This window comes from Gigantopelta aegis, chromosome 10 (assembly GCF_016097555.1).
Source record: "Gigantopelta aegis isolate Gae_Host chromosome 10, Gae_host_genome, whole genome shotgun sequence".
Classification (NCBI taxonomy): domain Eukaryota; kingdom Metazoa; phylum Mollusca; class Gastropoda; order Neomphalida; family Peltospiridae; genus Gigantopelta; species Gigantopelta aegis.
Window position 1 is genome coordinate 51,885,039 of NC_054708.1, and position 144,179 is coordinate 52,029,217.

General features: G+C 37.1%; 5 protein-coding genes across 8 annotated transcripts in view; 2 read left to right on the forward strand and 3 right to left on the reverse strand.

Moving 5' to 3' along the window:
* The window catches only part of LOC121384322 (keratinocyte proline-rich protein-like), an 8,323-nt gene extending 5,769 nt beyond the window's left edge, over positions 1 to 2,554 (forward strand). The window contains exon 5 of the mRNA XM_041514661.1: positions 603 to 2,554. Within this exon, the coding sequence (XP_041370595.1) occupies positions 603 to 811 (209 nt within the window). The 3' untranslated portion in view covers positions 812 to 2,554. The remainder of the gene's footprint in view (positions 1 to 602) is intronic.
* Positions 2,555 to 7,384: 4,830 nt separating this feature from the next.
* LOC121383207 (phosphatidylinositol 4-kinase type 2-beta-like) lies at positions 7,385 to 62,238 on the reverse strand. 3 transcript variants are annotated; one of them, XM_041513086.1, is made up of 10 exons: positions 62,041 to 62,238; positions 55,445 to 55,563; positions 28,835 to 29,035; positions 23,486 to 23,617; positions 21,517 to 21,670; positions 16,572 to 16,636; positions 15,742 to 15,841; positions 13,539 to 13,672; positions 12,522 to 12,581; positions 7,385 to 10,474 (listed from the first exon to the last, which is right to left on the reverse strand). In XM_041513086.1, the coding sequence occupies exons 1-10, from the start codon at positions 62,126 to 62,128 to the stop codon at positions 10,304 to 10,306; spliced, it is 1,224 nt and encodes a 407-aa protein (XP_041369020.1). In that variant the 5' UTR covers positions 62,129 to 62,238; the 3' UTR covers positions 7,385 to 10,303. The 3 variants fall into 3 exon arrangements, with proteins under 3 accessions (XP_041369020.1, XP_041369018.1, XP_041369019.1); XM_041513084.1 differs by lacking the exon at positions 62,041 to 62,238 and having other exon boundaries at positions 55,445 to 56,002; XM_041513085.1 differs by lacking the exons at positions 55,445 to 55,563; positions 62,041 to 62,238 and adding an exon at positions 44,892 to 45,878.
* Positions 62,239 to 73,262: 11,024 nt separating this feature from the next.
* Positions 73,263 to 91,732, reverse strand: LOC121384233 (zinc phosphodiesterase ELAC protein 1-like). The gene is given in 10 exon segments (XM_041514520.1): positions 73,263 to 75,283; positions 76,852 to 76,946; positions 79,243 to 79,423; positions 80,281 to 80,380; positions 81,859 to 81,961; positions 82,671 to 82,729; positions 85,616 to 85,827; positions 89,163 to 89,278; positions 90,272 to 90,420; positions 91,597 to 91,732. Coding segments are annotated over 9 exon segments (1,062 nt in total). The 5' UTR covers positions 90,351 to 90,420; positions 91,597 to 91,732; the 3' UTR covers positions 73,263 to 75,166.
* Positions 91,733 to 92,088: 356 nt separating this feature from the next.
* LOC121383279 (39S ribosomal protein L19, mitochondrial-like) lies at positions 92,089 to 93,246 on the forward strand. Its single transcript, XM_041513197.1, has one exon. The coding sequence runs from the start codon at positions 92,097 to 92,099 to the stop codon at positions 93,012 to 93,014; it is 918 nt and encodes a 305-aa protein (XP_041369131.1). The 5' UTR covers positions 92,089 to 92,096; the 3' UTR covers positions 93,015 to 93,246.
* Positions 93,247 to 96,946: 3,700 nt separating this feature from the next.
* LOC121384370 (protein FRA10AC1-like) lies at positions 96,947 to 115,529 on the reverse strand. 2 transcript variants are annotated; one of them, XM_041514737.1, is made up of 14 exons: positions 115,488 to 115,529; positions 113,861 to 113,925; positions 112,402 to 112,463; positions 110,830 to 110,916; positions 109,512 to 109,557; positions 108,983 to 109,059; positions 108,056 to 108,139; positions 107,455 to 107,539; positions 106,361 to 106,406; positions 105,801 to 105,914; positions 104,748 to 104,790; positions 102,623 to 102,720; positions 100,325 to 100,442; positions 96,947 to 98,468 (listed from the first exon to the last, which is right to left on the reverse strand). In XM_041514737.1, exons 2-14 carry the CDS (start codon positions 113,891 to 113,893, stop codon positions 98,426 to 98,428), a joined length of 936 nt encoding a protein of 311 aa, XP_041370671.1. In that variant the 5' UTR covers positions 113,894 to 113,925; positions 115,488 to 115,529; the 3' UTR covers positions 96,947 to 98,425. The 2 variants fall into 2 exon arrangements, with proteins under 2 accessions (XP_041370671.1, XP_041370672.1); XM_041514738.1 differs by having other exon boundaries at positions 115,463 to 115,499.
* Positions 115,530 to 144,179: the final 28,650 nt, after the last annotated feature.

Sequence of the window (144,179 nt, forward strand, 5' to 3'; positions counted from 1 at the left end):
GAAAAGTATTGTGTAATTTAGCCATTAAAAAAAGAGTATTAGCCGAATCCATTATACACAATGCATTGTAATAACTGGGGTCAGTGTTTTAATAAGTTATATGGCTTTAAAAATTGCTGTTACGTATTTTCAGGCTTATCTTCAAGAGTATGAAAAACCCCACTACATAATTATAAGAATAATTATGTAGTATATAAAGTGTGTAAAAAGAAATAGTACTTTAAAGAGTCTGGTTCGACTGTTGCTACCATTGTAACGTTTCTGACTAAGGGGCCGTCATTAATTTTCAACATTTTCACGAGCGTACAAACCGTACACTTTTGACCACCCCCTCCCCCCCCCCTAAAAGTGTACATCTCCAAATGGAAAATGTTGATCGACATTTTTTTTTTTTTTAAAGCGTATGTCTCCCCCCCCCCCCCCCGCGCGCATACGGTATGTAAGCTCGTAAAAAATTATGGACGGCCCCTAACATAACTATACTGGTCGTCTTGTTATTTTAGTAGAGTAGATCTAGCCAAACTAGACCTTTCTTTCGAATTTTGTACATATGAAACAGAATAGAGATTGTAATCTTTGTTGTCTTGCTTTTCCCCCCACAGAACTGTCTGCAATACCAACAAAGCCAATCCGCCCCACAGGGGCAATGAAGGATTTGAATATGTGTTATCCTGACGTGTACACCACTTCCTACATGCAAGCCTTTGGTAAAGTTCACAATCCGGTTCCATTGAAGTTTCCGACAGAACAGAAAAAGTTCATACAACTGCCTGGACGTCCCAAACGTTCCTGCTCGGAATATTTGAAATGATGTATTTGTACGTGTTTCAAAGACTAAGTCTTATTATTTCATGAATGAATATTTCAACATGATTTGAATGTGGTTGGGTATGAATTAACGCGAACTGTACACCACTACGTGATTGAACATGACAAGGTGAATAAGCTGGTTCCAGTGAAGCTCTATTTAGAAAACAAAACCCACACACAAAAACACAAAACATTGGTTGATACTTTCACGGATAGGATTGCATAGAGGTCCAAAATATTCCGGCATCAGACTTTCTTCACAACACATGAGATGAATTGTATTATTAAATCATAAAGAAGTCATCCTTATTCTCATATTGTGAAGAAAGTAGTCTTTATTAGCCACTGGTATTTTTATTGTTATATTTAGAAAACATTACATGGGTGACCGTTACATACCACACATCCTACAACGAATTGTTTCAGAACTTATCTAAAGAGCGAAAGCGAGCTGAATACGTTGTAAACGAGTTTTAAGATAAGTGGTATATAACAGACACGAATGTTGTACATTATAATGTATTCTATATCTTACAAATTCTTAAAACAACAACATAAAAAACAGGTTTAAAATAAATTTAAATGTCTTTTCCAAGTAAAACTTAATTACGGTCCTTGTGCTTGCAGTTGACATAATTATGCGTCATGGGGAAATCAGGTTCAACCTCACTTATATGTCACAGAGCAATCAATTGTCATCGTGCTTTTGTAATTGGATGATATGGCTGTGGTGACCGGGACATCACTTAGGATCAGCCAATCGGATGTCTCTAAATAGATATCACACGTGTTTGATTAGAAATAACGAATGGTGTGTTATAACAATAGTGTTAATGTTTTACTGAATCAATGTTTATTATATTTATTACATATTATTATGAAAAAAACAAGATTAATATCATTGTGAGGCCCCGTCTGTAGGTTTACTAGTTGTTGTGTGAAAGGATTTTGTAACTTATTAACTATAATTGTGAAAATCTGTGGAATTTTAGCTACCAATTATTGTGTTTATTTTGCACGAAAAATGTATTTAAAAAAAATTGAATAAGTTTTCATATTTCCTTACCACTCTGATAAAATACACGTACAAGCCTTAATCACAATGAGCACACACCTAATTTTAAGCATACACACAAAAAACGTCATCGGAATAAAATCACTGATCATTTTAATGAAGCAATAAGTAAAGTATTACTACGACAGATTTCTGAAATGCAAATGTAATTTAGTTAAAACCTGCATATCATGAATGTATTTAATATTTACTTTTAAAAAACCTTTATTTTTATTTATTTTTTATTTTTTATATTATTATTATTATTTGTTGTTGAGTAATATGTAATATATTAAATCATGAACAGTAAGTACAATGTCACATTGCTAATAAGACAAATTAAGGTGTGCATTTGTTTATTTTATAAGTTATAAATCGTACACTATGTGCCTTTTCAAAAATCTTACTTTCTAGGGTTTTTTTTTGCGATTTGATCATGTGTATAGTAAAGATCCTTGTCTAGCAAAAGATAGATATTGTGTCTGCATTAAAGATTGTTTTAAGCGGTTTAAAAAAAAAAAAAAAAAAACATTTCAAGAGAATGTGTTATTTTTATTAGGCTGCAATAATGTACATTTAGCATTAGCAATTTTCCTTTTGCTCAGTGTGTGCTTTTATTTATAACAATGTTTTCGGTTATGGGACATATCTGTTTTAAGAATGTGTAACAATTAAAACGTGTTCAACTTGTTTTTGTGGTTCGTGGTTTGTTTCTTGGGTGGGTGGGGTTTTTTTTTTTTGGTGGGGTTTTTTCGGGGGGGGGGGGGGGGATACGAGCGGCAAACACTACCCATCATGTCACTTATAGTCCGTCACATCCTCCGAAATGTTTGGTTTTTTAAAAATAATTTCAGTTTTGTTTGACGTAAAAAGAAAAGTAAAAGTGTTTTGGAAATAACAAAATAATACAATTTTTTTGATCAATTTAGAAAACAATCGGCTCAACAATAAATAACTTGTAGTAAATTTCAAGAATGAAAAAAGGCGTTCCCTGTGGGAAGGATATACATGACCTCATCCTCTCCACCACCCCCACCCCCACACATATTCTATATCATTTGAAATCTTAAAGCCCCGTCAACTTTAAGGATGTGGTGTTGACAAGTGGTGCAGTTACTAGAAATTGGATGGCGGTGTAGAGGTCAAACGGAAAGTGTAAAATTAATTTGGCAGAGATTGGGTTTCTAGGAAGACTCCCGACGTATTTGTAAAAGTGGTTATGTCAGGTCCCACACTTCGCACGTTCAATACACTGGTCAAAGTCATAATTTTTTTAAACGGTAAACAAAATATTGCCAGAATTCTCATGTATACTTGGATACAAAGGAAATGTCACAATGTATCCATTGGAGAAATCCCATTGTTACTATAGCAGCTAGTCCGGAGGGACGTTGAAAGTGTGGTTAAGAAAAGTATTGACTTAATTTGTCCCGTGCACTACATAGCAGCAAGGCCACTGGGCGATACATCACTTAAGATATACCCCCTCCCCAACCACAATAACCTCACCAATTCTATAAAATTGCTGTTTTTCCTCCAAATAATTTTTTCCCCAAGAGAATTACAGACACGATCAGACAAATATCAAATAACAAACTCATTTAGAGGAAGACATTTTATTTCTTGTGTTGAATAAAATATTTATTTTTCACAATTATTGTAGATATTTTTTCCTGTAATATAAAATAACAAATTACAATACTGTTCAGCTTAATTAATATCCGTAACAGTTGTGCAAATGTTTATTTTTCAGTAAATATAATGTTTATGGAATATTTCATTGATTAGCATCATCAGATACTGAATATAATAAAAGGAATAAAGTATGAACCTTACATTAAATCCTGGGCATGTACAAAGATTAATTAGTTTTAGGATCGAAATAAAAGCCAATCACAAACTTTTATGTAAATGTAATTTTTTTTTTAAATTTTAAAGAAAGAAAAAAGTACCACTACCAATGAAAACAAAATTAATGTCAAAAGGTCTGATCATATAACCTTAATTACCTTTAAAACATTGTAAGTAAAGATTATCATATCTATTTTATTGCCGATATTGAGCTAAATTAGAGCTTTATTTTGTTAAATTCACAACTGCCTGGCATAACAGGCTGAAATAAACGAAATCTACATTTACATAACAATACATGAAACAGTTTGCCAAAGGAATCTTTATAGCTATGTCTTAACCTGATGACATCCTTTTTTTTGGAATCAAGGAAATGTTTTATTTAACGACGCACTCAACACATTTTATTTATATATATGGCGTAGTTTCCTGGAATCATGTCATCGTATTACAATGTCTTCCAAAACACTGATCCATCCAACAAACTTAACAGTAAATGTAGTGAGTGAACAAATTCAATGTACTAGTAAATACATTTGTATTACAATCACAACAAATGTGGCAACTACACGTACAACAAGACAGGAATATATACTCTTCAAAAAACAAAAGTAGGGGAACCTGAAATATTAATGTTTAATATCAACTATTAGACCGAACATACGTTTTGACCACTAACATCCTAGTAAAGAATGTTCAGGTCTGTTTATCAGCACACCGAAACACATTCCATAGTTTGCATGTGCATCACGCAGTTGCCCCGTACACGTGCGTGGGGTGTCATTCTCGATTTTGACAATTTCCAGGAAGGTCGATTAATCACTGTGGAACATTATTTCTGTCAATCTTTTTCATTCTGTTGATCATACAGTTGTTACGGTTTTGTTTTTAGTCATTTTTATTTTTGAATTATTTGCGATTTACTGATTAAAAACCGTCAACTTTCAAATTTCGCTGCTGACCCCAATCGTCCTTCAAGATCTTTGGTGGTCATAAAACCTACTTTAATACTGAACTACCGATTGTAATGTTTGCCCAATTAATTCACTATTATCATATAACCATTCCCCACAGCTAATATATCTTACAATTTTGGCAATTGTAAATTCTTATTAGAGTTCCCCATCTTTTTTTGAAGAGTACCTGTATATATCACAAAGACGTGAAGAACCAGTTGAGTAGTGACACAAGGTCTTCATAAAAAGTTAAACATGTCCTGCTCAGCCTGCATACCATACATTTTTTGTTCACTAATTACATCCATTAATTCGAGTCCTGAAACAAACATATTTGTATCCCATAAATTATATTCTTAGTTTATAATGTCTAACACAAGAGGTGAATGTCTTATCTCACATGACCACATATACATGTACTATGTCATAGAAATCGGTGTCATATGACATCAGTAGTCTAACACGCAAAGCATATAGACAAATATTGAAGATCGAGTTCTCATAATTTGTCAAACAGCTGGGGAATTCCGTATTACATTAAAAAAAACTACTACTGAACAAATACAGGTATATTTTGAATATCTCACTAAAGTTTACATATTTTCAACAGGTTCAAGTGGGATCTAGCTGAGTCAGTAGTGCTCGCCCGAGGTGCTTGGGTCGAATCCCCTCTGTGGACCCATTCACTCATCATGCACCTCCCAACCCATCTCAATCTGTCACCCAATGACTAGTAGTACATGTGTAGCAAAAGCTGTGCTATGTGCTGTCCTGTCAATGGGCACATTCATATAAATGGGGAAAATGTAGTTTTCCTTAGACTGTCAAGAGTTAGCAAATGTTTGACATCCAATGTGATTAATCAATTAATTTGTTAATCAATATACAGTGAAACCCCTCTAAACTGGACACCCTCGTGACCAAGTAAAATGTCCGCTTTTAAGAGGTATCCGGTTTAGTGAGGTTAAGTTCTTCACTAATTTAACAAAAAGGACCATGAAAAATGTTCGGTTTTGAGGGAATTCCGGTTTACAGAGGGTCCGGTTTTGAGAGCTTTCACTGTATCATATTTTGGACCTTGTTTCCAATTGCCATATGACACTACATGCATATCCCCGTACTGTTACACCTCTAACGTCCATGTTGGTCATCACTGGTTGGTCCAGCCGTTCCAACTAGCAGTGTTATTGTCAAACCATCACTACTAACAATGTCAGCAAAATGAATGTAATGAATTTCACACTGTTTACAGAAATGACATGTTATGCCCACCACTCGTACAATGTCTGAATTTATTCCACAGTTGGTGAAAATACAATAAATTACACTCAATAAACAATGTATTACACTGTATACCAATTCACAATCTGTACTCAATGTATGCAAGTTACTAAGTAGATGATTCATAATATACATATAATGTTGTTTGTATTCAATGGATCTGAAAGACATCTCGGTATTCAAAAAATCATAAACGTTGGCATTCAACTCTACAGTTATAGTATTTGTTATAAAACTAGGGCCTTTACTAATGCAGAGCACTCTCCTCCCCCAGGAAAAACATACATAAAGGTGATCTGTTTCACTTATGGTAAAAGAGCTTTTTGTCTAGCTGGAGACACCCTATATTACTGAGTCTCAATTCTCTATTACTGCTCCACTCTCTAGTAGTTAATATAGCCGTTAATATATCTTGTTCTAGACAGTGCACAATGACTTGTATATCAAAGACTGTGGTATGTGTTATCCCGTCTTGTTGGATGGTGGATATAAAAGATCCCTTGCTACTAATGAAAAATTGTAGTGGGTTTCCTCTCTAAGACTATATGTCAGAATTACCAAATGTTCTACATTCTAATAGGCGATAAGTAATAAAACAATGTGCTCTAGTGGTGTCGTTAAACAAAACAAACTTTATACTTTTTAATGTAAGCTACGTACGACCCTGTGAGCTCAACAAGACAATAAACACTGCCAACAAAATCAACAACAGACAAGTTGTTCAAACACTAGTTTGATCGGTGGTTGAGAGAACACTAAAATGACAATATTCAGTTTGATAAAAAATACAGAACCTGTTTTTTCGTCACTGCATTGTTATAATAATTTCAAGTTTATCAATCAGAAATATACTCATAAAAATTATATTAAAAATAAGCAACTACTGAGACAGATGAATTAAACTGTTCTACTGCAACACAATATTACATGCTACAAATGACCAAATGTGTCATCTTGAATGTATTATTATTATCCACGTGGTTCGACATAATCGAGTTAATAATAATCATACCAAGCACACGAGTAATAACAAGTGTAATGATGTAATTTTGGGAAGCGACGTCATAACATGACGTTGCTTCTCCAGTCCTAGATCAGACTGGGCAGTTGAAATATGACATCATTTCGTCGTCTCCTAGTTGTGGCTGGAACATTTTGAGTTGGGTCTTGTTATAGATCAAGAAAACAACAATAATAATATGGATAATGAAGAAATTATTACACTCGCGTGCGAGTTGTACTCAGGCAATACAAAAATCCTGACACTCATTTGGTAAAATCAGTATGACACACAAGTTCATATAATAATCTCTATTTATTATCCAAGAAAACAAAAACAAAAAACTTTAGTGTCGTGTCACTATATGCATAAATTTCTATTCATGTGCCACCTGTTTTACTGCAGGTTTTTTGGTGAAGACAAACAATTACAGTACATAAATTAGTTTTATTCATTATCCAGGCATCTTAGAATGGAAAACTGGCACAAACTATTTAAGGTGTAAACCATTTATGGATTATGTCAAAATAACCAATTTCATTCTTGCATAACATATCATGACCACATAAATAAATTCCTAAATTTAATGGACAAATGAAACTTGGGTTAAGCAAAAACCAGGTTTGTGCAAGTGACATGCTAATTAAAATTAATTATCAGTCTCGCAATTTTTAAAGACCTGATTATCCCACTTTAATTAAGTATTGTTCTCTTATCTGCATATAATATGATACACACACACACACACGAAGCTGGATTGATTCACAACTAACATTGTAATTAACTATACAAAATTTAAGACTACTGATTATGGCATAATTTAGAAAAAGAAAAAAAAGAAAAAAGAAGAAAATAAAAGTTAAGAGAAGAACCAGCATTTTTTTAGGGCAGGTTTTCCTCTGATACCGGTATAAACTCAAATTATTTACAACGATGAAGAAATAAAGATGGAATGTAATAAATTAAAAATCAGAATTCAATCATTAAAGCAATGTTTCTCAACCTGTGTGTCATGGTGCTAGGCTTTCTGCCAGAAAATTATTTTGAGGGTTTGTAATAACAATAGAATAGATCATAAGTGCCCCATCCAGGTAGTCATGTACGGTACTTTGATATGTCATTATGTAGAAAACAAAGGTTGAGAAACGCATTAGAAGTCAATACATAATAATTTACATGCAAGACATTCATACACTCTCATTCAACCCTCTTTTTTTTTTTTTTCTTGTCCCCAGACAATAATTTAAACACGAAAGCCTCCAAGACCTCGCCTTTGAGACCAGAAATCTGGTTTCATTATGATTAATATCTACTGTGGAATCCTTTATTAGATATTATAGTGAGGGTTTTATTTTTTACAGGATCATAAATCTGAAATTACTCAAGATATGTATTTCCAGAGAGATAAAACGATAAAATTTATTTCTGGATTTGTTTAATAGAATTTTCTCCCCAAAGTAAAAATCAATCATAAAAAATATCATCTTTATTACAATCCTTTTTCTTTGTCTGATAATAAATATTAGTTTCTGAGGCATATAGCTTTTAAAACAGGAAAGCTCTATTAATTAAACAGCAAATACATCTATTACAGCAAGGTTTAATAATTTCTAAATGATTCCAGATACAGTGAAACCCCTCTGAACTGGACACCCATTGGATCAAGTAAACGTCAGGTTTAAAGGGTATCCGGTTTACGGAGGTTCAGTTCTGTACTGATATTTAAAAAAAAAAAAAAAATCGTAAACATTTCTAGTTTTGAGAGAATTGCGGTTTATTGAGTCTGGTTTAGAGGGGTTTTACTGTATATATCTGCACAGTGGAGTGTGTGTGGAGACAAAAAAACAACAAAACTTTCTGTCTTAAATCCATAAAAAACAAATTTTGCAACAGATTTCAGGATTTCTTCAAAGGAATTGCTCCTCATCAGCTGAATATATATATTTTTTAATGTTCTTTCCACAGAAAAATCACAGAGGATCACTTTTAAAGGCATACTTTTAAAATTCAGTCAACTTACAGCCAGCAGGAACAAGTCTTAGAACACTGTTCACAGTGAGAACACAAGTTTTGGAATACTGTTCACAGTGAGAACACAAGTTTTGGAACACTGTTCACAGTGTGAACACAAGTCTCGTAACCATGTTCACAGTGGAACAAATCAAGTGTTGGCACTTGGTCCTCTTTAAGAAAAAAAACCCATGTATTTCTGGTTAAAACTGGTAAGTTTCCAGGGGCTGTTCTAGGAAATATTAAGCTGGGGGGGGTGGGGGGGGGGGTGTCCTAACAACAAAAGGACACATGCACCTACTTATCAAAAGGGTATCACAATAAGAAGAAAAAAAATTGAAAGAAGAAAAACAAATTGGCACTTGAATATGTTTAGCTCTCACCCGACCCCAGATCCACCTCTGGTTTCTTGCATGAAATGATAATTTCTTCACATCTAGTTAGGTAAAATTTATTTCGGAGGGTATAATTCATCTTGTACTCCTCAACCCAAAACTCCAAACATTTATATGGAGACAAGTAAATGTTTACGTTCATTATCAGTTAAATATTATGAATTGAAAAACATCCTTACAATTCCAAAGCATGCATTTTTTAAAAGATATTTATAAGAGCATTGTATTGTCAAAACTGTGGCATTCGCCAACTTATATCATTGTCCTGGTTTGAGTTTCTATGGACATAAGGACATAAATAATTGAATGTTTGAATCAAGTAACTGTAAGCAACGACCAGAAATACAATCAATATTTTCTTGAGGACCAAGACACTTAACATTGTGTTCACACTGGAACAAGACAAGTGTTGTAACACTATCTTCACACTGGAACAAGACAAGTGTGGTAACACTATGTCCACACTGGAACAAAGACAACTGTTATAACACTATGTCCACACTGGAACAAGACAAGTGTTGTAACACTATGTCCACACTGGAACAAAGACAACTGTTATAACACTATGTCCACACTGGAACAAGACAACTGTTGTAACACTATGTCCACATTGGAACAAGACAACTGTTCTAACCCTTATGTTCACACTGGAACAAGACAAGTGTTGTAACACTATGTCCACACTGGAACAAGACAACTGTTGTAACACTTATGTTCACACTGGAACAAGACAACTGTTGTAACACTGTTCACACTGGAACAAGACAACTGCTGTAACACTGTTCACACTGGAACAAAACAAGTGTTGTAACACTATGTCCACACTGGAACAAGACAAGTGTTGTAAACTGTTCACACTGGAACAAGACAAGTGTTGTAACATTGTGTTCAAACCGGAACATGACAAATGCTGCAACACCTTGTTCACTTCAACACCTTGTTCACTTCAACACCATGAGAAGAACGGTGCTCTGTGTGCAAATGTCTGTGTAAATGTATCACTGTCTGTTCGTATCCGACCTTGACCTGCTTTGTTGCGTTCCACCGTCACCACTGGCATTTGAACTAGCTGCACGGGTGATTTGTCGTCCTTCAAAGCTTGTGTCAAATTCAGAATCTGAAACGTTGAAAAATATAATTAAAGGGACTGTCCTTAGTTTGCAGCTTTTGTAAAATATTTCCAAATAATAAGAGGGTTTTTTTAATGATTAAAATTACATATTAAATACATTTTCTTATTTAGAACACCAGTGTCTGTACGTCTGTATATCCAATGTTTCCGGCTGTGTGCTAATGTCTGATGTCCGCAATAGTCATTTTTCATTTTACTTCATAAAATATATATACAGTCAACTCCACTTATTTGCACATCGGTTTATAGCATAATTCGGTTAATCGACTATTTTCACCCAACACGGAACCATTTGCCCTTATAACACTACAAAACATCCGGTTAATTGCACAGACTACAGGCTATATATCGGTTATTTGCACATATAAATAACGATTTTTTTTGTTTTTTTTGGTGCTAAATTAATGTCACAAATGACTGAGAATGTCTATCAAACTTTGGCAAAAAAACTCAAATAAATCACCGATTAATCTGTTTTGTTTGAGCTCACTGTGTGGTAAGCCGACTGTAAGTGTAATCGCTGTTTACAGAGTCGACGTGTGACATGCAAATGAGATGGTGTGCACGTTACTACTGGCGAATCACAATACCCGACTACAAGATTTAAGAATGACATAATTAAGTTGAATAAACCTAAGACCTAATGTTTTGTTTGCAATATATTGCTGTTAATCAGAGGCCATCTCAATAACAAGTAACTCTCCGACTATTATTTTTAGAAGTACCGCCTGTGCGCTTGTACGCATGCGCACTCAACTATTGAGGCCCTATTCGATTGACGTGTTCAGGGCAATCATTGTTCTGTATCAATTATTACGTTATGTTGAGAAGCCTTGTTAATAATTAAAAGATTACAGATCAATCGTCCTAGGCGGTTATGTTTTTAATAAATGTGACCGAGAAAGGGTTGTTGTTCACTTATTCATTAGATGCAGTGTACGCTATATCTGTTAAACGCAAAAGAAACGATTTATCACTTGCTTCCCGGAAAATGTAGCGGAAAAAAAAAAAGACTGGTGGGGGAGGTCGTCAAAAAAACAAACATAACAAAGACCGTTATTTATGGATCGTCCCTAAGTTTCTGCTATATTGTTAGACACCAATCAGTCGGACCTCACCATGAAGGTCAGTCAATTGTGTTAGACCGGTCATGCATGCAATGCAGACTGCTGGAACTGATAACGACTCACTAGCCGAGCTTAACTTTAATTGCTTAACTATAGCAAAGTCATTATTTGGGGATCACAAATAATACCAAAGCTTGCCGTATCTTTTGGGATGGAAAGAACACCATACCAGCAAATGCATACAAGTTCATGTAATTCTATTCGGTCAATCAACAGCCCGGTAATTCCGGAAACTGACGTCATTTTGTAAACACGTGCACCGATGAAACGTGAACTTTTTGATGGTTCTGTTGTTTCAAGTTTATCTCATTAACTACATGGCTAATACACTTTGTTTACACTAGTGGATGGTCAGTGGGGTTTTTTTTAATGCACAAAGTTTGTGTTTTTAGAAAACGACGCCAGTTTGTGTTTTTAGAAAACGACGCCCAGTGACGGTCGTTGTTGGTTTTTTAGAAAATGATTTCTGGTCTGGCAGATTAAAACAAAAACGCCATGCTAATTATATATATCGATAGATATATTTTTTTACATTTATATATATCTAACTGCATGTGACATGTGTTAACTGTAATAGTTCCGGTATGAAGTACCGCATTATGCTAGACTGTCTCCCATGCCACTTTGTAGTTGGATGGCTGTTACAAAGTGAAAGTCGGTACTCTATCGGTTAATCGACTAACCCGGTTAATTGCACAAAATCGAGCAGCACCGAGGGTATGCAAATAAGCGGGTTTGACTGTATATATATATATATATATATATATGTTACATCTTTTAACTGCTAATCACATGAAATATTTTTATTTCATATTATGCACCCAAAATATTCCTAATGCAACAGACGTCTAGAAAACAAAGTAAAATCATCTGCACATTGTACAACTACAAAGAAAATAACTGACCTGACCCCTCACTACTGCCATTTGCTTATCAAAAGTGTGTCGATCAAAACCTTTATCAGTCTGAAAATGAAAGGGAAACTATTTACATAAAGTATTTAGGACGCACTGTTATTCATACCATTTAAAAGTGTGTCGATCAAAACCTTTATCAGTCTGAAAATGAAAGGGAAACTATTTACATAAAGTATTTAGGACGCACTGTTATTCATACCATTTAAAAGTTTGCTTATTTAATGATACCACAAGAGCACATTGATTTACTGGATGTCAAACATTTGGCAATTTTGACATATATAGTCGTACAAGAAAACCAGCTACATTCTTCCATTAGCAGTAAGAGCTATTTGAAAAGCACTTCACCACAGCACATACCATGGCCTTTAATAGACCAGTCCTGGGGGACTGGTTGGAATGGGAAAGAAGCCCAATCAGAGAATGGATCCACTGAGGTGGTTTGATCCTACGATACAACCACCTCAGGCGAGCACTCAACCAAATGAGTTAAATCACGCCCATGTTAACATTTCAACAATAGCAGTGGTACAATGCACTAATAATCATACAACATATTAAAAGAAATATGACAGGGGTGTAATAATTGTTACCTATGTGGTACAATACACTGATCATGACCATAGGACAACAATCTCCTCTTTATAACTATCATGGTCCAAAAAAATGTTATCTTGATGTCAAGAGACTAACCCAAGACACTCAAACATATTGGTCGTTCAAAATAATACATTATAGTGCAGGGTTTATGATAATTTGTAAATCATGCACATTGATGCATTTTTCATTACCTGTGACTCACAATTTTGAGCGTTACAAGTCAGGTTAGGGATTTCCAAAGCTATTTTAGTGCTACAAAATTATAAAACCATTGAAGGCTATGATATCAGTACAGCACATGAAATAGTGACGTCATAGCTTATGATGGTTTTAGTATTTCTTAATGCTAAGATAGCTTCCATAATATGGGCCCTAGCCTATATAAATGTTTCTGTATATAATTACCTTAAACAGTTCGTAAAGGTCATCACAAAGATCCTGGACAAAGTTCATATCGGACAGCTGTGGCAGGACCAAATCCTTAATCTCGGCGGAAAACGGCACTTTAGCTTGGGGCAGCCACGCCCAATGGTATGGATCTGGAGGGCAGAGACAAGGAATATTCAATTAATATCTCGGCAGATTTTAAAAATACATGTAGTCATGTGGTATCTAAAATATTGTTCAGAAATGTGCTGTGAAAACAACTGAAGGGAGGCTGTGATTAATTTCTCCCCTAATTTAGATTATGGGGAGTCGTTTACGATGTTACCATAGTGAGCATGCTAAGTGGAGCAGGCATTGAAATAAACACAGTGCATGGTAACTCATGTATAGGTTACCAAAACATTACGGGTCTGGTATCTTTAGGTTATGACACTTTTATGAAGTTTACAATCCCCATTATGATTCCTTCACAAACACGTTGATACTTTGTAATTAATTCTGATTAGTATCAATTTTCTTTAAACTTGGGCCTCACATTTGGCAAATTAGAGGAAGAGCCATTTGACCATGTCTTTGAATAATGGAGGGTTTTTTTATATGGGTTTTTTTATGTGGGTTTTTAGGAAGCTTAGGGTGGGGGTGGGGTCATTACAGCCAGAAAGTAAGGCCACACGGCAAACTTCAACAACTGTCTTACTATAATACAGCAGCATCCATCCAAAATAAACAAGTGTGAACAGATTCATGTTTTTGTAATAAAACAACTTTCAGGAGTCAGTATTCAAGCATACTGACCAATTACTAACATGCAAAAGGTGGCACGAGACTTGAATTTTTAGATCATTGGGAAACATGACTAGCAGTTAACTTTGTGCCCTGTGTACTGATAATTGTGTGTTAATTTATATTTAAACTGCACACAAGTTATCAAAATATAGGTGGTGTTTGTTAAAATAATTTAGAGAACAAATATAGTTCTAGACACGTGATAACCTACTGGAAGGAAGGAAATGTTTTATTTAACGACACACTCAACACATTTTATTTACGGTTATATGGCATTGGACATATGGTGAACAACCACACAGATATTGAGGGAGGAAACCCGCTGTCGCCACTTCATGGGCTACTCTTTCGATTAGCAGCAAGGGATCTTTTATATGCACCATCCCATAAACAGGATAACACATACAACAGCCTTTGATATCCCAGTCGTGGTGCACTGGCTGGAATGAGAAATAGCTCAATGGGCCCACTGACGGGAATCGATCCCAAACCGACCGCACATCAAGCAAGCGCTTTACCACTGGGCTACGTCTCGCCCCTAACCTACTGGAATCCTGAACACCTTTCTCAACTTATTTCGATCCTTGGGGATCACTCATTTTCCTCTAGTCTTGGAGGAGTGATGGCAAGTCAGAGAGAACGAGACACAGCTTCTCTTAAACAGTGAGATCTGATGGTTACTTTGACACTTAAATTGGTTAATAGAGATAGGAAATCTACTGCTTCCACACAGACTACTTCTAGTGAAAAGTTACTTTGTTTTCATTTATTTTTCACAGACTACTGAATGTCAAACATTTGGTAATTCTAACATATAGTCTTAGAGAGTAAACCCGCTACATTTTTCCTATTAGTAGCAAGTGATCTTTTATATGCACCATCCAACAGACAGGATAGCACATACCATAGCTTTTGATATACCAGTCGTGGTGCACTGGCTAGAACGAAAAATAGCCCTATGGGCCAACTAACGGGGATCAATCCTAGACGAAAAGCACTTTACCACTGGGCTACATTCCGTTCCTTCTAGTAAAAAGAACCAAGGGACAAACTGATACTTTTATATGAACTTTCCCACTAATAATCATCTGTAAAAAGGATTACATGTAAAACTTGTGTTACACGGCTGAATACTTGTGTCTAAAATTGTCATCATGGAATTGCTGTCTTTTGTAGCAAAATGCATAACTATGAACAAAATCAAATTATGAAAAGAAACTCTTCACTGCAATATAAGAGTAATGTCTGTTGTTTCACCAACCCACCCATAAAACAACTTTCATTTACAGTTTATTTAGCAGATGACAGCAAGGTTTGTTTTACTGTGGGTAAGGTGTTTTTTGTCGGAGTTTTTAAAGTGAATTTTAACTAAAAACAGTAAAGTTTTAGTTGTAGACAAAAACTAGTTCTGTGGAGGTTGGGACAGTATACTTACAGGCTCTCCACTCATCTGGGTGTTTGCACGGAAATGCTAAACCATTATCTATTGCTGCAACGGATATTTCAGGATTTTCGACTAGACTCCACTCAGCTTCCTGAAATATAAAACAAAGACATGTTGACATTTCTGGTTGCTTTCCATGTGTGTAGTTTTTAGTGCTCATGAAGCGGGTGCTCGCTGAAAGCAGAAATGGACAAATAAATTGAACTCATATGAAATAACTGCTACTAATAACAACAGAAATTATTTTTCAGTACATCCATTTTCCATGTTCCCCACACACATTGAGTCAAAAAACCCAACATTTTTATTCATTTATACTTATTTTTGTGCTTAAATCCAATTTAAGTTCAAGCATGATGTCTTGGGCACACACCTCAGCTATATGGGATGTCTGTCCAGGACAGTGGCTTAGTAAGAGAGAAGTCAGTGTAGTGGCCTTACACCTACTCACAGAATCGTTAATTCTCTCTCTCTGGGTGGGAGCCAGTACAAGGATGCAAAACCAGTACCTACCAGTCTTATGTCCTATGGCTTATTCGCTACACCACCGTGGCCAGTAAATAGAAGGAAAAAAATACACCCACCTCTTAAATAGAGGTCAACAGACACTCAGTCTTATTAGTATATTTGTACTTTTAATGTAAAATTTTACTGCATGGTGAATGTATTTGTAATTGCATGTAGGTAAAATGATGACACTTGAATTTTTGCTTTCAATGAAATTCAGAATTATTTATTTATATGTACATGAGTTTTCATGTGCAATTTGACAAACATGTCACTTTACTGTTCTTTAACTGAAGGCCTAAAAGAAGAGTTACCTCCCCAGAATGGGTACGAGTACTGGCTTGTTCGTATTTGATCAGCCAATTATCATTTCCTCGATCTGAAAATAAAAGTAAACACAGTTACGTCATTTTACATTATCACATCCCATGGTTTATATTGAATAGTTAAAAGAAAAACACATCTATCATGAATGTGCAAACATTGAATATGTACATTGAATATTGTGTTTCAAGAAAACTATATCTTGGTGTGAGGGGTGGGTACATAATTCATTACCTGATCACATTCTTTGTATTAATAATAAGGGACTGAATTTAAGAAACCTGGTGTTCTTAACTCTTTCCCTCCCATTCTCGATTGCAGTCAAGACGTGCAAAACTGACATAAAAACCCATTCTAGACGCAACCAGTCTTCGTATACACAGCTGTCAACTTTCACAGGAGTTATCTATCTTGATTCTGTGAACACTAAAACATAGTAGAATGACAATCGAGTGTATTTTGTTGACTGGTACTTGTATTTAAGTTGTTATCGCAATATCGAAAAGAAAAAAAAAGACGGTCTAAATTTGTGTAAACTTTATTGATGACATAACACACACATGGGTTCAATTTCTCGCTATTTGTATAATTATTTCTTTTAAAACATGTTGGACATTATTATTTAATGAAAAATGAAAATTTGTAAAGGATGTAATGTATTTGCCGAAAACAACTGATAATAGACTTCGAAGTAGATGATGGATGGATTACTCATCGTCGATTAAAAATGAAAATAAGCTGTCAAAAACAATGACGTCATGGATCGTGAAAATAAACTGTCATAAACAATGACGTCATGGATCGTGAAAATAAAATGTCATAAACAATGACGTCATGGATCGTGAAAATAAACTGTCAAAAACAATGATGTCATGGATCGTGAAAATAAACTGTCAGAAACAATTACGTCATGGATTGTGAAAATAAACTGTCATAAACAATGATGTCATGCATCGTGATCGTAGGGTTTTAAAAAAATATGTTTTAAAAATATTAATAAGTTCTGTAAATTTTACTTTGGTAATTAGACTCACTAGTATTTCCTCTAAATTATGACACACATCAAAATAGTGTTACATTAGGTGTTTTTTTTACAATTTGAGGTTGAAAAATGTAGGTTCAAAATTACATATTTCACATTGGAAACTTGGGTCAGTGATGAAGTTTTCTGGTTCTAAAGATGGGTGGATAAGAGTTAAATGCAGGTATCTAAGAACTGTAAATATATGCAGTTACACGCCTGTAAGACAAAAACAGGCTTTACAAGTTTTTGTCCTCCATGTCATTTACTACATATCAATATTGTATGGTAAAAGAATATTTGGGCAAGTCCATGTTTAGTAATTTATGAAATTGTTTAATTAACAAAGCTCCATCCAATTTTACAAGCAGAAACTGTCATCACTAACCCAAGTTTCCAGTGTGAAATATGTAATTTTTAACCTACATAAAGAAAGAAATGTTTTATTTAACGACGCACTCAACACATTTTATTTACGGTTATATGGCGTCAGACATATGGTTAAGGACCACACAGATTTTGAGAGGAAACCCGCTGTCGCCACTACATGGGCTACTCTTCCGATTAGCAGCAAGGGATCTTTTATTTGCACTTCCCACAGGCAGGATAGCACAAACCATGGCCTTTGTTGAACCAGTTATGGATCACTGGTCGGTGCAAGTGGTTTACAACTACCCATTGAGCCTTGCGGAGCACTCACTCAGGGTTTGGAGTCGGTATCTGGATTAAAAATCCCATGCCTCGACTGGGATCCGAACCCAGTACCTACCAGCCTGTAGACCGATGGCCTACCACGATGCCACCGAGGCCGGTTTTTAACCTACATATTCCAACCTCAAATTGTAAGAAAACAACTAATGTAACACTCTCTTGATGTATGTAATATTTAAGGGGACATCTTAATGAGTCTAATTAACTGAATAAAATTTACAGAAGAACTTAATTACTATTTTTAAAACCCTACGATCATGATCCTTGACGTTATTGTTTATGACACTTTCAAAATGTTTATTTTCACTTTCCATCGACAATGAATAATCCCATCCGTCATCTACTTTAAAGTTTGTATCATCAGTTATTTTCGACGAATATATCCTTTACAAATCTTCATCTTTGAATAAATAATAATGTCCAAGTACATGTTTTAAAAAAAGTATTTTACAAACAGCAACAAAATCAAGCCCATGTGTGTGTTACATCATCAATAACGTTTACACAAATTTAGACTGGGTTTGTTCGTTTTCTTTTTGATCCTGCGATAACAACTTAAATAGGAATACCAGTCAACAAAATACACTGGACATGTTAGATTGTTATTCTATGTTCTAGCATTGACAGAATCAAGATAGATAACTCCTGTAAATTTTGACGGCTGTGTTTAGGAAGACCTGTCACGTCTCGACTGCAGTTGAGAATGGGTGTTTATGTTAGCTTTGTACATCTAGACTACAGTTGAGAATGGGTGTTTATGTTAGCTTTGTACATCTAGACTACAGTTGAGAATGGGTGTTTATGTTAGCTTTGTACATCTAGACTACAGTTGAGAATGGGTGTTTATGTTAGCTTTGTACATCTAGACTACAGTTGAGAATGGGTGTTTATGTTAGCTTTGTACATCCTAGATTACAGTTGAGAATGGGTGTTTATGTTAGCTTTGTACATCTAGACTGCAGTTGAGAATGGGTGTTTATGTTAGCTTTGTACATCTAGACTACAGTTGAGAATGGGTGTTTATGTTAGCTTTGTACATCCTAGATTACAGTTGAGAATGGGTGTTTATGTTAGCTTTGTACATCCTAGATTACAGTTGAGAATGGGTGTTTATGTTAGCTTTGTACATCTAGACTGCAGTTGAGAATGGGTGTTTATGTTAGCTTTGTACATCTAGACTGCAGTTGAGAATGGGTGTTTATGTTAGCTTTGTACATCCTAGATTACAGTTGAGAATGGGTGTTTATGTTAGCTTTGTACATCTAGACTACAGTTGAGAATGGGTGTTTATGTTAGCTTTGTACATCTAGACTACAGTTGAGAATGGGTGTTTATGTTAGCTTTGTACATCTAGACTACAGTTGAGAATGGGTGTTTATGTTAGCTTTGTACATCCTAGATTACAGTTGAGAATGGGTGTTTATGTTAGCTTTGTACATCTAGACTACAGTTGAGAATGGGTGTTTATGTTAGCTTTGTACATCTAGACTACAGTTGAGAATGGGTGTTTATGTTAGCTTTGTACATCTAGACTACAGTTGAGAATGGGTGTTTATGTTAGCTTTGTACATCTAGACTACAGTTGAGAATGGGTGTTTATGTTAGCTTTGTACATCTAGACTACAGTTGAGAATGGGTGTTTATGTTAGCTTTGTACATCCTCGACTACAGTTGAGAATGGGTGTTTATGTTAGCTTTGTACATCTAGACTGCAGTTGAGAATGGGTGTTTATGTTAGCTTTGTACATCTAGACTGCAGTTGAGAATGGGTGTTTATGTTAGCTTTGTACATCTAGACTGCAGTTGAGAATGGGTGTTTATGTTAGCTTTGTACATCTAGACTGCAGTTGAGAATGGGTGTTTATGTTAGCTTTGTACATCTAGACTGCAGTTGAGAATGGGTGTTTATGTTAGCTTTGTACATCTAGACTGCAGTTGAGAATGGGTGTTTATGTTAGCTTTGTACATCTAGACTGCAGTTGAGAATGGGTGTTTATGTTAGCTTTGTACATCTAGACTACAGTTGAGAATGGGTGTTTATGTTAGCTTTGTACATCTAGACTACAGTTGAGAATGGGAAGGAAAGAGTTAATAAATCTCATATATAAAACCAGACTGGAATTAGAATGACCACAATTATCCCATGTTCACTTTGTCATTCCATCACATTTTTGGTTTTACTGAATTTGTTGCTCGTTATGTCTCTATTGCAAATTTCAGAATGATAATGCTGCCTAATGACTCCATTAATATACTTTGATGTTCCCTTATTTGTTTTTATCCTGCAACCACTGTTTTTATTGGCCAATTATGATGACTGATTTTAGCAAAGTCATAAACGTATACTAGCAGATTATGACTTTACGTCACATTTACATGCATTACAACAATAGGTCATTGGACCTCTGTAGCTGAAATAACATGAATAATAGCTTTTCACCTTAATTTTTATGATCTGCAGTTTAAAAATAATAACCAGTTAATGACGTAGAATATCAGCTTTAATCCCGTTCAGAATTTTTTTTCATTCTTTTTTTCTTTTTTTTAAAATCCCACTGCCCCCTTTCCTTTCTCTCCTTTGAATTCCATCTCATTTCTTCCCGATCTGGCAACTCCTATCTTTCAACTTCTTTTGCTGTCCACCTCCACATCCCAGTCCTTAGTCTCTCCAAGTGCGATACATGTAGGTGCTTGTCTCTTGTGGCCACCTGTGCCACACACCTGCCATTCCCCATCAGCTTTCAGCTATGGGCTTAGTCTGGCCACTTCGGGCATTGTTAATAGGCACTTGTATCCACCTACTACATGTATACACAACTACTACAGCTCAGAAGACAGAGTCAGAGGAAACTGACAGAAAGGGTCGAAACAGATTGAAATCGTGGGAGAAATTGGAATTTTTTGTTTTATATTAAGATAATGAGAATGACTGGCAAAGAGTGATAGATGAGAAAGATGAATGAATGTGTAAGCCAGCTTTGACAGGATTTGAACCACTGTCATCAGCTTGATGGTCCAGCAGCTTATCCACTAGACCATGGAGCTCACTAATTTCCCATTCTTACCTTCACAGGATAAAGCCGATATCCCACATCATTAACTAGTTATTCTCTATCTGTATATAAAATTAGAAATGATTAAATGGCTAGGCTAAACAGCTGCATTTTTGCAACACATATTTTAAAGAATAATATAATACAAACCTGTATTTCTGATAATATAATCTAAAACAACAAGTTTTTCAAATAAATGTTGAAATGTCTGTGCAGTGGATTGGGGTAAAGACTCGTTGTCAAATCTCCGAAGCCAAAAGTCTGCATCCTTGTACCCTGTCACAAACAACTGGAATGATCCAACCTGAAATGCAAGTCAAAAGTTATGCTATTTTAACTCTTGTTTTCAAGACTGTCCAGAGTCTTCTGCCGTTGTTAAAATGTTGCAAATTGAGCATTTTTAATAGTTATAATTGTATGTTAAATATATTTTCCTGCACAAAATATCACTGTCTTTATATTAAAATTTAAATGTGCTTCTGATCAACCTAGTGTTAGTACTAGTTCAAACTGCATTTTATAACTTAATATATATTGTTTCGTAGGTACAAAAGTGTTGAAAGACCAAATTCAGTTTGGGCTACTTACAAACATTAGAAAGGAAGGAAATGTTTTGCTTAATGACACACTCAACACATTTTATTTATGGTTATATGGCATCAGACGTATTGTTAAGAACCACATAGATATTGACAGAGGAACCCCGCTGTCGCCACTTCATGGGCTACTCTTTTTGATTAGCAGCAATGGATCTTTTATATGCACCATCCCACAGATGGAATAGTACATACCACGGCCTTTGTTACATCAGCTGTGGAGCATTGGCTGGAACGAGAAATAGCCCAATGGGTCCACCGACAGGAGATCGATCCCAGACTGACCATGCATCAAGCAAATGCTTTACCACTGGGCTACGTCCCGTCCCTTACTAACATTAGGACGATAAGAAACACATTGAATATACAGACACTGATATTCTAAATAGAAATCAGTATTTAGTACATGTACATGTATTAACTTTAGTTGTCACAAAATAATATTACTTCTTACAATGGCAGCAAACTTGAGTCTCTTTAAAAATAACATAAAGCTACATGTATGCTTTAAAACCAATATTTCAATGCTACATACATGTATGTGTATTTGACATGCAGCCCTTTGAGAAGTAGACTGATAGTTAGGCATTTTATTTCTTTAAACATTTTTACATTCCTTTTATTATTCTCTAGCTTACATGAACACTAATTAAGTGTTTATTAACACGACATCAATATTAGTATAGGTATTAATGCTAATACATGCAAATGGGAGTTTCTTGACATAATAACCTTGCAAAGAAATTAAATTAAATAAATTCCAAATAGTCCCACAGACCTTGCTGTAAAAAATTCTGGGGATTGATAACTGGATTTTATTATATAACATCTAGTGAAATATCTTGAAATATCAGTGAAATAAAAGTATTATCAGTCACTCAGTGACGATAACACATTTTAGAGTGAAAATTTCATTATTTCACTCTAATATGTGTTATCATCACTGTAGACAGTGTTAACTTCACTGTAAGATAGATGACACTATTTTGCTGCTGGTATTTTAAAAATAAAGGTAAATTGCCAAAAGTTATATACAGTACATGTAATAAATAGAAAATTTCATGTTTTTTGTCAAAAATGATTTATATCTCATCTTGTGAAGTTTGCAATCATATCACACTCGTCACACAAGTGTAACTCGTGAGATATGATTGCAAACTTCACAAGATGAGATATAAATCATATTTGACAAAAAACATGCAATATCCTCTATATCATTACAATTTAAATTCACATACTAAGGGGAGCTAAAGATTACTCTCCATGAACTAGTCTCAGGGGAGTAATGGGGAGCAAGTGTTATATATAGCTCCCCTTAAATACTGAGATCTGGTCGAATGATATGCACTTTAAAAAAAAATAAAAAAATAAAGATAATATTTAACTATTATTTATATCAAATATAATGAACGAGGTTTAATGGACATTTTATCTCACTATAACTCATTCTGATGTGGAAATATTTTCTTATAGAACTCAAAAAAATAATGCATTCTTTTGTGTTTGTACGTGTCTCGTGTTACCTTTGGAGGCAAGCCTATTCTGTGAAATCGCTTCCCAACAGCAGGAACTTTCTGTAGTAAATTTTTCTTTGTCATGGCCTTGGCCCGATCTATTGCATTATAGTTGAACGTCTCACTAGCCAACTTGACTATCTGGAACATAAAATATACATATACATGTACATGTAGTTCAAATCAATTGTCAGTCCAAATATCAGAATAACTATAGTATCATAGTCCAAATCTCATAATCACTTACGTTTTCAAAATCAGAATTGCTATTATAGTCTAAATATTAGAATCACTATCAGTCCACATCTCAGAATCGCTAGTCCACATTTCTAAGTCACTATCAGAAGTCCAAATCTCATAATCACTATTAGTCTAAATCTCAAAATCACTATCAGTCCAAATCTTTGATAAAACATTTAGTCTCAATACTAGAATCACTATCAGTCCAAATTTCATATTTAGTCCCACAGAATCTTCAGTCAGAAGTGAAATCAACGTTTGCTTAATGACACATGTATACCTAACACATTTTTAATTAATTATCATTAGGTGGCTAATGTATTTGTCTTGTGGATTTTGGTTTGCAAACTGAGAGAGAAAAAAACCTGCTGCTAGTATTACCATATAGTATATTGCATGCCCCCCCCCCCCCCCCCCCGAGAAAAAGATAACTCTAATGAATATGGAATTGGCTAAAAAGTACATGTATGCACACTGTAATTTTAGTATTTCACACTTTCATACTTGATATTTTCCACATTCAGTGAAAATTGTAGGCCCATACATGTAGGTCAAATATTGTTAAAATGGCAACAGATTTGAAATTGTAATTTTCAAAAAAAATGCAATGCCAAAACCCAAGTGAAATTCTATCTACTTATTAATTAAACTCCTATTTTCCAGACAATTCCATATTCAGAAGGATTATCGTTTAGGTGGAGGCCACTTAGCTATCAGCATCACATTTTTTGGCTTACAATTTTGAATATTTTGCCATTTTAACAACATACATGTACATGTATATGACCTACATGTACATGTCTGGGTATACAATTTTTAAGGAAGGTGGCCCATATCCAAATAGTAATGGGTCCATAAAACCCAATATACTTTACAAATGATCATGTTTGAAATGGGAAATAAAAGTTTGTTTTGTTTAATGACACCACTAGAGCACATTGATTTATTAATCATCAGCTATTAATTGGATGTCAAACATATGGTAATTTTAACAAAGTCTTAGAAAGGAAACCCACTACATTTTTTTTCTATTAGTAGCAAGGGATCTTTTATATGCACCATCACACAGACATGATAGCACATACCACGGCCTTTGATATACCAGTCATGGTGTACTAGCTGGCTGAAACAAGAAACAGGAAATAATTCACTTCCACTGTGTATAATAATACGGATCAATCCATAATACTGCTGACAAGGTTTTCCTTCAGTTATCTACATCATCACTTAATTAACCTTCAATAGCTAAATGGTGATTTCTTACAGTAACTGTTTCAGACTGAAACAAATGTAGCAGAAAGTATAAATATAGTGAAGGTTTAGGTCTCTCGTGGGAAATAGCTGGTTAATAATAGCTGGAGCTCATCCAAACAGAAGGAGAAATAACAACGTGTAGCATATAATATAAATACTCAACGAGATCATTGTGATCTGTGCTCTGTGTAGGAGAACAGTAATCAAATTGTCTTGTGTAAACCAAGGACACAATGCAGGCTTTGTTTACAATGACTACAGGTATTCTACCAAACAATAATGGAATGTTATGTGAAAAAGAAAATAATTTTTGTTTTATGATGCATTTCCTACCTATAGTACAGCTAGCTGCTATATGTTTACATGTATGTACGGTTAAGTTTGTTTTGTTTAATGACACCACTTGAGCACATTGATTTATTAATCATTGGCTATTGGATGTCAAACATTTGGTCATTTTGACATATAGTCTAAGAAAGGAAACCCGCTACATTTTTTTCCACTAATAGCAAGGGATCTTTTAATTGCACTATTCTACACACAGGATAGCACATACCACAGCCTTTGATATACCAGTCATGGTGCACTGGCTGAAGCGAGAAATAGCCCAATGGGCCCACCGATGGAGATCAATCCTGGACCGACTGCGCATCAAGCGAGTGCGTTACCACTGGGCTACATCCTGCCCCTGAAGGTACGGTAACTTTGAGATGTGGTTTAAGAGATAGAAAGAATAAACCCGACGGTACACTGGCTGTCCTTTCAGATTATCAGCATGGTATCTTTTACATGCACAGTATAAAGTAAAACACAGCATTTAATATGACTTGATCAGCCCATGCTTACAAACCCTTTAGAGTTTAGGTTCAAATCTTTAATGACATCACTTGCATGCAATTTGTTTGGTGTTGCCATGACATTAAGTATCAGACTCTAACAATTAGAGTATCGAGTCTAAAGACTGAACATTTTATAAGCACCTAGGTATGGATTTTCAAAGCTATCTTAGCATTACGCAATGGTAAAACCATCGTAGGCTATGGGGTCACTACAACACATGCCATATATGTAGTAATATCATAGCCTATGATGGTTTTATGATATCGTAACACATTTTAATGAAAATATTTAATTGTTTGCTTAAATTTTACTACCATAGTATTTTGATAATGAAATATTACAATTCGAACTGAGTCTCTAATTCAGAGCCTTTCCGAATGAACGCAGAACATGACAGAACATTACAAAATGCACTGATTTATGTTCACTTTGCTCATTTTTATCACACTTCTGGGTCATTCCGTGTCAAATCACCCCCCAAAAAAGGAAATTTAAACCCTACCCTCCCCAATTTCAATTGGTATATAGAGTTATTGTGGCCAAAAAACCTGAAATTCCAAGTTTCAGCTCAATCGGACCAACGGTTTCCGAGTTATGGACTTTACTTTTTTTTTAATTTTGTCAAAAAAGGGTGTAGCTGCCCTTTTTTAAATTGCCATAACTCAGCAACCAATTTTGACAAATAAGGTATCATTGGAAAGGGGGAATTACAAGGAATCCAAATCTGGCATTATTCCTGATATTTGGGTTACTTTTGGGATGATGACCATTTGACCTACATTTTGACCTTGAAATTGACCTTGTGGGACACGTGACCTTGAGATGACCTTTGATTAAAATTATAGCCCAACATGTTATCTACAACATATAAAAAAATTGGAGGTGGAAAATGTTTCATTAGTCAGCAATTTCAAATTGAAATATGTTTACCTGCTGCTGTTCTATGCTCTGTGTATAGACTGCACATGTATTTAAGCACTATTAAATGTACATGCATCAACACTGTAAATGTCATGAATGTTCTAACAATATAGTCCAGCATCCAACAGATTTAAGATAAATTTTTTGAAATATTGCCTAATTATCAAAAACATCTTGTGCCAACAACTCGTATTGTTTAGAACAGGCTAAACTATATTACCATGGGGACTACATTGAAAGGAAGTTATGGCCCCTTGAATGGACTTTGGACCCCATGTGGAGGAAACTGCAGCCCCCCAACCCCAATTCAGAGCATGCTGCATGAGTATCTAAAATCGAAGAAATTTATGTTTATCCATTAGATCTCGGATTTCCCTCCATTTCCAAGATCTATTAAGATGTAAGTATCAGAAAATCTCCAGTAGGTAACTGACAAACAAAAGAACTAATTGATCCTTATTACTTATATATGTAATTAGTATTGATAATTATTTTTAAGATTAATTACTATCTATGGTCTGTAGGCCTACTGGCACACTTGTGTGTGTACATTTACATCCTTATTGATGAAGTGAAGAATGTTTATACTTTAAAATTTTGAGTCTACATCATGTCATTGAGCAAGTCATTATGGTAAGATTGCTAAATAATAATTTATTTATTCACAATTTGACACTTTGTTTTCTAAGGTTTCAAGCATAGGCCTGTACCTTAAGCAGCAGAGAATCCAACTGAAAAAAGTTACTTATAGCACTTAGTGATAGGCCTACAATTTAGTACATGTATAAATAATGAAGGGTAAAACAATTTTTTTTTAATGGATAAAGAATATAAAAAAATAGAATTGTCACAATTCAGCAATAAATGGCAGAAAAATAGTCATATATATGGAACTTTTTTAAAATGCCAAACAAATGGTATTTCATTGTACATAGTTAAATAGAGGGCAGGGGCGGTATGTAGCCTGTGGTAAAGCACTCGCTTGGTGTGCTGACAAGTCTGGGAATGAGCCCTGTCAATGGGCTATTTTTTGCTCCAACCATTGCACTACAACTAGTATATCAAAGGCCATGGTATGTGCTATCCTGTCTCTGGGATGGTGCATATAAAAGATCAATTGCTACTAATTGAAAAACGTAACGGGTTTCCTCTCTAAGACTATATGTCAAAAGTAAAAAATGTTTGACGTCCAATAGCCAATGATTAATAAATCAATGAGCACTAGTGGTGTCGTTAAACAAAACCCTGCAGTACCATCGTTTTGTCCCATTATCAGTCTACAATGCAGGTTTTCAAACTGAGTTTACAATCCAATCCACCCGAATTGGTACAAATTCAAGATACTAGCAATTTCGATGATAGTAATGACAATTCACAAATTGCACTAGAAAGAAAGGCGCAGAACTTTGTCTGCAGCCTCTATGATGGTCTTCCTTGGATTGGTTTGGCTATTGGATGTCAAACATATGGTCATTTTTGACAGAGTCAGAGAGGAAACCCGCTACATTTTCCCATTAGTAGCAAGGGATCTTTTATATGCACCATCCCACAGACAGGATAGCACATACCATGGCCTTTGATATACCAGTTGTGGTGCACTGGCTTTCTGGGAAAAAAGAAATCATTTCGAGACTCAATTCTTGATTAGTGTCTTATTTTGGGGGTTTTTTTATTTTTTATTTAATGACACACTCAACACATTTTATTTACGGTTATATGGCATCGGACATATGGTTAAGGACTACACAGACCTTGAGGGAGGAAACCCGCTGTCACCACTTCATGGGCTACTATTTTCTATTAGCAGCAAGGGATTTTTTATATGCACCATCCCATAGACAGGATAGCACATACCACGGCCTTTTATGTACCAATCGTGGTGTACTGGCTGGAGCGAGAAATAGCCCAATAGGTCCACTGATGGGGATCGACCCCAGACCGGCTGCGCATTGAGCGAGCACTTTACCACTGGGCTACATCCCACCCCTGATTAGGGGGGCCCACTGATGGGGATCGATCCCAAACCGACCACGCATCGAGCAAGCGCTTTACCACTGGGCTACATCCCTCCCCTGATTATTGTCTGAAACACGTAAGTACTACCTTTGTTTTGGGGACTATGTTGAGCAGCAGCTTCTGGTCAACAACACTGGCTCCAGCCTCCGAGAGGTAGCCCTGATTAGGAACAAGACAACTGCGGCCAAAGCAACACGGACAACACAACTTGTGCATCCACTTGGTCCATTTTGGATTCAACTGTCCATACGGCTCTTCATCTTTTGGTTTAAATACTCCTATAGTTTTCTGAAAACAAAAATGGAAAAAAAAGAAGTTATAAGGATGTAATAAGAAAATATCAATGTGCATGTGAAGCTTCAGTAAACCAAACCAAAATCCACAAACGTTTAACCTGACCATACAAGAACACACAACAAAACCCTTCATCTTACTTAACCCAAACCACACTTTTTAACTTTCCATTGTGTAAATACATGTACATGTACACTCTGGATTTATCACAAATATATAAAAAAAAAAAAAAAAAAAAATAATAATAATAATTTAAAGTACATACATGTACATCAACCATGAAAGCAATGCAACATTTGGCAAGTCAGTAAATATTTTGTTCAGTATCGTGTCGTGATTCTCTACTCAAGGTTGAGAGATCCAGGGCTTCTAGATTATGGTAGCCCCACTCCCATGGCTAGTGATATTCAATATTGGGCTAGTAAATAACTACTATTGCCATGCCCGATGGCTAGTAAAATTTTTGGGTCAAATGTTGCAGTTAAGTCTATTTTGAAAATATGAATATCCTGCACCCCCCCCCCCCCCCCCCCCCCCCCCCCCAATGTTAGTGTTTTTAAGCTATATATCTCTCTCTTTAAGTGCATGACATATTGACGATTTTTACTATTATTAGTAAAATTGTATTAACTAAAAGTAAAGTAGGGCTAGTGAATTTTTAATGGTGGCTAGTAAATGTTTTAAATCACTGATCCCATGGCTAGTGGATTTTATAAAAATTCTAGAAGCCCTGAGAGATCGCTATGCAATATTAAAACATTAAACAGTAGTTGCTAATCAATTTTCAATTAAACAGAAGTATCGCTAATTAACATTTTGAAAACGATATATTTCATGCAAGTTGAAAGTATATGAAGGTAAACCAAAATTAATGTTTTATATAAATAAAATGGTTTCCAAATCAGGTGACAGATTAATATGTGAGACATGAAGAAATCAAATTGTGAAATAGATGTGATTCAATCCATCAAGACCCAGTTTCACTAAGCAATCTTAACACTAAGATTGCCGTAAGTGTATAAGGTAGCTATGCACTTAAGGTAATCTTAGTGCTAAGATCACTTCGTAAAACGGGGCCCAGATTGTAGAAAATTATCAAATCTACCATGGACAGGTTCAAAAGTGTAGAAAACCTGACTGTGAGATCGACATAATTATTTTCTCTGTATGCAGTCTCCTCACACTAACATATTAGAAACCTAATGCTTCACTTAGATAGTTACTCTAGCTGAAGATCCGATATCACTGTATCCGTCAGATTTCATCAACGACTAAACTCATCAAATCATGAACTCTGTTCTTGCAGAATATTTTACTCTGTTTGAGTTATAAGAAAATGATACTTAATACAGTAAAACCCCTCAAAAACGGACCCACAGTAAACTGGAATTCCCTCAAAATGGGATGTTTTTCAATCACTTTTTTAAATATCAGGACACAACATAAAGCCTAGCTTTAAACCAGATTAACCATTAAAACCAGATTTTTTCACTTAGTCACTTTGGTGTCTGGTTTTAAAGGATTATAATTTCACTGTAATTCATACCTATCACTAACGGATATATACTCTATAAAAGTAGCATGTAAAATTCTTCTATTCCATTTATACATGTATATACGTACACACATTAGGTTTTGCAAGGTGTAAATCATGGAAAATATATGACACATATGTCTTGTTAACCGTGACTCATATGTGCCATATGCAGTATATCAACAATTATAAGATTATACAAACTAGGGTATCAGCAACATGCAGATAACCAAAACTGTGAGTCATCCATTTCCAATTATTAAAGGGACACACCCTAGTTACGTTTATTTGTTAACCATTACGGTGTTGTTTTTCGCTATTAAACCCCATTTTTCACAAATAAAATTGCACTTTACTTACATTTTATTATTTAGAATACACATTTCCATTCACCTGAAGTGCTTTTTGGTAATCCTGATGTTTGTAAAACCACGAAATGCATTTTTTGCATTTTTTCACAAAACGTGTTGTCGAGAAAAAACAGTTAAGCAAGCGAGGTCCAATCTATTTTTAATGTCACAGATGTTGGTATATCACGTGACCGTTATCATTTTGGTTCGGTTTGTTTTCTCGTGCACGGTTCGCGCAATCAACATCCGATTTGATGTTGTTCATTTGTGAGATTTACGATATCTGGAGAGGGGATACAACCAGGACAGAACAGTTGGAACATGTCCAGGAGAGGTGAAACGAACGCACCCCAAGTCTGTGAAATTTGTCGTGACGTAGGCATTGTTGTGCTTCTACCGGTGACATCAGAATACTAACTTTCAAAATTATTTCAAGCAATTGGGACATGGGGATTCCCATGGTATTTATCAATATAAAACCTGCTTTTTCACTCCATTTGATAAAAACGTGATCTAAGTGTATAATTTATTTTCGCTGGATGGAACTAGGGTGTGCGGCTTTAAGCTGTCAGTAAGGCATATCTGCCGTTAATGTGAATAAACTATGAATTTGGTTTCAATGTGTACTCTGCGCAACAAAAGAAATGTGAAAATTTTAATGTATATAATTACACATAAATATAATATGGGGGTATTGATGACATCTCTTGGGACTGGTTGGCAATTTTATTTGACCCAATCTCTGATATATATGATTTCATATACAGTGAAACCTCTCAAGGCCGGACCCTCTGTAAACCGGAATTCCCTCAAGACCAGATGCTTTAATTACAGAGTTCCTTTTTAAAAACCAGTACAGAACTTAACCTTTCTAAACAGGATCCCTCTTTATACCAGACATTTTTACTGGTCCCAAGGATGTCCGGATTAGAGGGGTTTCATTGTATATTAATGATCAAATTAACTTGGTAAATACTGTCACAATTAATGGGTCTATACACTGTTCACAATTAAGACACTGACAATTTTAATAGAAAAAAACTACAGTATACTGGCCGGATTTGAACTAAATAATTTTAAATAAATTACAGCAAATTAAATTAACATCTGCATTTCTTTTGTTGTTCAGTGTATAGTTGACCAACACAATGGTAATCCAAACCACATTACATGTATATACACACATAACAGGTGTCCGTCAGTTTCTGATCAGCAAGACACCTCAAACAAGGGCAGTAATTGGTTTTGTTGAGGAAGTGTCAACCTGTGTTATCTCGACTACATATGCTGCTGTCATATACTTCATCATAACAACCCCACAGCAGGTAACCCAGACAACCAGACTTGCAACAGTGTAAAGGATGAATCGGTCTTTGATGACAGTTAATAAATAATCCAGATTAAAGAAGAACCCTGCTGGGTTGTGTCCCTTGAACAGCTTGTGTAATTAATGCTATTCCGCTTCTTGTTTACATGATGACATACTAGTATGCACAGGCAATAAGCCAATACTGATCAAGGAGTTCAAATATTAAATTCACAAAATATCAACATTTACTTATCAAAATTCAAACATAACAATACAAGACAGAAAGGTTGAAATAGCAATTACTAGATACTGCACACACATGTATAGAAATTGTTCAATGATTACTGGTGGAAATTAAATATTAATTAGCGAATATTTTATTTGAATAAAAAACATAATATATTTTTTTTTAAAGTAGGGGAACCTGAAATATTAATGTTAATATCAACTATTAGACCGAACATACGTCTTGACCACATACATCCTAGTAAAGAACATTTAGGTCTGTTTATCAACACACCGATACACATTCCATAGTTTGCACATGCATCAGGCAGTTGCCCTGTACACATGTGTGGGGTATCGCGTATATCATTCTCGATTTTGACAATTTCCAAGAAGGTCAATTAATCACTGTGGAACATCATTTCTGTCAATCTTTTTCATTCTGTTGATCATACAGTTGTTATTGTTTTGTTTTTTGTCATTTTTATTGTTTGAATTTGCAATTTACTGATAAAAAAATGTCAAATTTCACTTTTGACCCCAATCATCCTTCAAGATCTTTGGTGGTCATAGAACCTACTGTAATACTGAACTACCGGTTATAATGTTTGCCCAATTAATTCACTATTATTATATAACCATTCCCCACAGCTAATATATCTTACAATTTTGCCAATTGTAAATTCTTATTAGAGTTCCCCTACTTTTTTTTAAAGAGTATACATGTAGTATGCATAGGCAATAAGCCGATTGAGAAGTTCAAATACTAAATTCACAAAATATCAACATTTAAAAAAAGAAAGGCTGAAATAGCAATTCCAAGATACTGCACACACATGTATAGAAATTTTCCAATGATTACTGGTGGAAATTAAATATTCATTAGTGAATTTTTTTTGTTTTAATAAAAAACATACGGTAATATAAAAAAGAAGTATGGAATTTATAACTATGATTATTGTATTAATTACTATTTTTAGATGAGATTATGCAAAACTTTAAAAAGATGTGCTAGCACCTTTGCATTTCATATTTGCAGTAATGTCACCAGTGCTAAAAATAAGTTAAAATAGGGCCTGCTGTTGATTTTAAAATATGAGGTCAAAAGAAGTATATTGTCCTGCTAAAACAAAAAGTATGGCCTGCTGGAAGTAAGACAACATGGGGTGAAGGAAGAGATCAGGAGAGACGTGTCTGAACCTTATTTGGATATAGGCACCTTAATATGTTTTATCTTGCAACCACTGTTTCTATTGACAGATTATGATGATCAATTAAAGCAAAGTCATAAACGTATACTAGCACATTATGACTTTTGACGTCACTCCTATGACTTCACAGCATAGCTACATTACAAAATTGTTCATTTGACCTCTAGGTCATATCGTACAATGTGGCAGAAATAACAGAAATAATAGCTTTTCCCCTTAATTTTATGGTCTGCAGAGCCTCATGGAATTTCCCATTTCCCATTTCCCATAAAGCAGATATTCAACATCATAAACTGGTTATTGTCTACAGATATATCCTATCCTATGCACAAACTATGTAAAAATACAATCATTCAATCACGAGGTCCATGTATTTATTATTTGTTTTATTCTATATACATGTACCTGGCAAACATTTACTATAGTAGCCACTTGTATATCCCTGATTTGGTCAGATTTACTATTTGTCACTGAGCCATATATTAAGGGCTCCATTTTTTAAAGTGATCTTAGAGCTAAGATCAACTTAAGTGCATATGGTTGCAATGCACTACCAGCCTCAGTGGTGTCATGGTTAAGCCATCTGATATAAGGCTGGAAGGTACAGGGTTCGTAGCCCAGTACTGGCTCCAACCCAGAGCGAGTTTTAACGACTCGATGGGTAGGCATAAGACCACTACATCCTCTTTTCTCTCACTAACCACTAACAACTAATCCACTGTCCTGGACAGATAGCTGAGGTGTGTGCCCAGGACAGAGTGCTTGAACCGTAATTGGATATAAGCACAAACATAAGTTCAAATGAAATGCAATGCACTTAAGGTGATCTTAACACTAAGATTAATTAGTAAAACGGGGCCCAGATGTATTTGACAATGTTCAGTACGTAGTACATATTTATAACAACCACAATTAAATAATACGAACTAAACACTTTAATAAGGACATGGTATGTCTTTAATCAACCCACGGCAAGCACAATTATTAGCTTGGTTTTATTTTAGTTCAACTTCAGTTATTTTCACATCACTGTATCCTGTCTCTTCTGTGCTTCAGTCCTTTTATACTGTCAGCTGGATTTTATTACTTTTACAGCAATTACATATTATACAGCCCATTTACCCCGCTACATACATTGTATATACTGCCATCCATTATTGTGACACCATGCAATTAACGGTCTGGTTGAACCACATGTGGTGCACATATATATATTTTGTTTGCCTACATGTACATGTACATGTATGTACAGTGATTATTTTTCGCAATTTTCCGTTTCCTAGATTGATCTGACAAGATGATCCGTCTCCAGGGCCTCACACAGAGGTGATTATCTGTTGCTAACAAACTCTAGTTACCCAGCCTCATCATTTAATTTTTTTTTATTATTGTGTTTATTAATTAATTAATTATCAGCTTGATTTATTCAGACTGCATGTTACATAGTAGCTTCAGATTTCATACAGACAATAATATGGCTACATTTTTAAGGTCTGTACTTTATATAGGCTCTATACCATGATGGGAATTAATAATACACATTTATAGCTACACAACATACTCTAGACATTGTACCATTGTGTAGACTGCCTTTACTTTTATAGACCTAGTATCTGCATACAATGTATGTAGTTCATTTATTTTTTTATTTGTCATAGGGTTTTATTTCTCAAATTTGACTTCACACAAATGGCTTAATTTGACTTTGGGAATTGTAGCGTACAATAATTAAATTTCTGTTACGTTCATTACAACGTAACATCATCTGATTGGTCCAGACGTAGCAACAGAAGTTTGTTCATTTTTCGATGAACGTAAAAATTAAGTCGTCAGGGAATGTCTTATGTGATGACGTCATTTTATATGGGCAAGTTGTCTTAATGAGCGTTATTGTTTATGGATAAAAAATAATTCAAAATAAATTATGTTTTAGTGTTATTATTAGCATGTATCATTCAAATTTAATTATAAGTATTGTCTGTTATTTCTTTTACGTTCATCTGGGTATGACCAAAAAAAAATCATCTGCAAACTAATGTGAGAACGGCTTCGCCGATTCACACAGTTTGCAGATGATTTTTTTTTTTTTATCATACCCCGATGAACGTAAAAGAAACAACAGACAATCCTTAATTGTTTTACAAAAAACTGGAAATATTCAGTGTCATTTCAAAAACATCTCATGAAGGTAAGTTAGAATTTAAAAGAATAATACTATATACAGAATGTACTTGTATTCAAATTAATGTCTATTTTGCATTAATAAACAGAAAAAAATTGGAAATAAAAAATTACATGTAAATTAGTAACTACATCTAAAGGATGTCAAAAACAAATTGTGTGTTACTGTACCAAAAACAATTATGTTCATAATAATTAAAAATTATATTAAAAATTTCAGGGGGCGGGATGCGCAGTCAGTTGGTGGGCTCATTAGGCTATTTCTTGTTCCAGCCAGTGCATGCACTACAACTCAAATATATCAACGGCCATGGTATATCCTGTTGGTAGGATAGTGCATTTAAACGATCTCTTGCTACTAATGGAAAAATGTAGCTTGGGTTTCCTCTATAAATGTCAACTTTAATTAAAATTGCAGCTTGAATCTTTTTTTTTTTTTTTTTTTACAATATAACAAAACATCAAACAAGAAGAATTCATTATACACTGCAAACATAACAATTTTGTTTTCATCAAATGAATTATTGATCATTCAATTTGATTACAGATTTTCTAGTGTGACGTTTGTTATTTCCATCATTATTAAACACCTGTAAAACTACACGCTGAAAGAAGTAATTGGTTTTGTCAGCAGTATGTGCCATGTGTCAGATCTGACAATACAAGTTTATTAACAGTGACTAAGCAGCACACACTATATTGTACAGGCATGTATAAACGTTTCGCTCCATGAATCCAGTGCACCACAACTGGTATATCAAAGGCTGTGGTATGTGCTATCATGTCTGTGGGATGGTGCATATAAAAGATCCCTTGCTACTAATGGAAAAATGTAGTGGCTTTCCTCTCTGAGACTATATGTCAAAATTACAAAACATTTGACATCCAACGATTAATAAATCAGTGTGTTTTAGTAGTGTCGTTAAACAAACAAAAAAAGAAAGAAAAGTATAAAAAAAAATCCCTGGTATTCATTCCTACCAAAATATTGTTACTTAAAGCGCTATTTCTGTAACAAAACTGTAAACTTGCAGTGCAAATCATGGAGAGTTTATATATATATATATATATTACTATATCATACAAGTTTTATCTTTTTAAAATCTTTATGTTATTTGTTTAGTACATGTACATTAAAACATTTTGATCAAGTTAGCTTTGAACATTAACTTGGGATCACTGGGGAAACTACTATAAAGTTCCCCTGATACTAAACACTGTACGGCCAAACAAAATAAATTTCTGGTCTCTGGTCAGCACACAGGTCGATTTTGACCCTCTCGCATCAACTGTTTTTCTTTCTCTTTTTTTAAATTTCCTGCGGTATAACATAAAAACAGCATTTGGAGCCAAAATGCTACCACACATTAACTAGGACGTGCATTTTGATTTAAATATGCCCCTTATTTCGGTATCAAATATACCCACCTTTTCTGTGCAATCCATGCTTTAAAAAAAAAAAAAAAGCCTCATCGCTGCATCAATTCTGGAACTTTGGTCTGACCAGGGACCTTCTTTTTTTTTTTTGCCTAATCAACATTGTTTTATCAGTAGCTACATGTATATCAAACGTCAAATAATGTTTTAATGGAAGGAAATATTTTATTTATCGACACACTCAACACATTTTATTTACGGTTATATGGCGTCAGAATGTTTCAATGGTGACATTTTGTCTCGAGTAGCACTGAAAAAACCTGCAACCTTTATGGATAAAATATCCGACCATTACCCTACTATCGTTAGGGTTAGTTTTGGGGTTAGGGTGAGCTTCCCTCTTTATACATGTATCAATATAACAGGGGGTGGGGGGTGTAACGGGTGGAAATATTTCCCCTTTATAGACTAATACTTCCAGTTAGCAGCAGTATGCAGTGAGAGAGGAAAATATCTGTAGATATGTACATCATATGTACCTAAAACAATTCCTATGGTTTCTTCATCAAAGATCAACAACCGGCCCATCAAATCCTCTGTAATTGTCAACAGGTGTGATGTACACAACACAATACATGTATTTAATGCGTATCATATTCAGTTTTGACTGGCCTTGTGGTATATGCATGTAGTGATTAAATTATCAGACTTATGGCTGGTAGGTACTGGGTTCATATCCTAGTACTAGTTGGCTCCCACCTTAAGTCAGTTTGAATTAACAACTCAATGGGTATATATATATATACTCTATCAATATATATATAAACTGCTATTTAAAAACACATTGTCGTGCAAATTTGGAGAATTGATTTAATTATTGAATGGTAACTATCCGGTAATTACCAATGTTGCAGAATTTTTTCACAATTCACTTTAGTTTCTTGTGAGTAAGTGATACACACACCACCAAGGTCAAGGTCATCTGGAGTCATATACCGGACGATGGCCTCCGCTGCATTCAACTGAGTGGCACCGAGAACCATAGAGATAATCAAAAAAGAGTACGGATTTGCAGAATATGGCAAACCATAAACTCGGATCACCATAGCTCGCTGCCAGCAACAAAAATCTGGGGCTGTGGTTACTTCGGAGGCGTCGGTCCAGACTCGTGAAAAGAGCTCAGTCAATTGGGTTCAAATCCGGTGATATCGATGGCCAAGGAAGAGCATTAACCCTTGTTGTATCATCCGCTGTACCAAAAACAATGTGAAACGGCTTTGTGATATATCTCGAATGCGTTGCATGTTTGAACTGCGTTGGCGTTGGCCATAACTGGAACGATGTGTCAAGAGCGGATAGGAACTATAACCTCAAATGTAGCCCCAACATTCAGAAAACAACAGCACGCAGAAACAGGTCCGCAATAGCCAGTGTTTGAGATGGCTGCCCACACCATATAGCTCCCCCGCCGAATCTGTCCACTTAGGTCACGCAGTTTGCCGCAGAACGTTCACGATGAGTGCTTTACACCGAAAAGCTTCCCTCATGACGTCGGAGCAGAAATCGAAACTCGTCACTGAAAATTACCTGTCTCCATGCCGCATGTTTGAGGCCATTTCGATGAATAACAAAACCACTACTTCGGAGTCGACGGTGTTGTGGTGTTAAGACGCAGTTCGAACTGGACATCTGGCACGAATTGTACCTCACGTAGGCTGAATGTACGGTCTGAGGGGATATCCTGTGCAGAAAGGAGTAATATATCAAGCTACCGTTAATACACTCGATAACAACAAGCGAAGAAACATACGTTGGTTTGACCGAGAACACATTTAAGACTGAGATATACTGCGCACTAGGGAGTCACGTGTTTCAAAACGCAACACAGTAACGAACGCAACAGCGCTAAGTCAGTACATTTGGACACAAGGATAGATTCACCCCATACGGCCATTAAGTGGAAAATTTTATCCAAAGCTGATGGCATACTCTCCAGCGAGCAAAAGATGTGGCCTCTGCCTGAAGGAAAAACTGTTCGGCCATAATGTAGAAACCTGAAACCAGCACACTAAACTCCAATAATGAAACTCGTTCATGTTGCATGTGCAGACAACGCACCTTCTGTGCGACATGGTTTGCACGTGGCTGTGTTTTTGCGAATATTCACGTAACCTCGACGTCACAGAGCTCCGTTACGTCATCAGCTTTCCGTGGGACGTGTTTTGGACATTAAATCTACCTTATGATCACAAAGAGAGCGGTAATTCAATAAAAATCGGAGAAACAAGCCTGTCATGTAGAGAAAAACATACACTTTTTAACGATATTTTTGAAATATATATATATATATATATAGGAAGTATACCATGTCAAGCTTCTGATACTAAATCATTAGCTGTCAATTACTTGACCGGTCTGTCACGTAAAACTGTCAATTATCGATACTGCTGTCAAGATGTAAATTTATAATGATTGAAGCCCCTCCCACACACACAGACACAAGATGGCAACCAGTTTTACACTATATTATCACAAGGGCATAAAATTTGGCACAAACGATTCTGTCATTCGCCTGTCGGTTATGCAAAACCAATATCAACATAAACGACGGATCGTGCAAAAGCTGTAATCGCTCATCAGAAAAAAAACCAAAAAACGTGTGTTAGCTAGTATCATCTATGTTTTGGAAAACTGCGTGCACTAAAAAATCCCTGACCACCTAGTTGTACGTCATACCAGTATGTGCTTGATGGTATTGTTCTAACCAGCTTTCCCTCCGTCGTTCAACGTGTCCAGCTATTTTCTTCATGACTACCGTCACTTTAGTTATAAAATGCTGCTTACGTTGGCACTCCACCGGCATATTTACAATTTATAGACATTTGCATGCGTTATGATATTCGGTGTTTGAAGCACATCACAGAACTTTCATGAGTAGTTTCTTAGAATATTATATTATATACCGATGCAATTTAATGACATTGATGAAACAAAAAAACGTTTTAAAAATAGACGTGTATCATCATAAGCGTATGAGGGGCGGGACGTAGCCCAGTGGTAAAGCGCTCGCTTGATGTGCGGTCAGTTTGGGATCGATCTCCGTCGGTGGGTCCATTGGGCTATTTCTCGCTCCAGCCAGTGCACCACAACTGGTACATCAAAGGCTGTGGTATGTGCTATCCTGTCTATGGGATGGTGCATATAAAAGATCCCTTGCTGTTAATAGAAAAGAGTAGCCCATGAAGTGGCGACAGCAGGTTTCCTGCCTCGATATCTGTGTGGTCTTTAACCATATGTCTGATGCCATATAACCATAAATAAAATGTGTTGAGTGCGTCGTTAAATAAAACATTTCCTTCCTTCATAATCGTACGAAATGGGAGCAAAACTGCAAATTTGGGCAAAAATAGTAGAGATATTCGGGCAAAATGTGCTAACCTGATACCTTTTTACCATATATTTCCATCATTCTACCATCATAGTGATTCGTTTGCAACCCTATACAGCAGTTTGTTAGTAATACTAATATGAATAAATTATGTTATCCAGATTCGGGCATTTTCGTTTCATTCGGGCAAAAACCAGCCTGTCCCCTACACAAAAGGGAGCCCGTATGGCTATGGGTGTCATGAAAATCTCTCTCACCTCTACTCCAAGCCAGTTGGAATAAGTCGGCTGATTACGGAGTTCAACACTTGTAGCTTCTTTTAGGCTGATTCGAGTCTATTAATAACAAACGCGATGACATTCTAGCAACTGTACCTAGTGTCGAACAAAATGCAGCTACCGTTAGACTGATTAGTTTAAAATCCATTTTGCCTGTCACAAGAGCATGTAGTATTATTGACACGCACCGCGGTGCGTGAGATCTCGCGACAATCGTGTTCTCGTTACTATAAATAGCAGTTTACAAAATTCCTAATTTCCTACGAATCGAAACTAGCTTAGTTTTTATTTTCGCCTGGCAGCTTTCAAGTTAGTCCTAGCACACAAAAAGTATATTTTCGTATTTATGATAGGATGGTTTAATAGAGAAAAAAGCTACAAAACTCACTCATCTTAGATTCTCGTTTGATTATCGTTGCCTATTAACCGTTTCATTTTTATCTAACTATTGAAGAAAATTGTTCGTGTAATCACTAAAACCACACGAATGACATATTGGTTGTCTGAAAAATGCAAAATTTATGCCCTGTTATATGAGACAATTTTAAATATTTGTTTCTAAACGTTTATCACACCTATCAGTATCAGTACATGTATACATGTATATATAGATATATATACAAACATTTTCATGAAAATGTAGTATAATATGAATATGTTAGGCAATAAATCGGCTAATGTGGATGTTGTAACTGCTATAATGTAATCACCACACAGGTGAACAGATGTGATGGTGTAACAGCCTGTAAATGTATATGTCATGCTGACAGAATACCAGAATTTATATTTAATTCATATAATATATTGAATAACACTCATGACTACTAGGTCACAGTAGGTGTGTAAGGATTTCTGCCAGAAAATAATTTGAGAGTAAATAAATAAGAACAAAACAGATCATAAGTGCCATTAACTATTTGGTTATAATTATATAAAGGATTCATCACAAGACATGGTTAAGGACCACACAGATATTGAGAGAGGAAACCCGCTGTCGCCACTTCATGGGATACTCTTTTCGATTAGCAGCAAGGGATCTTTTATATGCAACATCTCACAGACAGGACCTGTACATACCACAGCCTTTGCTACACCAGTTGTGGAGCACTAGCTGGAACGAGAAATAGCCCAATGGGTCCACCGACGGGGATCAATCCTAAACTGACCACGCATCAAGCGAACGCTTTACCACTGGGCTACGTCCCACCCCTGGAGGAAGTTACAGTTAATGTTTTCCCGCACAATCAATTATGGATTTTTATAATCGATCATCACATCATAAGAGCTAATCAGATCAATTTTCGATTATAATTGATCACTGGAACATTACTAATGTGTACATGCATAGTCCTTGTAATTCAAATCCTCCTGTTCATATAATGCTAACAGATTGTAAAATGAAAAGTTGCCCTCCCACTTGAGAAAGAGTGGTCCAATATAAGTGCATGGTTATTTGTACACTCTCAATGTTTTGGTTGACAGATGATTATAGTCCTGAGTATGACAACATGTGGGCCTATATATATCTGCTGTCAATCAAATCATCGAATATGCAAATGTGCAAATATAATCATGCATGCCTCAAGTAAGTTTATGTGGTAACTGACTTGTACCATGCCCCAAAGTAATGTTGCATGATGCAATAAGAAAGTTTGGCTCAGTAAGTGATGGGATTTAAAAAGTGTGCGATATACGGATTTATTGCAGACTTTTGTAAATGAGAAAACAACCTTAAGCATGATACAAAACCATTTTACCATGATGCAGAATAAAGAAGCAAAATGCACTCCCACACATTACAATACTGTAACACAATAAAGGCTTAACAACCAGACAGGGGCTTAAATCGCCATATCCCCCATTGGCTGGGACCTTCCAGCACTATCAGAAAATTTAGGCCAACCTTTTAAACAAATATAATTGTATGCTAAACTTGGTCAACAAAAGAAATTCGCATTACGGCAATTCATACATTTTTCCAGCGATATTTCTTCCATTTTCAAAACTTTCTTTTAAAGTCACAGACACTAGCTAGTTTGAACCCATGAAAATAGATCTACACTAAGTTTGGTTTATCAACAAACCTGTAATACATCTCCAGGGTAACCTTACAATAGAGAGAAAGAAGAGTCTCTGATGCTAAAACTGGGAATTATACCCTCTAAAAATAGACTGAAGCTCATCTCCATAACAGATATTTCTCAAAAGTATGCATGTTTTTTTTTAAGAATTATGAAAAATGCATTTCAGGGTATATTGCAAATACCTACACTGGCCTCGGTGGTGTCATGGTTAGACCATCGGTCTACAGGCTGGTACTGGGTTCGAATCCCAGTCAAGACATGGGATTTTTAATTTAGATACCGACTCCAAACCCTGAGTGAGTGCTCCACAAGGCTCAATGGGTAGGTGTAAACCACTTGTACCGACCAGTGATCCATAACTGGTTCAACAAAGGCCATGGTTTGTACTATCCTGCCTGTGGGAAGCGCAAATAAAAGATCCCTTGCTGCCTGTCATAAAAGAGTAGCCTATGTGGTGACAGCGGGTTTCCTCTAAAAAACAGTGTCAGAATGACTATATGTTTATGTCCAATAGCCAATGATAAGATAAAAAAATCAATGTGCTCTAGTGGTGTTGTTAAATAAAACAAACTTTACTTTACTTTACTTTATTGCAAATACCAGGATGACCATAGACACTTCAGATGTATGGAAATGAATATTTTAAACAATAAAACATAAGTAATATATGATTTTAAATTGTCAAAATTAGGCAAAAATAGTGAAAATAGTAGTGTTTGTACATCATTTCCTTTGCAAAAGGACCATCTCCAAACTAAGGTATAATATCCACCCGGTCTCCCCCACCCCCACCCCCTCCATATTATTTTTAGTTAGGGGAGGGGGGACCGGGCAAATATTTTTCTGTTTTACCCGTACAGAAATAACTTTACAAAATTATAAGTGTAGTATATACTTGACTTATTAGGGTATAATATCCGCCCGGTCCCCTCAATTATTATTTTTAGTTAGGGTTGAGGGTTGAGGGTTGAGGGTTGAGGGTTAGGGTTAGGGTTAGGGTTAGGGTTAGGGTTAGGGTTGGGGTTGGGGTTAGGGCTGGGGTTGGAGCTAGGGTTGGAGTTAAGGTTAGGGTTAGGGTTAGGGGAAGGGGGGACCGGGTGGATATTTTTCCTTAAAAACTCCACTGCAATGCTGATTGCAATGGACAATTGCAGGGGTTGAACCATAAACTAGTTTTATGACACACTGGCCAGAAGTCTGGCTTACCATTCACCTGTACCAATGAGTGCAACATACATTAGATAACATCATGCAATCTTTGCCACATATATCACCACGAAGATGGAATTCCAAACTTTGTAGGTCATGGTATATGGTGTGCAGTATTTTATTGGGCTTACATGTAGTTTAATTGCACACTAAGACATGAGAACAAAACAATTAATTTTACGACTACAGACTTGGTGACAATAATGAAAGTATACTATCACAGTTTGAATATTTAATTGTTTATGTGACCATTTTTAAGAGGCAACTATATAATGACCTGCTTTCTACCAGAAATAATTATGGGTTATGGATTTGAAATGTTTTGACTCTTTTATTTCACACACCTCGACTTATTTTGAACATCAGTTCTCGGACTAAATTATCTATCTAAAAATTTAAAAATATATATCCATTCCTTTTTGGTAAAATATCCGACTGTTATTTACTATTAGAGTTAGGTTTAGGTTTAGCGTTAGATTTAGGATTATAGGGTTAATTTTAGGATTGGTCTTTGGATTAGTTTGTGGGTTAGGTTTGAGGTTCCCAATTGCATGCAACGTTCCCATCCCCAAACCCATTCCCTTTAAATACATGTAAAATATAATGGGGGGGGTACAAGACAGAAATGTTTCCCAACTCCATCCCCAACACCATTACCTGTCACAATAACTTAATTAATTATCAACAAACAAGTACATGTGTACCTTCTCCCTGTTCTGAACAAAGTAGCATCCGCTCGTTCCTTTCGAGCTAAGTGTTGGCAGTATCCCATCTTCTATGGCGATCTCAGCCTCGCGGACAATATGCCCGTACTCTGGGTCGTTGGCAAAGAGTTCTACATAGCCGTCGTTCTGTGTATGTACAGACACCCCATCAATGGGCTCGTAGTCCGAGGATACCTGCCGAGGAATCCCGTTTGACCTGGAGGTCATCTCCTCCCCGGGGACGACGCCCACCGGGTCAACAATATGCTGTTTGTCTGAGCCATCCTTGCTCATGTTATCTTCCACTCGCAGAAAAAACACACACACACACACACACAAATGTCAGTTCCCACTTGGCAAGCACTTGTCAGTCAAACCAACACTATCATTGTGATTATTCAAAAAATTATACAACAGCTGGGTGCATACACAATGATAGTACCGGGAGGGAAAACTGGCGATGAATGGTTGACGGTTCAGTTTAAAAAAAACAAAAAACAAAACAATAACAAGACACTGAAGTACACTGTTTAGATATTTGTGTTCTCCATTACCGGTAAAGTTTTCAGAACTTCACACAACAAACCAAGCAGTTTCAAGTTTTGTTTCTTTCACATAAAATGTTCCATATACAGCTGCTTCATTTGCTTGTTAAAAACTGTGAGAAATCCCCTGCCACAAGACAGAAAGAAGACTGGAAAGAAGCACAGCCGGAACACACACACACTTGACAAGTGTCCAGTTTGCAGCACACCAAGTAAAACAGATGTTCCCCTTGAGCATGTGGAGTAAGCCCACTTGACACAGCCAGTTCCAGTGGGCTAGCTGTGATCTCACTTCCTGTGTGATGCATTCACCTGTGGCTGCTTCATAGCATATCCCAAATGACCTGTATTGACAGACTGGCAACTCACTCTGTACTGGGCTTTAAAAATAGAACCAAGTAACTCACAGGCTAGGAGAAGAAAAATTATCAATAAATTGCCTGCACTCTCTCCAGTGTCAGTGTCTTAATGGCTTGCCAGACAGGAGATGTCATAGAAAAAATGTCATCCAATTTTATTTATTTATTTTATGAAGTTTTCACACAAAGTGACTAATTCTGAAATTGATGTTAACATATTGTAGTAGTAAAACAATTATATATTTTTTAATAATTGTTTTTTTGTGAATGATTTTTTAAAAAGTTAGGGGTTTTTTTTCCTTCAGGTTTCATGTTTGTTTTCGTTTTAAAGATTGACATTAAGAGAATATAATTGGATTCGCATGATTATCATTATCAGGAATATCACAGGAATCTTGACACATGGATTACCATATAAAACTAGCTGTCATGTACTTTCCTGTTCTCTATTTACACCCATATCACCATAAATCTTTATCTATTATAGAATTATATATTTTTAATAGATGTTGCCTCATGCCTGCTTCTTGTTGTTTCCTGGTTCTTTGGTTGTTTTTCTTCTTCTTTTTGGGGGGGGGGGGGGGGGGGGGGGGGGGGGGGCTCGAACGTAAGAATTTGTCTCCCTCTACAATGTTTAAAAGAATTGCAATGGGTGAAACAGTCCTCCTCCGACAATTTTGAGCCTGCCTATGGCAATTGTTTTAAAAGTGACATTTGCAGCAAATAAACCTGACTGAAAGGCTATCTAGTTATATGTAGACATCTTTTAAATGCACAAATGTTAAATATTGACAGATAATGTACACCAGGTGTATACATTTCGCCATTGTTGAGGAGCTTTACCAACGGCACAAAAGTGCCATCAGTGATGCTCTCTACCTATGGCAATTTATATCTCAACGATGGCAATTGCTGTTGGTGCCGCTGTTAGGTTCGAGCCCGGGGGGGGGGGGGGGGGGGGGGATTAAATAACAGTATTTATTTATTTTAGGTTTTGTTTGTTTGATTTGTTTTAAAAATTGACAGTTAGGGAATATAAATGGATTTGTATCATTTACAGGAATATCACAGGAATCCGACAATCGGATTACCATAGAAAAATTGACTCTGTTTATTCATGTACATGCTTTTCTGCTCTTTATTTATTCCCACATATCATCATAAATCTTTATTTAATAATAACAGAGAACATTTTGTTCAGTATCGCGTAATAATTTGCTATGCAAGTTCAGAAATTGCTACACAATTCTTTAGTATTAAATACTAGTTGCTAATCAATTTTCAAACTGATAGCAAATGTTAGTAATAAACATTTTAAAATCAAAATGTTGCAGAGCCCACAGAGTATATTGAAAAGTCGGGGTGCCACTGTGACTGTCAGTTTGATGGTCTGAGAATATAGGGTTGCGGGATGGGATGGGGGGTCGGACATGCTCCCTTAATATAAAGAACCTTCTCCATCGTGGGATTTAGTTTAGTTGGTAGAGCACTCACCTGAGGTATTTACACTGTATGATTAAATCATCTCAGTGGACCATTTTTCTGAGTTTTTTCCCATCCCAACCAGTGCACCACAACTCATATATCAAAGGACATGGCATGTGCTGTCCTGTCTATGGGAAAGTACATATAAAAGATCCCTTGCTGCCAATGGAAAAATGTAGCTGGTTTTCTCTAAGACTATATATGTAACATGTCAAAAAGTACCAAACATGTTTGACATCCAATAGCCAATGATTAATAAATCAATTTGCTCTAGTAGTGTCATTAAATAAAAGTGCATCATTTACATGCATGTCAGACTATTCTGCAAATCCCAGATTTTAGGATGGAAACATAAAATTATGAGACAGCAGAATCCTCAAAAAAGATTATAATAATAAAAATAAGCATTCTGAGAGTACTGCTAAAGCATTTGCATGTCCCCTATCAAACCCAACCATTTTTCTTATCTCTTAAATTCAAGGGGGCCATACTTTTATGAAAACTGCATGACAGTTATACTCGATATTTGATCTTCAGGCATTGCAAAATAAAGTCCGGAAATCAAATGTTCATATCTCTTAAGTTTAAGGGCCATAACTCTGACACAAATGGATAAATTGCCATGAAAGTCAAACCTGAGCTGTAACAGTACACAATAAAGCTATACACACAATTTCAGGTCAATATCTCAAGGTATTCTGAAAAAATTCCGGAAAACAAATTTCCACATAGATCTCCTAAGATCAAGGGCCATAACTCAGTCAAAAATGGGTAAATAGCCATGAAAGTCAAACCTGATCTGTAACAGTACATGATAAAGCTATACACAAAATTTCAGTATCTCAAGGCATTCTAAAATACACATCCAGAAAACTATACGTGGGACACACAGAGATGAAACCTATAGTCCCCTCCGGTTGGACCGGTAGGACACTACTACTAATAATAATTCAATTACTAAATACTAAATCCATTATTAATAATACCACACATGTATCATGTATGTGTACCAGGTCTGGTGCGCATGTTCAGTAAATCAAAATGTCAAAACATGTATTATAGAAGTTGGTCACTTAGCATGTCATGTATGTCCCCTGGTGTGTGTACTAAATTAAAATGTCAGTGGACTGTACATCAATACATAGATGTATTTAGACTGTATTTCATTTGTTGCAAAAGATACTGTTTTAAAATTGCTGTGAGCATTTTGCATTCGGCAAACACATTTTAAAATTGCCATGGATTCTTAAGTTTCAGCCCTGTTTATAATAATTAAAAACTAGTAAATCATGGATTTTGGAACACATGTATGGTTACTTTGGGTACATATCTTCAAAAGACTGAGTCACTGTAGACTGCTAGTATAAAAACTATGGGCCAAATTTACCAAGCCAGTTTTTCTATTTAAAACATAGATGTTTAAGCATTGTAAATACACGCATGTATTTACACACATGTAAGTCAAAGACAAGGCTTTGTAAATTCAACCCTACATGTAAAATGCTGCTGTATTGACAAATTAATATGTGTTGTAGCAGTAACACATTAATTAAGTATACATGTAACTATTATTTTACGGGGGGTAACATTTTAACTGAATTGAAAGGAAATGTTTTATTTAACGACGCACTCAACACATTTTATTTATGGTTATATGGTGTCAGACATATGGTTACGGACCACACAGATATTGAGAGAGGAAACCTGCTGTCACCACTTCATGGACTACTCTTTTCGATTAGCAGCAAGGGATCTTTTATATGCACCATCCCACAGAAAGGGTAGTACATACCACGGCCTTTGATATACCAGTCGTGGCACTGGCTGGAACAAGAAATATCCCAAAGGGCCCACCGACTGGGATCGATCCCACACCAACCGTGCATCAAGCGAGCGCTGTACCACTGGGCTATGTCTCGCCTCTTTAACTGAATTAGTCACTCTATTACAGCTATCAAGCAAGAAGGCCTTTGTTCCATAATTACCTGTCATTTGCTCAATTACATCTGCCTGTCAGGTTAGTTAGAGCTGTCAGTTTAATGCAGCTACAAAAAAAACTTGTTAAACATGGTGAACTTGTATCTAGGGTATTTCTGTTTCCTCTGATATAGCAAAATGTTTACAGCTGTCAAAACAAATTAATTATTAACACAAAAACATGTATGTCCTTGTATTTCTGTGATCAGGATTAAATCTATTCTATTCCATAATGCTCTCAAATACATCTCTAAGGTTCTCATTTTTAACACACTATCCCAAATTATCCTGTTAACTAATGCTGCTCTATTTCCAGCAGGGAATATTTTTTTGTTAGCATGACTTTTTTTCTTCTTTTTTTACCTAGCTGCTACTTTAAAAAATAACAACAGGCCATATATGTATTTTACTTTCTATTTTCAATTTTGACTCCTGCAGAGAGTTGCATGCATGTGCACTCTGGGCTAAAACCTTGCTGTACTGGAATACTAGCCCAATATCAACATTTCACTGTCCATCTTTGATTTCTATGATATATCACAATGATTTTTAAGCAAGTGAGACAGCAGCAGGTTTAATTCCTTTCTCATATATCTTAAACAAGGTGTTGAAATAAATGTTTATTAGACACCAAATGGACATAGTCTGAGGAGTCATTAAACAAAAATTCATTTTCTTTGTCTGACCGGTACATGTAATAATGTCATTATAATGTATACACACCGGTACATGTATCCACATGTACATGTAATAACATTGCCCCATAACATATTAATCACTGCAAATCAGCTGTTCTGTTTAAGACCTAATTACTGATTATGTAACAAGCTGGAGGCAGTGGTTCATGCTGACTAACTACCGTAGTGTAAATCAGTGATAAAGAAACTGTTACCAGTAGTGACAATAACAGAGTGACTGATCTAGAATTATGTGTATATACAGATTTTGTTTACACTGGAAAGTTAAAGTTTATTTTGTTTACAGAGATGTGAGAGGGGTTAGAACAAAAAAGCTTACTGCGGCCAGGGTCCAGGGGCGGTCAAGGGCCCCTGAAGGAAAATTGGTGTTTGCAACCCCTGGAAATGCCAAAAATTGCATTAAATGCTAACAAATCTAAACTGGTTACCGTATATCTTATAATATAAGCCATACATCATAAACTTGAAACCGTAAATAATGCAAATGAACCTTGAATCATGTTTTTGTAGACGAAATGGAAAAGCACATTTATGCGTTTCCATGTAGCTCTCACCTCCCTGTGTTTAATGACACCACTAGAGCACACTGATTTACTAACCATCGGCTATTGGATGTCAAACATTTGGTAATTTTTACACAGTCTTAGAAAGGAAACCCGCTACATTTTTCCATTAGTAGCAAGGGATTTTTTATATACACCATCCCGCAGACAGGATAGCATATAACACAGCCTTTGATATACCAGCTGTGATGCACTGGCTGGAACAAGAAGTATTCCAATGGGCCCACCGACAGGGATCGATCCCGCACCGACCGTGCAACAGATGGATGCTTTACCACTGGGCTACATCCCACCCTATACACTGTAAAGGTGTATTTAATGGATGAACAAAAAACAGCAGAATGTTCACATGTTACACTCATACTTGCAGTCGACAGTTGTCAATGACGTGACATTTAAAAAGTTAAAAGTTCAAAGTCATAACAATATGCAGTCAATATCTTGCGTGCCCACCATGCATAGGAGTCCAGAACTTCCTGCCATCTTCTTCCCATGGAAGCAATAAGATTACGAATGACACCTTGTGGAATGGTGGCCCACTCTGCCTGTAGTGTCGGTGCCAACTGTAGAAGATTATGTGGCTGTGGATGATGCTGTCTCAGTCATCTATATCCAACTCATCCTATAAATGTTCTATGGGATTCAAATCCGAAGATCTACAAGGCCAGAACAGGACCTGAAAGTTATTGTTGTGTAAGTACGCTATTGTTAGTCTAGCTGTATGTGGTCAGATTACATTGTCATGCTGGAATAAAATGTTGGCATTATTCATAATTGGAACGACATGTGGCTGCAAAATTCCCTCGCCATGTCTCTGTGCCGTTTAAGTTGCCTAGGATGTGAACCAGGTTAGTGTATGACATTGCTGCCTACATCATCACACTGCCACCACTGAATCTATCCACTTCCTATATGCAGTTTGTTGCATAACGATCACGACGTCTGTACACTCAACATCTTCAATCAGCAAGAAAAAGCAAAAAAACTAGACCATCACTAAACTATAGACTTCTCCATCGCAGTTGATGCCACACACTGTGGACCTGACACCACTGACGTCATAGTCAAAATGACAGTTCTTACAGGCAGTCTGGCTCGAATACCTGCATCACGTAGTCGATTCTGCACCGTTTGAGCCGATATCCTACACAAACCTGGTATTGTCATCTGATAAGAACGGTCTTTTGTGTCCACTAACTCGTCTGATATTTTTTCCTTGATTGCAGATTTAATTAAGATTTTTTCCATGATGTTATTCAAAATGTTTATTCTGCAATTCCTAATGAAATATCACTTTAAGTGATGATATCCCTAACAAAATTAAAAGTATACCTATATTCTACCTACCCCCCCCCCCCAAATTTTCTCAACGAACTTACACGTTTCACAGGATCGACCCTGGGGGTCCAAAATCCATGGAAAATTCTCATCCCTGCACTTATAAAACAATTGAAGTTGTGATGTTCATCTTTACAATGATTTATCTTAGGTTCTAAATAATATTTACATCGCCCCTATACAAATAAAACTACATTTAAATCAATTAGTGATATCAATGTGATTGATTTATTTGAAGAAGATAAAAATAAAAGAACCACACAACAATGTTATATCCCACATTAGACGATAACTCTAAAAAAAAATTAAAAAATTCAGGGATCTTAAAATCTTTACTAAAATATAATATCTGTACTTTGATGGGATCAACAAAACGAAAGCCTGTGAACGACAGATACATTATTTTAAATTCTCAATAGTCCGGTTCAACTTGAAAAAATGAGTAAGCTAGCTTATAAATACAGGCCTCTGAGAATTGAAAATTTGCGTAAACCATTTATATAGTTGACCTTTTGACAAAATTAATTACTTTTACCATTACTACAGGTATGATTATAATGATAATAATGTGTCAATTCAATGGAGAAAACCCCACAGCCTAACAGTAATGGTATATATTTTATTGAGAACATTTCAGTCTATTTATAATCAATAATACTCACACTATTTTCCCTGAATATTTTCATCATATGTGGAAGAATGTTATTTTTTATATCAAATCGAGTATGCACAAACAACAGCAATGGGGACCAAGGAATTTGTATCACAGATGGCTGGAAAATGAGTCTGATGGATCCTAAATTACATTTTCTCTCTGGAGGAGGCACCCCAGATCTCCTGTCTAAAACTTCAATTCCGTAGTGCTATACGGTACCCAAAAATGTCTTTCTGCCAAATATATATATATATATATATATATTATACCGTCCCGTCTTGCCATTTCGTGATACTCACCAATTCGGGGTATTTCCCAAAAACGTCATATCTCGTGACAGTTCATGTGTACTGCGCCACCTAGCGAACGTTTCTGAAGAGAAAGCGTCCCTGGATACCGGAGAACAAAATGTTCAAGATTGCATCAATTAATGTAAGTATTATTAAACTACATTGTTAAACAAGTAAAATACATTGTTCTTACCAAAATGCATTTATACCATTGAGCAAAATAAAGTACCGAAGTTAGTACAAGACCTGTAACATGAAAATGTATGCATCGTCTGCTCTACCTTGTTATTGTAAATTATAATCACGTGACATATGTGACGTGGCTTTCGCCAATTTTTGAAATTATGGAATCGCATAAGGGCTATCTCTTATATCTGATTCCTTGTGGTTTTTTAGGATTTCACGTCACGTCATAAAAAGCGCTATCGATCATATAGCCCTACTCAACTTAAAAATGCATATGCAGATGTCCCTGAAAAGGCTGCCAGGCTGTATTCCGTTCCTGAACAAACACTCAGAGACAGAATATGCGGGATTATTTCCCCAGACACGACAAGGTCCGGACCTGGTCCAATGTTTTCCTTGGAAGAAGAAAACAAACTGGCAGAACATTTGAAGTTGATGGCGTCTGTTGGCTATGGCTACACAAGAGCGCAGGTTTAAATCTTGGAACCGACTATGCCACCCACTTAAACAAACGGCCACACGATTGCAACTCTCTTTCTCTACAGTGGTTTTATGGGTTCATGGGAAGATGGCCAGAATTAAAGTTGAGACGACCCAAATCCTTGTCAGAGCTTCGAGTCTACGCTACTTCAGAGGAAAGCATAACGAAATACTTTGATGAACTGGAGACAATTCTTGAAAAGTATGACCTCAAATCATCTCCTGAAAACATATATAACGTGGATGAGAAGGGAATTAGTATGACTCACGCACCTCCGTATGTTGTAGGATCCACAGACGAGGTTCCAATTGAAATATCGCCAGAAAGATCATCCACAGTCACTATGATAGGGTGTGGCAATGCACTGGGTCAACAAATCCCACCATATTTCATTTTTCCTGGGGCTCGAATGCGCCAAGAACTATTAGAAGGAGCCACCATTGGTACGAATGGCACTGTTAGTAAGTCAGGATGGTCCAATTCAGACATATTTCAAACATGGCTTGTAGATCATTTTGCGAAGTACGCAAAAGTTGGTGGAGATAAGAAGACATTATTGTTATATGATGGTCACAGATCCCATATTTCACCTTATTTGGTTGACTTTGCAGTGCGGAATGGAATCATCCTGTTTGTTCTACCACCTCATACAAGCCATATCCTTCAGCCGATGGATGTGGGTTGTTTTGGACCGTTTTCTAAAGTTTTCAGTGATGAATCTCGAAAATGGCAACGTTCTCATTCTGGAACTCTCACCCGCTACAATGTCTGCTCTATTGCATGTCGAGCTTACGACATATCGCTGACTCCCAGGAATCTTCAGAGTGCTTTCAGGAAGAGTGGGATTTATCCATTTAACCCAACAGCAATTGATTCATCTCTGTTGAAACCTGCCCAGTATGCCAAAAAGAGAAGAGCTGAACAATCTACAGAAACTGCGAGTAACAATGCCGATATTTCTCAACCACAAGACAGAAACACTGTTAACAATTTCTTTTCAAGTCACCTGCCAGTTGTACACCACGATAAACCCAATCAGTCTAAACCCAGGCGTTCAGTTCACAAGGTTGTTGGTGGAAAACAATTACAGAGCCAGATGTATCATCCCAACTGTATGAATATGTCTCTTCCTCTAAAAAAACCCAAAGTTGTTTCTTCAAGAAAAACAAAAGCTGTAGTACCAATCAAAAAATCAAATTCACCGCAGCCAGGGCCCTCAGGAGTTGATAACGGGCTGATATCAAGTGACAACTTCTCGGAATCGGAAACTGAAGATGACGAAAAGTGTTGTGTTTGTGGGCTTTTTCAACCAGTTGAATTAAAAAGATGCACTTCACTGGTATTTACTCTGTGGGGGACAGTGCATGTTCCAAAACTGTAATCACTGGGTTCATTTAAAGTACTGCTGTGATGTACGATGTCTACGACGACATGACGTGTTTTTCTGCCCGTGTCATGGCTTGCCATGCAAGCAGGAAGAATAAACATACATGTATCTTCGAGAGCTGTGAAGAAACCAGACCTGTAAATATGTTACATTTACGTTGGACGTTTGTGTGTTTGGATACATGTTAAATATAAGTTATATTATAACAATGACTAACATATTTTGTGCTTCGATTCTTTACGGAAATTCCCACTTTACGTTCGCGACAACAGAAACTGGTTGCCATCACTGGCCTGCCATAGATTGACTGAATGACGTATACCCCGAATTGATAGGTACGTCATTATGCAGACGGGTTTTCCAGAGGCCTCGACGGTGATCATGTGTCGGCAATTTCCATCGGGGATGAATTGATTTTATGTAGCAAAGCATAGTAGGGTAAGTGAATTTTAACTTAGTGAAAAAATATTAGCTGTATGTTTCCTTTGTTTATAATAGTAACCAATTCTTCGCTAATGCCACGAAAACTCGGTACGCGTGGGTATATACTCTCTTATAAAGGAAGTAATCATAATATAGGCCTACTTACTCCATCAATACTCTTCACAAAATAGCTTCCACTGGATCCTTGATATATTCTCTGTGGATATATGCATTGTTCGATGGCAACTTCGGCTTTTTTCACCACTTCCTGGAACTCGGGATCGTCTGTAAAATTGTTCAAGAAACTAGTGTCATATTCATACTTCTGACCCAACAATGGCGAACTTTCTTTCGTACCCGTACCCTGTCTCGTCGGAGACCTGGGCGTGTATAAGTCGTGATACGGCGGGTTTCCTTCTGGTGCTCTTGGATTAGGAGCAAAGAAGATTTCCGGAGCGTTCGAGCTCGAGTTGATACTGTGATTGTCACTAGTACTAGTTGTAGTAGTAGGCACAGTTTCTGTTGTCAAGTCTGGTTCGGTTTCGTCTTCAGACACGTCTATCAGTTTAGCGGTATTCATCGTCTGAGCGGAGCTGGCTACACAAACAAGCTAGCCAATCAGTTACAGTACTATATAATAAACCATCAATATGTTGCCATATTCAGGTTGTGGACATTTCACGTTATTTTTCAGGAAACAATTCATAAAATCGGGTATTACGGATGTCACGAGTAATCGACTAATACTACCTCAGTGTCTCTAAAAATACATTTGCTGCGCACCAAGATACGGATCTTAGTCGCACTGGAAATAGTCTCGGTCGTCAACATTCTATTCATAGGCGTCTGGGCGTGACTGAAACTACATTAAGCTTTGCCATGCACATCAGGGGCAAGTTCAGTCAACCGCTTGTCGCTAACGTCCGGTAGATTGGTTTATGCGCCAAATGGCCACGTTGGAAACCAATCAGAAAGTTCGCGAACGTTAACGAAACGTTTTCTGGCTGAACTTGCTCATGTTAATGGTTTTGTTTAACTAGACCACATTGGTGTATTAATCATCGGCTATTGGATGTCCCAACAATTTTGTAATTCTGACAGTCTTTAGAGAGGAAACCCGCTACACTGTTTCCATTAGTAGCAAAGTATCTCAATTTATATGCACCACCCCTAGCACATGCCACGGGCTTTGGTATACCAGTTGTGGTGGACAATGAAGACTTAAAATCTATACATGAGTGGTCAACTAGCTGGGGAGTTGAATTTAGTATAACTAAAACCAAATCAATGTTATTCACAAGAAAATTACATATTGATATTCCTAAGCTATATCTTAGTGGAATTCCTCTTGATAATGTAACCTCCCACAAACATCTAGGGCTTACTTTAAACTTCAATGGTAGATGGACAGATCATATTAATGACATGCATACTAAAGCTTGTAAACGACTTAAAATTCTACGTATGTTAAAATCTAAATTAAATAGAAATTCCCTAACTAAATTGTATGTTGCATTTATAAGACCAATCTTAGAATATGGTAATATAATTTGGGATAATTGTACAGCTGAAGAATCCAATATAATTGAGTCAGTGCAACTTGAAGCTGCCCATATCATTACAAAACCTCAATATCTAATGGATGAAATCTTGCCACGTGTTAATCCCACTAATCGTTTTACACTCAGAAATCAACGTCCATTCACTCCACCAACATGCCATACTAATTCATATAAAAACAGCTTTATTCCTAATACTTTGGAGTTATGGAATGATCTTGACAGTTTAACTCAAAATGAACCATGTCTGCGTACCTATAAAAAAATAAAATAATAAAGTGAAATCCCAATCCTTCATCTACTCTCTATCTTTACGGAAATCGTAAATGTAACATTATTCATTGTCAGCTTCGTAACTATGCTAGCAACTTATACTATCGTTTATTTTTAAGCCATCTTTCTGATAGCCCCAGCTGTGCATGTGGAGATAACTGTGAAGATAATTTTCATTATTTTTATGTCTGCCCTCTGTTCATCAGACAAAGATATGATTTATTTGCATCGTTACGGAATTACCTTGATATCTTAGACATTGATCTACTACTATCCGGGTCAATAAACCTACCAATCGAAGAAAACAATTTAATTTTTAAAGCAGTACATAAATATATAGCTGAAAGTAAGAGCTTCGAGATGAACTAAATTATTATTCTGATTTTACTGCCCCATATAAAGGTTAGCTCCAACAATAGGATCTTTACTATTATATTTGTTCTCGACTATCTCAGTTCTATTCTATCTACTCTCTACCTTTTATTACTATATATTAAAAAATATTAATTATGTTAAATATTTTATGCCATTGGACATTGTTATTATGTTTTATATATGTGATTATGAATATTGTCTGATGTCCATCTTGTTTAGGAGAGCACTTATATAGGCTCTGCCTGTTGTGCAATCCTTTTGATTCTTTTTTGATCAATAAAATATCTCAAAACAAATGGCCACGTCGGGAACCAATCAGAAAGTTTGCGAACGTTAGCGAAACGTTTGCTGGCTGAACTTGCCCATGTTAATGGTTTTGTTTAATACCACTAGACCACATTGATGTATTAATCATCGGCTATTGGATGTCCCAACAATTTTGTAATTCTGACATAGTCTTAGAGAGGAAACCCGCTACACTGTTTCCATTAGAAGCAAAGTATCTTAATTTATATGCACCACCCCTAGCACATACCACGGGCTTTGGTATACCAGTTGTGGTGCACTGGATGGGTCCAGAAACAGTTCATTGGTGGGGATCGATCCTACACAACAGAGGCATAATTATGTTCAGAAGGCCGAGCGATCGCGGTCGTTCGCTAGACTGTTTTTTTTTTTAGCCTAACGTTAGATCAGTTTGAAACGAAAGAAGACTATATGGTACCAGTGGAATTGTTCGTGAGCTCCCGTTCCACCTTAATACGCCACAGGGTTTGAGGAACGTGCGTTGGGTTGGAGTGGGGTGACGGGAGCCTTCGTATAAGTATATGAAGGCCCTCGTGAACCCCACTCACCCCCGTGGCGTATTCAGGAGACTGAAAATATATGACACAGAGACAGACACGGAGGAGGGGGGGGGGGGGGGGGTAACCTCATACCCACCTGCCACGATGTAGGTTATTGTAGCAAATCTTCTGTTTTTATCTACTTTAAATTAACATAGCTGAATTCTTTAAAATAATACGTACCGTACATGCTTAAATTCCTGAAACAGTATTGGATACACTTTGTGAAATAAACCCCCTAGAGAGTATACAGCCTCCACGAGTCCAAACTATATTGGACTCGAGTACTCGAGGGTCAAACTGAACCCAGACCCGAGTACCCGACACTTACTAGATGATAATGAGACTATATAAGGACTAAAGTAAAAGAACATTATCCATCTAATTCTAACGCTGAACATAGATGCCAAATCATGCCATTGTATTGCATTCCGCACATTCGACTTTTGTTTTCTCTCCATGTCTCATAGTCCTATAATGTAACCGGAGGCAAATACGAGTATATGGCAAAATGACGTTAATTTGTTTATATATAATAAAATGAGAGTACTCTTCCTTAAACGAGGACTCGAGTCCTGTGAACGGACTAGTCCCCCCCCCCTCCCCCCACACACACACTTTTTGGCACATTCCTCAGGCCCGTAGCCAGCATTACGTGTGTGTGTGTGGGGGGGGGGGGGGGGGGGTCGACTAGGTATTTGCTGGGGCCTTTTGGATATGAAGTTGCTTGAAATTTTGAAATCTCTGAAAGCCTAAAACGTGTATTCCTGGCATCTGTAACTTAAAAATTTATATTTTAAAACCATGATTTTCGAATATTTTGTAGATTGTATTTTTTTTTTTTTTTTTCTGGATTGCAACGTTTATTACTGCGAAATAACAATATAATGTTGCAAACGAATCGCCGTGCATTTTTACATGGCTACAACTAATATTTTGGGTAGAATAATGAAAACAGATCTGGATAATGAAAAATGTTCAAGCCAGCTCATTTTGCCGTAATCGCTCTATTGTTTTTATTCGTACGCTTATGGACCAGGGCACTGTTCCACGAAGTGATCTTAGCACTAAGATAGCATAAGGTAGATATACACTTAAGGATATCTTAGTGCTAAGATCACTTCGTGGAACGGGGCCCAGGGGCCTAATTCACAAAGCTCTCTTAGGCTCTGCTAGACAACAAAGCATCCTCTTTGTAAGTCTTTTAGTATTGCACTACCGAGATCGCAGTTGCGAGACTTGAGTGAATTAGGCCCCTGTGGTATGTGTTAAATATGTCTGGCAATTGTTATTATAACCTTAGTAACAGAAAAGGTACGTGCACATCAGAACTATAATCGGTTCCTTTGATAATGAACATAGCCTACTTATGAAAAACGAAACAATTACTTTGTCAAAAATTGTATCATCACGAATCAACGTCAAAACATGCAGCCCCTGTTACGAGTACATGTGTAGTCCTCAAACGTTTTCAGCATTTTTGTCACTGATGCGTCATATCATTAATATGGCATCTACATATTGGCCGTAAAACGTTTTGAAATACTTGGAAATAACCGGCATGATAAAGCAACTTCTATGCCAAATTGACAGAAGAACACTGCTTGACATATAGGCCTAATTTTGGAAGCCAGTAGGCCTATCGATATATAAAAATCAAAGCATGAACAGGATTGCTTTCTGTTGTTGTATAAACGACAGGTTAACTGCAGTCATTGTCATGTAATTATCGAATGCTACGAGGTCATCAATATAGCAAAAAGTACAACAAAAATGTTTTGCTACATGTAGGTTCCTTTGTTTTGATTTTGCCAGATTAGTTAGACATTCTAAATCATATATACTGCAACTTTGGTTAGATTAGTGTTAAAGTTACATTCTCTGATTACCATATTATAACACCATGTACAAATGTGAAATACAAGCTCAAATGCACTTTTAAAAAAGTCGTGTGTGTTCGTTATGAACGGATATCGTCAAACGTATACGCTTGATTCGTCGCCTGTGCCGCCATAGCTCCGCAAAGCACAAACGACAGCCTGTTGTCAGTTTCAGTTAACACGTACGTTTGCCGGTTTCAAATTGGTCTCAAAAAAATAAAAGAGAACGTTCGGTTGAGGATACGGTACTAGTCTTTAGTTAAAACAGGTTTGATCTTGACAACGTATTATCGACAGTCGTACCTTCCTATTTCAGAAATGATATTTTATAAAGTGTTAGTAGAACTTTCAAAGTTTAGTTTGTATACTAGTAACACATTAATCATGTATATATTTTAAAAATAAAATATATTAAAGTAGACAATGAACGTTTTCACTTCTTAATTTTACGTGTTAAAATCGACAAATTCAAATAAATATTATTTCGTTTGGGAAGGGTAAAGTTGTGTGTGTGTGTGTGTGTGTGTGTGTGTGTGTGTGTGTGTGTTTAACAACATCAAAGATAAAGGATATCGATTTAATAATCATCCGAACCCATACAACCGTAAATAAAATGTGATGAGTGCGTCGTTAAATAAAACATATCCTATCCTTCCTTCCATCTGCATATATGCACCAAACGTAATTGGATTTTCTGTTATATGCTTAAATAATAAAAAATATTCCAGGGAATGTAGTTTTAAACGACGAAGACAAGCAAATATTGTTTTATTGGAGAGTTGCAATAGTTACAATCTGGTATTTGTGCAATATTAAAGAAAAAAAAATGGACCACAGCTTTTGCGGGAGGGTTCGGACGAACCCCCCGAACCCCCTTAAAAAACGGGACTGTTTCTACGCCCGTGCGACTGGAGAGCACAATCGGGAATTTCACGAAACATTGTATAGTTGTTAGCTACTCACCTTTCGTAACAGTAAACTTGGTTAAGACGCATGGAAGGCTACTTTTTGTCTTTTTCTTCTATTTAATTTTTTTTAATTATAATTTTTTTATTATTATTATTTTATAAGTTTTTTGGCGTGTGTGTATAAATATAATCCTGCCTTCACTATGCTCGTTTTAATTGTATTGTGAGATTGTACTCTTTTGTAGACCATAAATACATTAGGGTCTTGTCCTTCTTGCATGTTTATGTACACCTGTTAAAAGAAGTACATGTAATAATTTAAAAGAGCACTTGGCACGGGTGAGAGGTCACAGGACCCAGTGTTCAGGTCACTGTATGCGCCAATGAAAATGACGTCATTTTGATGCCTTATAATAAAAATAAACTTGTTATGAATCTAAAACGCGTAAGATTTTCAATATAAAATTGCTATTACATATAGTTGAATAGTTATTAAAATAATTGTACCATTTAGTGAATCTGAAGTGATGTTTACAAGATATCCTAGTCCGAAAGGACGTAGAAAGTGTGGTATTGTGCGCCCTGCACTAAAGATATCCGACATTAATGCTCAAAGCCAAAACGATGTCGCGACGCCGACGAAGTTCCGTCATGAACAATTCTTCCATTTACGAGCAAAATATTATGTTTTCACACATTTTTCATAATTCAAGACGTAGAAATTATTTTATTAATTCTTTTATCACTTGTATTATGTTCATCCAGTTCATCTTGTTCACGGTAAATAGTGATGGCCAACTTTTCATCTTTATGATGCATTGATAATAGGGCAAATGACGCTATGATTTAGTCGTCATCGCAAAAACATTACTACGGTGGCTATTAGATCGTGCACAACAATTTACACCTGAAACAACGATACCTGACAGGTCCATCTGTATATATAAATCAGAATCTTTATCGGTCTCAAATCCAGCATTCATATGATGAGTGTTGTCAGGACGATTCATTTTCAGACTACAGTTGAGATACTGTCGGCCATTTATTGTAGTAGGTTTCAAAACCAAATCAATTCACATTATAAACCTTAAATGAATTCATTAAATACCAGTAATACTAATTATTAATATGTTAGAGCTTGAGGTTAGATCAAGGCCAGACTGTTTATTAGTACTTAATTACATAAAATTTGTTACCGCATAGCGGCCCTCAACGTTGCTGTTTACGTTATACCGAACATGCGCAATGTAGCGGATACGTCGAGTGCCAATGTCGGTGATTTCCCTTTGAATATTAAACACCGTGAACACAGGATATTGCGAGCTCCGAGGCAAGATATTTGCCGTTTACTTTGATCTGGTGCAGATTTATATACACAGTATTATGCGGTTGCTTGCTAGATAATTTGCCAATATAATTATTTCGTCGGAAAGCCACATGAAATGATAGATCTTCAAATAAAAAAAAATCTATCACGTTTATTTGTCGTCATTTTCACAATACCTGATCAAAATGTTCATTTACTAAAGAATTATTTTGACATGGATGTTAAATATTGCATGTAAATGACTGTTAAATTATATTAAATATATCGTGTAAATTATACTATGCAACATTTTGAAGTTTTATAAATATTTGTCTAAAACCCCAAACAACGGTATACCGCATATTGCAATTATATTATCTAAAGTCCGAACCAAAATGTTAACAACTACCAAAAATTACTCTCCTACCTTTATTTTTCGTTAGATTTTACTCACATTTTGTCCAGACAGAAATCTAGGAAAAACCAATTCAATGACACAGATTCCACATACTAGATGATAACCATGTCACCAATATCGACTTCGCCGAGATCGCATAGGGCAAAAAGCATGTAATTTTGTGCGGGCTGCCATTTTGACTTTTTATGGAATATTCTCCAAGAGGGGTGAAAGAATATGACTTAATCTAGCAACGTCATAACATGTTACGATAATAAAAGCAAACGTGATGACATCATATTAATTTTTAAAACTATTTTTTTGTTGTTTAAATATACCACTAAAGATCATTGATTTTATATTAATTATGTCACGTACTTTGGAGGCTTTCACCTCTCTTGAAAAATATTCCATAAAAAAGCAAAATGGCAGACGGCTGAAAACTGCATGTATTTTGCCCTATGCTATCTCAGCAAAGTCGATACTGGCGACATCGTTATCAGGCGCGGATTTTAAATGGGGGGGGGGGGGGGGGCTCCGAGGGCGCGAAGCGCCCAACATTCCTAGGGGGGTCCGGGGGCATGCTCCCCCGCGAAATTTTGAAATTTAAGTGACCTGAAACGTGATTTCCTCGCATCTCAGTAAAAAAATAGCTATATTAACGTATGTTTTTGGTATTGTCATACTGTTTTTGTTATCTTCAAAATTTCATAAATTCTGGTCTGTTCTTTTTTTTAAAGTTAAAGTGGTCATCTCTCCTTCCCATATTAGGCTGGTTTTCCGTTGACTGCGGCTGCCGGTAAATGGGAAGAAATATCGAAACAGTTGTTTCAGTAATATATTAAAGCAGTCAGAAATATGTTTAATATACAGTCAGTAAATTTTATGCAGAAACATATATTACAATCATTAAAAAGTCTCTGTTGGTCGATACCATCTTAAAAATTGCAGCAAACTCAGGAATGTCCCTTTAAGACGATTTTTATGAACAAAATATAATTTAAAGACTTGGGAAATAAGTGCATTTTTGTGTAATTCCACTCTTGTGTATGCTATAGTTAAAAAAATTTAATAACTTGACCCCAAAAATAGGGGGGGGGGGGGCCTGGCCCCTTGGGCCCCCCACTAAATCCGCGCCTGGTTATAGTCTCATATGTGGAAGCTGTGTCACTGTAATGGTTTTTTCACAACTTGTGTGTGGAAAAAATTTTGGGGAAATGTAACGGTAATTAAAGGTAGGAGAGTAATTTTTTGTAGTTGTTAACAATTTGGTTCGGACAATAGTAGTGTACTGTTAATTGAAACGAGTGTGTACTGTTTCTTGCTTTTCAAAAACTAGGTAGTTTTGGCTTTTTAAAATATAAATCTCACGAATAACCCTTTATATATGCATGGTGAAGTGTATATTCGTTTGTTATATGAACTGCATTATATTATAGTTTCAACCAATGCGATATAAAAAGAAGTGTTTTATTTAACGATGCACTCAACACATTTATGTATTTATGGTTATATGGCGTCAGACATATGGTTAAGGACCACAGATATTGAGAGAGGAAACCCGCTGTCGCCACTTCGTGGGCTACTTTTTCGATTAGCAGCGAGGGATCTTTTATATGCACCATCCCACAGACAGGATAGTACATACCACGTCCTTTGTTACACCAGTTGTGGAGCACTGGCTGGAACGAGAAATAGCCCAATGGGTCTACCGCTTTACCACTGGGCTAGGTCCCGCCCCTATCAATGCGATATGTGCCAACTGACACGTACAATTTTGTCATGTTGATAAACTTAACAGCCTCATCATTTTATATTTTCAGAATTTCTGAAGTGGTACAAACAACGGACGTTACAAATAACAAGGGTTCCTACAACAGATCTAGGGATAGAGTGAGAAAGCATCCTAAATTCAGCTACTTGCGTGGCAAAGACGTTAAAATCAAAGTTTGGACTCAGTTGTAAAGGACATACACGGGACTCAGCTTATTTTAATTGTCAAGGACATACACACGTGTAATCAGCATGTGAAGTGTTGGTTGTACTGCAGAGGCTACATGTTAAGATGCCGTTAGATGTATTTTTACGAAATCGAAATTACAGCACTCAGACTGTGATCAGTATAGAAACATACAACAGCATGTGAACAAAGATGTGTATGCTGATAATTAATGATAATTACTACACAAGAAAACGTATGCTATTTCAATGTACATTTTATTATATTGTACACATTATTCGTTTCCTTTATAACACATTTATAAGAAAATGTATGATTTATAGAAAATACGATTATTTCAGGGCAAATGTAATTCTTTTGATTTTCAATATAAAATTAGTTCCAACTGTATTCAATAAAACATTATTCTTTACGTTTATAAAATTTGGTCTTTTATCCACGTCATGCAGGTCTGTTCTTCTCTTTTCTTTTATAGCAAAGTTCTGTTTATTTTTCATCTCATTATTCATGTCAGATCGGTACCATATCCACGGCTGCACCCTCTTCAAAAAATCCTTGGCTTTGGCTCTCTTTTTTTTATCACGTTTCCTGCAATGACACATTTATTGTTTTTAAATCATAAGCTAATCATTTTAGCAATTCAGTGCAATGTGCGTGTGTGTGTGCGCACGCGTGTGTGCGTGCATGCGTGTATACGAAAGAGAGACGGCTATAGAGAGCGAGAGAGAGAGATGGATCGATGTATTTTCCACACTATATATTTATGTGTATATGTATGTTTGTATGTATTTATATATTATAAGTTGTAGAAGCATCACGAGGGGTATATGGCTTTTTATGTACCCTCTGTGTGTTCTTTTACCCCGAGCCGAAGGCGAGGGTGTAAAAGAGCACACAGAGGGTACATAAAAAGCCATATACCCCGAGAGTTGCTTCTACAACGAATTTATCTTGCCGACATGTTAAACCATATAGCCAAATAATCAAAATAACGCCAGAAAATAATTGTTAACAATTTATTAACGGAGCCGTACCACGCGGACGCGAACGAAACCACTTGCCAGTGACGAAAAATAGTTCCGTCGATAAACGAGTTTTTAACTTCAAATGTTTGTAATACGAAATTGTCTGAAACAGATATTAATAAAAAAATAAAAAACACTTTTTTTTAATTAGAAATGTATGTAGTAAAAAAATAAAAATATTAAAAAAAAAAAAACAAAAAACAACAACAACTGTTGCTAATCGCGCAATAACACCACGACGTAATTAGGTGGCCGAGTTCAACATTAAAGTACAATAAAATAAAATAAGCTAACAACAATGTCAGAATGTGCGTGTGTGTGGCATGCGTGTATGCGAAAGAGAGACGGCTATAGAGAGCGAGAGAGAGAGATGGATCGATGTATTTTCCACACTATATATATACTACTCAAAAGAATTTAAGGGTCAGACGATATTTTCGACATTATTTTCTGAATGTCAATTATATTAGCTAGACCATAATGTCACGCATGATATTGTTCCATTTTGACGAAAGTGGGTCTAAGCAACCCATAAATGAATTAAAATCCACTGTCATTGACACTGTCGACTAGTTCTAATGGCGAAAACATGCTTACATTTGCACGTAAATTAGGGCGAAAGCGAAAGGTCTGCTAAGTGCCCATAACTTGCTTTTTCACAAAGCGCTTCAACGTGTATTCCATGTTCCCAATGCTGAATTTCCGAATAATGGAGCTTGCGTTCGTGTACGGTGCACACTCCAAATTCGACAATGGTACGACTTCAACTGACTATCGAAGATCGAGGAAGGGCTATTGCTTGGCTTCAGGATGGCAATACGCAAAGAAATGTTGCTCTGAGACTTGGTGTCAGTCAGAGTGTCGTTGGCCGACTGTGGCAACGGTACCAAGCAACGAATTCTGTTCGAAATCGTCCACGTTCGGGAAGACCCCGAAGCACTACAAATAGAGAGGACCGCTACATCACCAATATGGCTCTACGTCAACGCACAACCACTGCACGCCGATTACGTGACAATCTGCGGACTGCGACTGGAACTCGAGTGTCTGATCAAACCATACGCAATCGTCTGAGAGCCAATAATCTACGCTGCCGTCGCCAGGCTGTTCGACCACCACTCCTACCACGTCACAGAACGGCCAGACGTCACTGGTGCACGCTTCATCTGCGGTGGCAACCTGTTCAGTGGGGTCGAGTGATGTTCACTGATGAGTCCAGGTTTAGTCTCCAGTTCAACGACGGTCGGGCTCGTGTCTACAGACGTCCTGGGGAGCGCTTCGCTGACGTCAACGTTAGACAACGTCACCGGTTCGGTGGTGGCAGCGTCATGGTGTGGGGCGGCATCTCTATCCACCACAGGACCCCCCTCTATGTGGTGGATGGCAATCTGAATGGAATTCGCTATCTGAATGAGATTATCCGGCCGTTGGTTCTCCCAGGCCTTCAGCAGATTGGCGGCGGGGCAGTTCTGCAGGATGACAATGCCAGACCCCACCGCGCCAGGGTGGTAACGGACTTTCTCAGACAACAAGGTATCGCCAGGATGGATTGGCCAGCATATTCGCCTGACTTGGCCCCAATAGAGCACGCCTGGGACGAATTAGGCAGGAGAGTTCGGGATAACCATGCCCCTCCGGCCAACCTTCATGATCTGGGTCAACTTCTTATGGCAGAGTGGCAGGCCATTCCCCAAGAGTTCTTCAGACGTCTGATCAACAGCATGAGGCAACGATGTGTCGAGTGTATTCGCGCCAGGGGTGGATTTACACACTATTAAACGAATGTTCTAATGTGTAAAATTTATGTTTGACAACCTTCAACTTTGACAGCATGTCATGTGACTTTCTTGTATACAGTGACGTTTATTTGTGTTTTTTTGTAAATATGGAACAATAAATAAAAATTTTGGTGTAGTTTACATCATCAATCTAATACACTCTGAAACTTATTTGGTTATAAATTTTTGACCCTTAAATTCTTTTAAGTAGTATATTTATGTGTGTATGTATGTTTGTATGTATTTATATATGATAATATTAGACATTTTAAAAACATTTTCTTCTACTTTGATGACCGGCCTCGGTGGCGTCGTGGCAGGCCATCGGTCTACAGGCTGGTAGGTACTGGGTTCGGATCCCAGTCGAGGCATGGGATTTTTAATCGAGATACCGACTCCAAATCCTGAGTGAGTGCTCCGCAAGGCTCAATGGGTAGGTGTAAACAACTTGCACCGACCAGTGATCCATAACTGGTTCAACAAAGGCCATGGTTTGTGCTATCCTGCCTGTGGGAAGCGCAAATAAAAGATCCCTTGCTGCCTGTCGTAAAAAGAGTAGCCTATGTGGCGACAGCGGGTTTCCTCTAAAAACAGTGTCAGAATGACCATATGTTTGACATCCAATAGCCGATGATAAGATAAAAAATCAATGTGCTCTAGCGGCGTCGTTAAATAAAACAAACTTTACTTTTTTTTCTACTTTGATGCCTTAAATATCTGGAAAATATGCTAGCTATGAATGAAGATTATTTCAGGAAACGTTTAATAATGTACTTCACAGTATATGCCACCTATACATCTTTGCACCTTTTCATACAGTCATACGTGGAATTAACATGTTTTGTAACTATTAATATATATGCCTTTAATCTCAATTACCACTGTTTAGTATGCATAGTCTTTGAATATCGATTAGATACATTTTCATACTATTTTCATTTTCAAATGAATCAATGTGCAGAACAATGAATATTTGCTAAATTGCAACATGCAGTACAATCTCAATTCGCAGTACACCGCAATGTTTGGCTTTTAAGAAATACAACGAAAAAAACTTAATTTTCAGTTGCACAACTTACAGAATGTGTTTGATATAGTCAAAGGATCATTAATATGCAACTTTTTGGATCAAATGTCACTACGATAATTTAGTAAACTGACCTTTTTTGTCGGGGTATCGTGAAGGTTATGGCCCGGGAAGTATAAATGGTCCTAAAATGAATTCTACGTCGCGGGACTTGTTGATGTGCACCAATTAGGATCTATCTACGTCCCGGAACTCCTTAATTGCCCTTTTACCTGGTTGACGGTGTGTGCAGTCAAAAGGTAACAACGAACTATTCTGGACCACAGTGCAGTTATTAGCACTAAGAATTCATGTCGCTGGTTATGGAAGGAAATGTTTTATTTAGCGACGCACTCAGCACATTTTATTTACGGTTATATGGCGTCAGACATATGGTTAAGGACCATACATATAGAGAGAAGAAACCCGCTGTCGCCACTTCATAAGAAGCAAGGGATCTTTTATATGCACCCTCCCACAGACAGGATAGTACATACCACGACCTTTGTTACACCAGTTGTGGAGCACTGGCTGGAACGAGAAATAGCCCAATAGGGCCACCGACGGGGATCGGTCCTAAACCGACCGCGCATAAAGTGAGCGCTTTAGTCACTGGTTATGTTCAATCTGATTAAAATTAGCTCTACTGGTCTACCAGTAGATCTAACAGCATTGCGTGGACTACCATGTCCAGGTGACATTTCATCTATAAATAACAATTTAAATATCGATCCATTACATTTCGCCTTTTATAGCGTTATTTGGGAGCATACAAATTCTAAAAATATCGGGCGAGATTATTTATGCAATAGGCGAACTTGTTGGTCTATTTCAACATTGAAAGAACAGGGGGAAAGTGCAGTAATAAACTTTGGATTGTATACTAGTATAAATAGATTTTATGGCTATACCATCATAGTTTTTGGGGGTTTTTTCGTCTTGAAACGAATTTTATATAAACTTTTATATTGAAATTAGTTTCTGGCATACCTCGTAATAATTCAACCGAATCATTTCGTATACCCTCGGCATAACCCCGAATGTTTTCAAATTGTTTTCAAATCACTGGCATGATTTTGCAAGTAAGGTTTTGATTGGTCGAATGAAAGGTCAACTGGACATGAGTTCCAACGGGCTGCTGTTAGATCTACGTGTAATAGTGGAGCTAATTTAATTAGATTGTGGTTATGTTGTTGGTATTACCAATAAATAAAATTAAAAAAGTACATATAAAAATATATGTTTCCACTGAAACCACCTTAAAATTTTAAATTACATAAAAATATTTAAAATATTCGACGTTTCGTTAGTGTAAAAACCAACTTCCTCAGGAGAATAAACAAACAAAGTGCTTGGCATATAACCAGTAAGGTATAAAATAGAGAATGTCAGCTTGGAAGTTAAAAACACAAAGCTAGGTAACAAGGCAGGAGCTGACCAATAGCATAACAATAAGATAAATAAAATACATTTTAAAATGATATACAATAATATCGGCTCCCAACCTAAGTTTTAACGGCTCTGGTGTAAATTTGTCTGTCCGTCCGTAGTCAGTCTGTGTGTCTGTCTCTCTGTATCTATGTCTGTCTGTTTGTTAATTTTTATATGTTAATACAACAAACTATCCAATTTATTCAAACTTCAGTAACACATTAATTGTTTCCATAATTCAGTTCCACGATTCATTTTTAACGCAAAACATTTTCCGTAGTTGTGAGCAGATATACAATACTACCCAGGACAGTAATCCTTTAAAACTGTAGAGACCAATAGAAGCAAAATAAAACAAAACTGAGGAGAAAAAGAAGAAATAACAATAAAGGAAAAGAAAACACACACAAGCGCCTGCTCAATTGCTACCTCGAACAGTAATGCTAGAATATAAACGCTTCTCATTTCGTTGGTAAAGAAAACACGGCTCACACTTAGTTCATAAAAATAAACTCGAATGTAAATGCACATTACTGACGTGCATTTACATTCGAGTTTATTTTTATGAACTAGGCTCACACTGCAATGCAGAACATGTAAACCAATTAGTTCCTTCTACTTTCCGGGACATTCATAATTCGGCAAACCGGTACTACACAAAATAGGATTTTCTACGTCCCGAGCCGACACCATCGTGAAAGTGAAGATGAGCAAACGTTATAATTTGTGTATTATTTATGATTTACCATTTCAAATGGCCTTCTGACGAATGGATTTTATTAGCAAATTACCTAGCTAGTAATAGCATAACATAAATCTGCACCAGAGAAAACGAAAAATAGCTTACCTCGATGCGTTGGTATTTTGCCTTTCTCTCGCTTCGGTGTTAAAGGCCTTACATCACGGGCCATTCAAATATTACGTAACGCTCGTTTTGTGGGTGGGTTTATGTCCAAACGTTATGTAACGTTACAGGGGGATTGAAATAATAATAATAATAATAATAAAACACTTTTTTAATACTTTTGTTTCTTCATAAATGCTCTGTCACAGCGACAAAGGTTGTGTTGTTTAACGACACCAAAGCACATTGATTAATTAATCATCGGCTATTGGATGTCAAACATTTGATAATTCTGACACGTCGGCATCAGAGGAAACCCGCTACATTTTTCTAATGCAGCAAGGGATCTTTTATGTGCACTTTGCCATAGACAGGAAAACACATACGACGGCCTTTGACCAGCTGTGGTGCACTGGTTGGAACGAGAAAAACCCAATCAGTTGACTGTCAAAATTACCAAATGTTTGACATCCAATAGCCGATGATTAATAAATCAATGTGCTCTAGTGATGTCGTTAAACAAAACAAACTTTTAACTATTCAACTTTCTACATTCCCAGTCTGGAGCTCGACGCGGTAGGCCGTGTTTGTTTCGCTGGTGCATACTGCACGTACTTTCATGTGCTTGACTTGGGAATCCTCCTTTTTTTCCTTCTTTTTTTGTCAGCGAAATGGAGTTTTCTACTGGGATGTATACGGCCATTGGAACTGATTGAACGTTTCTCGTTTTGATAGCCTGCACCACTAGGATGGATTCTTTTTTAACGAGATTCCTCGCCTCCACGTCATTTCTCCTGCTGACTATGTAGACCTGTTTTTCCGTGACTCGTATGATGGACATTCTGCAGAACACCACGGTTGTTCGCGTTTAGTCTCTACATGTCCGAGCCTGTACTAGCAGCACTGGAAGATTGACCGCCCCACTCTAAGAAGAAATAGGAAGCGGGGTCGGCCCCTACAACTCTTGACTAGACTTTACTTTGTTTTATATTGATACCATCTCGTATCCTCCGGAGTCGGGCCCGTCCGCACCACTATACCAACCTATGAAGACTGGACTATACCCTAATCTGATACTCTCTCTCGTTCAGACGGATCCGACCTCTCAAGATCTGTATTTCAGCACAGCACTACACCTTCAATGTCTAATGACTGTCAATCTAGGGGTTTTCTTGACGGGATGCAACCCATCTCGTCCCTATAAGCTGTGCACCCTAACGACCTTAGCGAGGTCACTCACGTGGACATATAGATCGGACTTAGACCGTCGTTAAAAATTTTATGTCGAAATTACTTTCTTTTTTCTTTAATATTATTAAATAGTCTGATCCCCTTCTTTCTCTTATTTTTGAACTGTCCTTCTAAAATGCTCTAAATTATATAAATATTCGGCTGAGCAGTCAATTCTTTTTATTTTTGGCTTGTAACTTTTTTTTCATTTTTTTTTAAATTTTAATTCTATTAACTTTTTACTAATTGCTATTTTAAAAATTCTGCCCATTTCAACCCTAGTGGTATATGAGCACGTTAAACTAGTTATCTATCTATCAACTTTCTACAGGAGACGGGTCTCCCTGTGACCACTAGTGTAGCCTGTCACACGACATTGCCCGACTGTAACGACTAGTTCCAGATGACCATTCCACCACCAGTCCAGTAACTTTCCAGTGGTCGAACAGCCCCCATTTTGGATTAGAAAGAAACAAAATTTGACCAGTACCAAAAAAAAAGCAAAAAAAAGACAATCTTTGCAGGTGCGATTCCAGAATGGGGGGGGGGGGGGGGGGGGTCAAAAGCGTCTGGGACCTAACCCCTTCCTCCCGTTCACGACGAAAGAAAAGTTTTTCCCACTTATTTTAACGTGCATTCATCGCCAATATAAAACATCCATTTAAGTAGTTGCGTATAGACCCCACCCTTGCAAATATTAATGGATACGCGCCTACTTTGACGAATAAATAAACACGATCAACTTTTATGGACTTTAACAGGCCCGTATGCAATATTTTTAATGGAGGAGAGGGTGCAAATTCCTCATGATGGGACAAACAATGGCTAAAAAAACCCACCCAAAATAAACAAACAAAATCAAAACGGTTACGTAACGTTATTTGTATTTGATTAAAAAAAATGTGGACCTTTGGCAACATGCGTGTGCAGGTTTGAAAATATTCTCAAGGGTTTTCATGAGAATGGCGAATACAGCACATATTCAACATCTCTAGACAATAATGAACAAGAAATCTGCATCTCCTTGTAATACAAGAATTAAACCACTGACAATGCATCAACTAATCCTCCTATACTATTAAAATGGTGAATCTTCAAGATCAAACAGATTTTAAAATAATTTATTTAAAATAAACCTGTGCTGTAAACATATTTCAACATCAGTATAAAGAAATATATATATATTAATAAAATCTTCATCATAACACACAATACCAATCATGATGCCTTTAAGATTTGAGAATTAATATGCATGGGTTTTCGCCTCTTTTTTTTTGTCTATAATAAAGATAAAAATCTGGCTTGTATTTTTCCACTTCCTCACCCATTCCAGTTATGGTTCCTACTGGCCTCAATATTTTACACAAACCAGAGGTGGATCGGGGGGGGGGGGGGGGCAGCCTCCCCTAAATTTTGCGACAGTTATTTTTTTATATATTAATTTTCATTCCCCCTCCAAACCTCCCCCAATGTTCCCTTGGCATTCCACCTCATGTCACTGCCCTCCCCACCCCAAATGGATATTTTGGATCCGCCACTGCAAACTATGTGCAATATTATAACGATACTTACAACATGATGAATTAAAGTTACATTTTATAAATATGTGGAATCTCAAAAGATCAGGTCAGATCAGGATGCATATGGGTTAAAAAATCAACTTGTGATCTATTGAAACTGAAAATCTCAGTGTATCAAACTTACAAACTGTCCAAGCGTTCACACACAATGGAGTAGAGAAAAGCGACCACTTAAGACAGGTGGCCTCTGATTACAGTTTGCCACATACATACATACATACATACACACAGTCTTTATAAGATATGTTGTTGTTTCTTTCTTTTACCATCTGTACTCCTAATTAATGAATGTGTGGTCCATAGATTACTATAAATCACTATGTTATCACATTCAGAAATAAGGTGTTGCTGGAATGTATTAATAAAAAAATTCTGAACAGGTTTGTTTTCTTTTTCTTTAAATATTTAATTACTACTTCATGTGGTGTATTGTCATAGCAAGTGAATCTACACACATCAAGCTTAGCCTACCAAGAGGCAATTAGATGTGTTCCAGGGTCAAACTTTTTTAAATGATACACATTAGAGATGTTGGGACTGAATGGGTACTAGTACTCTTGAAGGTGTGAAGATCCATTATTTGCTGCACCTTGTCACTATTGTTAAAATATCCTTTTTATACAATAGTAAACATCTACTGTGGCTGCTTAATACAGGTATTGTAGTGATTTGGGATCCGATTTATATGGCCGCTGGCTGCGTTAGACAGGTGACAGCTTATTATGAGTGCATTTACATTAAAAATAGTTTAGGAGGGAAAAAAAGTGGCCAATTACGGCAGGTGACCACCGATTACAGGTGGCCGCTAGGACAGGTTTCACTGTACTTTGATTTTTACTGCACATCCACATGCTGATAAATAATAACTTGTGTGCTTAAAGAAATGTTCCAACTTGTTTGTGACAATCATACAACGAAATCCTACCATTTTTCTTCATGTAACTACATTGTGCTACTTATAGGTTAACTTTGTAATAAAATTGTTAATTATGAGCTTTTCAGTTTCAATTTATTTTGATGCATATGTTTTATTCCTTATAAGTCAGAAGTAATATTCCTACATTTTTGTTTGTGTAAGTACCACAGAGCATCTTACAAAAAATATATGCTAAATGTTTAAAACTTAAAAAAACAAAAAAAATGTAATAATTTTCAGTGTGTCACCCACATGGCTGCAGTTTAATGTAGAATTTTTAAATTTGTTTTATAAAATTGAAATAGCATTTATTGGAAACAAAAACATGTGTAACATATTTAATTACAACTTGGCAAAACATTTTTTTATTTTATGTTACTTTGTTACTTCATTATAAAGTTACCCTCTATATATCTTTGTACTTGGTGACCTGAGATGACCCATCTTTGATAAATAGTTTAAGAAATATCTTTATTGTTTCATAATAAGTGTATAACTAAACTGCACAATAAAAATCAAGAACTCTTCATTGGAACTGTATATGTTGTAAAGTCCTCGGCACAGATCACAGAATTCTTTCCTAAAATATCTTCAGCTTCATCCAACAAAACACGAACTGAATCCTCCCCTTTCTGAAAATTATCAAAAGGAAAATTATTTGATATGAATACATACACTGGGTTTGAAAAAAAAAAAAAAAAAAAAAAAATATTTAAAGTTTAGCTAAATAAAAGTGAAGAGAACTTAAACACTGATTTTGTTTATTTTAGATGCCTTTTCAAAACTGAAAATATTTAGAATTCAGAGAGGCATAAATTAGGCTTCTTATAAAAATGATAAACAAAATTGAAGTGAAAAAACCCCTTGAAAATGGGCATATTCATATGTTCAAGATATTTCTTGAGGGGGAAAAACCCCATGTATACTTGATTTTAACATCTTAGTTTGTAAGTGATTAGCCAGTAATGGACGAATGTAAATAACAGGCATGCTATTTTTCTGTTAACAACAAGGAATGAGCTTTTATAAAGGTACACACTATCCTACGAGAACAGTGGACTTATTGTATTGTACATCATGGAAGGAAGGAAGGAAATGTTTTATTTAACAACACACTCAACACATTTTATTTACGGTTATATTGCGTCACACATAGGTTAAGTACCACACAGATACTGAGAGAGGAAACCCACTGTCGTCACTTCATGGGCTACTCTTTTCGATTAGCAGCAAGGGATCTTTTACATGCACCATCCCACAGACAGGATGGTACATACCACGGCCTTTGTAACACCAGTTGTGAAGCACTGGCTGGAATGAGAAATAGCCCAATGGGCCCACTGAAGGGAATCGATCCTAGATCGATCGCGCATAAGGTGAACGCTGTACATCAAGAATCAAATATTGTTACATGATTACAGGCACAGGGGTAGGTTTCAGGGGTTGAGCTCCAATTCATTCATTTCAACTTATTTTCATGCTTATATCCAATTAAGGTTCAAGCACACTGTGCTGGGCACACACCTCAGCTATCTGGGCTGTCTGTCCAGAATAGTGGGTTAGTTGTTAGTGGTTAGTGTGAGAGAAGAAGGTGTAGTGGTCTTACACCTACCCCCACGGAGTCATTAAAACGTGCTCTGCGTGAGAGCCAGTACCGGGCTGCAAACACTGTACCTACCAGCCTTACGTCCGATACCTTAACCACAACACCACCGAGGCAGGTGATTTCCCAACCACCCCACCGCTCAAGTGAACTTACTTTTTTAAAATATATTTTCCAGACAAGCATGTCTCGACCCCTTAGAAACTTCTTTCACCACAGTCTAAACCTCCCTGTATAAATTCCTGCATACATTCCTGAATTGAAAATAATCCCTCAATAAATGGTCTTCCAACTGGCCACCATAGTGTACTGTTAAGCCATCAGTCCGTAAGGCAGATAGGTACTGAGTTCGTATCCTGGTACTGGCTTCTACACAAAGTTGGTTTCAACTGCACAATAGGAAGGTGTAAGACCACACCACTAGCTTCTCTCTCACTAGCAACTAATCAATAACCCACTGTCCTGACAGCCACGGTATGTGCCCAGGACAGTGTGCTTGAAATGTAATTGGATAAAAGCATCGAAATCAAGACTGAAATTGAACATGAACAAGTCTTCCAGGTCTTTATTATTACCTTAACCTTAGGCTATTATTACCTTAACTTCGGCTGACAGTGGCTTATATCGCTGACTGAAGTGTGTTAAAATCAACTGCTTCGCTCCAATATCTCGGCAAACTGTTGCTGCCATTGCTGAAATAATAATAAAAAAATAAAAATAAAAAAATTTAACGACACACTCAACACATTTTATTTACAGTTATATGGCATCAGACATGGTTATGGACCACACAGATTTTGAGAGGAAACCCGCTTTCGCCACTACATGGGCTACTCTTTCCAATTAGCAGCAAGGGATCTTTTATTTGCGCTTCCCACAGGCAGGACAGCACAAACCATGGCCTTTGTTGAACCAGTTATGGATCACTGATCAGTGTAAGTGGTTTACACCTACCCATTGAGCCTTGCGGAGCACTCTCGGAGTTTGGAGTCGGTATCTGGATTAAAAATCCTATGTCTCGACTGGGATCCGAACCCAGTACCTACCAGCCTGTAGACTGATGGCCTAACCACGACGCCACCTAGGCCGGGTTGCATGTTGTTCACAACAGATATTAATAGTAGTTTTAAAGCCGCACACCCTAGTTCCATCCAGCGAAAATAAATTATAATTTGGTTAATCTACAAACCTGTAACACACTTAGATGACGTTTTTATCAAAAATAGTGAAAAAGCAGGTTTTATATCGATAAATACCATGGGAATCCCCATGTCCCAATTGCTTGAAATAATTTTGAAAGTTAGTATTCTGATGTCACCGGTAGATGTCGCTTGAAGCACAACAATGCCTACGTCACGACAAATTTCACAGAGTGCGCACAGACTTGGGGTGCGTTCTTTTCACCTCTCCTGGACATGTTCCAACTGTTCTGTCCTGGTTGTATCCCCTCTCCAGATATCGTAAGACTTAGCAAAATTATTGGCTTTAAGGGTTTGTAACGTTTTGTATTGAGACACTTACTTGTCTGAATTTTATTGTTACTGAAAATGTTCATGAACTGTGAAGAAAAATCTCACAAATGAACAACAACAAATCGGATGTTGATTGCGCGAACCGTGCACGAGAAAACAAACCGAACCAAAATGATAACGGTCACGTGGTATACCAACGTCTGTGACATTAAAATGGAAATATCCGTCTAAAAATAGATTAGACCTTGTCTGCTCAACATTTTTTTCTCAAACGTGCGTCCGTTTTTAAGAAATACGAAAAATGCATTTTGTGGTATTACAAAAACCAGGATTACCAAAAAACACTTCAGGTGAATGAAAATGTATATTCTAAATAATAAATGGTAAGTAAAGTGCAATTTTATTTGTGAAAAAATGGGTTTAATAGCGAAAAACAACGCCGTAATGGTTAACAACTAGCCGTAACTAGGGTGTGTCCCTTTAAAAGAAATAGTTATACGGTGCCAGTTTATTAGAGATATATGACAACTGACATTAAAGTAAATGGGCTTTGGGTGTAGTAACGTCCAGCAGTTGTAATCTTGTAAGAAACTTCAGTAGTCATGTGATCCCATTCAAAATGGATCACTCAGATATTATTCATAAATAAGAGTCATACAATCAGTCCACAAAAAATATCTATCTAAAATAACTAATCTGTCAGTGTTTGTTTTGTTCAATGACACCACTAGAGCACATTGATTTATTAATCATTGGCTATTGGATGTCAAACATTTGGTAATTGTGACAAATAGTCTTAGAGAGGAAACCCGCTACATTTTTCCATTAGCAAGGGATCTTTTATATGCACCATCCCACAGACAGGATAACACATACCACAGCCTTTGATATACCAGTTGTGGTGCACTGGCTGGAACGAGAAATAGCCCAATGGGCCTACCAATCTGTCAGTGAGTCAAATACAAGGAGAAATAGAGAATTTGTCAAAATACGAGCTACATTTAGTAAATCACAATTCTGAAGTTGCCTTCATCGTAAATATGTCATCATGAATAGCACAAATATAGTTTGACATCCTGCAATGTAACTTAATTTTATCAAACCAATGGCATTGCACTCTGATGTATAGGTCTTGCCAGCTTGTAAATAATTATGACCTTTTTGTCAGCAATATGTATATTAAATAGGATAATACACCAAAACATAAAATGGGATTATAACATGGATATTATGGGTAACTTGTAGAATAAATGTTTTGAAAATACTAACAAGAAAATGAGGGAAACTTTTGAGTGTTTCTTCTCTTTTCAGAATACTTAACTTGACATTTTACCTGTGTAAATACCCCCACCTAATGGACTGTTCCAAACAGTCAATCAAATGACTATATTCTTGCACTGTATCCCAGGTACCCACATTTGATCATGTGACTTACTTTTCTTTTGCTCTAGCAGTCAGCTTAGTAAATGACAAGACTTTATTGTATTAACCATGGTATATATATGCAGATATTAACCTGGTGTGGAATGTCCATTCTCCCGAGCTTTTCCTTCCATGGAACCTTCGACAGTGGCTTCGTGTATCAATACATCCGCTCCCTGGCCCACACTGAGGAGCTGTGATGAGTCACTCGTGTCTCCGAGAATGACGACCTTACGACCAGGGCGAGGGGGTCCAAGAACATCTTCAGATTTTACCTGTAATCATGAAACTCAAATATACAGGTAATATTTTTTCGATCTCTGCAGACTGTTTCTACAGCCACTGATTGGCTGGCTTAAAAATCACGATGTTTGGTTGGTTGCTTGCCATGGCCGGAACTTCACTTTCATTCATATAATGTTTCCATTCATGAGTCAGATTACACATACGTTATATGATCTACAAAGATTTACAGATAAAAATTGACTCGTTTGTTTTGTAAACATGAAATATTATATTTTCATAAGCAGCGGCTTCAGTAATATATGAAAATAATTATTATTTTGTACTGTAAACATTTGATGGTAAAAAAACACACCATTATGCTATGACGTCACTTACATTACGTCATGTAATGCGCATAAGATTATATGACGTAATGGCTGATGGTTTTGTTGTAGACTGCAGAGAAATGTTTACATCAATAATCAGTTATAATGACAATGAGTAATAAAGAGAATAACTAACTCGCTACGAGGAGTTACGAATTATCTGTTCCTCATGAATGAATGTTGTAAAACCCTTGCCAAAGGCTCGGGTTTACAACATTCATTCACTCGAGACAGATATTTATTGTTATTTATTCTCTAAATACAATTTTATACAATTACTACAGAGTTAATGTTAGTGCATGAGCAAATTAGACTGTTAACATTATGCCGTCGAATTCATTGAACTTTTGTCACTGGGACCATTATTGGCCAAACATAATTATACCAAATGCAACAAATCATATTACCTGATGTATAAAGTCTCCTTTAATTTAGTTTTTTTTCTGTTAACACTAATCTCCACATTTGATCATTTCTAAGACTTAAAAGATAAATAAAATTAACACTATGAAATCTGTCACCTCAGTTCCATTTTCAAGTTTAACAGTTTCTCCAGATTTGAGTTTGCCAAAGAGTTTTCCTGGTGGTACACCTTTATCTTTAGCAGCTTGAACATCCAGTCTGAAATACACCAGAGTTACTGTTTAAATAAAAAAACATTCACTATACACCAACACCTTTATCTTTAGCAGCTTGAACATCCAGTCTGAAAAACACTAGAGTTACTGTTTAAATAAAAAAATATTCACTATACACCAACAAACTTTATCTTTAGCAGCTTGAACATCCAGTCTGAAAAACACCAGGGTTACTGTTTAAATGAAATCATTCATTACACGTCAACACCTTTATCTTTATCAGCTTGAACATCCAGTCTGAAAAACAATATGACATGTGCCCAACAATCACCAAAAAAGGTTTGTTTTCTTTAACGACACCACTAGCGCACATTGATTTATTAATCATCGGCTACTGGATGTCAAACATTTGGTAATTTGACATGAGAGTTTCAGAGAGGAAACCCGCTACATTTTTTCATTAGTAGCAAGGGATCTTTTATATGTACCATCCCACAGACAGAATAGCACATACCATGGCCTTTGATATACCAATCGTGGTACACAGGCTGGAATGAGAAATACTGGCTGGAACTGACGGGAGTCAATCCTAGACCTACCGCGCATCAAGCGAGCACTTGACCAGTTACTATTTAAATGAAAAACATTTATTATACATCAACAACAGGTTTCCCTGGTGGTACACTTTTATGTTAAGAATTACTATTTAAATAATTGATAAAATGTTAACAAACTAAACAAACAGAGATGATTTGCTAGTCTGACCATCTGTTAATTAGTCCCACTCTATATGAAATCCTAATAAATGAGTATGCCTGACTGTGTATGTTTGTATTTAGGTCGCACAGATCTAATGAGTGTAACATATTACATACATGTACATGTACGTCAGGTTCATCTTGAGCCAAAATTTGAAATCAATCATAACTTTAAATTTATGTCAGCAGAGCAGGTATACATTTACAAGTTTTTGGTATCTATTTTACGCAGAAAATTAAATAGTTATAGTACTGATGAATCCACTTAATTGCATACCATTTTATAGAATAAATCGTTATTTGCAAATTAATGTGTTGCACAGAATCATTTAGCATTAAACCAATACAAATTATATCGCATAATTGAATGGCTTTATAAACATATATTATATTAATATATATGGATCAAGGTAAAGGTATATACAAATATTTATGCACATTTTAAACACCCAGTAATTATATGAATTGTTTTTCAACCGTGGATTTTGTAATTTTGCACATAATGCAAACATAAATGGTTTTATTTACAAATTTTACAAATGATAGTTTGAAAAATATATATAAAGAAATCACTTTTTTTGGTCCTTACTATGACCCACTTTCTAAACAAACTTTTTTTTTTTAAATAGAAAACAAATACGGTAAATGTAGTTAACAATGATTTGTGAATATGGTTCCTAACCCGTATGCAAATTTTCATCACTACATAAAGAGATGTATAGATTTTGCATACTATTGTTACTAACAAGTAATATTCACTCACTTTCCTGGATGAGGTTTTTCTTCTATCACAAATCCAAACGATGGTATCCGATGTTTGAGCCAGATGCCAATAACCGTCACCTTATTGTCTTCAAACCTGTGAAGTCGACATGACGTGACCATGACAGTACAATCTCAACCAAATGGAAATCTCTTTACATTTTGAAATTAACATATAGGTGGTTATTTAACAGCAGATACATGTATAGAGGATTCGACACGAGTATTTTTGTAATATGGAAAATATCAACAGTCTATTTTAATCGGTATTTGTCGAGGCTCTGCTGAGACAAATACCAATTAACTAGACGAGGTTGATAATTTACATATTAAAGAACATGAGTAGCGAATTCTGTTTATAACATTTCTAAAATAACATTTTAATTTGATTTTGAGTAAATCACAGTACTGAAGTCGCCTCAATCAACAAAGTCGATGTTAATCGGTATTTGTTGAGGCTCTGCCTAGACAAATACCAGTTAAGTAGACAAGGTTTATATTTTACATATTAAAAAACATGAGTAGCGAATTCTGTTTATACTATAACATTTCTAAAATAACAATTAAATTATATTTTTAGTAAATCACAGTACTGAAGTCACCTCCATCGGCAATATGACGTCACCACGATTAGCACAAATTAAGTTTGATGTCACACATTTTAACTAAATGTTATGAAAACATTACGCTTAGGTATGCAGGTCTTGTTGGCTTGTAAACAAATGACCCATTCACAGCAACACATTATTACATAGAGACCTTGCAAATTTGCATATACCTTTAAATTTGCATACCATTATTGACCGGGTTAATACACTAAATTATCACATGGCTTTATACATAGATATCATGGGTCAGCTATTGGATAAAAGCTGTTATTGTGCTGAAGTTAACAGTCTTCATTATAAAAGGTGACTGATCACTCCCATTACCCTCTACACTCATATGGATAGTTTCAGGTGAGATTCAAATTGATCGCCTTGCAATAAAATGTTTAATCAATTTCATTTAAAACTTCATGTGATTGCTCACCTGATATCAGATCCCTTTGTCAATAACATTAACAAGTACCCTTTGTCAATAACATTAACAAGTACCCTGTGTCAATAACATTAACAAGTACCCTGTGTCAATAACATTAACAAGTACCCTGTGTCAATACCATTAACAAGTACCCTGTGTCAATACCATTAACAAGTACCCTGTGTCAATACCATTAACAAGTACCCTGTGTCAATACCATTAACAAGTACCCTTTGTCAATACCATTAACAAGTACCCTTTGTCAATAACATTAACAAGTACCCTGTGTCAATACCATTAACAAGTACCCTGTGTCAATACCATTAACAAGTACCCTGTGTCAATACCATTAACAAGTACCCTGTGTCAATACCATTGTCAATACCATTAACAAGTACCCTGTGTCAATACCATTAACAAGTACCCTGTGTCAATAACATTAACAAGTACCCTGTGTCAATACCCTGTGTCATTAACAAGTACCCTGTGTCAATAACATTAACAAGTACCCTGTGTCAATAACATTAACAAGTACCCTGTGTCAATACCATTAACAAGTACCCTGTGTCAATACCATTAACAAGTACCCTGTGTCAATACCATTAACAAGTACCCTGTGTCAATACCATTAACAAGTACCCTGTGTCAATACCATTAACAAGTACCCTGTGTCAATACCATTAACAAGTACCCTGTGTCAATACCATTAACAAGTACCCTGTGTCAATAACATTAACAAGTACCTGTGTCAATGTCAAGTACCCTGTGTCAATAACATTAACAAGTACCCTGTGTCAATAACATTACCCTGTGTCAATACCATTAACAAGTACCCTGTTCAATACAAGTACCCTGTGTCAATAACATTAACAAGTACCCTGTGTCAATACCATTAACAAGTACCCTGTGTCAATACCATTAACAAGTACCCTGTGTCAATAACATTAACAAGTACCCTGTGTCAATAACATTAACAAGTACCCTGTGTAACAAGTACCCTGTGTCAATACCATTAACAAGTACCCTGTGTCAATACCATTAACAAGTACCCTGTGTCAATACCATTAACAAGTGTGTCAATACCATTAACAAACCCTGTGTCAATACATTAACAAGTACCCTGTGTCAATACCATTAACAAGTACCCTGTGTCAATAACATTAACAAGTACCCTGTGTCAATAACATTACCCTGTGTCAAACAAGTACCCTGTGTCAATAACATTAACAAGTACCCTGTGTCAATAACATTAACAAGTACCCTGTGTCAATACCATTAACAAGTACCCTGTGTCAATACCATTAACAAGTACCCTGTGTCAATAACATTAACAAGTACCCTGTGTCAATAACATTAACAAGTACCCTGTGTCAATACCATTAACAAGTACCCTGTGTCAATACCATTCATTAACAAGTACCCTGTGTCAATACCATTAACAAGTACCCTGTGTCAATACCATTCATTAACAAGTACCCTGTGTCAATAACATTAACAAGTACCCTGTGTCAATAACATTAACAAGTACCCTGTGTCAATACCATTAACAAGTACCTGTGTCAATCATTAACAAGTAGTACCCTGTGTCAATACCATTCATTAACAAGTACCCTGTGTCAATACCATTAACAAGTACCCTGTGTCAATACCATTCATTAACAAGTACCCTGTGTCAATAACATTAACAAGTACCCTGTGTCAATAACATTAACAAGTACCCTGTGTCAATAACATTAACAAGTACCCTGTGTCAATAACATTAACAAGTACCCTGTGTCAATAACATTAACAAGTACCCTGTGTCAATACCATTAACAAGTACCCTGTGTCAATACCATTAACAAGTACCCTGTGTCAATAACATTAACAAGTACCCTGTGTCCATTAACAAGTACCCTGTGTCAATACATTAACAAGTACATTAACAAGTACCCTTTGTCAATAACATTAACAAGTACCCTGTGTCAATAACATTAACAAGTACTGAAATAACAAGTACCCTGTGTCAATAACATTAACAAGTACCCTGTGTCAATAACATTAACAAGTACTGTGTCAATAACATTAACAAGTACCCTGTGTCAATAACATTAACAAGTACCCTGTGTCAATAACATTAACAAGTACCCTGTGTCAATAACATTAACAAGTACCCTGTGTCAATAACATTAACAAGTACCCTGTGTCAATAACATTAACAAGTACCCTGTGTCAATAACATTAACAAGTACCCTGTGTCAATAACATTAACAAGTACCCTGTGTCAATAACATTAACAAGTACCCTGTGTCAATAACATTAACAAGTACCCTGTGTCAATAACATTAACAAGTACCCTGTGTCAGTATGTCATTAACAAGTACCCTGTGTCAATAACATTAACAAGTACCCTGTGTCAATAACATTAACAAGTACCCTGAGGAAATCTGAAAGGAAATCTATTTACACAATAAAGAAAATGTACTTTGTTGTTAAAAAAATGGCTTGTGTACCACCTACTAGAGATTGCCCCCCCCCCCTTTCCTCCACCCCAACCCACCCCCTCAACACACAGTTATTGATCTGAAGGTCCTGACACTATGAATCAGAGACCAGTCTCAAAATACACTTAGTGTTACTCCAGGCTCAGGAGGGTGTGTGTGAAGCAGAGGTAATTCTTAAAAAAAAAAAAATTACTGGAAAAATAATTCTGAATTAAAATGTACCAGGACAAAACTCTCAATGTAAACAACTACAATAATTCTGTCATCACCTTCCAACCTTCGGGTAGCTGCTGATCAACTGTCTGCATCTCATGGACAATGTAGTCGAAGCCCAACTCTGATCGGGAGAGTTCAAGGGACACTCTGAGAAATTTCCTCAAACCCACCGGTCCATACAACTCCACTGGCTCAATGCGAGCGTTGTTCTGACTGATGGTACACATCAAACCAGGCAAGCCAAAAACCTGCAAATGAGATTAAACATTTTGTACAAAATATAGACAGGTTTCATTTTCGCTGACTTAGAAGCATAGAGATACATACATGTATACTGGCAGAAAAAATTTCCGACCTGTGCACCAAATGAATGTATACAGAACTGCTTTTACTACAATCTGGTCATGAAAATTTCTGAAAATTATTGGGTAACCATTCCCTTCGCTATTCCATAGGTGTTCTGTCAATTGCACATGCTATTCACGCTTTATCACGCTTTATGCGCACAACTTGCCTTTTGTGCATTTCGGGTCACATAATCCTGTTTGATGTCATTTTTATTATTATTGGACTGCAAACTAATTGTATATCTTATTATCACTCAGAAAGAACACTTTTGTTGGTATCAAATTGACATCAACATAATGTCACACCTCTCAGAAAATGGACAAAGAAAGTTTGTTTTGTGACCTTGTCGCTAGACTTAGATCACATGATCATTATCTCTGGCTTGAAGCTCCGCACATTTTATTGTCGGTAGGACCCACCACAAGCGCAGGTTTAACAACACCAATGGAGCACATCGATTAATTAATCATCGGCTTTTTTAATACTTTTTTTTCTTCATAAGTACTCTGTCACGGTGACAAAGGTTGTGCTGTTTAACGACACCAAAGTACATTGATTAATTAATCATCGGCTATTGGATGTCAAACATTTGGTAATTCTGACTCGTAGTCATCAGACGAAACCTGCTAAATTTTTTCTAATGCAGCAAGGGATCTTTTATATGCACTTTCCCCACATACAGGAAAGCACACACCACAGCCTTTGTCCAGTTGTGGTCCACTGGTTGGAACGAGAAAAAGATCAATCACATGAATGGATCCACCGAGGTGGTTCGATCCTGCAATGCAATGGAAATCTTCAAGCGATTGGTATGCTTGAAGTTGGAATGACAAAGACATAGTTGCCAGACTTTGTGGTGTTCATTAGTGCTTATCAGAACACCATACAGTATCTACAGAGATGTTATCAACAATTAGAGTACTAGAGATCTTCAGTATAATGGGAGCCTATGTGTGAAGTCACGTTTGCAAAATGTCTATACCATGCTAGTATTCCTACGGAATCATTTGGAAACAACAAGTCTGAAACATCCCTGAATTAAGTTTGTTTTGTTTAATGACACCATTAGAGCACATTGATTTATTCATCATTGGCTATTGGATGTCAAACATTTAGTAATGTTGGCATATACATGTAGTCTTAGAAAGGAAACCCGCTATATTTTTTCATTAGTAGCAAGGGATCTTTTATATGCACCATCCCAAAGACAGGATAGCACATACCACAGCCTTTGTGCACTGGCTAGAACAAGAACTAGCGCAATGGGCCCACTGATGGTATCTCTGAATTAAGGTCAATTAATGGTTTGATTACAAAAAACATGACCACGACAGTTCAATAATATATTGTCATGTTATGTCATCAATGATACACCAAGCATGGTGTAGACTACACTTTAGGTTCAGAAGTCAAGACAAGTCCACTGTACTTTTAAGAGATAAATAATACATGTATGGCAAACAAAATGTTTTGATAGTTTTTTTTAAAATAAATATTACTGAGATTTTAATGATGCACAGAAACTTTTTTCCGCTAATATATATTATATTTTATTTATATATATATTGAACAAAATAAGAAACTTCCGCTAACTTTGCTTGAACATAACTTGATGAAAACAAACCGGGGGAATAATTGTTATATATGTGTTTAAAAGAGTGTTCCATGATGCATCCTTTGGTGAAAAAATCATGGCCATAGGTTAACAGAAACTGGGAGAAATTTTGACCAAGTGTGGTAGGGGCTAAAAATAAAAACACCCACTTAATAACAGGTATGACCACCTCTTGAATTGACCACTGCAGTGCATCACAGGCACACAGAATTGACTAAAGTGTTGATTTCTGCCTGTGGAATATTGTTCCATTCCTGAATGAGCGCTTGACGAAGTTTGTTGACGTTAGCGGGTGTGTTTGGACGACGCCTCAATCGTCTGTCCAGACTATCCCAGACATGCTCGATGGGGTTGAGATCAGGACTTTTAGTGGGCCAGTCATCAATGAAATCAATGTTATTTGTCCTAATAAAATTTACAGTGTCTCTAGCTGTATGAAAGGTGGCATTATCATGCTGAAAAATCGAGATGTTGGCGTTGTTATGGAACAGAGTAATGACGTGATGAGCGAGAATGTCATCGCGGTAACGTTGAGCATTTAAATTGCCATCAATGACGACTAGTGGTGAACGATAACCATGAGCAATGGCTGCCCAGACCATGACAGAACCCCCCACCCCAAACCGATCTCGTTCAAGAACACAACAGTCAGCATAGCGTTCATTTCTCCTAAGGTAGACGCGCACCCTGCCATCACCACGTTGTAAAGAAAATCTGGATTCATCCGAAAAAAGAACGATATTCCAGCGTTGCCGTATCCAACGAGTGTGTACACGTGCCCAATTAAGACGATTTAGATGATGACGTTGCGTTAAAACGCATCCGACGTAAGGACGTCGTGCATGTAAACCGTTCTCCCGCAGACGATTACGAACAGTTTGCCCACTGATTCGGTTATTATGAAGCCCAGGTGTGATAGCAGCAGTAGCAGTGGCAGTTTGGAATCGATTGCGCAAATGCGTGTTCATGATATAGCGGTCTTGACCACACGCTGTAACACGCGGACGTACATGAAGTGGCAAGTCGTTGGTGCTTTCTGTCGTTGCGAAGATTTCGTATCGCTCGACTAGAACTCCCAACATGCCTTGCAATGTCTTCTGTTGACATGCCAGCACCAAGCATGCCAATCACCCGTTCGCGTAAATTATTGGGTATTCTTGGCATACTAAAAATGCTACAATGTAAAAAAACTTGTTTTTTTTTTGGTTTTTTACAAATTTTGAAGCGTTTTCGTCCACTTGACAACAATGTCAGTAAGACAAGTAAAACAAATTGACCGAATACTACACGGGACATGTCGAACCATGCATGCACGTGCAAACTGAATTTCATGTTGTCGACGATTAACAGTGCAAACATAATCGATAAAATTCATGAATCCTGATAATACAGCTCAAGGCTAATACTACCTATATAATTTCATTACACAATGAATTCTTTAACACAACAAATACAATATGTACAAATCGGAAGTTTCTTTTTTTGTTCAGTATATATATATATAATACTTTTTTATTCAAGTGAATTCTTTTTTATTTCTTTCTTCCTGTTTTTTGGTTAGCCATTAAGTCATGGGATAGGCATTACACATGTAATTTCACAGCATGGTTTTAAACATACATGGTCACCATGGAGATGTGAAATGAATATTTTGCCAATTTTCCCAGGTTTCAGTGGGCTCTTCATCAACTGTATCTGTGATCCTTCTCCACAGTCAAATAGCCAACACCAGTCATCTGAAACAAAGCAAAATAATAGGATCTCAAAACACAAAACAAATTTTTTTAGTTACTTATTGTCTTCACATACAAACATTAAGGGCGGGACTTAACCCAGTGGTAAAGCTCTCGCATGATGTGCTGTCGGTCTAGAATCGATCCCCATTGGTGGGCCCCATTAGGCTATTTCTCGCTCTAACCAATGCACCACAACTGGTATATCAAAGGCTGTGGTATGTGTTATCCTGTCTGTAGGATGGTACATATAAAAGATCCATTGCTACTAATGAAAAAATGTAGCAGGTTTCCACTCTAAAACTATGTTAACATTATCAAATGCTTGACATCCAATAGCTGATGATAATGATTAATAAATCAATTGATGTGCTCTAGTGGGATTGTTAAACAAAATAAACTTTAACTTTAACAATACAAACATTAATTTTTAAATATTAATTTCAAAGTTCAAATAATTTTATTTAATCATTTGAGCATTTACTGTTTTACAATAATAACATACTTCACATTTTCTTGGAATTTATACATATACAGTATAACATACTGAATTTACAAATGTTTATATATATATACAAGATTCTACCTCTTTTTAATGGAGGTTTGGACCTCTGACGCCCTAGTTTCCACATGTACTGGTTTAGACTATGGCGTAAAAACAACTAAGGGTAGTAATTAATTATTCTCCTAACTTAGGGCCTTCAGATGAACCCCTGAAGGAGAAACTCTTTGGCCCCATGGAGAACCTACGGAATACAGCAGCTTTTGTTCGAGCCACTGGGGTCCCTGTCTGAGTGTAAGGTGAAGAAGAAGATTATAAAGAGCCATTCAAAATAATATTTATTATCACACTGACACCATATACCGTAAATTCATATGCCAAGGGGAGTTAAATATTATTATCTTTGAACTAGTTTAAGATGAGTGATGGGGAGCTTGAGTGATAGCTTTCCTTAAAGTTAAAATGGTGAGGTCTTGGGTACCATAACTTCCTACCATTCCTCAGTGCGATGCACGAGACCCCTCTAGAAGGAGTTGGATAAGCAGATGCTGTTCCAAGAAACGTGATCTCCATCACGGATGATCTCCTCTAATGTTGGCAGAGGCTGGATCAGTCAAACCACCAATGAGCAGATCTACACTTTCTAGAAAGGAAAATAGTAGAACAAATTTAACTGCTGCACATACTACAGATATTACCAGGGTTCAACATTTTGTTTTGATTCTAAAGCCATCAAATGAAAATTTTAGTCATTAAAACATCTATTAGTGACTCAGCTCAAGACACAACTCAAGTCACCTCTAGCCCTCCCTTTTGATTATTTCTTGTAGGGTAGAGCTAGAGGGGACTCTATGTAACAGATGCGCGAAATACAACAACCTAATAGTCGCCTGCTACTGTATCAAAAATACAAATATTTTCCTAAACCTAATGCCACAGACCTTTAGTTTGATTATTCTGTAACATTAAACTTACATGTTAACCAGTACCAACACTACACAAAGATACCTGACAACCCTATGCGAAAGGAACCCGTGTGGTCACACAGCAAACTCAACAGCTTGTTTAATATCATGACTGGACTCGGAAATTGCAGCTTAAATTAGTTTTCAATTATCAGTTGCATGCACAGGAAGGTGGCAAAAGGGGGGGGTGGCGGCACACACAGTATAATATTCACTTGGTCCCCCCCCCCTTATAATTTTTAGTTAGGGTTAGGGCGAGGGATTATTGTTTGGGGGGGGGGGACCGGGAGGATATTTTTCCAAAACCATCCATCATTCCATGTTGCTACTGGGTCGAGGAACGTGGGGACACATGCCTGTTTGCCCTCCACCCCCATCATGGCCCATGGCTCTTACGCCAGTTATTATCTTTGCTTTATCCAGGCCCGTACGTGGGGGGGGGGGGGGGGGGTGCATACGCACCTCCACCCCCCCCCCCCCCATAGTCTGCCGAGGTCCGTCCGTGGATGTGTAAACAAAATTAAAATAGTCCGATGATGTGAATTGAGGCAAAGAAACATTTTAAATTTACTTCCCAGAATGCAAGAAAATGCATCTCCTGCATTCTAGATTTAAAAACATTTCGGGGGGGGGGGGGGGGGGGCATGCCTCCGGACCCCTTAGCAACTCCGGGCCTTTGGGCCGTCGATTACGCACCCCCACCCCACACACACCCCCCCACCCCACATAAATTTCTGCGTACGGGCCTGTTATCAATGCCCTTTTTGACAATAAACGATTTTAACACACTATATAATGGTGTACTTTATTAAATCGTACTTTGTATTATCTGACAATTTCAATGAACACCTTACCTTTCTGGGAATATCTGACGAATTATGGCATTTCTCAACATTTTGACATCAAACAAGACACATGTATCTCCTCGTCTCTGTGAAGAGCACCGTCCTATTTATCTTGGTCGTGGAACGGACCCCTCTGTGTAAAGTTAGGTTCTTTTTCTATTCCATGACTTATACTAGTATATGAAAAATCATGGTAAGTGATATCCTGTCTTTTAGTAAATGTCAAGCAGCTTAAATAATAGACCGAATATTTCTGTCTCTGTAAAGCTTTATTTCATGTTTTGGGGGGGTTTAAAAAAAAAATTGATTTGTCTATTTTATAGTTATATCTTATGTTAAATGGTTCTGTAAAAATCATTGAACATGAGATATGAATATAAAATAGACAAATCATTAAATATATAAATATAAAACATGAAATAATGCTTTACAGAGACAGAAATATTCGGTCTAATTAACAAATAGTGCGCTCAATTAGTTGGAGGAAATTCATATAGGATATCATCAAAATGGCCTCCATCGTACGAAAGGTTTTGAACTTGAAGCTATCAAGAATATATGCAGCAGTTCCGAAACGACACCGATCAGGAAGAAATTACATTCAGCGTGTAAACTACCTCGAGAATGATGTGGTGGAAGATCACCGCCAATCACCTCTTTCAAAGCAACAGGAAGTACAGCAACAGCAGTGGGATCGCGAAGCATTGAACGTGCCTAGGGATTTCAGATACGTTTACCCAGACTTTCTGCCAAATCCAGAGCCGAAGCATAGAGACAGAATATGTGAGTTATTGGAGAGAGAAGATATGTATCGGAGAAGAGCCGTTATCGATTTGCCAGAATTCTATGTTGGCAGTATCATGGCTGTTAAAGTGGCAGATGCCCATTCTCCTGGAAAAACGAACAGATTTGTTGGTATTTGCATTCAGCGAGGGGGTCACGGATTGAGGTCGTACTTCATATTGCGGAATGTCATTGATGGACAAGGCATAGAGATAATGTACGAGATGTACAGCCCAGTTCTTCAGAATATCGAGGTGTTGAGGCTTGAGAAGCGATTGGACGACGATCTGATGTATCTTCGAGACGCTCCACATGAATTCAGCACAGTCCCTATGGACATGGAAGCCACACCGCTGCCAAAAGGCACCACAGTTCCCATTAACACGGTTATGGTCAGATTAAATCCACGACCTTGGCATCAAAGATGGGAAAGGTGTGATTTAAAGGGTGTAGAGCCCTTTGAAGTATCTCAAAAGTTGCGTGACAAAGCTAAAAAAGTGGCAAAACCATGGGAAAAATATGACTTAATGAAACATTACAGGGAAACAATAAATGATGATGAATCAGACACTATTATGAGAGAGATTTACTCGAAGAAAGTTCATGAAACAAGAAAATCTCGAACTCTGACAAAGAAAACATAAATTTGAAACTAATTTATCTCTCCTTGATGAAGTTTCAAGGCGAGATATGAAGGTACATATACATATATTATATATGTATGTACATGTATAGGAGTGACTTGTGTTTTTGTACACTCTTTAAGAAACTATCAGTTCTACATCAGTAAAACTTTGGTTATAACTACACAATGTAAATCTTGATAACATGTATACATGTCACAAAAATTCATTAATAATTAAAAAATGTATTGGTTGATGTTTGGAGACTTTTTGATATTTAATATTTCAATGATGGATTATAATCGAACATTGATCGGTTGGCCTCCACTGATGTGATAATCAATTATAAAAATCCAAAATCGATTGTCATGGAAATAGTCGTCCATGGGACATATATTGAGTTATTGTGCCAAAAAAGGTTTTAAATGTAAGGCCTACCCAAAAGTTATACTTTTTAAAACCCAAAATATCATTAATACTATTATTGGTAAGCATGAAAACCAAAGATTATTTTTCAAAACGGATTGCCGTAATATATTACACCATGTTTTATAGTGGAGGGGTAAGCAAGCAAATAGGACTAACGTTTACAAAATTCTGTAAACGTTTAACGGAACTTATTAAATTAAATGATACTGTTTAACCAAATATTTAACTATCTAGTAACTATGTGTGATCTTTATAAATACAACATTTGATGAAAAATACCCATAACAAAATTACAAAGAATAATACAGTACTTGTTTCTTAAATATGTATACCCAGGGCTAGCTCTGCCACTCGCCAAATTCGCTGATTGCGAATTTTGACAAGAATTGGCGAATTTTATTTCAATTTGGTGAACAAATAGTGTTATAATTTATATTTTGTTGAAAAATAGCTATATGTTTGGCATTTTTTAGATAATTTGGCGAAATTTTCTGATCACTCAGAGCTAGCCCTGATACCATACTTCAATTTTACAGAAATCATGTAGTAGATTTGACTGGTGAAGTATATATTAACTTTCCACTTGAAATCTTCGTGCAACAAGCATTCTTTTTTTTCTCTTTGTTTTATTGCCAATTATACTGAATACATCATAGTTCAGCATAAAATTGTCAGTTGCGAGTTGCGAATATTACTAAATGTGGTACTATGATTATCTGAATGTACCAACACTGGAGTTTTAATGTAATCGTGGCCACCTCAGAAATTTATTTCACGATATGACATAGTCTATTAGACACTTGAAACAGTTAATTTTGTAGGATATCGGTTTTATCCTAGTGGAGGCAAGAATGGAGAATTTCCTTTCACAAGTTTTAATCAGAACAGGATAAAAAACAGTTATTCTACATTCTCAGCTGGTTGTGACCGTTATCCTATAATGCATCTAAAACTGAGGGAAAATCATATTTTATTATTTGTTTAACTCGAGTAGATTATACGATTATATAAAAGCAAAGTAAATTAACTATATTGATATGCAGGGCATACATTAAGTGACTATTGCAAGTTTATCACCCTGCTTTAATCTCGGCATCATGTGCAGTGTTGAAAATTAACATGAAATTCATGAATGCCAGCAGGGCCAGTTGAAGAAAAATCTTACTAGACCTTCTCAAATTCAACCAGGCCTCCAATTATCATATTGAAATTTAACTGCACTGCCAAAATCAAAACAGAAAAGAAAGAAAGAAATGTTTTATTTAACGACGCACTCAACACATTTTATTTATGGTTATATGGCGTCAGACATATGGTTAAGGACCACACAGATTTTGAGAGGAAACCCGCTGTCGCCACTACATGGGCTACTCTTCCGATTAGCAGCAAGGGATCTTTTATTTGCACTTCCCACAGACAGGATAGCACAAACCATGGCCTTTGTTGAACCAGTTATGGATCACTGGTCAGTGCAAGTGGTTTACACCTACCCACTGAGCCTTGCAGAGCACTCCCTCAGGGTTTGGAGTCGGTATCTGGATTAAAAATCCCATGCCTCGACTGGGATCCGAACCCAGTACCTACCAGCCTGTAGACCGATGGCCTGCCACGATGCCACCAAGGCAGGTCAAAACTAGAATGTTTTTTGGTTGAATAATAACCAAGTGCTCACCGTACATAGTCTGTCTGTATCAAAAGAAAACTGATGAATTGCCATTTAATTTTATAATGAATGAAGTTAAAATTCATATAAAAACATGTTATTAGTTTTAAACCCATACCAACTCAAATAAAAAAAAAAAAAAAAAAAAAATTCCAGTATAAATAAAAAATTTACTTTACAAAGTACCATCTCATTTTTAATACAAGGTGAAGGTAAAATGCTAGAACAGCCAAGGTATGCTGCTTGACTTACATTGTCTCTGAAGTAAAAAATAATACAGTACAAAGAGACTAAATGTGTAACTGTGCATGCTTTAGTAAACTAGCATTGCAAGTTTGATGGAATAAACTTTGTGGCGGTGCACGAGGGGTGACATCCCTAGTAAATGATTTCCTCGGGAGTGGCTGTTCTATAAACGAGGCACTAGATAGAGATCCATAGAATTGTCCACTATTTTTCTAAATGCCCATTCGACTGCTTTGTGCAGAGATACGGCCCTGATCATGTATTAATTTTTTGTCACTCTGATTACCTTGGATATTCCATCAACTGCCTTAAAACCTGTATCAGAAGAAGAAAAAAAAAAGAGTTGACCTATGCAGTTTAATGGTAATTTGTAACTAATTTTTGTTTTAATTTAGACTGAACTTTTACCCCCAATAAAATGTTATTTGAGATGGTATAGATTTAAAACTTAATAAATTAATATGTTTTTATTACTATATATGAATGTTATCTTTATTCATTATTTTGGTGCAGTAAAAATATAGAACATGTTCTGTCTTCTGCTGCCAGATCTGTAGTATGTTTTGTCACATTCGATTCAGTTTCAGTGTGTTTCTTTTCCAACTGGTACCATACTTGCTAGACCCTAAAATCGATGGTCCCCAACGGACTACCTTTGTAAAATTCTTAGTCATCCTTAGCAAATAAAGGTCGACATAGGCGACCAGGCAACTGCTAATTTTCAACCCTGCATGTGCTAATACAAACAGTAATAAACTATAATAGGCCTACTGCTTGTCATCATATTCTTGAACCGTATCAATCATCTGAATATAATACCATATCTAACGAATTGACATTTTGCCTCTTGTCATTGCCCCCAAAAACAAATTGATTTTCTGGATCCGCCACTGGAGAAGCACACATCCGTTGATTAGCAGTACATACGATAAAACAAGAAACCACAACACATTTTTTAAAAACTGTATGTGGCAACCTGTAATCAGCGGCCACCTGTCTTAAGCAGCCAATTTTATCTACTCCCTTGTGTGATCACTTAAGACAGGTTTGACTGTATACACACACACACATACAGATGTATATACAGTTAGTGGAATTCATGGAGGCAGTGAAACTCAGGATTTGAATTCAACGAGCATAATGAAACTGAACGCAGAAGAATATTTGGACGCCGTCTGTGCTGTCACTAAGTTCGAGCCCTGTAACTACAAGATAGGACTTATTCTTCTGTCATTCTGCAGGTGCCTGAGTATGCAACCCGATCATGAGGTTGTGATTACACCATTTCCAAGGAAACCAGTTCTACTTAATCTAGCAATAACATCTCTTCATACAATTTGTCTAGCTGAACTAAGTCCAGTCTCGTACAGAAACACAAACACAATTTTGGGAAAAGCATCAAAATAATTTATTCCATTGCTACTGTAGTAACAAGTTTCACATTGTTTATAAACATAGTCCAACTTTAAAATAACTTTTTGTTTGGCCAACCATCAGAATGTTTCACTAATTAGGGGTCATTCATGAAGAACGAGCACATGAAATTTGGGACTTCTAATGCTCCTCTCTTCATGTACATCTTTTGTATTTTTTATTCAAACTCATCCCCCCCCCCCCCCCCCCCCCCCCCCCCCCCCCCAAAATGTATGGGCACATATTGATATTCGTAGCTGAAAAGTACATGGATACAATTAAGACACTTGGATTGCATACATTTTACACTGATAATCTTGGCATGTACTCTTTATCTTCGATACCCCTCCTCCCTGCATACTTTTCACCTCCTAACACCCCCCTCCCTCATCTCTAGGCATATGTACTTTATAGATAGCCCCTCTCAATATTTCAGTTCGGATGAATCTCGGTTTTCTTTTCCTACACAGATGTTTCCTAGTTCGCTTTCACCACATGCTCTTCTTACTACAAGTTTACCAGTGTTTCCCCTAGGGGACATGAAGGACCCTACACCGACCCCGTGAATTTCAATACCGGGACCATAAAAATTGTAACCATTTAAAAAAAGGGACTTTCCTCTGATTATTTCACCGATATTATATATATATTTTTAAAATGTAAATGCTAGTAGTCATAAATATACTAGTATTCCCCAAATATGTTCATTGCTAGAGCCTGACGGCCAGTGAGAGGAAAACAAATAAACCATCCTGATGATGATCAAATGAAAAAAAAAACATCAACCAACATCTAAACTATTTACCCTCTAGACATTCTGTTTTATCACAACATTCTCTCGGAATGCCAAAGTTCATTCATTTCATTTGATTTTCACGCGGTTCGTGGCTTTAGATTGCATCAAAGTCGAGGTGATGAATGTTGCGCCCCAAATAATCATGCCCAAATTAAGTACAAACACGCTGACCTCAAAATATTTCACATCAAAACCACTGAAATGTTAACTTGAAAAGCACTTCTCACAACTCTCTAGCAGCTGTTAATGACATTACTGAACTACATGTATAAACCAACCTTCCTGCACTCAGAAAAGACGAAAGTCCCCATTGTGCCCAAATTAATGATATCCAAAGCCCTGCCATTATCCATTTAAAGTTCAAGGCGACAGTCCTGAGGACACACGTCTGCTATTTGGGCTGTCTGTCCTGCACCGGGATAATGGTTAGTTGTTAGTGGCCAGTGAGAGATAAGTCGTGGCAGTGGCCTTGCAACTCTGCATACACTTCCACACTTAAGCTATTAAAACTATAGTACCAGGATACGATCCTGGTACCTCCCATACTTAAGGCTTATTACTTAACTATTATATCACCATGGCCAGTCATGTTCATCACTTCATGTATATGAGTTTCTGTTCATTCTATTGTATTTTTGTGGCATTTCAAGGTTACTCTCTTGTTCATCAGTATGCCATCAACTAGTTAATGTTGAAATGCTTTCATAAACACCATTGAACACACAGAGAGTCTTGGTCTTATGTGGATCTCAGAAACTGTTGTAATTGTGGAGGTTTTTTTTATAACTCCTCATAAAAGAAGAACTAGAAACCCCTTGTCATGGCAACCTCTGGTAGATCCATACTGAATACAGTCAGCTAGTTAAACCACAGTGACAGAGAGTTTCACAAAAACATGTCTTCAAAATAATCGTCAAATTCTTCATTCCTAAAATGAAAAATGACATTCATGTATGATTAGTAATTCCTAGGAAAACAATTTTTATTTTAAAGTTTTGTTATTAAATAGTTTCAATTAAATGCTGCAACAATATTACAATGAAGCAGCAGTGAACTACGGAGAAAGCTTATTCTGGAAATCACAATCCATACAACTTAAAGTGACAGACCCTAGTTTTTTAAACACTATGGCATATTTCTCACTATAAGAGCCATTTTTGATAATTGAAACCAGACATTACGGTACTTAAATTTTGTTGTTTAGAATATCCATTTCCGTAAATCCAAAGTGTTGCTGGTCATCCTGGTGTTTGTAATACCACAAAAAGCATTCTTTATATTTTTTATAAAAGCACATCCCTTTCAGAGGTAACAGTTATAGAGACAAGCTCCAGTCTTTGTTTTTAAAGGTACATGTATTTCCTCATTGCAACAGACTCTTGTTTCATTCATCTGTAACTTTATCCGAATGTGTAACAGGTTTGAAGATTAAACAAACTTAGTTTCCAGCTTCTCAGGTTCAAACTAGTATCTACGACTTTAAATTAGAATATTATATTTCAAAGTAATCAATTAAAATTCAGTTTTACATCTGTCATCTATCTAAATTGCGTTTTTACTTCTGTCATCCATCTAAAGTCTGATTTTATTTGTGTCATCCATCCCACAGTTTGTGTAAGCAATTAGTAGGATATGTGGTATTTTCCACTTGTAACCCATTGTTACTTTCTAGTTCAGAAATTGCAACTAGAATCAAAGGCTCCTATTTTTGTTTGGGGGGGGGGGGGGACGACGGCTGATTTTTGCCCAAACTGAATGAAACTGAATCTGAATAACATTTATTCATATTACCATTATTTACAAATGTCTATATAGAGTTGCAAACAAATCACTACACATTTTTAATACACAACTAATATGATGAAAATACATGGTGAAAAGATTTTAGGCAAGCTCATTTTGCCCAATATATCTTTTATCATTTTTGCCCCACTGCTTCCCCCTCCCTCCGTTTTGTACGCTTATGACCAGAAGACAAAATAGGTGGCTGATCAGAATGGATCGTTCTAAATACTGGAAAAATGGATCGTACTAAAGGATAGTACTTAACATAAAAAAAATTCTGTCAGTAAATTTCAGTGCATTTGGATGTTTAGTAGGACCCATTTAATTCCCATGAGATGAAATCCTGCGAGAGTAAGTGAGAATGTTTAGCCTCATAAGAAATGTAATAAACGTAATTAGAAACATTATTTCATTTGGGTATTATTTGTTACAGTAAGCATAGTCACTTGAGAAAATTCTCAAAACAATGCATTGTGAACAAAATCTTGATTGTGAACAAAGTGTCATTTAAGGAGAGAAATCTGGGCCCTGTTTTACTAAACGATCTTAGCACTAAGACCACCTTAGGTACATACGGTAGCTATCTTAGCACTGTGATCGCTTCATAAAACAAACCCCAAACCTATATTTCACAACTTACCGTAAATCCTTGAATAGAGATCTACATTGAATAGAAGCCTGCCTCGATTAAAGGCTGGGACTCCGAGCGTCGCAAAGTAAATAGAAACCTGCCGTGCATAGAAACCTGCCTAGTTCTGCTATTCTAGCTTTGTCAGGTGAATGACCACGTTATACTCGTCACTTCCATTGCATGATGTCACATTTTTAACCACATGGCGAGAAATGCGGGACAGGAAAATGATTTAAAAAAAAAATATAGAGACCTGCCTTGAATAGAGGTCGGAGTCTCCGATCGTTGGGGGAAAAAACCCAGAAGCCATGGCTTTTATTCAAGGATTTACGGTATTTCAAGGGCTGATGATGTACAGTGTGACAAACCTGGACTTTTCTTCCACAATTTTAGCAGGGCCACTCCAGACAGACTCTTCTTGCTGTGATTCAGAGTTGTCTCCACTTGAAGACTTTCTAGTAGATTGTGTTGTTTCTTCTCCCAACTCTGAAAATTCCAATGTGAGTTAGACATAAAATTATCACAGGTGAGGTTAAGCTCCTGCTTGTTAAATAAAATGCAAATTTAAATCAAGTTGAATTTGGCAAAAATAGTTCAGAATTATTTAACAAAATAAAAAACTCATTCAACAAGCATTCTGGGAATACTGCTAAAGCAATACATGTCCCCTGCAGGGCCCCGCAATATTTCATATCTCCTAAATTCAAGGGCCACAACTCTGTGAAAAATGGGTAAAATGCAATGAATTTTAAACCTAATCTGTAACAGTACATGATAAAGCTATTTACCAAATTTAATGTCAATATCTTCAGTCACTGGAAAAAAAGTCTGGAATTTTTTTCTTCATATCTCGTACTTTCAAGGGCCATAACTTTATGAAAAATGGGTAAATTGCCATGAATGTTAAATCTGATCTGTAACAGGACATGAACAGTCTGGGAAACAGATTTTCATATCTCCTAAGTTCAAGGGTCATAACTCTATCAAAAACTAAATCCCCATGAAAATCAAACATGACCTGTAACAGTACATGATAAAGCTATACAGAACATTTCACCTCAATATTTCAAGGCATTGAGAAAAACACATTCGAAAAACTATATGTGGGACAGATGGACAGGCAGACAGAGATAAAACCTATAGTCTCCTCCGGTTGGACCCGTAGGGGACTAATAATAGCAGGCTTTTTGAGAAAAGTAGGCAGGAAGGAAGGAAGGAAATGTTTTATTTAACGATGCACTCAACACATTTTATTTACAGTTATATGGTTAAGGACCACACAGATATTGAGAGAGGAAACTCGCTGTCACCACTTCATGAGCTACCCTTTTCGATTAGCAGCAAGGGATCTTTTATATACACCATCCCACAGACAGGGTAGTACATACCTGGCCTTTGATAATCATGTGGGCTGGCTGGAATGAGAAGGACCGGGGGATCGACGTCGGTGATCGATTCGAGTGGGCCCTTTACCACTGGGCTACATCCCGCCCACTAGGTGGCTACATGTATACCCACTGAATGGTGTACCCACTGAGTGGTGTTGTACCCGCTGGATGGCGTACCCGCTGGATGGTGTACCCACTGGATGGTATACCCGCACCCACTGGATGGTGACCCACTGGATGGCGTACCCACTGGATGGGACTGAATGGCCCTGGCTGGTGTACCCACTGACTGGTGTACCCACTGAGTGTACCCCTGAATGGTGTACCCGCTGAATGGTGTACCCACTGAATGGCGTACCCGCGGAATGGTATACCCACTGGATGGTGTACCCACTGAATGGTATACCAGCTAAATGGTGTACCCACTGGATGGTGTACCCACTGAATGGTATACCCACTGAATGGTGTACCCGCGGAATGGTATACCCACTGGATGGTGTACCCACTGAATGGTGTACCCACTGAATGGTATACCCGCTGAATGGTGTACCCACTGAATGGCGTACCCGCAGAATGGCATACCCACTGGATGGTGTACCCACTGAATGGTGTGTACCCGCTGAATGGCGTACCCACTGAATGGTGTACCCACTGAATGGTGCACCCACTGAATGGTGTACCCACTGGATGGCGTACCCACTGGATGGTGTACCCACAGAATGGCGTACCCGCGGAATGGTGTACCCACTGAATGGTGTGTACCCACTGAATGGTGTACCCACTGAATGGTGTACCCACTGAATGGTGTACCCACTGGATGGTGTACCCACTGAATGGCGTACCCACTGGATGGCGTACCCACTGGATGGTGTACCCATAGAATGGCGTACCCGCGGAATGGCGTACCCGCAGAATGGTGTACCCACTGAATGGCGTACCTGCTGAATGGCTCACCCGCGGAATGGTGCACCCACTGGATGGTGCACCCACTGGATGGTGTACCCACTGGATGGTGTACCCACTGAATGGTGTTATCAAATTATTATTATATAACCATTCCCCACAGCTAATATACCTTACAATTTTGGCAATTGTAAATTCTTATTAGAGTTCCCCTACTTTTTTTGAAGAGTATATATTAAAAAACATTGCTTAACTTTTATTGTAGTAAGTTATGTGTACTAATGAAATTATTATATGCTTGATGGATTATTTTAAGTGTTACTGAAAGTGACTCAACTTGATAACCTGACATGTATTGTAATAATAACCACAGACCGTTTTCTTCATTTGATTTATGTTTCTTGTGTTCAGGTTCCGTGCTTTGTAGTTCTTTTATCTTCTTTTTCTTTTTCTTCGGTAAAACTTCTTTTCTTCTGTTAAAAACAACAACAAACACCATAATTATAATAAACTGAATAGTAAATATTAAACAATATGTGTCTTTTCAATTAAAGCTACTAATACACAAATGTACTACACATACATATGTAATATGTGGTCACAACAGGAACTGTACATGAAAATGGTTGTAATAATTTGTGCTTATAAGTAAATTAAACACAAAAATGAGTATAGGACAACAATCACATCATTGTAATATTTGTTAGTACATTTTAGATATATATTTCAACTGGAAATGAGTTTCTGTAAACTGACAGACAGATGAATGGTTGCTCCAAAGAGACCGAGAAGCCCAACCCAAAACATTAAAACCACAGTGTACATATACAAAACATAATATAAAAACAACAGCTATATTTAACCTCTTAACAAGCTGGCATGAAAGGCCATTTTATGTGCTGTCCTATCTATGGTAAAGTGCATATAGAAGATACCTGGCTAATGGAAAAACTCATTAATTGTCATTGAATGATGAATGTCGACATTGTACCTGAATCAGTAAATCCCCCCCCCCCCCCCCCCCCAACCCTTTGGCTTATGCTGCCAAACTTTGGCACACTGTTAAAGTTCCGTGTCAGTTATGATGGAAATGTGGCTACTATTACCCTGGTTTATAAAGACGGCCAGGGGCAGACAAGGGGAGACCAAAGCTGGCAGCTCAATGGCTCAACTGCTGGGGGCAGTCCCTTTTAAATCTGCCCTCAAGAAGATACAAACTTCAGCACGAACAGCTTGAAAGGGGGAAACAAAGGCAACAGCTCAACAGTTGGGAGTGGTACCTTCTGCTCCGGCACCCCCATAGAAGAAGACTTCGGCAGCTAGGGCAGAATCAACTCCTCCTAAGAAGCAGGAAGAAGACCACATTGTTACAGTTGATATGATCACACTTCAGATCCTCCACCTTCGATAGTTGTTGGGGACACTGAATGTGATACCAAAAGGCAGTAGATTAGCATTCCAGAAGCAGTCCTGCTATAAATGCCTGAAGAGACCAGATGGACTACTGTGTGTCCCAAGTTGAAACGCTCCTGCAGACTGTGTGCGAGGTTGTTGTTTTTTTGTTTCAAAGTTTATTATTCCCAAAAAAGAAATACGGTAATGCCAGGGTTGGAGGCCCTGGTATCACTACCATACATTAATGTTTTAGGATACATATTATATAATAATACAAATAATATGTTATGATACTAATAAACATTATAACGTGTCCCAAGTTGAAACACTCCTGCAGACACTGCGTGAGAGGTTGCTCTGAGGACAAGTACCTGCCCTGATCATTAACACCTAAATCGTGCCACCCATTACCATCTGGCCGGGGCAGATACTGTTTCATCAACAGACCTGATGGTGTCAAATTTTACCTTATGTGCAGTAGGGATTGGCAGTGTTGGCAGGCAATCCTGACTGTAGGAATGGATAACACCACCATCCACAGGATTTTCAAAATCGTCCTACAGGGAGACTGTGCAGGATTGATAAAGAACTTTCATCTTCACACTGAAGACTACCACACCAACCAGCCCATCGACTTGCCATAGAAGCCAACCTTTCCACCAACCTTTGCCTCCAGGTAAGGGCTTAGTCAAACTTTAATTTGTTAGTTTCCTGCTCAAAAAAGTTTTTTTTTTTTTTTTAAATAGTCCGACACACTTTATTTTGGCAGCCCGTTAAAATTCTTCAAAACACTGGGAAATATTTCGGCCGAACACTCAAATTTTAATTTTTGTTCCATACTTGACTTGACCCATCCCCTCCTGTCCCAGACTTACACATGTAGTCACTGGCGAAAGTCAAGAGGTTAAACCCAAGATGGGCGTGCCTGAAACCTTTGTGGTACATGGGCACGTACGAAGAGTTCATTCACTTTCTAATGGAAAAATGAAGCAACTTTCTTCTAATTTATGTCCTCTAGTGGTGTCTTTAAACAAAAAATTTTAAAAACGTTTTAACATGACAAGCTACAGGTATGACATTGTTAAACACATGTACATGTACTTACTTGTGGTGATAGTTAAGTCTGTATGAGCAATCTGCACACAATCCTGAAAGAAAGGAGGTAACTAACAAATCACAATCCATACTTGTAATATACTCAGAAAACCGGTACACAGATGGTACCAGGAACTGGCCTCGGTGGTGTCATGGTTAAGCCATCGGACATAAGGCTGGTAAGTACATGGTTCGCAACCCGGTACCGGCTCCCACCCAGAGCAAGTTTTAATGAATCGATGGGTAGGTGTAAGACCACTACACTCTCTACTCTCTCACTAAGCACTATAACCAACTAACAACTAACCCACTGTCCTGGACAGACTGCCAGATAGCTGAGGTGTGTGCCCATGACAGCGTGCTTGAACCGTAATTGGATATAAGCATAAAAATAAGTTGAAATGAAAAATGGTACCAGAACCATGTTCTCTATTCAATGGACAATAAAGATTTATATTCATTGTCTCAACCGATGTTTCCCGTAAACCATTTTACCTTTTCCATGTGGTCTCAACAAGTGATAATTCCTTTTAACATAAAAAACCAATATGGCAGTAAAGTATGATCATGTCAAATGATCACAATGTACATGTAACAGGGTCAATATCAAAGGCTTACTGTACATTACTGTGATTCTGCGCATGATTTCAAGGTTCACCCTGTACAGTGCCAAATTAGCCTATTGCTAATTTGTATACAAAGTGGCTGCACCATTTACTCTTTGGCTAATAAAATATTCCTTAAATTAACCACATTTTAATAATTTTCAAAGAAATTCTCTACATATCTAAAAGTTCGCTAAACCAAAATTTGCTCAGGTGCACCAAGTCTGATCACTCTTATGGCTCACCAATCCTCAGGCAAATGCCCTACCCACTAAGCTACATCTCTGCCCCTGGGCCCCATTCTACGAAGCGATCTTAGCCCTAAGATTACCGTATGCGCATAGCTACCCTATGCACTTAAGTTGATCTTAGGGCTAAGATTGCTTTGTGGAACGGGGCCCTGGTTGGTAGAGAAGACATTAACTTAGCATAGTAAATGTTAACGAAAGGAAACATACTAAGTTTTACTAGAGCATTCTTCTTCTCCCCATGTTCCAAATATCCGAAATTCACCTCCCAGCTTTTCAAGCCATCGTTTGTAGAACATTTCTTATTGCCACAAAGGAACTGTCCTGAAAAGTATAAATACTAATTAAGTTAATTACCTCAAGTGTATCGGTATATGACATGAACATACCTACCTAGTTTTTTGTTTGTTTTTTAATTTTTAAATTCGTTTCGTTGTGTTTTTAATAAAGAATGCAAACATTAAAAAATCTACAACAGACAAGTGTGTATGCTGATCATTATTAAATATGCAAGAAATAATTTCTTTTATAAAAAATCCAACAAATAATATTATTTTCAATAGCACCTAGAGAAGAATATTTACATGTGGCTGAGTGTGGCCAAATGTTTTAGCAGATTATACGCTATTTTTGTAAATTCAAAGTGTTAATATTTTTAACTATGTAATTAAGCCTAAATTTATTTTTAAATTTATAAAATAAATAACTGTTAAATAGAAATTATCAAATACTTATTATTTTCTTGTGATTTGAGAAAGATATAATGTTACCCTTTCCGTCTACCACTTCTTTTTCTATTCTCCATCTCATTCCAATCTGTTAAAATCAAAGTCGGAATTAAGTTATCTTCACAAACAAATTAAGTCATTATTACTAACTGAGACTTTAAAAAAAAAGTTTATTGTTTTAATACACTCACTGCCCAGATGATCTCAGTATTAGCCAGTTGGTATTTTGGATATCCATGAGCCATCACAAGATTACGATTAACAAGGGGAACTAACTATTGTTATATCTGTGGTCATCAGACTGATATTTTGCTATTAAAATCTACCTTATAAAACTTATCTTGTTAATTTATAGTTAATATTCTGTTATGGTAGTCTTGTTAATTTATAAACATGATAGTACGGTTTATTTATGATAAAACGGTCAAAATAAAAAAGATAGTATTTTTAGACATCTTTGTGTTTTCGTGTAAAATAATAGTTTATATGCAGTCAGGTGGGATAGAACAAGTACTCCACCACCTCAGGTGTACTTTTCCCATCCCACATGGTAGAATATGACGGATTTTTAAAATGATGTTTCTGCACTAAATATATATCAGCATTTGGGTGTCACACAAAAGTTAAATAATATAATATATTAAAATAGGAATATTCAACATGACTCAAAGCAATAACTATACTTGGAAGTTAAAGAGATGAACACAAAATACCCGTCCATAGTTGTTTATGTAATGCAGTAAATGAGAGATGTCAGTAAAGCTCAAGTTCCTATTAACACAAAATGGAAGGAAGTAAAATATTTTAGTTAGTGACACACGCAACACATTTTATTTATGGCTATATGATGTCAAACATATGGTTAAGGACCACACAGATATTGAGAGAGGAAAACCCGCTGTCGCCACTTCATGTGCTACTCTTTTCATTTAGGAGAAAGGGATCTTTTATATGCACCATCCCACAGACAGGATAGCACATACCACAGCCTTTGATATACCAGTCGTGGTGCACTGGCTGGAGTGAGAAATAGACCACGTATCGAGTGAATGTTTACCACTGGGCTACGTCCCACCCCAAAAACAAAATGAAAAACCCTAAAAGATGTAAAATAAAAACAATTAGAGGCAGCATACCTTGTTTTCTTTGTACTTGCCAAGGTCTGCTATGCAATATTCTTTGAACAGCTTGTCATAGTATTTCTTTGCTAGTTTTGTTTCCCTTCAAAAAGTAATTAATATTAAATTATTTTCTAATATAACATAATTAATACTGCTTAAAGAAAATCCACAACTGATTTTAGTTTGTCCAGAAATAATTTGTTAAACACACATTTACATGAATTTGTAATTGATCACTTTGATATGATGGTCTGATTTTATAAACCTTTAATGTGCCGACTCCATACTATAACAATGTTTCACCCATACAGGTAGCATGCTGTTAAAAGTCACAAGAGTCTTTAGCAGTCTCACCCACACATGTAACATGCTGTTAAATGTCTGGAGACTTTAATAAAGTCATGCGTTTAAACTCTAAAGATTTATAATCATGGACTTTTCAGTCTCTATTAACAACATAAATCTACATTTTGTGGCTTTTTAAAGTTACGTAAAGATTTATACAAATGGTCTACCAGATGCTTCATCTCAAAATAATCACCTAGGTAACGAGGTTCCTTGTATTCTACACATAATGACAGATGATCATGGAACAAACCGTATAACAATATCTCACCAGGTTTCCTCCAGTTCATCGTCTTCCGTCCACAGAAACCTGTGGTTTTCCCGTATCACATCAAGATCGGTCTTATCCTTCGACCTAAAAATATGTGGAATTTTTTTTTTATTACACAAAACATAAGCAAGTGAAAAATATCAAATGGGGAATAACTACACTATATTTCACAATTTGCAGATGTTAATGGCGGTTATACACAAAAAGACTTTTACCAACATGGCAAATTATATAATGACACAAATGAATGTAATAATCCCATTGAAATGTACCTTATATTCAGAATGAATTAGAATGAAATTTTAACAATAAATTCTACTTATCTTTCCTATACTCATGGTACCTCTTAACCAAACCTACTCATGTGTTTACGGAAATCAAATAAAAGCTTCATTTGATGAAACATAATATTATGACCATACAATACTCTCATGTCTGTAAATTTACCACAGACATTCACAAATAATCACCGGCGAAACAAAAGATTCCAACTGATAACAAAGCTGAATTCCTTTTATGTTTCAAAAAATTGGGAATGAATGGACCAAGTTTCATGCCAAGTATGACCTTCAGCAATAATAAATAATACAGGGAATATTTTGTTTTCATTTTTATTTTTTTAAATTCCACTACCCCTTTTCTATTTCTTTCCTTTTGAATTCCATATTATTTCTTCATGATTTGGCAGATCCTACTATCTTTCAACTTATTTCACTATGCAACTCCAATTGTTAATTGATTAAACATTGATTAGCAACAACTATTTAACATTTAGAATTGTGTAGCAATATCTGAAATTTGCATAAAGAATCATAACCCAATACTGAACAAAACGTTTCCTGTAATAACTATCCTCTTATCTTTCAAGTAAACATAACCCAAGTAATATCCCTGGACTCGTATGTTTCGAACAAACTTGCTACTTACGTGTCTCTCATCAAGTCTTCTTTCCGCCCTCCATAGTACAGCAGATAATCGTTGATGAACTTCTTGTGTCGTGCATACTGAGAGAATGCATCAAGGAATTGACACAACCACAAACATAAATAATATTCCAAAACGTAACCACAACATGGCAACGTTTGACCACAACCTTATAAGAAAGAAAGACATGTATTATTTAACGACGCACTCAACACATATTATGTACGGTTATATGGCGTCAGACATATGGTTAAGGACCACACAGATATTGAGAGAGGAAACCCGCTGTCGCCACTACATGGGCTACTCTTTTCGATTAGCAGCAAGGGATCTTTTATATGCACTATCCCACAGACAGGGTAGTACATACCACAGCCTTTGATATACCAGTCGTGGTGCACTGGCTGGAACGAGAAATGGCCCAATGGACCCACCAACCGGGACTGATCCCACACCGACCGCACATCAACAATGTCTAGATCTTGTATGTACTACAACCTACCTCATGATGATGTATTAAAAACAAGGATACAGCATCCATACTGAGAATCTGAAATCTGTTAATCTTTGCTTCTTCTCTGAAAAATGATGAAAGAAAACATTTTACAACACTATATACCACACATTCTATACATATTTATATGGTCATTTAATTCAATTAAAATGTTAACTGAATATATTTTGTATTAATGTTTTTTAAAGTTCTTCTTTCTTGGTATGATAAATAAAACTTACAGTACTTTATACTATAAATATTCAATACATTCTGAAGCACACTTACTGTCACTGTCATTGATTTAATGTCCTAATTAAAAACAAAATCCATTTTGAGGCACATCTTTTGACCCGAATAGAATATTAAAGTTTGTTTTGTTTAACAATACCACTAGAGCACACTGATCTATTCATCACTGACTATTGGATACATGTCAAACACTTGTTAAGTTTGACATATAGTCTTAGAGAGGACACCCGCTACATTTTTCCATTAGTAGCAAGGGATCTTTTATATGCATTTTCCTACAGACAAGACATACCACAGTCTTTGATATACAAGCCTGGGTGCACTGGCTGGAACGAGAAATAGCCGAATGGGTCCACAGACAAGAGATCGATCTTAGATCGACAACACATCAGGCAAGTGCCTTACCCCTGGGCTATGTCCCGCCCCTAAAGCAAGAATGTGATATGACTAATTTCATACCAGCTGAGATGGGGAAAAAACCAATCGTAGAATAGGTCGACTGAGATGATTTGATCCTACAACACAAGCACCTCATGCAAGCGCTCTACTGACTGAGATAAATCCTGCCCACCCCCCACATTAAAATATGTTCATTTTCATTTAAACTTATTTCTGTGCTTATATCCAATTAAGGTTCAAGCATACTGTCCTGGGCACACACCTCAGCTATCTGGGCTGTCTGTCCAGGACACTGGGTTAGTTGTTAGTTGGTTAGTGGTTAGGGAGGGAGAAGAGGGTGTAGTGGCCTTGCACCTATCCATTGAGCCCTTAAGAAGTTGAAGCCGGTACGGAGCTGCAAACCCTGTACCTACCAGCCTGTAGTCCATTGGCTGTCCAGGACAGTGGGTTACTTGTTAATTGTTAGTGGTTAGTGAGAGAGAGAAGAGGGTGATGTGCTCTTACATCTACCCATCGAGTCGTTGAAACTTGCTCTGGGTGAGAGCCAGTACTGGGCTGTGAACCCTGTACCTACCAGCCTTATATCCGATGGCTTAACCACGACGCCACTGGGGCTGGTAAAATATGTTCTAGATGGAAGTCAAAAGGTGTTCGAAGTTAACCAGCTTTATAAACATACACAATGTGGTATTTAATCATGGCTTACTTTATGTACTCATCTTCCATTTCTTTCTTCTGAGGAACTCCATCCGTACCTTTCCGTTTCTTCGGAAGAAGATTCTTGAAACTTTCCCTGAAAACAACAAACAGAAAGAAATGTTTTATTTAACGATGCACTCAACACATTTTATTTACGGTTATATGGCGTCAAACATATGGTGAAGGACCACACAGATAATGAGAAGAAACCCGCTGTCACCACTTCATGGGCTACTCTTTTCAATTAGCAGCAAGGGATCTTTTATATGCACCATCTCACAGACATGGTAGTACATACCACGGCCTTTGATATACCAGTTGTGGTGCACTGGCTGGAACGAGAAATAGCCCAATGGGCCCACCGACGGGGATCAATCCCACACCGAGCGCGCATCAGGCGAGGGCTACGTCCCACCCATTCAACAAACAGATGAACGAGACAAGTGTATAATTAACTGTATTTCCTTTGTTTGTTTTGTTTAATGACACAAGAGTACACCGATTTATTAATCATCAGCTGTTGGATGTCAAACATTTGGTAATTCTGACATATAGTCTTAGATAGGAAACCTGCTACATTTTTTTCCCCATTAGTAACAAGGTATCTTTAATATGCACCATTCCACAGACGGAATAGCACACACCATGGCCTTTGATATTTTAGTCATGGTGCAAATGCTAGTCAACTCACCCCAAAACCAACTCACCCCAATGGTTTGACAACTCGCCCCAAACTTTACTGTTCATAAATAATTGTCATGAAATTAAAAATGGATGTCTACAACTTTGATGTAATTTTATTTATTAACATTACAGTGAAACTCCACTATTGTGACCACTTATTAAATGGTTTTATATCCTAATATCAGATAAATAATAATCTATTACAATGAACTGTCAAGCCTATTTTAACGTTTGTGAGTTTGTCCCTTATTTCTGTAAAGGAATTATTAGGCAAGGCTTTTGGACTCCGATTGTGGTGCATATTCAACAATATTTAATGCACATTATTGCTTTAAAATATTGGTGTATTAATTGATACGAGTTGACTAAACAGAGTGGGGTGAGTTGACTAACCGCTGGGGAGAGTTGGTAGTGGGCGAGCTGACATGCTCCTGTAGTGCACTGGCTCGAACAAAAACTTAACTGTATATCAATGAAATGATTAAACATTTTACAGTTATGTCTTTTATGACAGAGGGTAGTAGGAACAGTGGATGGTAATTTAGTTTGTGAATTATATATGTGACAAAATTTTGGCCTAGATTTAATTTAAAAAAAATTATTTTACATATTGTTTGTCTGGATATATGTAACCTACCCTGTTGTAATTTCACAAACTTTAATCAGCCCATGAGCCCAATTACCGGTATGAGAGTCAACTTATTGTATTGTCTCCAACAAACCTGCGTTCTTTCTGCTACCATTATTATTAATAATAAAAAAGTTTATTATTTTACATACTGTTTGTCTGGATATGTAAGCGACCATGTCGTAATTTCACAAGTTTTAACAGTCATACCATGAGCACAATTATTGGTATGAGGGTCAGTTTATTGAACTGTCTAGAGCTACAAACCTGCGTTCTTTCCGCTCGGCGTCTGATTCAAACTCTGATCCATATCCACCAGCATTGTGAATCTGAAACGATAAGCAAGTTGAGATAAACATACACAGAATAATACAGTCTAAACTTTGTTTTTTGACACCACTATATCACACTAACTTATTAATCATCAGTTATTTGACAATTTTTGACGTATAAATGTACATGTAGTCTTAGCAAAAACCATGTCCTTTGATATACTAGTTGTGTTTGACATCTACTAGCCATTGATGTGCTCTAGTGGTGTCATTATTTAAACAAAACAAACTTAACTTTTTTCAGTTTATACAACCACCTACTTGTACATGTACTTGTCTCAGCCAGCCTCTTATTTTCCAAGATAATGAACATCCTGCAACTGGATGTCAAACAGTTCCCAAATCAGGACAGCACACACCAGGGCCTTTGAAATATACCAGTCATGGGGTACTATTGGCCAAGAAAACCTGCACTTGAATTGCAAACTGTTTTTTAATCATAATTTAGAAAACCAACCTTGAAATGCAAACCATTTTCTAACCGTAATTTATTCCATTTGAAAAATATCAAAATAAACACCATATACAGTGAAATTCCTCAAGACCAGACCATCTCTAAAGTCTAAACCAGAATTATCTCAAAACCAGATATTTTCCATGGTCCCATGACTTACGTATCTTTTAACACTACAGTTTATCTCTCTAAACCGGAAAACTCTCTAAACTAAACACTGGACAATTAAATCAGTCCAAAAACCTTTTACTTAGTGCACATTGTACCTCTGAAAACTGGACGATCAGACCATTGTCAAAGATCATTACGGCGGCACTAATTGTTTTGTTTATTGTCATTTCGCAGTCTTCAGCCAGATTACCTGACTGCAAACATAGCTAAAGCAATAAGCATAATGTTAGGTTAGCGCTTGAATGTGTGATCACTGTTACACATTATGTATGACAGGGTCCAGTTGGCAGAGAGCAATTAAGAAATTAAAACTGAAAGCGTGACAGTTTTGATATTCTTCACAAACATGTTTATAGTTAATTTAATTCACTGTCTCTCTATTGTTTGAATTCGACTTTGTTAGCAAAATAAAGAGTATGCTTAAGTAATGTTGGCTCTGAGGTGTTGAAAAGATGTCAGAAGCATTTCTTAGCTAAATCAGTTTCCAACATGGAACGTTCAAACAAACGTCGCATCTTCAATACATATATAAAGCCGAAGATGAATAGGTACCATCAGAAATAAATGACAAGAGATCAAATGCTTTTGTATCAATGCAAACTCCTGAAAAACGGACACGGACAAAATTACTTGGTACCATGGATGTCCAGTTTAGAGGGGTTTTACTGTATTTATAAAAATGTTTTTCACAAATTAGTTTGGTACAACAGCTTTTATGGTGACACTGCAGACTTATATTATGAGTTTTGAGAAATTAATGTAATAATACCTGCGATGAAATATATTCTTTGGTGTTGTGCATGGCTGACTGTTGATGCAGTCTTTGATTCAAGTCTGAAACAAAACAAAAACATACATTTTTGTAGATTAATATTCATGACCAATTAAAAATTGTCCCATTAATGGCATTATGAATATAACCAAAAAACGTTACCATACTAAGTTATTGCAATCATGATTGATGAACGACACACTCAACAGTTATATGGCATCGGACATATGGCTATGGACCACAGATATTGAGAGAGGAAACCCGATGTCACCACTTCATGGGCTACTCTTTTCAATTAGCAGCAAGGGATCTTTTATATGCACCATCCCACAGACAGAATAGTACATACCACAGCCTTTGTTACAACAATTGTGAAGAACTGGCTGGAATGAGAAATAGCCCAATAGGGATGTTCGCTGTGACGTCACGAAAAAATCACGTGACTGGACTGGTTGGCAAGACGGTACTTCCGCATGGCCGACTGATTCCTTTGTTATTATTTTATCTGGTAATCTCGTTGAAAGCAAAATGGTTGTATCTTGTTGTGTGATCGATTGCACAAGCAGATTCGAAAAGGATAACCCAAGGAGCTTTTTTCGCATCCCAAAGAAACCAGAACCCCGAAGAAAGCTTTGGATTACAGCCATAAAGTGCGTGTCTATCGTCGGACGCCAACAATGGGAACCTACCGATTATTATCGCGTTTGTTATCGTCACTTCATAACAGGTAAATTAATTGCCTACTTGCTTGCTTTGGATAAATGTAGCAATCTTTCAATTTATAACATGAACAATGAGCACGTTAAGGAGATATAGGTGCAAGTTAATATCACTGCCAGTACCCTTCTTGAATTGTTTTATTTTTATTTATTTTTTTATAAATAAAACCCCCCACAACTTCAGGCACAACTTTTCCCAACTTAACACATTAATTAAAAATATGATCTGAGATTAGTTTTCAAGAAACATCTCATTAGTTTTCGTTTTATTATTATTATTATTATTATGTATAAGTCCCCAAGATGGTGTTGCTATCTCCCACAACTAATATTTTTTTTACTTCCCAAACTTCCAGTAAAAACAGATCATTTAAAAATAATTATCATTCCAGGAGAGAAGAGCGGTATAATATCCGCCCGGTCCCCTCCATTATTATTTTTAGTTAGGGTTGAGGGTTAGGGTTAGGGTTAGGGTTGGGATTATGGCTGGGGTTAGGGCTAGGGTTGGTGTTAAGGTTAGGGTTAGGGTTAGGGGAAGGGGGGACCGGGCGGATATTTTTCCGGGATCTGCGCCATGCTAGACACCGTCGATTGGAGGGCAGAGAATCCGAGAAAGGCAAGAAACAAGCAGCTTCTGCATTACTGGATTTGTCAAACACAGAAAATATATTTGAGACACAAGCTGAAGGTACACAATCATTTATTTGCATATGTACATGTTTTATATTTTGGACATAATCTTTGCGAAATATTAATGTATCGATGGGAATCGATCGCGCTGTACCACTGAGCAACGTCCCGCCATGTGGTGTCAGCTAACAACAAATCTTTGCTGAGCACTGACATTGAATTTTGTAAATTGTGATGCTATTAATTTTACCTGTTGTAATTATTAAATAGGCTACCTGATTTTGTTTCCAAACACAACCCATTAAAACATAGAGTGACCTCCCATGGGCAGATAACTATGGCCCTTTTTCTTGTGCGTATTAAACCTCCTCTTCACAGGTGCACCAAGGATTGCGTCCTCGTAGTTACAGTAAACATAACAGTTTGGGGAAGTGCAGGCCTCGAATTTGCCAGATGTATTTTTCAATTCTGCACTGGCCTCAGCCACAAGTAAGGTAGCCATTGTTGGCGAGAGACCTTCAGTAAAGCCGTATTGCAAACTGCTCAGGTCGGTTTTTATTCTGCCTAGCAGGACATATTCCAATACTTTCCCTACTACGACAAGAACAGTGATACCTCTGTAACTATCGGTTGGTGTAGAATATCTGCCCTTCTTCAGAACAGGTGCAAGAATGCAATAATTAAATGAATCCGGCACATTGCGGTTATTAAGAATTTCGCTAAAAGTGTCACAAAGATAAGGTACTAACAATGATTTCCTCAGCTTGAAGTGTTCAGATGATAATGTATACTGAATTCATCTGAAGATTTTCCGGTACTTAAGTTAGCACGTTCAACTTCGACACTAGAGACCGGACCCATTGATGTCGGTTCATCCAAATATATGCCATCTTATACTGATGATGTCATGTCTCATGTTACATAGAGATTGAATGTTGTTGTCATAATTGTTGTCTTGCGAGACTACCAAGTCTTCATAGTAGGATGCCAAACCTTTACGTTGTCCCTTTTGAGAGAAGTGATTTTCTCCTTTATATGTAATGCAGGCAGTTTCAGAGCGAACAGATTTGTTTCGAGCAATGAGTCAGTAGAATAGCTAGGAATTTGGGTTAGACATTTATTTAATTGTAGAAGGCTTTTCTTTCTATATATTTGTCCTGTCTAACATGCTGACGCAGTAGTTTTATTTTAGACATCTGTTTGAAGGTATACTTCTCCAGACACCGACTTCCGCATCTTAAGACATGTTGATTAATCAGACTTACAATGGTTTTGGATTATTTTAACACTGGATTAAATTGTCCAGTTGGGTCCTTTGGGAGTGATTTGTTTAGATGGGACTGTTGTTGCTGCAGCCTTCTGTAGTGATGTCACAATTAGCTGGGTCTTTGTTGATGTATCACTGCCCTTCTCATGGAATCTAGATCCCAGAGTGTCCTCTAGTGTTGTATTAAATTGTTCAATGTTTGCATTTTACCACTGTATCTTACGAACAGAGATTTTGTTTAAATACTGTTACTTTTCTAATATGGAGTACATACGCTTAGCCTGGCTCGTACAGATGTATGAGCTGAACGGTTTATTGGATCACTATCAAAGATAATCATAGTCCGTGATAAGTTCCTTCTTTCGACACAAATAGGCAATTTGTAATTGGGAAATGCCACTATAATGTATGAATGCCGACGTGTTACTAATTTGTGGCCGAGTGCATAAAGCACCCTCACTCAAAAACTACACAAGTTCGATCTCAATTATATTCTTTAATCCATGATGATAACATATAGACAATGTATATGATCTGGAGAGTTGGCCCCAAACGTCTTTCTCTGTTTCCAGATATTCTCTCTCTCTCTCTCTCTCTCTCTCTCTCTCTCTCTCTCTCTCTCTCTCTCTCTCTCTCTCTCTCTCTCTCTCTCTCTCTCTCTCTCTCTCTCTCTCTCTCTCTCTGAAATATCTTTCACCCAGTCACACTGATAATATCACACACACACACACACACACACACACACACACACACACACACACACACACACACACACACGCAGACATACTGGCAGACCATTTCTGTCCTGGGTTCCTTAAGATAGCCCCAGTGACAGTGTTTACCATATATTAATGTCCCAAGTGTCTTGGAGGAATTTCCCAAGTATCTTAAATCTAAATAAAGAGAAATAAACCTCGGACGCCTTCGTGGTGTTTATGCATGTTTAGTATAATAAAAGATTATGCTGGGTGCTTTAGTTGAATCCCTCACAAATTGGTATTTCAAGACTGTGTGCAAACGTCTGCAATGGCACGTCTGTTATGATCCCTAGCTGGAAGGAGTGTACCATTTAGATGACCACATATGGGAACCTCATCAGTGCTTCCGTAGGTTTGTATGATCGTGTGTAGAATGTCTATACATTTAAAATGCTCTTTTTGTGACTTAACAGGCTGATTAGGTGTTGGCAAGCAGGCTATTAATAAGACACATACCGGCCTCTGTCGCGCAGTAGTTAAGCTATCGGACTACAGGCCGGTAGGTACAGGGTTCGCAGCCCGGTACCGGCTCCAACCCAGAGCGAGTTCTTAAGGGCTCGGTGGGTAGGTGTAAGGCCACTACACCCTCTTCTCGCTCACTAACCACTAACCAACTAACAACTAACCCACTGTCCTGGACAGACAGCCCAGATAGCTGAGATGTGTGCCCATGAAGCGTGCTTGAACATTAATTGGATATAAGCATGAAAATAAGTTGAAATGAAATGAAATAAGACACAGTCTGACTGACGCGGAGATAGTTACAGCTATTATTTTTTCACTCCAGACAGTAAATAGTCTGAATAAAGTTCGACCATTTGTTTTAGGTCATAGGATGGATACACCAGCTTTACCACTTGGTAATTTAAATACTGATATTGGGTTACTTGTGTTATGGCACCGCGTGTGATTATCCATGTCAGGATAGTCAGTATTTGATCAAGTTTGTCTTTTTCAAAGTCCCAAAGGAAATGCTGCTGTAAACACAACACGGAATTGTTAAAATCCATCGATTGTACACAGTTTATGTTGGTTTTACAGCCTCATATGTTACATGTGATTATGTTTAGTTTTTGCGAACAAGATCTTGTGGAATTTGAGTCACATCCGGATGCACGTATTTGATGCATCTACACCTGGCGATATGTGCATGGATAGAGAAGTATAATTGTCTACAGTAGACTAGAACTATGGCAATGATACACGTTCATAACTGGTTAAAGGAGTACTGTTCGTGGTAGATAATGATAATGACACATGCTCATGTAAGATTTACGCCTGCCCGGCTGTTGGAATATTATCCATAATACATAATGCTCACCAGACATGTGCTTGTTTGACGGAATATTATCCACGAAAGCCAGTGATACAGGATTACAAGCTATGTGTGGTGATACAGGATTACAAAATATGTGCATTATATTGGTATTCTTAAATGAAGACTACCCATGGTAGACGATGACAATGGCATATGCCCATCAGACAACATGTGCATGTTTGAGAAAATATTAATGGGCAGATAATTGTTACAAGTAAATGAATCGTAATGGTAAAATTGAATTACTTCCCTTATATTCACGGATTACAGTTTAATACAATTAACCAGTCTTGGTGGTGTCGTGGTTAAGCCATCGGACATAAGGCTGGTAGGTACTGGGTTCGCAACCCGGTACCAGCCCCCAGCCAGAGCGAGTTTTAACGACTCAATGGGTAGGTGCAAGACAACTACACCAACTTCTCTCTCACAAACCATTAACAACCGTCCTGGACAGACAGCCCAAATAGCTGAGGTGTGTGCCCAGAACAGCGTGCTTGAACCTTAATTGGATATAAACACGAACATAAGTAGAAAAGAATGAATGAATGAATGAATACAATAAATCGGAGATACGCTAGGTTCCAGTAAGAGCTACTCTCGGCAAACTAAGTTAAAATGAACCGTTAAAAAATGCGCCAAAATTCCTTCAAGAAATTGATCACTACTTTCCTTTTTACGCGATATTCAAATTTCAGTAGCATTAAAATTGACCGCTACCGATTCCGGTCGGGCTGCTAGTTCTTACTAGCACTTGCCAGCGCGGGCGGTCCCCTCTCCTACCCACCCCGACCCTGTTCCTCTCTTGGACGGAGAAGCCGGCCGAGGCCGACACCTGCGCCCAGGACAGCCATTCTTTATTAAGGGGTGGACTTCAATATAGTTGCATTAGCCTAATGTTTATTTTTTTAAATCAGTAATTCGACATTCAGCTAAGCTGCACAATGATTGAGGTACGAAATGACCAAACAGACATGGTAGGAAATGACTTGGGTATAAAATGACCAAATAACTATGGTACGAAATGACCAGGGTACGAAATGACTTGGGTACGAAATGGTAAAATTGGGACGAAATGACTATGGTACGAAATGACTATGGTACGAATTGACTGGTTACCGCCAAATGAAGTGGCGACAACGGGTTTCCTCTTTCAATATCTGTGTGGTCCTTAACCATATGTCTACGCCATATAACCGTAAATAAAATGTGTTGAGTGCGTCATTAAATAAAACATTTTCTTCCTTCCTTAAGTAAACCAATATTTTTGTACAGTTATATTTCAAATTTAAAAAAAAAGAATTATTATTTGAATATTTTACATTTTCTTCCATGAAAAGCAGTAAAAATAAAAGAATAATATATAAAATATCGAAATAATAAATAAAAATAAGACATGAAATGTAGTTCAAATAGAGATGGAAATGTTCAGTTTACCTAAATGTTTAACACAGCAGTAAAACCCTGCATAGTGCCTCTAAGTAGTTTTCAGCTTTTGTTTTCAACTCTTATTATTTATATTTATACCCCACCCAGGTGCGTGTACGAGGATGGGGGGGGGGGGGGGTTCGAGAGTTGAACTTTCATCATACTCGAGAAATGTTTTTCAATACATTTTCCGGTGTAGTAATATCGACCATTCCCACCCATCCCCCATGAACTTCGCTCGCGACAGTCCAGACCACCATCTCTGCGCCCCCCCCCCCCCCCCCCCCCCCCCCCCCACCACTGTTCTGAGTAGTTGTTACCACAGATACAACGGATTGTGATAACGGTCATCGTCTCGAGTGCCGAGTGGTTGGGATGGATACTACATTGAAAACGCACCACTATATTTTTAGCTGTTAATTATGGAAGCTTATATCGTGCCTCAGTTGATGACATTATGTCAACTAAACGACGTTTTATTGCTATCGCATGAGTGAGATTGCTATAAAACATACAAATTTAAAATGGCAGACCCTAGTTTCAACCCGTAAAAATTAAAACTAGTTCAGTTAATCTACAAACCTGTATGACATTTGGATAAAGTTACAACAGCGGGCAATTCTGTCAAACGGTCAATCTCCTACTCAATTTATGAATATCGGTTTAAACTTCAATAATTGGCACCGTTTAAAAGCTTTAACATTGAGTTTTAATCATCTATAAAGCTTTTTTAAAAACATATTTAATTGTTAAATTTTTGGATGGAAACATGGGGTACCCAGAAGGATAATGAAAGTCATAAAACAGAGACCAAACATTAAAATTTCATTTTTTAAAGTAAAAGCAATATTGTTATTGTTGTGTTTTAAAATAACTAAATTACAAAATATTGTAAATAACATTTCTCACACTTTGATAATTTTTGGGGCGTGTACAGGACTTCTTTGCATGGCCTCATTAACATTGTGCGTCCGTCACAAAATTGTATATACATATATATATTAAGAAAGAAAGAAAGAAATGTTTTATTTAACGACGCACTCAACACATTTTATTTACGGTTATATGGCGTCAGACATATGGTTACGGACCACACAGATTTGGAGAGGAAACCCGCTGTCGCCACTACATGGGCTACTCTTCCGATTAGCAGCAAGGGATCTTTTATTTGCACTTCCCACAGACAGGATAGCACAAACCATGGCCTTTGTTGAACCAGTTATGGATCACTGGTCAGTGCAAGTGGTTTACACCTACCCATTGAGCCTTGCGGAGCACTCACTCAGGGTTTGGAGTCGGTATCTGGATTAAAACTCCCATGCCTCGACTGGGATCCGAACCCAGTACCTACCAGCCTGTAGACGCCGCCGAGGCCGGTATATATATATATATATATATATATATATATATATATATATAAGAATAAAGGGGAAACCACACCAGTTTATAACTTCTTATTATAAATAAAAACTCTCATAAAAGCAATATGCATACATACTTTTCGAAGTAATCATACACAGATGTTCACAAAGTGTGTGGCAGACGTACATCATTTTGGTACGTCCGTCCGTCACACTGAACATTGTCGTGAATATGTCCAAACAGAATTTAGTAAACGTGTTTAAATACACTAAAAGGCCATTTATCTGAACCTATCCCAGTATTGAATAATTTAGGAAGAGGATACAGATCTTTATTGTGTTGATGGGGACATATATTTGTACACGCTCTCTAATGATGTTATGACCTTTACTATAAGGCGATAATAAACAGTGTTTCTGTCTAGTTTACTAAATAAAATCTTGAGGTGGGCCTAGGGAGCAGGGAATTATAATGTGAGATTTCTGTTAACATACATTATACAGTTAAAAACATTCTAAATAATCCCAATTAATGAATTTGCAATAAACACTGATTTAATGTCAAGACCGTACAAAGTTATTTAGAAAATTCAGACTGTCCCCAAAATAGTCTACAATATATTACACTGAAGATGATGGTGAGGATGTTATAAATATATCTAATGGTTACTAATGATAAAGGTAGACAGTCAAATACTTTGGAAACCAGATCCATATTCTCGTTAGGTTTTCTAATCAAACATCTCACTCTGGTCCCACCCTGGTCGCACTACGGCCCTAGGCCTCTAGCACTGGCAGTTCTGATAGCTATAGAAAGCCTGTTTTTCTTAAACGCAGATGTCTAAGCATTGTAAATGAGTGTAGTTACATGCAAGTAAGATAAAAACAGGCTTTTGCAAATTTGACCCAAGATTGTTTTTAAAAAAAGAGGATTTAAGAAAACATAATAGCATGAAAACACGGATCTAGTAGAGCGCTCGGTTGATGTTCTGAGGTCATAGAACTGGAAACACCCGACTCCGAGGATCCTTATTTTTTTCCATTCCAACCAGTCCATCACGATGTATATTAAATGTCATGGCATATGGCGTCATGTTTGTGGGGAAAGTGCATAGACAAATGTAACAAATATCCTCCGAAGATTGTATTAGAATTATCAAATGTTTGACATCCAATTTCCGATAATTATTTATTAATCAATGTGCTCAAAAAGTGTTTTTGTTGTTGTTGTTGTTGTTGGGTTGGTTGTTGTTGTTTGCTTTTTTTCTTTTTTTTTTTTTCTTTTTTTTGAGACTTTATCTTCTTTATTCTTTTTTTCGTCAATTATTATTCTATTTCACCATTAAAGTCTAATTATGAGGTTTTAATTCATTCAAATCTGACACGTACGTACGTCACACATTTTATGTACGTCCGTCACAATATTTCACATGTATCAGTTAGGTCCATTTACTTGATTAAAACTTAAATATGCAGTGATGCTTTTCCCTGATGTTCAGACTGTATGTAGAAATAGTCATTAATAATGTGAGTACTAACGATTCACAGAAGTTTAACAATATTTTGATGACACTGGGTTTTTATTAATTCTGCACGTACGTCCGTCACACGGCTTTGCACTACAATGCCACAATTTCTGTCAAGATAAATATGTTTAAGGGGCCTAATATAAAATTCTAACTAATGGTTAAATGAAGGCATTATTAACTTTTTCGAAACTCTATTTACTTGTTTACTATTTAGTATTTTTATATGCAATTATAACAATATTTTAGTTTAACAGTCGTAAATTTACGTTTACAATGTATATTGATATTTTCTTTTGTCTTAACCATGATCCATATTCCAAAATATTCAGCTCACCTTAAATATAAAGTTAAAGTTTGTTTTTGTTTAACGAAACAACTTGAGCACATTGTTTAATTAATCATCGGCTGTTGGATGTCACACACACACACACACACACACACACACACACACACACACACACACACACACACATACCACCACCACCACCACCACCACCACTACCAAAAAGAATTTTTTTTATATTTCATTGTGAGTGGATACCCTATGCTGTTCTAAGTAAAGTTATAAGATATTTTGTTTTCATTTTTCAAGAGTTTGTGCCAAGCCTTGCCGTGGTCATTTTCACGTTCACACCGACAAATCTTTCTTCCGGTTTAGGGTTCGGCGTGTTGTGTCTATGGTAATATTATCTGAAGAATTTTATTTTTTGAAAATACAAGAACCTACATTATGTGACTTCTGTTCCTTCATTTACATTCGTCAGAAAAGAAAGAAAAAGAAAGAAAATATACTCTTTGTTTGTAGCAACAAGGGATCTTTTGTATGCACCATCCCACAGACAGCATAGCACATATCACGGACTATGAAATACCAGTCGCAGTGCACTGGCTAGAACGAGAAATAGGCCAATGAGCCCGCCGACGGGGATCGATCCCAATCTGACCGCGCACCAAGCGAGCGCTTCACCACTGGGCTACATCCCGCCCCTTATATGCAATTATAACAATAGTCTAAGGGGCCTAATATAAAATTCTAACTTATGGTTAAATGAAGCCATTATTAACTTTTTCGAAACTTAAAGTTTGTTTTTTGTTTAACGACACAACTTGAGCACATTCATTAATTAATCATAGGCTATTGGATGTCAAACATTCGTTAATTCGCGTCATCAGAGGAAACACGCTACATTGTTCCACAGACAAGAAAGCATACACCACGGAATTTTTTTTATCTATCATAATGTGTCATATCGGTATAGGTAAAACAAATTCAAAATGGCTGCCAAAAAATATAAGTTTTTACAACATAATATGTATTTTCAATATTCGGTAGCTTGTAATATATGACATGTTGTGAGGTTTTTTTTTTTTTTTAGGATTCTGAGCTCACATATGACGCCATTAATTTAATATGAAGCATGGATGTAAACATCTACTGTCAAAGTGACCTGTAATTCATGAATTTATTTATAGAATCACATTAATATTTATTGTGAATATTAATATAATGTTGTATCCATTACAGGTGCACACTTTAAGATTGTACAAATTGTTTAAAGTTCTTATTGTTTCTCTCCTATATGTATTTGTTATACAGTAAATTGATAATGAAACGCAAAAGAAAAACATGCGGAAGTTTTTGGCTGAAATGACATAAGAATATATATTCAGTCCCTAACAAACTGCAAAATGAGGCTATTGTCGAAAGAATGGGAATTATGATATACTTATGCAAATAATCAAGAAGCTAAGAAATTTTGTAGTGATTGGTATATCCTCTGACTGATATAAGTGTTTTGGTCAAAAGATCAGGAACGACTATGAAGAGAAATACAATAAAAAGAGTAAAATGGCGTAAGAAGGTAACCTTGACATTTAATGATAGCATAACAATGAAGTTTGTTTTGTTTATCGGCACCACTAGAGCACATTGATTTATTAATCATCGGCTATTGGATGTCAAACATTTGATAATTTTGACATAATATAGTCTTAGAGAGGAAACCCGCTACATTTTTCCATTAGTAGCAAGAGATATTTTATATGCACCATCCCACAGGATAGTACATACCACGGCATTTTGATATAACAGTCGTGGTTAAAAGCTGGAACGAGAAATAGCCCAATGGGCCCACTGACGGGGATTGATCCCAAACCGACCGCGCATCAAGCGAGCGCTTTACGGCTAAACGAGAAGTATCAAAGAGAGCATGAGTTTGTTTTATAATGGCCGGTTAAAGCTACACTGCGATACCTAACGTATCGGTGTCAAGCTCAGGTGAAAAAAAAAAACAATGTGAAAAGAATCAGTCAAGAAAAAAAGAAGAGCAAACAGATGTACGGAAGAGCATTAAGGCCAAACGAAACAAAAACGGTTTTTATTTGTTTGAGTTATTAATTAGAAATTTTGAGATACTAACTGGAAATTTCAAGTTACTATCTCGAAATTTCGTGATATTATCTCGAAATAGTAATTAATAATGTGAGTACTAACGATTCACAGAAGTTTAACAATATGTTGATGACACTGGGTTTTCACTAATTCTGCACGTACGTCCGTCACACGGCTTTGCACTACAATGCCACAATTTCTGTCAAGATAGATATATGTTTAAGGGGCCTAATATAAAATTCTAACTAATGGTTAAATGAAGGCATTATTAACTTTTTCGAAACTCTATTTACTTGTTTACTATTTAGTATTTTTATATGCAATTATAACAATATTTTAGTTTAACAGTCGTAAATTTACGTTTACAGTGTATATTGATTTTCTTTTGTCTTTACCATGATCCATATTCCAAAATATTCAGCTCACCTTAAATATAAAGTTAAAGTTTGTTTTTGTTTAACGACACCACTTGAGCACATTGATTAATTAATCATCGGCTATTGGATGTCACACACACACACACACACACACACACACACACCACCACCACCACCACCACCACCACACCACCACCACCACCAAAAAGAATTTTTTTTTATATTTCATTGTCAGTGGATACCCTATGCTGTTCTAAGTAAAGTTATAAGATATTTTGTTTTAATTTTTCAAGAGTTTGTGCCAAGCCTTGCCGTGGTCATTTTCACGTTCACACCGACAAATCTTTCTTCCGGTTTAGGGTTGGGCGTGTTGTTTCTATGGTAATTTTATCTGAAGAATTTTATTTTTGGAAAATACAAGAACCTACATTATGTGACTTCTGTTCCTTCATTTACATTCGTCAGAAAAGAAAGAAAAAGACAGAAAATATACTCTTTGTTTGTAGCAACAAGGGATCTTTTGTATGCACCATCCCACAGACAGCATAGCACATATCACGGACTATGAAATACCAGTCGCAGTGCACTGGCTAGAACGAGAAATAGGCCAATGAGCCCACCGACGGGGATCGATCCCAATCTGACCGCGCACGAAGCGAGCGCTTCACCACTGGGCTACATCCCGCCCCTTATATGCAATTATAACAATAGTCTAAGGGGCCTAATATAAAATTCTAACTTATGGTTAAATAAAGCCATTATTAACTTTTTCGAAACTCAATTTACTTGTTTACTATTTAGTATAACAATATTTTAGTTTAACAGTCGTAAATTTACGTTTATATGCAAACTTGAGCTACTAATTCAACAGGGTAAAAACAATCGGTGGGTTCAGAATATAATTATATTGATATTTTCTTTTGTCTTTACCATGATCCATATTCCACAATATTCAGCTCACCTTAAACATAAAGTTAAAGTTTGTTTTTGTTTAACGACACCACTTGAGCACATTGATTAATTAATCATAGGCTATTGGATGTCAAACATTCGGTAATTCGCGTCATCAGAGGAAACACGCTACATTGTTCCACAGACAAGAAAGCATACACCACGGAATTTTTGTTATCTATCATAATGTGTCATATCGGTATATGTCAAAAATTCAAAATGGCTGCCAAAAAATGTAAGTTTTTACAACATAATATGAAATTTTTAATATTCGGTAGCTTGTAACATATGACCTCTTGTGAGGGTTTTTTTTTTTTTTAGGATTCTGAGCTCACATATGACGCCATTAATTTAATATGAAGCATGGATGTAAAAAATCTACTGTCATGAATTTATTTAGAGAATCACATTAATATTTATTGTGAATATTAATATAATGTTGTATCCATTATAGGTGCAAACTTTAAGATTGTACAAATTGTTTAAAGTTCTTATTGTTGCTCTCCTATACGTATTTGTTATACAGTAAATTGATAATGAAACGCAAAAGAAAAACATGCGGAAGTTTTTGGCTGAAATGACATAAGAATATATATTCAGTCCCTAACAAACTGCAAAATGAGGCTATTGTCGAAAGAATGGGAATTATGATATACTTATGCAAATAATCAAGAAGCTAAGAAATTTTGTAGTGATTGGTATATCCCCTGACTGATATAAGTGTTTTGGTCAAAAGATCAGGAACAACTATGAAGAAAAATACAATAAAAAGAGTAAAATGGTGTAAGAAGGTAACCTTGACATTTAATGATAGCATAACAATGAAGTTTGTTTTGTTTATCGGCACCACTAGAGCACATTGATTTATTAATCATCGACTATTGGATGTCAAACATTTGATAATTTTGACATAATATAGTCTTAGAGAGGAAACCCGCTACATTTTTCCATTAGTAGCAAGGGATCTTTTATATGCGCCATCCCACAGGATAGCACATACCACGGCCTTTGATATACCAGTCGTGGTTAAAAGCGTGAACGAGAAATAGCCCAATGGGCCCACTGACGGGGATCGATCTCAAACCGATCGCGCATCAAGCGAGCGCTTTACCACGGGGCTACGTCCCGCCCATACATAAAAATGAATGCCCATGACAAAAGAACAAAAAACGAGAAGTATCAAAGAGAGCATGAGTTTGTTTTATAATGACCGGTTAAAGCTACACTGCGATACCTAACGTATCGGTGTCAAGCTCAGGTGAAAAGAAAAAACAATGTGAAAAGAATCAGTCAAGAAAAAAAGAAGAGCAAACAGATGCACGGAAGAGTATTAAGGCCAAACGAAACAAAAAAGGTGGGTTTTTTTTTTTTTTTTTATTAATTAGAAATTTCGAGATACTATCTCGAAATTTCGTGATATTATCTCGATATTTCAACATAGTATCTCGAAATTTCGAGATAGTAACTTGAAATTTTGAGTTAGTATCTGGAAATTTCTAGTTAATAACTCGAAAAAACTAAAACTTTTTTCGCTTGGCCCTAATGCTTTTCCGTACAGATGGGACTGAAAGGGACATTCCTGAGTTTGCTGCATTGTAAGATGTTTCCGACTAATAAAATATGTCTACGATTAAACTTACATATTAAATATATTTTCTGGTTTAGAATATCAGTGTCTGTATATTCAATATGTTTCTGGTCGTCTTAATATTTGAAAGAAGCCCAAACTGGATTTTGTCTTCAAATAATTTCGTACGTACGAAAAAATTATATTTTTGGAAATAAAATGAAATTTAACCTAGTACAAATATTAGTACGATCAGAAACACGTTTAATATACAGCCACTAATATTTCATGCAGAAAAATATATTTGATATGTAATTACAATCGTTAAAAAGTCTTTGTTAGTCGATAACATCTTATAAAGTGCAGCAAACTCAGGAATGTACTTTTAAGAGCACCAACTTATAAATAGAATAACTTAGTAACAAAGTGATTGTAAATAAAATATAACTTAGGTCCACACTTAGGTAGTATGGCCACAACTTCGTTGCTTTCCCATCGGGCACACGAAGCAAATCTATTTATTGATATGATAATGAGTTGAATGTAATCATATCTTTAGATACCGGCCTCGGTGGCGTCGTGGTTAGGCCATCGGTCTACAGGCTGGTAGGTACTGGGTTCGGATCCCAGTCGAGGCATGGGATTTTTAATCCAGATACCGACTCCAAACCGTGAGTGAGTGCTCCGCAAGGCTCAATGGGTAGATGTAAATCACTTGCACCGACCAGTGATCCATAACTGGTTCAACAAAGGCCATGGTTTGTGCTATCCTGCCTGTGGGAAGCGCAAATAAAAGATCCCTTGCTGCTAATCGGAAAGAGTAGCCCATGTAGTGGCGACAGCGGGTTTCCTCTCAAAATCTGTGTGGTCCTTCACTATGTGTCTGACGCCATATAACCGTAAATAAAATGTGTTGAGTGCGTCGTTAAATAAAACATTTCTTTCTTTCATATCTTTAGACATTAATATCAAGAAAATGTACAACAATACAATCGAGTGTTTCAGATGCAAGAGCGTATTTTTGTAGAGATTTAGCTGGTATACATTTGTTTACCCACTCACTGTAAAAATGTTCTGAAATTCAGCTACTAAATTATTCCCAGTACCTACAGTTATAAATTATGTCGTGTTTTTTTTTTTTATATAAATATATCATTTTTCACATGAGCATATTTCCATCAAACAGTTTGGCAGTGGCTTTGCATTCCTATAATTCCTATGGTAGTAGTAGTAGTAGTAGTTGTGGTAGTGGTGGTAGTAGTAGTAGTAGTAGTAGTAGTAGTAGTAGTTGTAGTGGTAGTAGTAGTATTAGTGGCAGTAGTAGTAGTATTAGTGGTAGTAGTAGTGGTGGTAGTAGTAGTAGTAGTAGTGGCAGTAGTAGTAGTAGTGGTTAGTAGGTAGTAGTAGTGGTGGTGGTAGTAGTGGTAGGTAGTAGTAGTAGTAGTAGTAGTCGTCGTCGTGGTGGTAGTAGTAGGTGTAGTAATGGTAGGTAGTAGTAGTGGTAGTAGTAGTAGTAGTAGTAGTAGTAGTAGTAGTAGTAGTAGTAGTTGTAGTGGTAGTAGTAGTAGTGGTAGTAGTAGTAGTAGTAGTAGTAGTAGTAGTAGTAGTAGTAGTAGTAGTAGTAGTAGTAGTGGTAGTAGTAGTAGTAGTGGTAGTGGTAGTGGTAATGGTAAGTGGTGTAGTAGGTGGTAGTAGTAGTGGTAGTAGTAGTGGTAGTAGTGGTAGTGGTAGTGGTAGTAGTAGTAGTAGTAGTGGTGTAGTAGTAGTAGTAGTAGTAGTAGTAGTAGTAGTAGTAGTAGTAGGTGTAGTGGTAGGTAGTAGTAGTAGTGTAGTAGTAGTAGTAGTGGTAGTGGTAGTGGTAGTGGTGGTAAGTGGTAGTAGTAGTAGTGGTGGTAGTGGTAGTGGTAGTAGTAGTAGTCGTGGTGGTGGTGGTGGTAGTGGTAGTGGTAGTGGTAGTGGTAGTGGTAGTGGTAGTGGTAGTGGTAGTGGTAGTGGTAGTGGTAGTGGTAGTGGTAGTGGTAGTGGTAGTAGTAGTAGTAGTAGTAGTAGTAGTAGTAGTAGTAAGAGTAGTAGTAGTAGTAGCAGCAGCAGCAGCAGCAGAAACAGCAGCAGCAGCAGCAGCAGCAGAAACAGCAGCAGCAGCAGCAGCAGCAGCAGAAACAGCAGCAGCAGCAGAAACAGCAGCAGCAGCAGTTAAAATGTGTTGCGCATGTCGTTAAGAAAATAGTCCATTCCTTTCATACTTAAACGCCTATAGAAAGAAAGAAATGTTTTATTTAACGACGCACTCAACACATTTTATTTACGGTTATATGGCGTCAAACATATGGTTAAGGACCACACAGATATTGAGAGAGAAAACCCGCTGTCGCCACTTCATGGGCTACTCTTTTCGATTAGCAGCAAGGGATCGTTTATATGCATCATCCCACAGACATATTAGTACATACCACGGCCTTTGATATACCAGTCGTGCACTGGCTGGAACGAGAAATAGCCCAATGGATCCACCGACGTAAACGCCTATGGATACCATCATACTGCATCTTCCTTTTAGAACGACTTCTTATCTTCACTGTAGCATATATCAGATATGTCACGCAGTGTAGGCAATGTCCACCCACCTCCCTCCAATCTCCCACCCACCTCCCACACACCTCCCACTCACATCCTGTTCATGAGGATCGTAAAGTTTAGTACAAAACAATACAATAAAGAAAACATCAATAAACGGCTTCGAAATCAGACGAAGCAGCTGGAAATAAATTTCTTTTCAGATTTAATTAATTACTTAACGTAAGTAGACAAAACCAGATTATTATTTCATGGGTTGTGGGTACGCGGATTTGTATAACATATAGATAATGACCAGTTATTTAATTTTATCTAAAAGGACTACCTGCCAACACTGATGAAAATCCACAGCATAAGTCTGATGCACATAATATATTTAATTATCTAAAAAAAAAAAAATAATAATAATATAAAAACAATAACCCTGCAGTCTTTCTTTATCCCCAGTTCTATCTTCCACTAGTGAAATATATACAAAGAGAACCGTGGTTTTATCCCAGAATGCGGTACCTTGCATAAAAGTTAACGTTTGTTTTGTTTAAGGACACCACTAGAGCAAACTGATTTATTAATCATCAGCTATTGGATATCAAATATTTAGTAATTTTGACATATAGTCTCGGGGGGTGGGGGGACCGCTACGTTTTTCTATTAGTAACAAGGGATCTGTTATATGCATCATCCTATAGACAGGATAGCACATACCACGGCCTTTGATATACCAGTCGTTGTGCACTGGATGAAAAGAGAAATTCACCATGAATAGTAGAGCTTTTATTACAAATAAATAATTCGGGTGAATGTATTTTAAGTTCAAGCAGCCATTTTAACATAGGATTTTATTATTTTTCTCAACATTTTTTCGGAACAGGGTCTCATAATTAATCAACACTATAACAAATGGTGGGACATCGAACATTCTTAAATGACTGATAAATTATGAAAGTCAGTGAACCAAAATTTAAAAAAAAAAAAAATTCTATGAGATACAAAGAATGCCACTGATACGTAATAGATTAAAAGCGAAGCTTTATTGAGGTTTTCTGTCGACTTTTTTGACATTGTCTCTCGTTTATGCTGACTAATGTTGTACCAGAGGAAATTTCGTTTTTCAAATTGTCCCCTTGAATAATTCCAATTGTTCAAACTCTGTGAATTCATGCAATTCCTATAGTGCATATTCTTACAAATGTGAAATATCTTAATATCGCGATTCAGTGGGATAGTAATTCTTTATAAAAAGAAGGATTATGGCGTTGACAAACTGTTGGTGGCATCATTTACAATTACGATTAATAAATTTTAAAATGTTCTTAGTCTTATGACCCTGCTTTTTAACAAGGCAATTTCAGGTTGTTCACCATATTAATAAAATTAAGCATTTCAGGTGCTTTCATGGAAAAAACAAATTCTCTGTAAGTTTTAATTAATATTAATAATCTAAGTGATGTTTATCTCAATCGTCATAATCTTGTCAATTTTAAGGTTGGGTAACGCAATATGACACATTTTGGGAGAATAAGCGAACTACAATTTTAATATAGAGAGGGTATTTCATGTTTTTGTCGAATATGATTTCTAACTCATTGAGTGAAGTTTACACTTTAGCCGCACTTACAATGAGACATAAATAACTGTATGTGACCCCCCCCCCCCCCAAAAAAAAAAAAAAAAAAAAAAAGAAAGAAAAGAAAATGCTAAATAAGAAATGATAAAAAAGAAAGAACAAAAATAGAAAAGAAAAAGCCAAGCATAACCCCCACCCCCCAAACTAACCCCCAACCTACCGAGCAAACAAATAAACCAAAAAGAAAAATACTAAAATTAAGAGCAAAATACAGTTTTAAAAAATGGAATTTTTTACTTATTATATAATATTCATCGTTTTAACTTTATTCATAGGAAAAACAAATTACGTACTATTATCACAAATCTAAAATCATCTAAAATAATATGGATAATGTCAAGAAAAATATTGCAAACCATATTGTGATTACTATAAGGTTATTAATTAGCATAATATTATGAACACCAAAATAAACGCAAATCAGGTTATAGGTAGATTGTAGTTAAAATGGGTTAACATGATCATATGCGCTTGTATGTGCTAAACCTTTCTTTAAAAAAATTAAATTTAATATTACAGTTGAAAATTATATCGCGTGTTTTTATGTTCAGTATAGTATCTTTTGAATAAGCTATTAACTTTAAAATTTCAGAAACCTATAACTTTTAATCGCAAAAAAGGAAAGAAAGAAAGAATGATGGAATTAAAGAAGGAAAGAAAACAGAATCCCTCTTTCCTTCGAATCTCGTGTATTCATCTAGTCTGGCAGACAAAGTATTAAACATTTATAATACATAATATATACATGGAGGTTTTGTGGTGGTTACTTGTGTATGAGGCCATAAATATTGAAAAATAATATTGATTGCACTTTGTCTACACACGCACGCACACAAGATATACGCGGACACACACACACACACACACACACAACATTCACACACACACACACACACAAACGCACACACACACACATATATGCACGCACACATTCACACACACAACATTCACACACACACACACACACACACTCTCTCTCTCTCTCTCTCTCTCTCTCTCTCTCTCTCTCTCTCTCTCTCTCTCTCTCTCTCTCTCTCTTTCACACACACCACAACACAAACACGCGCACACACACACAAACGCGCGCACACATACACACAAACGCACACACACACACAAACACACACACACACACACACACACACACACTGGCTCGAGCTTGAGTGTCCTCTAGCCATGTCATGTCTGTCTGTATGTATGTTATGTCGGCCTTTCCAACACTCAACCTAACACACACGCACACATTGACACTGTCAGACTACAAAACCAGGTTCAACTATAAAATCCCATTTGGCTGCCTTACTATAACTATATATGAAGAGATAACGATATTAAAATATGATTATAAATAAATAATAAATAAATAAATAAATAAATAAACAAACAAACAAACAAATAAATAAATTAATATTTAATAAAATAAAATAAAACCTCCATAGTTAGAGATGTTACATGGACAATTTTAAACACATAACATATATCTCTATTTCTTTAAGCAGACATAAGATAAGCCGTTAAATAACACGTCTGTTGCGATGCAGTCAGCACTTCTTTTTTTTTGCTGTCATTGGCGTAGGCTGGGGCTAAATCTATTTAGTTTTGTGTTTTGTACAATGCAACTTTAGGCTGTTAATATAGGGTGTCCAGCAGAAATGAAGACAAAAGGGTCCCCTCCCCCTACCTCACCTCCAAACCACGCTACGCCCTTGGCTATGTCGTTGTAATTTACTTCTTTTTTTCGTTCAGTATGATAAGCAGCTGAAAAGTACGGATGCGTGGGATGAGGAGAAAAAATCAATGCCCGGATGTAGATCGATGGTATTAGGTCTATTCAAGAAGATGAGTCATCGAGGATGAAACGAAAATCAATGGGTACTGCTGACACCACGTGACCAGTTTCTGTAGAATGTCGTGACAAGGGAATGACGGGCTCGGGTTATGCTGAGGAGAATTAAAAAAAAACACCTTAAGCGTGCGTTCAGGGGAGATGCATTAGGCACTAGCACACGTTTCCTTCACAAAATCCATGGGTGATGATAGTCTGTTACAGTAATAGCACACATTATATAGCCTACTCATAATTTAAAAAAAGTTGAAGTTTGTTTTGTTTAACGACATCACTAGAGCACATTGATTTATTAATCATCGGCTATTGGTAATTTTGACGTATAGGGCCGAAGTAACGAAGCCTGTATGTTTTCTTAAACGTAGGTGTTTAAGCAGCGTGTAGCTACACGCGTATAAGACATAAATAGGCTTTCTAAATTCGGTCCATAGTCTTAGAGAGGAAACCCGCTACATTTGTCCGTTAGTAGTAAGGGATATTTCATATGCACCATCCCACAGACAAGGTAACACATACGACTGCCTATTATCTACTCGAATTTAGGATGTTTTGGCCTGGACGTTTCGGCAGGGACATACTGTTTGTTTGGTAGGTATTAACAGGCTTATATTCCGATGGTTCTAACACGCTTACTGTGGGCAAAATATCACTGTTATCATTATTATTACTATTATTGTTGTTGTTGTTATTAAACCAGGACAAAATCGGTCGAAAACCTATAATTGAATATAAAGAAAAGTCATAACATCGCAGAAACGTCCGAGCCGAAACGTCTGTCCATAATAACTCATAATAACTACATTATGTGTTAACATATTAAAATGCTCAAATCTGCATAATATATCATTTTGCAGATTATCATGTAATAGTAGTGACTATCGCATGCGACTACTACTTACGTACACGAATGTATTTTCAGTGTGAGGCATTTTACCGAATAAAGTCTTTGCGTCTGTCATAATAACTACAACATAATTAGGGTTGAGAGGTACGAACAGTGCCCAACGTCCAACGTCTGTCAAGTATCGTTTTAATGAACGGCAGAAAAAAGTAATATACATTTTTAAAATAAAGTAGAACATTCGAAACCTATACAGAGAATTGATCACCACACATTGATCAAAAAGACAAGAACACAGCTAGTAACAGGAAGATATGTTGTCATCCATGGGTTTGGTGATCAATATGCAACCCTCGCCCATTCATTGTCTCACCCACATAATATTTATGTTTTACTATTTAAATGTATTTTTAGTCTCATAACTCCATGATTACTGACTTTTATACATATTGTGAAACCCCTTTAAACCGGGCATTCTTGGGACCAAGACAAATGTCCGGCTTTAATAGGGACCCGGTTTAGAGAGAATAAGGTCTGTACTGGTTTTTAAAAAGTGTCTCTGTAAAACATCCGGATTTGAGTGAATTCCGGCTTACAGAGGGTCTGATCTTGAGAGGTTTCACTGGATATGCTAGCTAATATATGATGTGTGTGTGTGTGTGTGTGTGTGTGTGTGTGTGTGTGTGTGTGTGTGTACATAATGTGATTGTTTAGTCTCTCATAACTCCGTAAGGAGTGGCCTTTATATTGTTTATCAAGAATGATTCTTACTGGTTGAGATTTTAATAAAACATATGTCTCTCGACACCTACACCCCTCCCTCCACCAAATCTCCAAAATAATATTACTTTTACTAGCACAATTTCACGTTCTTGAATCAAATAATACACTAGTAGGCTAGACAACAGGCTACAACCCATTTCACATTTTATTCAGAAAATGGAGAAGAAAAAACATACATGTATTGGAAATAAGGAAATATTTTATTTAACGACGCACTCAACACATTTTATTTACGGTTATATGGCGTCAGACACACAGATATTGAGAGAGGAAACCCGCTGTCGCCACTTCATGGGCTACTATTTTCGATTAGCAGCAAAGGATCTTTTATATGCACCATCCCACAGACAGAGTAGTACATATCACGGTCTTTGATATACCAGTCGTGGTGCACTGGCTTGAACGAGAAATAGCCCAATGGGCCCACCGACAGGGATCGATCTCAGACCGGCAGCGCATCGAGCGGGCGCTTTACCACTGGGCTACGTCCCGCCCCCATATACATGTATTGCGTCCTGTCGTTTCTGTATTTAATCAAGACTTAATTAAGAGGAACAGTGTTAAGACCATTATTACCTCTACCATTGTACGGGAAGTCATTTACTCGAATTTTAATAATCACAAAGGAGTCCGTAAAATAAGAAAAGGCGTACTGCTACTGCTACTGCTACTAAGCCTGCTACTGCTACTGAGCCTGCTACTGCTACTGCTACTGAGCCTCCTACCGCTATTGAGCCTGCTACTGCTACTTAGCTTGCTATTGCTAATGTTAATGCTACTGCTACAGCTACTGAGCCTGCTATTGCTACTGCTACTGAGCCTGCTATTGCTACTGCTACTGAGCCTGCTTCTGCTACTGCTATTCTATTGCTACTGCTACTGAGCCTGCTACTGCTACTGCTACTGAGCCTGCTATTGCTACTGAGCCTGCTACTGCTACTGAGCCTGCTACTGCTACTGAGACTGCTTCTGCTACTGCTATTCTATTGCTACTGCTACTGAGCCTGCTATTGCTACTGCTACTGCTACTGAGCCTGCTACTGCTACTGCTACTGAGCCTGCTATTGCTACTGCTACTGAACCTGCTATTGCTACTGCTACCGAGCCTGCTATTGCTACTGCTACTGAGCCTGCTAGTGCTACTGCTACTGAACCTGCTATTGCTACTGCTACTGAACCTGCTATTGCTACTGCTACTGCGCCTGCTATTGCTACTGAGCCTGCTATTGCTGCTGAGCCTGCTATTGCTACTGAGCCTGCTATTACTATTACTACTGAGCCTGCTACTGCTACTGAGCCTGCTACTGCTACTGAGCCTGCTATTGCTACTGAGCCTGCTATTGCTACTGAGCCTGCTACTGCTACTGAGCCTGCTATTGCTACTGCTACTGAGCCTGCTATTGCTACTGCTACTGAGCCTGCTTCTGCTACTGCTATTCTATTGCTACTGCTACTGAGCCTGCTATTGCTACTGCTACTGAGCCTGCTACTGCTACTGAGCCTGCTATTGCTACTGAGCCTGCTATTGCTACTGAGCCTGCTATTGCTACTGAACCTGCTACTGCTACTGAGCCTGCTATTGCTACTGAGCCTGCTACTGCTACTGAGCCTGCTATTGCTACTGCTACTGAGCCTGCTATTGCTACTGAGCCTGCTATTGCTGCTGAGCCTGCTATTGCTACTGAGCCTGCTATTACTATTACTACTGAGCCTGCTACTGCTACTGAGCCTGCTACTGCTACTGAGCCTGCTATTGCTACTGAGCCTGCTACTGCTACTGAGCCTGCTATTGCTACTGCTACTGAGCCTGCTATTGCTACTGCTACTGAGCCTGCTTCTGCTACTGCTATTCTATTGCTACTGCTACTGAGCCTGCTACTGCTACTGCTACTGCTACTGAGCCTGCTATTGCTACCGAGCCTGCTATTGCTACTGCTACTGAGCCTGCTATTGCTACTGCTACTGAGCCTGCTATTGCTACTGCTACTGAGCCTGCTTCTGTTACTGCTATTCTATTCCTACTGCTACTGAGCCTGCTATTGCTACTGCTACTGAGCCTGCTTCTGCTACTGCTATTCTATTCCTACTGCTACTGAGCCTGCTATTGCTACTGCTACTGAGCCTGCTACTGCTACTGCTACTGAGCCTGCTACTGAGTCTGCTACTGCTACTGCTACTGAGCCTGCTATTGCTACTGCTACTGAGCCTGCTATTGCTACTGCTACTGAGCCTGCTTCTGTTACTGCTATTCTATTCCTACTGCTACTGAGCCTGCTATTGCTACTGCTACTGAGCCTGCTTCTGCTACTGCTATTCTATTCCTACTGCTACTGAGCCTGCTATTGCTACTGCTACTGAGCCTGCTACTGCTACTGCTACTGAGCCTGCTACTGAGTCTGCTACTGCTACTGCTACTGAGCCTGCTTCTGCTACTGCTATTCCATTGCTACTGCTACTGAGCCTGCTATTGCTACTGCTACTGAGCCTGCTACTGCTACTGAGCCTGCTATTGCTACTGAGCCTGCTATTGCTACTGCTACTGAGCCTGCTATTGCTACTGAACCTGCTATTGCTACTGCTACTGAGCCTGCTATTGCTACTGAACCTGCTACTGCTACTGAGCCTGCTATTGCTACTGCTACTGAGCCTGCTTCTGCTACTGCTATTCTATTGCTACTGCTACTGAGCCTCCTATTGCTACTGCTACTGAGCCTGCTATTGCTACTGCTACTGCTACTGCTACTGCTACTGAGCCTGCTATTGCTACTGCTACTGAGCATGCTACTGCTACTGCTACTGAGCCTGCTATTGCTACTGAACCTGCTATTGCTACTGCTACTGAGCCTGCTATTTCTAATGCTACTGAACCTGCTATTGCTACTGCTACTGAGCCTGCTATTGCTACTGCTACTGAACCTGCTATTGCTACTGCTACTGAGCCTGCTATTGCTACTGCTACTGAGCCTGCTTCTGCTACTGCTATTCTATTGCTACTGCTACTGAGCCTGCTATTGCTACTGCTACTGAGCCTGCTACTGCTACTGCTACTGCTACTGAGCCTGCTACTGCTACTGCTACTGAGCCTGCTTCTGCTACTGCTATTCCATTGCTACTGCTACTGAGCCTGCTATTGCTACTGCTACTGAGCCTGCTACTGCTACTGAGCCTGCTATTGCTACTGAGCCTGCTATTGCTACTGCTACTGAGCCTGCTATTGCTACTGAACCTGCTACTGCTACTGAGCCTGCTATTGCTACTGAGCCTGCTATTGCTACTGAGCCTGCTACTGCTACTGAGCCTGCTATTGCTACTGCTACTGAGCCTGCTATTGCTACTGCTACTGAGCCTGCTTCTGCTGCTGCTATTCTATTGCTACTGCTACTGAGCCTCCTATTGCTACTGCTACTGAGCCTGCTATTGCTACTGCTACTGCTATTGCTACTGCTACTGAGCCTGCTATTGCTACTGCTACTGAGCATGCTACTGCTACTGCTACTGAGCCTGCTATTGCTACTGAACCTGCTATTGCTACTGCTACTGAGCCTGCTATTTCTACTGCTACTGAACCTGCTATTGCTACTGCTACTGAGCCTGCTATTGCTACTGCTACTGAGCCTGCTATTGCTACTGCTACTGAGCCTGCTATCGCTACTGCTACTGAGCCTGCTTCTGCTACTGCTATTCTATTCCTACTGCTACTGAGCCTGCTATTGCTACTGCTACTGAGCCTGCTTCTGCTACTGCTATTCTATTCCTACTGCTACTGAACCTGCTATTGCTACTGCTACTGAGCCTGCTATTGCTACTGCTACTGAGCCTGCTTCTGCTACTGCTATTCTATTGCTACTGCTACTGAGCCTGCTATTGCTACTGCTACTGAGCCTGCTATTGCTACTGCTACTGAGCCTGCTTCTGCTACTGCTATTCTATTCCTACTGCTACTGAGCCTGCTATTGCTACTGCTACTGAGCCTGCTACTGCTACTGCTACTGAGCCTGCTACTGCTACTGAGCCTGCTACTGCTACTGCTACTGAGCCTGCTACTGCTACTGCTACTGAGCCTGCTACTGCTACTGCTACTGAGCCTGCTACTGCTACTGAGCCTGCTACTGCTACTGAGCCTGCTATTGCTACTGCTACTGAGCCTGCTTCTGCTACTGCTATTCTATTGCTACTGCTACTGAGCCTGCTATTGCTACCGCTACTGAGCCTGCTACTGCTACTGAGCCTGCTACTGCTACTGCTATTGCTACTGCTACTGCTATTGCTACTGCTAATGAGCCTGCTATTGCCACTGCTACTGCTACTGAGCCTGCTACTGCTACTGTTACTGCTACCGCTACCGCTACTGCTACTGCTACTGCGACTACTACTCCTAATACTATAAATAGTCTGCCAATACACGCTTGGTCAGGTTTAATTACCAGAAATATTTTGTTTAAAAATCTTTGACTTGTCTGTGATACATCGTCGAAAATGAATTCCATTGAGACGGTGAATAATCAGTTCAGTATCGCCCAGTGAAAGAAAATTATATTCATTCATATCGGTTATTATGAGTGTGACGTCAAGCCACTACAACCCTCAAGTTCAGCGAACAAATGTTTCGCTAACGTTCGCGAACTATTTGATTGGTTCTCAACGTGGCCATTTTGTTTCACCGTGAAGCGCGTGAACCAGTCTAGCGAACGTTTTTCTGCTCGGTCTGGCTGAACTGAGACTACATGTGCAAAAAAAAGTAGTCCACACACATCATCATTAATAATGACTAAATGTCACAATGTCGTGAATGAACCGGCTCCGAAACCTGAGCCTACTCCATCGATTATTCTCACGTCCATGCTTTCCATTGCAATTTGTTCTGTTGTGTGAGATTTCTAATAGACCAGTGAATGGATCCAGTCAATGAGCGGGCTTCGTGATACTAATGCAAGACCGGTGATTAATTCTTCCGTCCATTATGACAATACTGGACAGACAAAAAACTGGGACACGTTAGGCCTAAATTAATTTCGATACTATATCGAACAACGAAAGCAATGCCGAATATTTTAATATATATATATACATATATACGTATATACACACACGCACGCACGCACACACACACACACACACACAAACACACACACACACACACATAGTCACACATACACATATACACACACACACACACAAATAGAGAGAGAGAGAGAGAGAGAGAGAGAGAGAGAGAGAGAGAGAGAGAGAGAGAGAGAGAGAGAGAGAGAGAGAGACAGAGACAGAGACAGAGAGAGACAGACAGACAGACAGACAGACAGACAGACAGACAGACACACACACACACACGTATCTCTCTCCACACACACATACACATACACAGTGTGACAAACACACACACACACAAAAACACACACACACACACACACAGTTACACACACAAATAAAACAATAATAAATTGCATGGTTAACGTGTAGCAGAACCTCCCTCATTAAAACAAAAATCGCTCATATGCCATCCTTGCAATTGGTTACAAACACACACACACACACACAAATAGAGAGAGAGAGAGAGAGAGAGAGAGAGAGAGAGAGAGAGAGAGAGAGAGAGAGAGAGAGAGAGAGAGAGAGAGAGAGAGAGAGAGAGAGAGACAGACAGACAGACAGACAGACAGACGTACATACATACATACATACATTCGCGTTACATTTGGTTGTCGACGATTGCCAAAGCATTACGTATAGTTTCCTTTAGCTTTCCCCTATATATATAAATATCAATAAAGAGAGGGCTGGAGGAGACTCAAGCTAGTACAAAGAGGACAGTTATGTTTAATCAAATATATAGCCATATGTGTGGCTTTTAGTTTTCAAAAAGATGTCCACCATCTAGGGAAGCTGGCACTTTCCGGCAGGTGGAGGTATATTCCTAAGGAACAATCCGATTCAGATGGGAGTGCTGGGTGAACAAGATGGCTGTGGCAGTGCAGGGGTTTCCGTTTCCGGTATACACGTCACCAAAAGCGGGGTCATGAACATTCAGTAGGCCTCAGTGATTGGCCTTTATAGTCTACCTGGGTGAACATGCTGTTAAATATTTTATTCCATGACTTTCAATCTGTTTTGGTGGTATATAAAATATATAATACCCCCCCACACACACACACACACACACACACACACACACACACACACACACACACACACACATATCATACACTAAGGTCAGTGATCTCGGATGCAATCTGTTTTGTGTGAAAAAAGGTGCGATATTCAGTCATCAGCAACACCCGAATGTGACCAGCCCTACTGGTAGAGAGTGGATGATTGAAAATGAAGAAGGAGCTGAGGTTATTCTGGATCTGCTGGCTTGAAACTGTCCAAAGATGAGTACACTGCCAAATTGTGTGTGTGTGGCAAATAGACTGCCAATGAAGTGCACTAATATAGTACTTGACTATGGGAAAAGTACAAATGAGGATGAGAAAAATTAATATGATTAGCATATTTCTCCTGAGCACTTTACATTGTTTACAATGGTTCATTCATTCATTTATACTTATTTTCGTTCTTCTGCTCAATTAAGTTTCAAACACGATGTCCTGGGCATTATTCTTAACTATATGTGCTGTCGGTCTAAGACAGTGGGTTACCGTAGTAGTTAGTGAGAGATAATTCAGTGTACTGACCTTGCACCTACCCTTTGAGTCGTCAAACTCACTCTGGCATGGAGCCGGTATTGGGATTCGAACCTACCAGACATAAGTCCGATGGTTTAACCACAAAACAGTTGAGGTCGGTTTACAATAATTGCAACATGTTACTATGAATGTTTAATTGATGTCAGAACAGTAGCAGGGAAATGAAATACAATTTATAAAACTAATCAAAAAGTTGTTTGGGTTTGTTTTCGTTTGGGGAGGGGTACTTACTTATTGTAATATACAGATTGCGTAAAATATATTCAATTATTTGGAGCCCTCTATAAAATAGTCACAAACATGTGTAATTGTATATATTCCAAAACTGTTATTAACATTTTAAAACTAAATGATAAATACAAAAATTTCTGAAACTGAAATACTCCATTATTCAAAATTTATGCACCGCAATGTATTACCAATGCTTAAATTTTCAACTTCAACATTTTATCAAACATTTTCTGAAATTCTATTTCACATTACCACAGGTGTGACAAATGTCATCGACAAGGACCGTTTAATGATAAAGTAGCACTAGGTTGAAATAGGTTGTTTTACCTTGTGTTAGTAGTATTTTAAAAATGATTATTTGAGGGTAGGATGAGAAAAAGGGTGATAATACTCAAAAGCTACCACCATTCCAATGCTTTCACATATTTTCCAACCCTATATATTCATACCTTGCTAAAATTACTATGAGCCTTATTCCCCAAACTGATACCGATAAACCCTATTGGCTCATGGACTACAAGGGGAAGATAATAGAAACCATTTAATTTTAATTTACACCAAAATGCCCGACTGCAGCATTGAAAACGGTTGCCTACCAAGCTGAAATATGACTTACCGCTGAACAGAGTTAACAAAACGACAGCCTTTCCACCTGTAGCCTCCAAGGCCTGCAGTAAGTTAATTGAGTGTCGTCCCATTACGTCTATGTCTCGATTGCAATTGGTCTAAAAGATAAGATAATAGCATTATCTGCGTAATAATGGACAATTCGGCTACAATGTTTACTTACGACGTTTGGGTACTTAATAAATAGATTTGATTAAAATTACACAACCAAGCTTCTATTCGTGTGGATATGTTAGTAATAACAGTAAAATAGGTGACTTGTTTAATTATATTAACTAATATATTAAACGATATGTCTAATTTGTTTTGCATTTGTTTAAAATGTCTTGGGACTGATTAAAGGGACATTCCTGTTATTCCTGTTATCGACTAACAGAGGCGTTTCAACGACTGTAATTACATCAAATATATTTTTCTGCATAAAATATTAGTGGCTGTATATTAAACGTGTTTCTGATCGTTCTAATATTTAAATGTCATTTTATTTCCTCAAATATATTTTTTCATACGTACGAAATTGTTTGAAGACAAAATCCAGTTTGGGCTTCTTACAAATATTAAGACGACCAGAAACACATTGAATATACAGACACTGATATTCTAAACAAGAAAATATATTTAATATGTAAGTTTAATCGTAGAAATATTTTATTAGTCGGAAACATCTTACAATACAGCAAACTCAGGAACGTCCCTTTAATAATGATGTTAAGCGAGGTATATGCCAGTACTATAAGAACTCATATTAATATTAAACTCGGATATCATTGATACTAATCACACAATGACATTCAAACTTTCAAACTATTCCTC

Coding starts and splice junctions, on each gene's coding strand:
- LOC121383207 (XM_041513084.1), bottom strand. CDS start 55,858: ATGAATACCGCTAAACTGATAGACGTGTCTGAAGACGAAACCGAACCA. Junction 23,618..28,834: donor ACATAGTCCCCAAAACAAAG/GTAGTACTTACG, acceptor TTTATGTTCCAG/ATAGTCAAGTTGGCTAGTGA. Junction 15,842..16,571: donor CTCGTACCCATTCTGGGGAG/GTAACTCTTCTT, acceptor TTTATATTTCAG/GAAGCTGAGTGGAGTCTAGT.
- LOC121384370 (XM_041514737.1), bottom strand. CDS start 113,893: ATGCACAACACCAAAGAATATATTTCATCGCAG. Junction 112,464..113,860: donor AAGAATATATTTCATCGCAG/GTATTATTACAT, acceptor TTATCGTTTCAG/ATTCACAATGCTGGTGGATA. Junction 105,915..106,360: donor AGAAGTGGTAGACGGAAAGG/GTAACATTATAT, acceptor TATACTTTTCAG/GACAGTTCCTTTGTGGCAAT.
- LOC121383279 (XM_041513197.1), top strand. CDS start 92,097: ATGGCCTCCATCGTACGAAAGGTTTTGAACTTGAAGCTATCAAGAATA.